At 43.0% G+C, this 121896-nt stretch overlaps 1 protein-coding gene across 6 annotated transcripts; it reads right to left on the minus strand.

Moving 5' to 3' along the window:
* Nucleotides 1–37616: 37616 nt before the first annotated feature.
* TBC1D30 (TBC1 domain family member 30) lies at nucleotides 37617–121616 on the minus strand. Of its 6 annotated transcripts, XM_073327869.1 has the most exons (14): nucleotides 121136–121616; nucleotides 114496–114660; nucleotides 73401–73462; nucleotides 72892–72957; nucleotides 69338–69463; nucleotides 66544–66729; nucleotides 63585–63753; nucleotides 61658–61826; nucleotides 53933–54038; nucleotides 42666–42778; nucleotides 42333–42472; nucleotides 40379–40585; nucleotides 40106–40162; nucleotides 37617–38652 (listed from the first exon to the last, which is right to left on the minus strand). In XM_073327869.1, exons 1-14 carry the CDS (start codon nucleotides 121518–121520, stop codon nucleotides 37871–37873), a joined length of 2733 nt encoding a protein of 910 aa, XP_073183970.1. In that variant the 5' UTR covers nucleotides 121521–121616; the 3' UTR covers nucleotides 37617–37870. The 6 variants fall into 6 exon arrangements, with proteins under 6 accessions (XP_073183970.1, XP_073183971.1, XP_073183975.1 ...); XM_073327870.1 differs by lacking the exon at nucleotides 40106–40162; XM_073327874.1 differs by lacking the exons at nucleotides 114496–114660; nucleotides 121136–121616 and adding an exon at nucleotides 113690–113708.
* Between the last annotated feature and the right edge of the window lie 280 nt (nucleotides 121617–121896).

Genomic DNA, 121896 nt, shown 5'->3' on the forward strand with positions numbered 1-121896 from the left:
GTCTTCACTGACCAAGAACAACAGAGTTCAGAGGTATATCTGCATAAGTTCACCTCCCACCCTGGGGCAGGCACCTTGCTCTCTCCACTGTCTGGGCGTTTGCTCTGGTGTCAGTTTCTTTGCTGGCCACATGCCACTCTGCCGGCCACTTGCTACTCTGCACTTGAAGATGTCTTGAGGTCCCACCACTTAACACAGCTCTCAGTGATTTCAGCTGTTAGTAGGGGAGCCTCACTGCTAGTGCAGGCTGGGCAGTCTTTCATCAGGGACACTGTCCCAAAGCAGGTCTAATGCTTAGACCTGATTATTGGTGATTTCAGTGCTATTGGTCTGCAACAAAAGACTCAATTGAGTCTTAATCACGCCCACTCAGCCTAGATGGGCAGCTGTCTATGCAAACAAGGTCAGTTCATGAAGTCTTCTTCCGCATCTTATCATGAGATGTCAGGGGAGAGCTCATGCAGACCCTGCTTAAAAGTGTAAGTTAGAGCAGCCTTCAGGCTTCTCAGAGTCATGCAGTGGACTGCATTGGCCCCTGGCTTGGCTCAAGATCAGGGGAATTAAGGACTTCTGAAAAATCATTATCAAGCTAGGCACAAAGAATTTGGCGAGCACATAATTAGTAGCTATTTCTGAAAATCTTGGTCTAAATATGGGGCACAGCCAGGATTGAATTCAATTTTCCTGGCTGTCATTCCTTTAACCACATGCCCATTTTTTTCTACTTGTATTGTCCTCACTACACATCTTCCAACTTCTACAGTGAATGAGGCATAGGCTCTATGGATATCAGTCTCATTCACTGCGGCCTGTGGAAAAAAAACAGTACGTGATTGTGAAATTACAACTATTGACATACATGGTTAGTCAATCCCTGTTGCCAAGAAACAGTTTTCGCTCTCATCTTTGGTTTCTGTCCCTTTGCTTTCAGCAAACTGTCTGTGCCTCTCTGCTTGTGCGAGGGAAATCCCTAACCCAAGGTCACTAGCTCTTCACCACATGGCCCTTGTGTTCCCATTCCCACTGCTAAGTACATACTGTGCAGGCTCACCTGAATTAGTCACCATCTTTTCTGCAGTTGCTCTACAACACAAGGAGGTTTGACTATACCCAGTGTCAACCACAGCTGGCTCCTCTGCTAGTCCTCATTCAGTCCTCGCCCTTGGGACTGGTGAGACTTGGGTTCAATTCTACCACAGACTTCCTCTGTGAGCAAGTCATTTAGACTCTGTGGGCACATCTTCACAGGAATAAAAAACCCATGGCACTGAGCCTCAGAGCCTGTTTGTTTGGTTTGTCTGTTGCTAAGTATACTGAGGTTTTTGCATAATAAATCATAGAATAAAATCCCATTTTGCTTCCCTTGTACATAAATCTTAACTATTCTAGTCTGTCATATGACTTTCCCTCAGCATAAATTTCCTGTAGCCGAGTTGTGCCCCATGGCAGGGTTAGTATGTCCACCTACTTATTCTTCAGACAAACATACAACAGGTGAAACAAGAAGGAAATGTAAATGAGATCAAAAGACAGGTTCAAAAGGATGCATTAAACCATCTGGAATTCCTCAGAGCTGTCAATCACAAATACAAGATGCACACGAATTTTAAGTGGAATTTCTTGTTTCCCTCTCTTTTCAAGTTGGAACAAGTTCAGATGGACACTGAGAGAAGGTTCATTGTTCTGAGGAGCTAGGTCAGACACAGATTTCAAGGAAGCCCAGATACAAGCGCTAAAGGTTGCAGCTTTTGTTTAAGGAGCTCTTGAGTAGATGACTCCCTATTTTCCCCTTGTTTCTTAACATACTTTAACTCGTGCTACATCTTGCTTTAAGTGAAGCAGAACAAATGTAGGAGAATCTGAAATTGGTGATTTGTTTGGCTTTTTCTTAGTTTTTTTTTAAAAAGAGACTTTCTTTGACAATAAGTAAAGGAGTTGTTGACTTGTTTGCTATTTGAGCCCTTGGCATCATGTTTGCAGCTCCAATAGAATGAACAGGACTGGAAATGTAAAGAAAATATACACACATCTTTGGCAGTCAAAGTCAAAACTGCAAGTAGAGGATCTGAGGAGTTCAATAAACTCATGACAACATTTGCATACTGACAAGGAATGCTGAACTCCAATACCATTGTTTTTTCTTGCTGGTCAATAATATTAAAACAAGACTGACAAGAAAACCACAGGACCTTTTGGGTAGGAAACATACAGAACAAGTTCAGACAATTGTTTTTGTTCTAGCCTTACATTCAATTGATGTTCACCAACATTCATTTCTGAGATGTATTTGTTTCCAGAGGACTATATTTATGAAAGCAGCTAGTACTCTGTACTTGGAATAACCTATGCAACAAGGGTGAGGTTTTTATAAGGGGGAAAAGAATTGCAGACTTTCGGGATAGGTAGAGGAGTTTAAGTAGTTTTTGAAGATTAGCTAAGAAAGGCCACTGTTTCATCACTGTCTACCTTTGATAGCATTTTTAGATATCTGGTGAGGTGCCCAGAGCCTGGGATAGGAGTTCTCTTTATGTCAACATGCTGAAATCAAAAAATAAATAAAATTAAGGACTGGTGTTTGCACATGGCATTAGAAAATATTTCCCTGTGGTGGTGTGTCTTGAATGGTGATCAAACTTTGGAACTGGTGGAAAAAATCCCTTCATTTTATTAGCTCTGCAAATGTTCATTTCTCTAAAACAGACTTCAACACACACTTCTATCATAATAAAAACCATCATAGCCTACATTCTTGGCAATCTCTCTCAGCATAGGAAGTAACAATCTCAGCTATGCAAACCCTGAAAGTCTGTACTTGCCACACAAGTCCCTAAAACGCTTTTAAAGTACACAGTGTACATCTAGATGGACTTTTCACTAGAAGACACACATATGCTTACTTCCTTTAAAGTAAGAAGCGCACTCATGCAAGACTTCTAGCTTTAAAATCCCATCTGCCCTACAACATTATTATTTTCAAATTTTAACAGAAATGTTGTTAACCAATGGAATTCACCCAGCAGATTAGAAATTAGCCCTGCATGATACAAGGCATTTCCTTTTAATTAACTGATAAACTAATTAGAAACAAAGGTCTACCCTGAAGAGGTTCTTTAGCAGATTCTCCATTCCCTACTACCAGAAGTTGTGATATAAAAACACTACTATAAAAATAAGTAAAAAACTACAGTTAAAGTGAAACTGGAGAATGTTTGGGGCTAGCAGAGAATAAATTGATGTGGAAAAAGCCCCTGATCCTTCAATAAGGTGAGTGCAGACAGAGCCTCGAGTCCACAAAGCCTACTGAGGTCAACGCAGCTCTGTGCAGTAGCTTCACTCAAATCCTAAGCCCTTAACTATAGAAGCAATAAACTGATGAGTTACTACAGAATGTACTATATTTGTGACAGGAAATGTGAAGCTAGGAAAAATACAAGATCCACTCCCCCTCCCTCCCAACACACACATTGCATATAACTATTACACAATTTAAATACAATTAATTTGTTGCCTGCTCTTTCATGTACAGTAGGGGTTCTCAAACTGTGGTCTGTGAGCTCCATTCAGGTGGTCTGCAGATAGTTCCCTCTAAGGTGCGCGCCTGGGTGGCCACATACAAGAGAATGGAGGGCCACCCAGCTAATTTGTGGATCCACGCAGGCCTGGCTCCCCTAATTAGGTGCCTGGACCCTGGAGAAGATGCACATGTAAGGCGAGGTGGTGGCTTTGGGCAGAATAGGGGGTAGGTTGGAAGGAGCAGTGAGGAGAGAAGAGGGGGTGGGGGGAATTTGGGATGTGCAGGGCTGCGGCGGCCAGAGAAAGAGGTGACTTTCCCCAGCTTGGGGCCTGCTGCAGCGGGGGAGAGACCCCCCTCCTTCCCAGCCCCAGCTTGGGGGCTGCCATGACAGGGGAGAGAGGGCACATTAGAAAGGTGAGACTACTGATATTAAAATATGAGTTGTGTGCTTTTATTTGTAGAACAAAAAGCTTTTATTAAGGTTTTTTTTACATAGCGCTTTTATCCGAAGCGCCTTACAATAGTTAGCTAACAGTCAAACAACATTTGGAAAGATCAGTAAGTGGTTCACCGAGACCCTCAGCAATTTTAAAGTGGTCTGCAAAAAAAAAAAAAAAAAACAAGTTTGAGAACCTCTGATATACAACAATGAGAGCATGAGAGCTAGTTTTGTATGGTATATTCCTTTCCCCCCAGCTTTTGTCTGTTTCATCATTATATTTTTTGATCAGATGCCACTTGGGTCAATTACTTTGGAGCTGATTCTTCATTCCACTAGAGTCTTTTGAACTGCTCTGATGGCATGAAAACAGGGAAACGCAATCCCTGGATGAATAATCAGGAGATGAATGAGTTGGTGTAAATAGGTGATATGGCATTGATACTGATATTAGAATGCTGTTTATAGTTGGTGTTCGCGTTTTTAAAAGCATGTTGAAAATTTGGAGAGGCTGCAAAAAGAGCCACAAAAATCGCTGGAGGGCTGGAGAAAATGCCTTTAAGTGACAGACCTCAAGAACTCCATCTGTTTAGCTTATCAAAAAGATGATTGATTACAGTGTATAAGTACCTCCATGAGAGAAAATACCAGATACTAAAGGATTCTTTAATCTAGAGAAGAAAGGCAGAACACGAACCAATGGCTGGAAGCTGAAGCCCAACAAATTCAAACTGGAAATAAGGCAGCATTTTTAACGGTGAGGGTGACTAACTGTTGGAACAAATTACTAAGAGAAGCAGTGGAATTTCCATCATTTGATGTCTTCAATTCAAGGCTGGATGCCTTTCTGGAAGATCTGCTTTGGCCAAATACTAGTTTTTTGGGCTCAGTACAGGGATAACACGGTGAAATTTAAGGAGCTGTAGGCCTGTGTTATACAGGAGGTCAGAGTAGATGATCTAATGGTCCCATCTGGCCTTAAACTCTAATAATCTAAACCCAGGGGAATGGAGTCTCAGGGATTCCTGAAGTGCAGGGGAAGTCAATGAGCAGCATGGAGATAGCATGGTGGTTCTACTCCACCTCCGCCCTAGCTAACTAGTGTGAGGGGTGTTCCCATCAAAAAAGGGAGGTGTCTGGAATTCTCCTGCACTCCATCTTTCCCAGCTTTTGCAGTAGCCCCTTACAGCCATAGGAAGCCAAGTGCAAGTTAGACCTCCAAGCAGATTGTGAGAATTAAAATATTAACTTTGATTTCAGATCCTTGGCTGGAAGGACATATTAGTGCAAATCGTTATAAAGAACAATAAAATGCAACCAGGTATAGGCCTGACATGAGTAATTGGACATGGGTAAGACCTCATTTCTTGGGAGACAGGATTAGGAAGGTAAATCCCAAAATGTCTGTACTAGCTAAGATAAGGGGGAACACTCAGGGACTCATTTATAAAGGACAAGATTACAATGGATAAGTCTGGGAGATAAAGAATAATTCGTGCATGGACAGAGCATGTGTACAGTGATTGTTTCCTACAAAGTAATAAAGCCAATCCCAAAACGTTAGATGCAATGTGTAGTAAATGCAAGGTAATGTGTAAATACATGTAAAGGAAGAGGTTTGCTGTGTAACTTTGGATGTGTGGTACACGCTATACCCATCCTCTATGCTTGAGCCTGATCAACTCTGTGTAGCTTTGCTGAGTGCCAAATAAAGCAGTCTGAATGATGAGACTGGAGTGGGACTGAATTCTTGGGGAACCGAGTGGATGAGGTCTCAGGGGAACCCCAACATATGGGTTCTGTATTAACAGAGTGACTGGGGTATGCTGCAATAGGCTCTGTAGACTAGAACATGCAAAAATAAAAACTCAAAACGCTCTGTATATGCAGAGTGGGCAAATTACTATTACCAGGAGAGTCATGGTTGTAACTCTCGACTTTCTAGAGTTTGAAATTTTAACTTTAAGATTATATATGTAATTTTAAAAATGTACAATAATCTTGTGCTTTGCAGTTGGTCAGAGTTGCACCTGTGACAGACTTAACTCACCGTCCCAAGGTGGAAGGGTGGCTGAAGGGCCAGGCGACTAAATCTGGTAATAGTCTGAGGAGCAGCAGTTGTTCATAAAAGCCACAAAGAGCTCAGCTGAGTGGGAGAACTAGAGGGGGAGCTTCAAAGATGGCCCAATGGAAACCCCTTGGCTCAGCGAGCTGGAGCCTATGGAGTACAGGGAAAGTTGCTTTGAGACACAGTACTCTATAAAAGAATGGGAGATATGGAGTAGAGCCTAGGAAGGGGTGTGTTAGAGGGCTTATTCCTTCACCCACTTACTTCCCTGGTCCTTCTCGCATGAACAGAGAGCAACAATACCCGAAGTCCAAAGGTGCAAACAATTCGATGTTTATTGGGGTGAACTTCCAGCAAGCATGATTCCAGTTTCCTTCCTTAGTATCCTCCTTCCCAGCTCTGACACCACAGAGCCTTACACCTGTGTCCCTGTTCCCATTACTACCCTTAGCCAAACATGATTCCAACTTCCTTACTCCCATTCCCTGTTCCCATTTCCCCGTTCAGCAAAACATGATTCCAATTTTCTTACCCCCATTCCCTGCTCCCATTTCCCACACCCACATGCCCACCCCCACCCCCACCCCCACCCACCCCCACACCCACTCCCACCCCCTTAAGGTTAACCTGCCCCCCTTATTTTCAGGCTTGACTTGTTTTTTTCACCTCCCTTTCCTGAAGGGCCATAATCTGAGTCTTCTAGTAGCTTGTTTGCTGACCGGATGTATTCATTATTTGCAGCTCCTTTGTGCCCATCAGCTAGGTAATTTGCATTTACACACAGAGGCTTACTAGCTTGCTTCTGGATCCAAAGCTGTTAGCAGCTCAGACACTGTCTTAAAAGGGAAGCATTTTACTTCCACCAGAGTTCTGATTACTTTCCACTTTCATCTCCTGCTCCAAAACACAGCGATCTGAAAAAGAAAGCACAACCTATTGTGGCTCCTTTTGGAGCCCTATTAGGATTTTAATGAAGTACCATGTTTTATTTGCATTTCTTTTACTCCTTTTCCAATATACACTGCACATGTCCTGGGAAAATGCAAATTCCTTCCATATAGTTTAACCTCCATACATTATATTAGCCATATTAATTTTACACAAGGTATAACTGCCTCCCCCATGCCCACAGAGTTTTCATGCACACCCACTAAAGCAACAATCTGATCCCCCAGAGCCACCCCAAGGCTCAGTGCTCCCATCAGGGTGGAAGGTTTTTCTTTTGATTTTGTGTTTGTTTGGTCAAGCCTGGAAGCGTAGACTCTTACACAGGTCAGCTGGAGGGCTAACTACCTCAGCCATTAAATGTGCAGAAAGCCATGCAGATTGCTGAAAAACCAGGAGAGAAACAAAGGCAGTAGCATGCCATGCTGTGCAGGGTTGTGCCCAGACTGCACCCTGCTATGCACAAATATAGCACCTTTCACCCAAGGATCTGCAACCCCTTTGCAAATATGACTGACTTAGTGTTGGAATTTTCACCAAGGGAAAAGATAAAACAAAACACCTCTCCCATCATTCCCATGCTCATTGGCTGTTTCCCACCTATACAGAGGCTGTGATTCTCTGCATAAGAACTGAAACTTATTTTCAGACATAATTGCGGGCAGTGATTAGAAAATGAACTTGCAGCACTCAGCTAAGCACAATACCAAGTGTGTCTCTAACTGCAAGTGGCATTGTGGTTGTCCTGCCTAAGCTCCTGGGAAAGGTTCATTCAGTTGGGAACCCTGCAGATGGAAGGCCTATCATGTGACTTCTGATGTGCAGTTTTGCCCCACATGGACCAATCCAAAAAGCTAAAAAAAAACCGTGCTGTGTCCACTACAGCAAAAAACCCTCATTTCCTGTTTCAATAAAAGGTTGATGGGTCCCAAGTTTGGTCTGAAACTCAGCTAGTTTTAGTTCTGTGGCACAAGCAGTTTATGGTTTAGGGTTTCATAACTAAGGTTCACATACCATGGCATGCATCCGATGAAGTGAGCTGTAGCTCACGAAAGCTTATGCTCAAATAAATTGGTTAGTCGCTAAGGTGCCACAAGTCCTCCTTTTCTTTTTGTTCACATACCTGTCATTCAAGTAGCTCCATAAAATCTCTTCTATATTTGTATCAGACTTTAATAGGACCTCAGGGTTCAGTAGAATGTAGATCAAATCAGAAACATTACTAGCTCTCCTTATACTGAGCCAAACTCCCCCTGCTACCCAGTAAAGTGTTGTCCCTCATCCATTAGTCAAAGCTTTGAATTTGGAATGGGTAGATAAAAGAATTCCTTTGGTTTTAAATTAAACTCAGCAGATAAATGGGACAGAGCTATCCCAAACATTTTGGACAATTTAAAGAACTAAGATAATTGGAGGCTCAATATGTCAGGAAGGGTAAATATCATGAAGCTGCTCTCTGTCTGCTATTCAGCCCCCTTTTTATGCTGCATTTGTAAGTCCCCAAATGATTAAACAAAGCATTTTTAGAATTCTTGTGGGTTAGGGGGAAAGCCAGGCAGGAAAATAAGCAAGTTATTTACCCCTCTATAAAAGCAAAGATTAGAAGTACCAACCCTAGACTAAAAATACAAACAAGCCTTTCAGTTTGCAGATATATTCCCTATGATTTTCAGATATAACCCAAACAAAATACTCTTAGAAGGTGATAAGCATGATCCCAATAATAGAGTGACTACATGGAAAATATCAGCTATGTTAGTCTGTATCCACAAAAACAATGAGGAATCCAGTGGCACCTTAAAGACTAGAGAAGTGGGGTTTTTTACCCATGGAAGCTTATGCCAAAATAAATCTGTTAGTTTTTAAGGTGCCACCGTACTCCACCTTGTTTTGTTTTTATTTTTTTTAACATGGAAAATAGGATCTACTCACCAAGCTTAATGGAGCAGTAAAAACAAAGAGCAAAATTTTCTTGGCAGACTCATATGGTGACTCTAATATTCAGCTTTCCTAATATGCATGTCACTCCCCTTGACATCAATAGGAAATATGCACATTTGGTAAAGTAAAATATCAGAGCTGAGGTCTGTCATAAAATTCAGAAGGGAGAATTCTGCCCTTAGGTAATCAAATATCCTTTTTTTCTAGTTTTATGGTCAGCAAGGATCTTCATAAGTTTAACTGCATTTAAAATAAAAACTGGAAACATACTACAGAAAAGAAATATGGCAATGAGAAATGGTCCAACTTGATGGAAGTGATATATAAAGCTATAAGAGATGTAAACCTGAAACTATTCCATTTTTAAAATGCTGAGCAGAATACCCTGGGCACCACTTACATTACAAAGGGCAGGGTTTATGTTGAAGATGTACACAGGAGAAATGAGTTTATTGGCATGTGATATGGGACTGTCCAGATATTATGAAATAGTGGAAGACTAAGAAATGACAGAAACCATGTCTGAATGCAAAAGTCTCAGAAACCCAGCACTGTCTTTATAAAATGATGTGCTATCCCTTCAATTAAACAAACATGCAAAAATGGTAAACATAATAAATAGACATTAGAAAGAAGAAAACCCAATTACCATAGACTGGTAACAATCTACATCAGACAGTACTACACATGAAAGAATAGTTTAGAGGTTAGTGGGTGTGTCAGAGCTGGGGGGACCCCATCCAGTGCAGGGCAAGTGCATCCCACCTCCCTTAAGGTGTAGGGGCAGGGTGTACATAACCAGCATGTATGCCTCCATAGCCAGAGTCAATATACTCACCCCTGTTAGCAGGGCAATGAGGTCTAATAGCCAAAGTCAATCAATTTGGTCAGTCAGCAGGGCAGTAAGGCCTAGCAGCCAGAATCAAGAGGTTTGCTCCTCTTAGGCCATGTCTACACTACGAAATTAGGTCGAATTTCTAGAATTTGGTTTTGTAGAAAGCTTTTTTATACAGTCGATTGTGCGTGTCCCCACACAAATGCTCTAAGTGCATTTAGTCGGTGGACTGTGTCCACAATACCGAGGCAACCATCGACTTCCGGAGCGTTGCACTGTGGGTAGCTATCCCACAGTTCCCGCAGTCTTCGCCGCCCATTTGAATTCTGGGTAGAAATCCCAATTCCTGACGGGGCAAAAACATTGTCACGGTTGGTTCTGGGTACATATCGTCAGGCCCCCCTTCCCTCCCTCCCTCCGTGAAAGCAACGGTAGACAATCGTTTCGTGCCTTTTTTCCTGGGTTACACGAGCGGATGCCATACCACAGCAAGCATGGAGCCCGCTCAGCTCACCGTCACCCTATGTCTCCTGGGTGTTGGCAGACGTGGTACTGCATTGCTACACAGCAGCTGCTCATTGCCTTTTGGCAGCAGACAGTGCAGTATGACTGGTAGCTGTCATCAACGTAGTCCAGGGTGCTCTTTTAACCAACCTCGATGAGGTCAGGGACTCCTGGGCAAACATGGGAGTGACTCAGCCAGGTCATTACTCTTTTAAGTTTCGTCTCATGGTGATTCAGTCCTGCCGGCAGTCCTGTTGCACCGTCTTTTAATGAGCAGCCAGGAGACAACGAAATCCAGCAGTCATGCTGCACCAGCTTCTGCCAAGCACCCAGGACATGACGATGGCCAGCAGTCATACTGCACAGTCTGCTGCCAGCAAGATGTATAAAGATAGATGAAGTGGATCAAAACAAAAAATAGACCAGATTTGTTTTGTATTCATTTTCTCCGCCCTCCCTCCGTGAAATCAATGGCCTGCTAATCCTAGGGTTTTGAGTTCTATCCTTGAGGGGACCATTCTGTTTCTCCTTGATGCAAAGCCACCCCCTTTGTTGATTTTAATTCCCTGTAAGCCAACCCTGTAAGCCATGTTGTCAGTTGTCCCTCCCTCCATCAGAGCAACAGCAGACAATCGTTTCACGCCCTTTTCCCTGGATTGCCCGAGCAGACGCCATAGCATAGCAAGCATGGAGCCCATTCAGCTCACTGCAGCAGTTATGACCATTGTAAACACCTCACACATTATCGTGCAGTTTATGCAGAACCAGCACCTGAGAAACCAAGTGAGGAGGCCACGGCAGTGCAGTGATGAGGACATGAACAAAGAATTCTCTAAAACCATGGTCCCCAGCAATTTGGAGATCACGGCGTTACTGGGGCAGGCTCATGCCATGGAACGCTGATTTTGGGCCTGAGAAACAAGAACAAAGTGGTGGGACCGCATAGTGTTGCAGGTTGGGGACGATTCCCAATGGCTCCAAAACTTTCGCATGTGTAAGAGCACTTTTATGGAACTTTGTGACTTGCTGTCCCCTGCCCTGAAGTGTAAGAATACCAAGATGAGAGCAGCCCTCACAGTTCACAAGCGAGTGGCAAGAGCCCTGTGGAAGCTTGCAACGCCAGACAGCTACCGGTGAGTTGGGAATCAATTTGGGGAGTGGGCAAATCTACTATGGGGGTTGCTGTGATGCAAGTAGTCAACACAATCATTGAGCTGCTGCTACCAAAGGTAGTGACTCTGGCAAATGTGCAGGTCATAGTGGACGGCTTTGCTGCAATGGGATTCCCTAACTGTGGTGGGGCTATAGACGGAATGCATATCCCTATCTTGGGACTGGACAGCCAGGGCAGCCGTAAACTGGAAAGGGATACTTTTCAATGGTGCTGCAAGCACTGGTGGATCACAAGGGACGTTTCACCAACATCTATGTGGGATGGCCAGGAAAGGATCATGACGCTCGCGTCTTCAGTAACTCTGGTCTGTTTAAATGGCTGCAGGAAGGGATTTACTTCCCAAACCAGAAAATAACTGTTGGGGATGTTGAAATGTCTATAGTTATCCTTGGGGACCCAGCCTACCCCTTAATGCCCTGGCTCATGAAGCTATACACAGGCACCCTGGACATTAGTAAGGAGCCTTTCCACTATAGGCTGAGCAAGTGCAGAATGGTGGTAGAGTGTGCATTTGGACATTTAAAGGGTCACTGGCGCAGTTTACTGACTCGGTCAGACCTCAGCGAAACCAATATTCCCATTGTTATTGCTGTTTGCTGTGTACTCCACAATCTCTGTGAGATAAGTGGGAGACATTTATGGCAGGGTGGGAGGTTGAGGCAAATCTCCTGGCCTCTGAATACACGCAGCCAGACACCAGGGCTGTTAGAACAGCACAGCAGGAAGCACTGCACATCAGAGAAGCTTTGAAAACCAATTTCATGACTGGCCAGGATACTGTGTGACAGTTCTGTTTGTTTCTCCTTGATGAAAACCCACCCTCTTGGTTGCCCCTAGATTCCCTGTAAGCCACCCGCCCTTCGATCACAGTTTGCTTGCAAAGGAAATAAAATCACTATCATTTAAAAAAACATGTATTCTTTATTAATTGATTATAAAAATAGGGAGATAACTCACAAGGTAGCCTGGGTGGGGTGTGGGAGGAGGTAGGAGGGAAGGAAAAGGCCACTTTAAAACTTCTTGAAGGATAGCTTTCTGTTGCTTGGGCTGTCCACTGGGGTGGAGTGGTTGGGTGCCTGGAGCCTCCGGCCCTCGTGTTCTTGGGCATCTGGGTGAGGAGGCTATGTAACTTGGGGAGGAGGGAGAGTGGTTAAACAGGGGCTGCAGCAGCAGTCTGATCCTGCTGCTGGTCATGAACCTCCACCAGACGCCAGAGCATGTCCATTTGATCCCACAGTAGCCCCAGCGTTGCCTCATGCCTCCTCTGATCTTCTGCTGCCACCTCTCCTCACGTTCATCGGCCACTTTCCTGTACTCTGCTATTGTGTCCCTCCACACAGCTCTGTCAGTGCCGGATGACTGCATGAGCTCAGAGAACATTTCATCGCTCGTGCGTTTTTTTCGCTGCCTTATCTGAGATGGCCTTTGGGATGGAGGGGGGAGGCTTGAAACATTTGCAGCTGCTGGAGCGGAAAAAAGGGAGAGAAGTATTTTAAAAGATACATTTTACAGAACAATGGCTATACTTTTCATGGTGAACTACACTATTCACATTACATAGCACATGTGATTTTGGTACAAGGTCACATTTTGCATCTTATATTGAATGCCTGGAGCTTTGGTGTTATATCACACACGTAGTGCAGGGCAACAGAATTCGGCTTGCAGGCGGCCATGGTAAGCCATAGTCTTTCAGCTTCTGCAACCTTCATAACAGCAGCACCCTCCTCTCCCATACCAAGCAAAGCACGTTAAGTTGGCCGTTTAGTGCTGTGGTTTTCCTGTTAATGTGCAGCAGCAGAAACCAAACTAACCCCCCACCCATCCAATTCTCTGGGAGGATCACTTTACCCCTCCCCCCACTGCGTGGCTGGTATCAGGGATCTTTCCTGCTAGCCAAATGTGAACAGCTCGGTGCCAATGCCCGCCCCCGCCGTGTGGCTACCTGTGGGGAGGATCTCTTTTCAGCCACAGGCAAACAGCCAAGTAGGAACGGCCACCTCTGAATGTCCCCTTAATTAAATTACCCTATTTCAACCATGTTACCATGATCAATATCACTCTCCTGAGGATAACACAGAGAGATAAAGAACAGATGTTGCTTGAATGCCAGTAAACACCAGGACCATCAGCTGCCATGCTTTGTTATGCAATGATTCCAGACTACATGCTGCTGGCCTGCCGTGGTAAAGTGTCCTAACTTGGAGGACAGGATAAGGCTGCCCTCCCCAGAAGCCATTTGAAAAGGCTTTGGAAGTATATCCAGGAGAGCTTCATGGAGATGTCCCTGGAGAATTTCCGCTGCAACCCCAGACACGTTAACAGACTTTTCCAGTAGCTGTACTGGCCACGAATGCATCCCAAGTCCTTAGGGCTACTTAATCATTAAAAAACACTTGCTTTTATAAGGTGTATTATATTTTAAAAAGGTACACTCACCAGAGGTCCCTTCTCTGGCTTGATTGGGTTGGGAGGGGATTTCAGTCAGGGTGAGACTGAGATCCTGGCTCTCTGGGAGAACAGTGTGCTGTTTGCTCTCCTCAAGCTCGTCCTCGTCCTCCTCCTCCTCCTCTTCCCCATCCACAAAATCCTCAGCCATGGCAGAGAGTACCCCATCATCGGAGTCCACGGACAGGGGTGGGGTAGTGGTGGCGGCACTCCCTAGAATTGCGTGCAGCTTGGAGTAGAAGTGGCATGTCTGTGGCTCTGTCCCAGAGCATCCGTTTGATTCTTTGGTTTTGTGGTACTCTTGTCTGAGCTCCTTAAGTTTCACACGGCACTGTGTTGCATCCCTGATGTAGCCTCTGTCCCTCATGGCCTCGGAGATTTTTTGAAATGTTTTGGCATTTCGTCTTTTGGAACATAGTTCTGATAGCACGGATTCCTCTCCCCATACAGCAATCGGATCCAGTACCTCCCGTTCAGTCCATGCTGGAGCTCTTTTTCGATTCTGGGACTGCATGGCCAAACAGGAAATGAGATTCAAAAGTTCCCAGGGCTTTTCCTGTACACCTGACCAGTGCATCTGAGTTCAAAGTGCTGTCTAGAGCAGTCACAATGGTGCCCTGTGGGATTGCTCCTGGAGGCCAATACCTTCTAATTGTGTCCACACTAATCCTAATTTGAAACAGCGATGTCGATTTCAGTGCTAATCCCCTCGTTGGGGAGGAGTACTGAAATCAATTTTAAGAGCCCTTTATGTAAAAAAAAAAAATGGCTTCATTGTGTGGACAGGTGCAGGGTTAATTTGATGTAATGCTGCTAAAGCCAACATAAACTCATATTGTAGACTAGGCCTTATGATACTAAGGCCCAGCAGCCAGAGTCCATAGATACACTCCTCTTACCAGGGCAATAAGGTCTAGCAGGCAAGTGGCTTCAGTCAGGGAAGGGAGCCACCACACAGAAAAAGTGGGGTGATGGCAGCCCAGGTAGGGGGCCCAGGCCCTCCCTCTTCACCAGGCACCAGTCTAGGGCCCTAGTAGTGGCAAGAGTGTGTGCCACTGAGTCAGCAGCAGGGTCAAACTGAAACACACTGACTCAAAGTTCTGGTACACTAGCCAGGCCACTGTCTAATTCCCCTGGTTTGCTTCCTACCATGATTCCCACTGCTGAGGTCTGGACATCTCTGCTGTCTCCAGGTTCCCTGGTCTGCACTGTCCCTCGCTACTCCGGATTCTGTGGGGCCTCTGTGGGTACCCTGGTGTCTGTCTGGGTTGCAGCACCTCTGGCTCCCACAGCCTTAGCCTTTGGCTGATCCTCAGCTGGCACATGCAGCTTGCATCCTTCCTCTCCAGCAGTCAGCCCCAACTGACCTGAACAGCCCCCTTTTGTAGTAGTGCATTTGGAGCATGCCCAGTAGAGTTGGGGGGGCGTGGCTTCCTCAATCCACAGTGTAGGGTTAACCCTTCCCTGTCCAGTGCCGGGCAAGTGTACCTGTCACACAGGGTAAGATCCAAGAGGAATGTTTTGTTTTGGATTGGGGTGTGTTTAAAACAAAGAAATATTGGAATAAAATTGAGTGTAAAGGCTGGGAGTGAGAAAGCCAAGGTTCTGTTCCTAATTGCCAATGACTCATTGTGTGATCCTGAGCAAGTCAGTGAACTTCTTTGCACGTCAGTCTCCCCACTTATATACTATGGATAATAATTTCTATCTTTGTAAAGACCTTTGTGATCTTCAGACTACACTGTAAACTGTGACTGCAATTTATTCTGTGTGTGTACAGTGCTTAGCATAATGTCATTGTAACTTTGTTGAGGCCTCCAGGTGCTACCATAACATACCATTAATAATAAAGTGCAGGGCCCCATGTATTCTGCACCTGTGGAATTTGCTGCAAAATTCACCCCTTGGTGAAATTTGCTCCAGAATCTCAGCTTTGATTTCAAAATAAAGAAGTGTTTCTAGCCCTTATAGTTGTGGAGGTCACCTTGAAAATGTGACCCAAGTGTAACAATGTAGTGATGACTTCCTCAGGTTGCAAGGAGCCTAAAACACCATCTCTGAGAAATGCCCCTTTCGTATCAATGAGGGCTCTGTCATTCTGCAGCCATGGTATCTGGCATTTTTCTATGATGCCTCAGATTTTAACTTTTTTGCTGGGAATTTCCCATTCCCATTGCCCTCTTCCCACAAAACTCACACCCCGCTTTCTGGCCAGAGCTGAAATACTCATTGATGTTAAATTTGTCACTGCATATTTTCAGTGAGGGTTCCCCCCACCCCATGGTCTCCAAGCAACTCAGCTTCAGGGCCTCCAGCTCCTGCCATGCTGTCCAAATGGCCCAGCTCCCAGTCTCCTTCCGTGTGTGGCCAGCAAGGGAGGAGCTTGTAACCAACCTCAGCAGTTTATTTTCCTGGCTCTTTGGGCCTTAGCTGCTGTACAGTTCCCCAGGCAGCCCAGCTGGCCAGTCTAGGCTTCTGAGCTCCCCTCACTCCCTGGCTGCAAGCTGCAATCTAGCTCTGGCTCCTTGCCACCCTGCTACTGGGAGAACAGAATAAAGCAGGGGCTTTTGCCACAGAATCTGGTCCCATTGAATCCTGGGGTATATGGGGACCTGAAATGTGACAGTGTGTAAGTGAAGAGTATTATTATATTGGCTCCTAACTAGCTTCATGGAACAGTGCAGGAAGCATGTGCTGTAAGCCAATTAACAGCCCCTTATGACGAAATCAGGAGAGGAAGAGGCAGCCACAAGGGTGGGGGAGGATCCTGGCAGGGTAAGAAGACAGAAAACAAAATGTCTCAGGCACCTGGTTGCTGCAAAATAAGGGATGTTTCAGGGACACAGAATAAATTAGGGACTTGTGCCATAAAATCAGGCCCCATTGAGCTATGAAGTATACAGCGCTCTGATAAATGATGTTATCTAAGTGAATAAGATTACATTCGTTCTTACTTAGATAAGGGTTAAAAATATAAACCAGTCCGATGATATTAGCTTAAAAAGATTTTCAGACGTAAATACATAGAGATATGTCCCAACCCTTTCTGCCCCCTTCACTGCCCCCAACTATTGGGATTAATCTCACAAACCCTGATTCCCACAGGAAGTTCTAAGAAATTAGAAAATTGCCGCACCTGTCAAACTTTTATCACTCCAATGTGCAACGGTGGCACTTAAACAACGTGGAACACATCAGGAATTCATTTCCAGTATGTTGAAAAACGTCTACTGTTAGATCTACTGTTCCGTATCAGGTTCTTCCCCATATGAAACAGGACCCTTTTTGATGTGGTGCGGAAGGAGCCTTTGGTACCCTAAGAGATTAATCTAACAGAAAACATATGATTATTATTTTGCTCACTGGTTAATAAGCTGATATTCTTTCCTAAGAGGCCTGGAAATCCTTCCTGGTATTCAAGTGAATCACATACAGTGGATGTTGGTTTCAGACTGATAGGAAATGTCTGCGGTTGAGTGGTGCTTCAAAAAGCCATCTCCTGGGCCATTCTTTGTGACAGAGGCCAGCCCCAACATATGGCCTGTCCACCTGCATCCCACATGCAGTCCTGTCAGAGGCTTATGAGGTGCAGAGAGCTTTGTGGATTTCACTGTAACTGAAGAAAAGATAAGACCTTTTCAAAAAAGCAGCCTGTAGCTAAGTTCTCTAAAGGACCGAGGCCTCACTCACTCTCTTTGTGACCATGATACTGTTGTGACACAATAATTACTAATATAAAATCCAGGCTCCTTTGCAGTCATAGAAAAAGAAGGATGGAAAAGGAGAGGACCCTTTTAGAAAGCCCTCTATATTCTGCTGATGCAGTGAATTTGACACCCGAAGATTTTACTCAGTGTGATCGTGCAAAAGTTCATGGAGGCCCGTAGAAGCACCTGAAAACAAGGAGGGGCCAACATCATGTGGCCTGCCAGGCCTCCATGATCCACAAGTTGTCCATGGGCCACAGTTTGCGAACCGCTGATCTAGCCTGTTCGTCAGCCATTGCTGCTATTGTTATTGCTCCTTACAGTCTAGTGTTTTTATCTTAAATAATGGGGCTTCCAACTGACCTCTTGGGAAAACTACTCCACGGTAGATCTGGTATATTACAGCAGTGCGGAGCAGCTCTAATACAGAAGCAGGGCCCCACTGTGCCAAGTGCTGTACAAAGTAACAAAGAAGACAGTCCCTGCTCCAGCCAGTTTACAGTCTAGGGCCTGATCTACCCTGCCACTTAATTCGATGTAAGTTACGTCACTCAGGGATGTGTAAAAATCACTCCCCTGAGCGACGGAGCTTACATCGACCTAACGTGGTGTCCACTGCCTACTTCTGCCTCTTGGGAGATGGAATACTGAAGTCGATGGGAGAGCGCTCTCTCGAAGACTTTTTGCGTCTTCACCAGACCCGCTAAATTGACACCGCTGCATCAATCAGAGCAGCACCAATTTAGCGGGCCAGTGTAGACAAGCAGTAGGTATTAGACAGGATGCAGCAATTGGACAAAGCAGACAAATGGGGTGGGAGTGGGGGTGAGGAAGACTTCAGAAACTCATGTTATTTTCTTCATATTTATGCTAAATTTTTCTTTCATCCCAGTACTCCCAATGCAGCCTCCATTGATATGAACTTCCCCCAGCTCTCCTACCCATACTTCATCCATGTCTTGCACTAACCTTTTTTCTCTCTTGTTTAAACATAGGCATGGGAAGTAAGAGTATGGGGGTGCTGCAGCACCCCCACGTTTTGTGCGGAGCTGCCAGCCCCATGCCCGGGGCGTCACTCCTCGGCTTGGGTCCCAGAGGCCAGCCATGCGCCCCAATCCCCAGCCACTGGCGCCACACCCAGGACTCTGCTCCCCGGCCCTGCACCTGGGGCTTGGGTCCTGGCCACCAGCCCTGCTCCCCGGCCACTGGCCCTGTGCCCCACACTCCGCTCCCGAACCCCACACCTGGGGCTTGGGTCCCGGCCACTGGCCACACTCCCCGAACGCTGACTCTGTGCCCAGGGCCCGTGCCCAAGCCCCCACTCCTGACCCTGCACCTGGGGCTCTGCTCCTGGGGCTCTGGCAACCAGCCCCGCACCCCGGCTTTTGGCTTGGGGCTCCACAGTCAGCCTCACCCCCTGCTCCCAGGCCTCTGCTCCCAGAGTCCCGTGCCTGGCCCCATGGCCAGAGCTCTGCTCCTGGCCCCACACCTGACCCCAGCTGTGGCCACAGCCTGGGCCACCTTACCCCATCCAGATCACACACACACACCCCGCCCCGGAGACACAGCCCTGCTCCCAGCCTCAGCTCAGGGAGGGAGGTGTGGACAGGGGTTAGTGGGCTGGCTTTCAGCGCCCCCACTACTAAAAATGTTCCAGCACCACTGTGTTTAAATGCAGTCATTGGCTGTCTGTTAATTAAGCAGAATCACTGGGATGATGGATTTCCCTTTAGTGCCATTGTGAAACATTAAATCACATGAAGAATTTGCAGTAAACTGCACAAATACTTGGATTCAAGTCAAAAAAATAATCTATTGAATACCAGAAGCCTGTGAGCCTGAAAGAAAGGAAACAGATTGCTTTGTGTTGAAGTCATGGCAAGCAGTTGACAGAAAATGCTTCTTTCACAACCACTTACTAGGGAAAGAGAGGGCAGAGTAGGAGCTTGTTCTTTTACACACACTAAGCCCAAAAGCACCTCTCGTCCTTCAAGAGCTCCCTGCTTTCCCCTGCAACACCCAGCTACTTCCTTACTTACGTTCCTGAGTCTAATATTCTTGCCATTAGCACCTGTCTTACATGTCTCCAAAGGTTCTAGCCTGGAGAGATTAATTCCATTTTAACTTGTTAGTTAAAAAAAAATTACCACAGTAGTCTACTGTATGGTCCAAAACATGCTACAGCTTTCAGTAGTCCAGGAGTTTGGAGCATCGCTGTAGCATTCTGCATTATGAAATGTTTCGTCCCAAAGGTCACCTCAACTTTGTGTTTTTCCTCTTGTTTCTAGTTAAATGTACCTTATTTTCTGACCTTCTTTTAGTCCCATGTGACGTAAAGAAAGCTCATGATCCAGTGCCGAGGGAGAGGCAGACCAGGGTGGCAATAGCAGTATTTATGTATTTATGTTATTGTAGTACGTAGGAGCCCTAGTCCCTGAGAAAAGTTAGCTGCTTCATTCTCTGTTCCATGGCTAGAGATGGCTGAGTAAGCGGCTCATTTCTTTACATTTTTCTCTTTGCCATCAGTTATAACCCATGAACAAACATCAAAACCAATAAAGTCCATTTTTGCTGGGGTCCTTTTTAAAAGAATGGAGGAGGAGGAGTCTTACCACACTGATACATTTCCCAGGCTTCCTAGCACGCTGGTAGTTAACTTTCTGATTCTGCTTGGCCACTAACTGTCTCTGTGCAGCAGGGAGGGTTCGGAGAGGATTAAAGGAGTGTTCCATCAGCTTTAAAGCCACAAAACAGATAAGTTGTAAGACTAGAAATCCCGCTGAGCCTCCATCCTCACATGGTGCCATTTTTGTTTTTAATGTAACATCAGTGTTCCAGGGCACAAGATGATCTGTGACCCAGCGTGGTCCATCTCTGTCTGGGTGTAATTTATATTTAGCAAGTCATCACCAAAGATATATTTCATCCATAACTATCTGCATATGTGTGTGGCACAGATTTGAAGCTGTGTAGGAATGTGTACTGTGTGAGTGGAGCACAGCAGCAACAAGGAATTATCCATTACCCTGTAGTGCTATGCGGGGTTTAAAAGCTGGTCAAGAATCCCGATCAGGAACAGGTACAGGCTGACAATCAGTTTTTCCAAAGTGCTAGAAAATGAGAAGATGAAAGAAGGGCCTTTTTCCCTTCTAAATCCACATGGTGGCGATTTCCATCATCTTAAAAATACCCACGGAACCATGAAGTTTTAATTACCAAGCTTTCAGTGGACTTTCCACCAGGATCTGAGAATTCCCTGAAAAATCTATATTTGCATTTTGCGCTCATTTTACTATTCATCTAGTTAATCTTTATTGCATTAAATTCACAATACCAGATCTCCTCTATTAGACGGCAAGTGTTACCCACTATGGAGTGAAATAAACCTAAATTATGCCTGAAGTGCTCTCACCTCTGATTTAAAAGGCAAAACTGCAATGCATTCTACAGCCACGTTAACTAATTACAAATTCATTAAGTAGTCTTTAATTTTACTAAAATAATTTTTAAAATGTACCAGAGTGTGAAAATATAGAAGTATGCGTATTGTTCATTTGCATTCTAGCAGAGGAATATAGAGCACTGGTTGCTGCATGGAAAGGGAAGGCACCAGCTACACAAAGCTCCTAAAATTTGCAAAAGTAAAGCTTTATTCCTGTATACTTTGGAACTTTGACACTTTCTGTCTCATCTGTCTCAGTGAGGCTGGTTACTTCCTTGCTGCCCTGAATTATGAATGATCTCCAGCTCCAGCCTTTCAAGGACAGCAGTACAATGTTGCTAACCCCAAGTGTTCAAAAGTCAGGCATTCAAAAATCACAAGATTATTTTAAAAATCATGGGATTTGTTTTTAAATCCATTTTTGGTTCTTTTTCCCTTCTCGTGTCAGACCATTTAGGGGACACACACACATATCTTTCTCCACAGACAGGAGAGCTAGAAACTTGCTATGTATTTTAAAACTAAAGCTGAGATTTTCAGGTAATAACCTAATTTCAGTACTTCAAGAAAACCATCCAAAATTTCAGTACTCACAGTCTGATTGGGAGAGTTTGTAACATGGGAGCAGGCCCAGGAAATAGGGTGGAGAAAATAAAGAGCCAGGGAGAAGGAATGTAAAATGGTGACTGTCCCAGTGGAGGAGCAGGACAGTGGCAGGCAAATGGCCTGGTTTGTACACATATACAATGCAAACAGATTCTTGTCGAATTCTGGCATAAAGCAAAATTCTGTGGCCATTTGCTTGGACCCATAATTGCCCTTAGGGCCCTAGAGGCACATCACAACTCTCATACGTCTGTGCAAGAACAAGCAGCAGCTGTGAAAGCAGGTGGAAAGCTAGGTGGAGCAGATTTAACTCTGCGACAGCTACCACTGTGAAATTCTGTTGCACACAATGCATAGTCATAATGCTCTTCTTGGTAAATAACACCCCAGAGTATGGTATTTATGTAAAAAATCGAGTTGAAGAATCCACTGAGGTCCCTTTACAGAAAACTTCTCCAACTCTTGAGATCAAAAAGACTGAAACAGTCTCTGAAGCTCTTGCAGCATTTTTTTACCCTCATCTAAGAAGGGGGAAATTAGGTCTAATTTCAATAGGTATAACTGAGGGCAGGAGTAAGCAGATGGAGACTGAGAAAAGGTAAAGGCAGGTGATCACGCAGCTTTAATACTTAACATCTCTGTTCTGCTTTGAGTTTGATCTGAACTAGGTAGCATTATAACAGATGAATTGTTCAAATACTTGAGTGAGAAGCTGGTCGTCTCACAGAGGAAGATGGCTAAACACAAGAAATAGGACATAAAGGCCTGAAAACAATCAAACAATGGACACACTGAGAAGGTGGGCAAAGAAACCATCTAAACTGCAAACGGGCATTCAGGCCTCGTTCATCACAGTACGTCCTGTTGCCTTCTGGATAACTCTTTAAACTAACATTCCACTTACAAATGGTTAGTAGCTGTTATAAGCATGTTACAAAAAATGGAGTAGGTGTTATAGACAGTTATAAACACACCAGTAGAAGGTGTCCATATACTGATCATTATAAGCCACGGTTATGTGCAATTAATTAGCAATTTTTTAAAACATCTGTTAATCATATCTTAACTCTTTATAAACAATATACAAAAGGAACCTTAGTATAAAGGGTGATGGCCTTCTGAATGTAATTTTGAGGGCAAGCATACAAGCTGTATGATGTGACTGAAAACCCATTGTGAGAAAAACCAAAAAGGTTTAGTGACATTATTTACAGTGCAAATTATCTATAGATCTAGATCTAGATGTAGAGAGGGAAATAAAGGGTTAATAGCTCCAGTATATCGAATATATGCCTGTGGATATAGAGATTAACCACCTTCATGTTTTCCTTCCCCATCATTTTTCAATCATGTAACATAAAAGAGTGTGCATTCTTGTCCTCAGACTTCACAGATGGCAATAGCACACACCGCAGGGAAACACAGTCACATGTGTTAAAAATTAAAATAATAATAGTTGTTTTCAGTTATGTTTGTGTGGGGTGGGGCAGGTGAGCAGTCACTTCTCATCTTAGTGTGTGTGAGAGAGTGAGCTGAATATTAGATTTTATTTTACGATGCATCACAGCAATGAATAAGCTTTTCTGGCTTTTGTCAGTTTGATATACACCATTTAGAACGTAGTTGCAAAGGCTTCCATTTCAGTGTAGATCATCGACAGAGATGCTGATTGCTGACACATCATGGGAAACTGGGAAAACAAGTAGACTTAGAAAGAGATAGTTTCTGAAACTGGATAGTTTATCTTTTCTGAATTGTCACTAAGAGTATCACTCAGTGCAACACAGCGCACAAAACCTAACTTTGTAACAAATCATGTTTAGGGCCTGCTCGGCCCACTTGCACAGCTCCAGGACAACCCCCCAGTAGAGCACTGAATTTTCTCTATGAAGTTTTTCTTTTGGTAGATGGCAGAGTTTTCAAAACTTAACACAACAAGTTCAACAAATACAAGAGGAACTAAGGAAGAACCACAGGAGTACTATAGGCTGGAAAGAAGCCCATCAGCCTAACAAGTACAGCTTTTTAACCATAACAGCTGTATAATATTTCCTGCTCAGAAGCTAGCTAGCTAGTACTTTTAACTAGTTCTTTTTGAACACAGTGTACTAGTTAGGGCTTGGCTACACTTGCGAGTTAGAGCGCATTAAAGGAGCCCCAGGCGCCCTAGCTCACTCCCTGTCCACACTGGCAAGGCACGTAGAGCGCTCTGACTCCGCGGCTAGAGTGCTCCTGGTACTCCACCTTGGCGAATGAAATAACATTTTGTGCACCCCCAATGGAGTGCTGTGGCACCAGTGTGGACGCCTTGGTCTGTTAGTGCGCTCGGATCGGCCTCCAGAAGTGTCCCACAATGCCTGTTCTAGTCACTCTGGTCATCACTTTGAACTCTACTGCCCTGCCCTCAGGTGACCAACCATCAGACCTGCCCTTTAAATTCTCTGGGAATTTTGAAAATCCCCTTCCTGTTTGCTCAGCCAGGTGTGGAGTGCTCTCAGCAAATCTTTCCAGGTGACCATGCCTCTACGCGCCAGGCGATCCCCAGTACGGAACAATGGTGAGGTGCTGGACCTCATCAGTGTTCGTTGGTAGGAAGCTGTCCAGTCCCAGCTGCACTCCAGCTATAGGAATTATGATACCTTCAGACAGATAACAAGGGACATGATGGAAGGGGGCCATGACCGGGACGCACTGCAGTGCAGGGTTAAAGTGAAGGAGCTGCGGAATGCCTACCACAAAGCCCGCAAGGCAAACAGCCACTCCGGTGCTGTCCCTGCGATCTGCCATTTCTACAAAGAGCTGGACACGATACTTGGGGGCAGCCCCACCTCCACCCTGAGTACCACCATGGACACTTCAGAGCCCAGTTCAACAAGGCAGGAGGAGGAGGAGGAGCAAAGTGGGAGCAAGGGTGCTGAGGTGGAGGAAGACACCCCGGAATCCCTAGATGCATGCAGCCAGGAGCTGTTCTCGAGCTGGAAGGAAGGTAGCCAGTCGCGGTGGCTGGTGCTTGGGGAAGGACAAACACCAGAGGAGGCTCCTGGTAAGTGGCTTTTATTTTGAGAAGGAAGTTATTTGGTGTGGGCTCTTGGGGCGAGGAGGGTTAGGGCTGCATGCATGCCTAGATGCGGAATAGGGGCATTGATGTGCTCTCTCACATCGCGGTAATTGGCCTCAGTGATCTCTTCAAAGGTCTCATCTAGAACTTGGGCAATGCGCTTGTGCAGGTTTCTCGGGAGAGTCATTGTGGTCCTTGTCCCAGTAAGGCAAACTTGTCTGCGCCACTGTGCTGTGAGGGGGGGGGGGGACCATCGCTGCACACAGGCAAGCTGCATATGGGCCAGGGAGGAAGCTGCATCACAGTAGAAGACCCTCCCTTGCTTCCCAGGTCTCCCTCAGCAGTGAGGAATCTTCCAGGATGAACTCCTGTGGAAAATATGGGGACACGGTTCAGTATAGGGGCCCCCTGCCGCTGTTGGCTCTCCCCAAGGCACAGAAACCAGAGGACAGTACAGCCGTGAAACAATCAGTCATGCTTGACCCTGTGCTTACTCACCATTTTGTGGCTCCCGTGGGTTATGTGTGCTCACTTTGGGACAGGGAGATTATGGTATTGTGTAGACTGTGCTTGCCCTTAAGTACCGGGGAATCATTGCTCTGTCTGGTGTGAACAATGATGCCTCTGTTAAGTGCTGCATTTTGCCTTTACAGATGCAACCTTGAGATCTCAGCCATCCGTGCTATCACTGGCCAAAAGACTCCAAAGTATCAGAAAGAGGCTACGTAGTAGCAAGGAAGACATGTTGCATGAAGTAATGCAGCATTCAAGTAATGAAAATCAAAAAGTGCAGGAGTGGCGGGACAGTGAAAGGAGGATCTGCCAGCAGAATGAGGAGCGCCGGCACAAAAGCGCAGTGCTCCGGCAGCAAAGCATGGAGCGGCTGATCAGCATAATGGAGCGCCAAGCGGACTCTATCCAGGCGCTTGTAGCCATGCAGGTGGAATACTACCGCGCCTGCCCCCACCCCCGCAGCCCTTGTCCCGAAACTCTTTGCCTTGTGCCCCCATGTCACCTCCAACCCACTTTCCCCAACATCCAGGTTCTTACTGCCACCAGCTGCCTCAAACGCCTGTAGCTTCACCACCCAGCCCTGAAAACTACGACCCTTACCCACGGCACTCAACCCCCATCACCATGCAGTATAGCCATCCTGAAGTGCAGCATTCATTGCACAGCACTCCAGACAGGAAGGCTGAGTATGATAACAGGACATATGCAAATCTGTGATTGTACCGTTTCCCACCCTACCCCCCTTCCCCTTTCTGTTTCCTAAGCAATTGTATTTCTTTTCAATAAATGGATTTTTTGGCTTTGAAAACATTCTTTATTATTGCATAAAATAAAAGATACCTTAGCCCAGGAAAGAAACAGGCACTGCAAGTCAGTGTAGCAAACACAGATTCCTACGAATATTGGAACAACTGCACTTCACTCCTGTGCAGGGCACCGGACATTACTGGTGGCTTTCAGCCTCAAATTGCTCCCTCAAGGCATCCCTAATCCTTGCAGCCCTGCACTGGGCCCCTCTAATAGCCCTGCTCTCTTGCTGTTCAAATTCAGCCTTCAGGTGTTGAACCTCTGAGTTCCATGCCTGCATGAATCATTCACCCTTCCCTTCACAAATGTTAGGGAGGGTACAGCACGCGGTTATAACCATGGGGATGCTGTCATCAGCCAGGTCCAGCTTCCCATACAGAGAGCACCAGAGGCCCTTTAAACAGCCAAAAGCACACTCCACAGTCATTCTTCACTGGCTCAGTCTGTTGTTTAACCGCTCCTTGTTGCTGTCAAGGCTCCCTGTGTAGGGTTTCATGAGCCGCAGCATTAAAGGGTAAGCGGTGTCTCCAAGGATCACAACTGGCATTTTGACTTCCCCTATGGTGATCTTCTGGTCTGGGAAAAAAGTCCCAGCTTGCAGCTTCCTGAACAGGCCTGTGTTCCAAAAGATGCGTGCGTCATGCACCTTTCCGGTCCAGCCTGCGTTAATGTCAGTGAAACATCCACGGTGATCCACAAGCACCTGGAGAACCATAGAGAAATACCCCTTCCGATTAACGTACTCGGAGGCTGGTGCCAGAATTGGAATATGTCTGCCATCTATAGCCCCTCCACAGTTAGGGAAGCCCATTTGTGCAAAGCCATCCACAATGTCAGGCATGTTACCCAGAGTCACGGTTCTTCTGAGCAGGATTTGATTATTGACCCTACAAACTTGCATCAACACGATTCCAGTGGTCAACTTTCCCACTCCAAACTGGTTAGCGACCAATCGGTAGCTGTCTGGAGTTGCCAGCTTCCAGATTTCAATAGCCACCCACCATCAGGGCCGCTCTCAATCTCGTGTCCTTATGCCGCAGGGTGGGGGCGAGCTCCTCACACAATCCCATGAAAGTGGCATTTCTCATCCGAAAGCTCTGCAGCCACTGCTCATCATCCCAGACTTGCATGACCATGTGATCCCACCACTCAGTGCTTGTTTCCCGAGCCCAAAAGCGGCGTTCCATGGTGGTGAGCCTGTCCGTGAATGCCACAAGCAAACTTGTGTCATATGCATTACTCGAGTCTATGTCATCGTCAGAGCCCTCACTGTCACTTTGGATCATAAGGAATAACTCGACTGCCAAGCATGACGTGCTGGCGAGACTTGTCAGCATACTCCTCAGCAGTTTGGGCGCCATTCCCGCAGACCGAAAGGGAAGACAGAGCACGCAGTACAATAAACATTGAAAGATGGTGCCAAATGTGGACGGAAGCACAGGGATTGCTGGGATGCAAACCAATATATCATGGGGCGTTGGGACAGGACCCAGAATGCCCCGCACTCCCTGCCTCCTTCCCACAAGCCACAGCGCCAGAATGGGAAGAGGTGCTCTGTGGGACAGCTGCCCATAATGCACCGCTCCCAATGCTGCTGCAAGTGTTGCAAATGTGGCCACGCCAGTGCGCTTGCAGCTGTCAGAGTGGACAGACTGCAGTGCTTTCCCTACTGCGCTCTCCGAAGGCGGGTTTAACTCAAAGTGCTCTACATCTGCAAGTGTAGCCATGCCCTTAGTCTCCACTGCTGCTCTTGACAAGGACTTGTGCAATTCACTGCTAATTTTAAAGTCACATTTTCCCTGCTGCTAATTTACCTTTAGATGTTGTCCACTGAGTCCAATGTTAGATCCAAAATCTTACTTTGTGTGGGTGAAACTCATCCATCTTCAGAGAATCCTTTTTGAAGTTCTATACTGAATAGAACTGACCTGAGGACAGCAATTCCATTTTGTGGTAACTCAATGTTTTAAAAATTGTTTTTGATCCACAATAAAACCAAAACAAAACCTTTCAAACTTTCTCTGTCTCTCTTTCTCTCTCTCACCCCTCATCACGCAAACAAACAAGCCTTTTCGATAAAGTCTTAGTTGAACCAAATGTCTCTGCAAAATATTTTAGCTTTGATGAAACAGCCTATGTCACCAAAATTTGGTCAAAAATGTTCTGATTCGCTTAATATTGACAGCAGAAGGGCTATTTGTTCCTTAAGGCCTATTTGAGGGCTTAAGTGGAATGAAAGTGGCACATATCTACACTACCCCTTACTTGATTTTTCTTAGGGAAAATGGGTGCTAAGAAACAGGATACATTTTCTTGACTGCAGTTCTGTCCTGCATGAGTATAAGCAACACCTCTTGTGAGCACTGAAACAAAACAAGCACTGTGCACATCAGAACTGTCCTTTTACCATTTATTTTCCGTAAGAACTATTGAAATTATTTGTTTCCAATATTCAGTGAATACGGAACTCGTGTGTGGGGAGCAGCTGCCATTGGCCAGCAAGAATGTGGGGGTGAGGCTTCAGAGACAAAACGTCGTCCTCCATTTTGGAAGGCAGAGTTCTGGACTTCAAGGAGCAGACCAGACTATGGCAGACTGCAGCCTGTGACAGGCTTTCATTGTTTGTGTTGTGCAACGTCTGAATCAAAATAATGTAATGGTTGAACACTAGCTCTCATTATAACGTAAAGAACAACACATGCAGTACAGATCAACAATACTTACTTTAAGATAATAAACATAACAGTTAAATGCCATAAATATTAAGTTCTGGAAGGAAAATGGCACCATTGCAAAAGTCAGAATATTCAAAACAGATTAGAACAGAAATTTCCTGTCTACTTCACCCTGCAATTACCCCTAGCAAACCTCACACCGCAGGCAGCAACCACTGTAGCTCACCCAAAACAAAACAACAAATTCAATCTTTTCCTTGGTCCAAAATAGCCCAAATCTCTTGTCTTTCAGAGCCCATTGCAAGGATCACCCCCCCCGACATTTGAAAATGGGGTGGAGGGGAGAATTGTTCATTGCAGGGCTGAGCATTTATTCCAGTGGGAGGGAGATTTGTGGTAGATTGTTTTAAACTGCTGACACTTAAGGTGTCAGTTTTAAGGCAGGTGTGCATGAAGGGATCCAGCCCCTTCAGGGCAGGGGGGAGAAAAAAAGCAAAGTCCCAGGTTTTCCCATGGAAGCACTGTCAGGACAAATATATAAGCTTAGGTATTATTTAAGCAACGTTTAGCATTCATAGAACTTTTTTAAAAATTCTTTTACCCTTCAGGGTGAAGTTGGTCAGTTTTAATGCTTGTCATAGAGACTCAGGTCAGGCAAGCTGTTAGCAGGCACTGTGTGTCGCTATGTACCTGTCAGGACCCTTTAATTGACAGTAACCCTTCATCTCCTGCAGTATACCAGCTATTCCATAGCTGAGCCCCTCTTAAGTAAAAGACAACATGAGTATCCACTGGGCATCGAGTTGAATCTACCAAGCTTATTTTACTTGTGACCTAAATCAGGTTTGCAAGCTAATCCTCCAAAGATAAAAAGCTGCTTTGGGTCCTCCACCCTTTGTGGGCATCTGGTTACCTTTCTACCTAATATAAAATGTAAAGCACTGAAGACATCCTTTCTTTGGTATGTAAGCTGTTAGACTGTCTTCATCCTGTCATCCCCAAAATGCTCAGGTTTAGTGGCCCTTTTCAATAGCAAGATTCACATAGACCTCAGAGGCTGCAACTTGAAAAGAAGGGACCATGATTGTTTTGAAAGCTGTTTCCTGCAGAGTTGAGGATCTAGGCGGGAGAAATGTCTCAACCACCTGTGTTATTTCCATACGTCCTTCCCCAAGAATCACAGTGTTACTCTTGGATGGAGCCGCCCCTTCAGCAATTTTTGTGTAGATCAACAGTGGCATCTAGTGATCAGGCAGGAAAATTACCATTATTTACAATTTAAAAAACTTCTCTTTCAGTAACGGTTGTTCTTTGAGTGTTGCAGTTCTACTACCCAAACTCCTGTGCTGCTGCTGACGGCAGCATTGCCTTCAGAGCTGGGCAGCTGGAGAGTGGTGGCTGCTGGCCGGGAGCCCAGCTCTGAAGGCAGAGCCACGGCCAGCAGCAGCGCAGAAGTAAGGATGGCCTGGTGCGGTATTGCCACCCTTACTTCTGTGCTGCTGCCTGCAGAGCTGGGCCCTCAGTCAGCAGCCGCCACTCTCCGGCCACCCAGCTCTGAAGGCAGCAAAGCAGAAGTTACCATCCTTTCCTGTGCTATGTCTGAATCAGAGTGCAAGCTCCTCCAGGCAGGGTCCTGTCCTGGAAAGCAACATTTCTGACACTTTACAAATAATTCCTAAGAGTGAAAGCAAATTATGACCATTGAGTGGCACCTATATTGCAGGTGAGAGATCAAAGGAAAGAAGACAACGGAGGTTTGGGACATGTGGCTTTGTATCAGGAATGTCACTTCAATCCTGCTGTGGTTATTGACACTAACAGGGTAACTCTGGAATCCAGGTGGAGGCATTGAATTACAAATACAGGGGGTTTCCTATAAAGCACCTTGCAACAAAACGACAAGTCAGTGGGAACACTGAAGCAAAGGCCTGAGTGCATCCTGACATTCACCATTTCAGTGTCTTTCATCTTAATGCATTTATTGTACTTTTTATCCTTCACTTGTCTGTGTCTCCATTTTATTTATTTTTCATTGAGTGAAATGGGAAATGTTGCTACTGAGCTGCTGTGAATGAAGCTGTCACCACCATCAAGTTAGACAGTTCTAGATTCCTGCACTGAGCTATCAAATTAGCAGATCGCCCTCCCCCGCACACACAGTGAAATGTGCATAACTAAGGAAAACTCTCAGCAAATATATTATCGGTTAGTATAAATTAGAGGTGGACATTGGTGGGACACAAAGCATAGTCCAAACCTAAAGAGGGATGAGTGTGTGATAGAGGGTAGAGTGAAACAGAGACTTCTTCAGTGTCTGAAAAGTGAGAGATTGTGAGAAAAATAATGTTTCAAATGATCAGAAATCATAACAGATGTCTCACCAATGAGCAAGAAGGAAAATCTATCTGGGAGAAAGGAAAGAGATGGCATCATGCTGTGTTGCAGCCAAGCACCGGGTAAGGAAAGGCTACGGCTGACAAATGGACACAGAGGATCAAACTCAAAACTTATACTAGATGGATCGTGCCTCATTCTGACCAATATCTAGGTGCTCTGTCTCTTTTTGGTTTGTCAAGGCAACAAAGTCTCATAACTGAAGCATACCATTTTAAATTGTCCTCTCCTCTTTTGCTGTGGTGTTCTGGGAGTGACCATATGGTTAAACAGTCAGGAAATGACATCACAAAACGGCAACCCCCTGAAATTTGGGCAACATCTAGGCAAGTCAAAGATTTTCTTGAAAGCATGTAGCATAGTAGGAAAATGGGACATTTGAAGAGAGTCCTTTCCTATGTTAAGATTTCTGTTTAAGAGCTATAGGAGAAAGGAAGCAATGCCTTTGCACCATATAGTAATAAAACTGCTTATTATACAATATACATTAATTGTGCAAGAACTGTTTAGTAAGTGTAATCTAGACTTATTTTTAGTGTCATTTCACTTTTTCATAGTCATTTTTATTGCCCTTTCAAAGCCTTTACTGCTTGAACAAATCTACTTGGTGTCGATCTAAGTTGTTCTACTACTTGACTATACTGATTCAAGAAAAAAGGCTTGAGCCCTCCTCATCCAGCAAAGAAAAACAGGGATTATGCAACAGAGCCATCCTCAGGGTAGACTTTTGAGTCGCTGAAAATTGGCTGAGGGTGCAACTCTGGTGGCACGAGGCTCTCTTGAGATGATCGCATAGTGAAATGAGCAGCCCCCAGAATCAGCTGATCTTTTTGGTCCGTCTATTTTCTGCCTATAGAAGTTTCATCCAAGAGGGGAACACAGACAAGCAGGAGATTTGCCTTGCCCTTCAAAAGTCCTTCTCACCTTAATTGACATCACCCCTTCCACACACTCCCTCCGTATTTATGGAAACAAATATAGGTTTATCAAAAAGATATTTCGAAAGGTAACAGATATTTTTTAAAGCCTGTGGTGAACCCTGTGACCATTGGATGTTGCTGTTGCTCTAGCTGAAGCTGAAACAGCATCTCTCTGACAAAGGAGCAGGGGAGACAGAACATACTGAATCATTCTCATTCATGTTGCAAACTCTGCATTCAAGGAGTCCTGGTCTTAACATTGATTAGCCATTCACATTTGTAAAGACATTTAACGAAAAAAAGTTCACTTTTCATTGGGGTCACCTCTTCAGAATAAAGCATTTTGAGTTAACACAGGTGCCATAGAAGACTAAAAATTGCAATCTTAAAACCAACTAGGAAGACAAAGCTTTATCTGAACAAAACACAGTTCCACAGACTTAAAAGCCTGATCTCATAAGAATTCTCATAAGCAAGGAACTGTTCAGAACAAGCATTTGGTTTATTACTACCTAAAGTGTACCTAATTCCATTACTCAGGAGGGGAAAGAAAATAAAGGTGGGGAAAGTCTCACTAACTCTATGGCACAGATTGAGTCAGGTAAAGCAGGAGTGACTGTAGCAGGACAATGGAGACTATGAGGGGTCTACAGGCTCCTTGAATTACTGAAATAAGTAATGGGGGAAAACCATATAGACCATCGAATCCCTCCCCTGTTGAGCACAGGCTATTTTCTAGTCTCTTTAGAGTTTCAAGGGACATTCCACGGCTTGATAAAACTCACAGTCAAAAAGTCTTCCAGATACTCAGTCTAATCTTCCCCTATCTGACTTTCCTGCCATTAATCTTGTTTATATGTGTGACATGAAAGAGGGATTATGGGTCTCTTCAGGTATCAGGACTCTGAGAAATTTACTATGATGATTCCAGGCATCTTTATGTTGGAATCCAAACTATTTCAAGACAGGAAGCCCTCTGTGAAGGTGGTGTATACAATGGTTCTGATTGGCGTTGGCCTGGAATCCACATAAAAGATAATGCCAGATTGTGTCCTTGCCCCCACCCTCACCCCCATTCTGCACAGGACAGCCCTCAACATCAATGACATTAGCCCTCTTGGTAGCAGGTCTAAACTGTACTGGGAAGTTTCTCCTAAAAGCGTTTCCTGCAAAACACTGGCAACTTCCTTTCACCTTACAAAAACAGATAAATGAGTCAAGTAAAGGGAACCCATGGTAAACCCAGAAAGGGGCAATAGATGAGCTACTCTAAGGTACCCTGGATCTATTTTGGGGGGTATCATTAACCCCATTCCCAGTGTTAGGTCCCTGTTCACTTCCAGATCCACTTTGAAGTCTTATGGCCACTCTATGAGGCCTTAGTAGCTGGAAGCAGGCTCTCTTAGTTGCTGCCTTTCCCATTCATGCCCCACCAAGAAAGCTAGATGATGCTGAGGGAGAAACTAGAGGGAGCCAGAGGCAGAGTATTTACGGTGGTGGGAGCTAGGTTGGGAGATCAGAAAGAGCTCAAACCAGATCACTTTCAGAGCTCAGTGCAAGACCCACTTCTTTGCATAAACCTTCCTACAACAAGAGAAGTGTGAAGAACAAAAAGAGCCAAGGGTTGGCAAGAGCAGGATGCTTTTTGGGCTGAGTTTTAATACTGGGTGGTACAGTAACAGCATTACATTAAGTACCTGGAGGGCTAGTTATTATTATTGTGATCACATGGCATAATATGCAGTGATTTATCTTTGTTGGATACTGAAGACATCTTGGACCACATTCATCGGTGCTGTAATGCCATATAAGTCAATGAAGTACACCCAGGATGAGTTTGGCCTCTTCCAATTAAACCAGGTGATTGTTATCCTTAAAAGAGCATGAGACAACTCACTACAGTAATACACTTAGAGTAATTCTGCATTTTGGTGAAAGCATCAAATTCTCACTATCAGAATTATTTAACTTTTTATTAATGTTAAGAAGAGTTCAATAAAGTTTATATTGAAATGTTCACTTTAAAATTGCTTTTAAGAACACATTTTATTAACTTGTATCTGAAAAGGAAATAGTTCCAATGAAAATACCATTGCAGGTGAATGTATTTTTTCCCTGCGTTTCTGTTACCCATGTATCAGACATCAAGAAAGAAGTCCAGTTCATTGCCATTCATATTCATTATTTTGAATGCATTTCAGTTTTCTGTTGATGATACACAATTATAATTATACATCTAATTCTGTTTGAGGACAAAAATAAATTGCTTCCAACAAGCAAGTATGAAAATAGATTTCTCTCATCAACAAAGAGCTGAGCTCTTTTGAACGATTAACAGCTCCTAGTGGAAACGAGTGGACATTGTATAACTCCTCAAATTTAATCCACAGACCCATCTCTGGGGAGCTTCTATTTAGTAAATTCCAAGTCTCCTGCACTTTTAAAAGCAATCCCAGTAGTAATGATTAGTCTGACCTTAATGACACACTGGATATGTTGTATTCTAATAAAAACCCTGTAAGATCTTGAAAAAAAATTGATCTAATTGTCTACGGGGGGGGGGAAAAGCATTAATAAGAGGAAGCCTGATGGAATGTGAAGTGCATAGCATTTTATCCGTATCTGCAATTCCTATGTACAGAGCAGGGACAGAAATGAATCTGTGGAGACGCTGGTGTTCCATGCAGTGCATCCTGGAATGAATAGCTCTACCTTGGTCCTCTTTGTGGCTGTTACTACACAAACACAGCCAAACCCTGCAAATAGCACATCTCCTGCAGATACCAAGCTGTCAGGGTTCTGGTGGGACCAGAGACACAGCTGTCCACATGGATAACTCCTGCGTTATGAATCCCAACGTCCACTGCTATAAGGCCTCATCTCCAAACACTGCAGGACTCCACAGTACTCCCCTTAACAGATTCTATATTGGAAACCCCAGGACAGATATCTTATGGAATCTCTCTGTGTCTCTGGCCCTCTTCTGAGCACTTCTCCAGACAGAATTATATTTAAATTTGATGCCACTAGTGTAGCATTCAGGAAGTTGAATTTAAGGTTACAGTGCCAAAGGTCCTTTGAATCACTAAACTGCTGAGATACTGCTAATAACTGTTCAGTAAGGTGTTAGAAGGCAAGGCAGGAAGTGAGGAATTTGTGCCAGGTTTATGGGTAGAATGTTTCAGGCTGCAGCAGAACTAAATGTGTTTACTTTGATTACTCAAAATCTTCATACTGAGAAGAGAAAAGTGCTCCATTATTAAAGGAACAGGTGCCCCAGATTGTGCATTATCAAATACTGGTTACATGCGACACTCTGGCAATAGTTTTCTTTTATGGCATTTCTTACTCTTACTGACATCTAGCTACAGTTGACCAGCTGTTAAATCTTTTAAAGTCATATTATGTGCTGAAAATGCACACACTTTTGACATTTTATCATTGTGCTTTAGGATGTCAGTCCTTTTCTTTTTTACTGGGTCTCTCTCTCTCTCTCTCTCCCCCTCTAGTACACTAATACTGGGAATTTGATTCACAGTAATGAATGGGAGTTTGAGTCACTTGGAGTCTGATTCACAGTAAGGTTTCCTCCTTGGTTTACACTTCTTTTAAAAACTTCCAAGTACAGTCCCTGATCAACGACTAAATTCTGCATTTTAAAAAATTTTATTCAACCTCATAGGTAATCATTGGTAAATATCCTACATAGCCCTGAAAATGAGAAAGGGGGCAAGGATTGATAGCCATCTGTTTAAAATTTATAATATACATATTTGTATATTTATATTACACCCATACCCATATAAAATACACAAACAAGATAAAATTGCCCTCACAGCAGGGCATACTGTACAGCCTACATAAATGTATGGTATACATTAATTCCTATAGTACAGCCTATGTATTTTATGGGATACATTAATAAACAATGATATATTAAAGTTTACATTTAAAGACTATAAGAAGAGACAAATACTATACACACTGGAGCTGATTCACTGCTGCATTACTTCCATTTCATGCCTGTGCAACTCTGAAGCAACATAGTGGGGAACCAGGGCCAATATATTCATAGTCAACATTATAGGAGCAATCTGAATTTTTGGAAGGTGAGTGCTTGAGTTTTCAACCTTGAAATTGAATTATCCCTAGTGTTTTACATTTAGTTTCCCTGTTTGTCTGTTTGAATATATATGGAAAGAAATCCAGAGTTATTTGGCTTAAGGAACTTACAAGCTTTGAAAGTTTCACAACTGCGGAAAAGAGACAACATTCTGGGTATTGGAGAAAAAATTATGAGCAATTGGCAAAATAAATTAGAATGGAATTCATAATTAATCTTAAGCTTCCATACCCTATACACAGGCCTGTTTCTGAATCCATTTTAGTCAACTGGAGTGGGTCCACTCGCTTAAATGGGTGGTGGGTTGACTTCCAATGAGACTTAGGTTTATAAATCACTTTTGCAAGTGGGGCGTAAGTTCCCAAGTCACTGGAACACTTTTGAAAATTCTGCCCACTGTCAACAGTTAATGTTAAATTTAACTTACCTTAAAATGGCAAGAAACTACAGATTTTACTTTTTAAATCCACTAGAGTGAGTTTGTGTGTGTGGTTTTTGGAAAAGGGGGGGGGTGTGAAAACCTGGATTTGTGCTGGAAATGGCCCACCTTGATTATCATACACATTGTAAAGAGAGTGGTCACTTTGGATGGGCTATTACCAGCAGGAGAGTGAGTTTGGGGGAAGGGGAGGCGGAGGGTGAGAAAACCTGGATTTGTGCTGGAAATGGCCCAACTTGATTATCATACACATTGTAAGGAGAGTGATCACTTTAGATAAGCTATTACCAGCAGGAGAGGGGAGTGGGAGGAGGTATTGTTTCATGGTCTCTGTGTATATAATGTCTTCTGCAGTTTCCACAGTATGCATCCGATGAAGTGAGCTGTAGCTCACGAAAGCTTATGCTCAAATAAATTGGTTAGTCTCTAAGGTGCCACAAGTACTCCTTTTCTTTTTGCGAATACATACTAACACGGCTGTTACTCTGAAACATGTAGCCAAGAAGTTTACCAATAAATGAACAACTCTCTCTATAGATCCTTAATCTTATTACTCTATGACTCGTCACAGATTTTTTTCTTTGTAGTAGCAATTTGCAATGTCATGAGAAGGGGTATGTTTTTCTTCTTATTTTAGCTTAGCTGACCAACTTCAAACTGAAAATTGAAAAGAAGTAACCTGCCACAGGAACAAGACCTGCCACAGGAACAGAAACATTAAATGCTGCTGAAGAGTTTTGGAGTCACCATCCAGCTGGTCCCATATATTAGTGGTAATTTTCTGCACTGCAAGAGATGCTTTTGATTTCTATATCTGCCTGACCTTTTGTTGTTTAATTGCAGTTCCGCTAGCTAGTTAGGGAGCCAGGCTGATGAGATCTAAAGGCAGTTCCACTTAACCATAAGGCAGGTAGTCATACAGAATGCTTTGTAGATGGGTATAAGTGAATAAGATGGAAAAGTTATCTTCAGGGCCCTGACAGGGACATGGAGCACCCTTTGAAGGGGGGAAGGAGGCAGCCCTACAGTTTCTCCTACATTAGATTTAAAAAGTAGAAGCATACTTCATATTGCAAATCAATGTTTATTTTATCACAGAACCATTATAATCTACATGGTGTGCCACAGTGCATCTTCCCTAATCTATCCATACATTCCAAGAGCACAATTTTCAAGGATACATATTTATACATCTGTTAACCACTTTGTCCCCATTATTTCATTTAAAGAATTAAACTATTTAGAAACTCTTTTGGACACATATACACACAACAATCAATACATTTTCCCCCCAGAAATATAAAGTGCTGACGGTACATCATCGTTTTTTAGACCCGCTGTTCCCATTGGCAGACTTGTTGAAACTTCTACTCATTTGTGGAAAGTGCACCGTTGGAGTTCTTTCAGTTGGGCCATACAAACCTAAATTGCGGGCTGCAGTTGACTTTCGAAGAGGTTTGACACTGGGGAAAGGGCTAAACACTTGTAATTTAGGATTGATGGGTTGGGGAGATTTAGCCAATGTTCCACTGTCACTGGATAAACTAGGTGATTCTGATACGTATGTTGGGCAGGACTGATCGGTCATTGGCTCAGCATCAGGTTTGTTATTTTGTGTGAGTTCTAGTGCTTCTAATTTCAGCTGAACAACTGACATATTTGCATTGGTGTCCTTGTAAAGTGGCTCAGTTGACTGTCCATCAACTTTCCGAATAGTCCTGTTATCCAAGCCACTTCCCTCTCTTTCCCCCAAATCAGAATTGCTTGGAGGGTCCTCCTTTGCACTGCAGCTATTTGGTTTGCAGACTTCACGCTGCTCTTCTATGAGTCCTATGGTATCCCCATAGCCCAGCTGGCATTTGGCTCTAGCTATGTTCTTTCGATGTACTCGGATATGGGTGCGCCAGGGAGAGTTGAGTTTTGTTTTAAGATCTTCATGGGGAATGGGTGACATTTTGCCCCCTGTGTGACTTGGGATATGAATGACCGCATTCTTGGCAGCTCTATTAGTCGCTCTCATCTTCTTTCCTAAAAGAAGGTGATTTATCACTGGAGAATGGTTTACCTGAGAGGGGAGAAGACTGGTAACTGGCCCTTTGTCTGAAAGAAAAGGTTAAAAAAAATTACATAGTCTTAAACAACAAAAACAAATCATTACATCAGTGATCACTCACCAATCAAACAGTCTTGTTGCTGTTTCTTGTGATGATTTGTAGGACAGACCCTAGTGGAAACTGAATTCCTCTAACACTATAGTGTATCTTCAAGTCAAAAACAGAGAGGAAAAGTATGGTAAAAGCTTTCCCTCATCCCACCTCCTTTCTTACTGTTAATTCCTAAATCAGTAACTACTGCTAAAATAATAGAAATCTGGAAACTGGTTCTATCATTTTAGGAATTGCAGATGGGAGCATGACAGGAGGTGGGGCACTGTGAAAATTTGGAAAGTATTGCCAATATGATTTTGCTTTGTATTTGTTTAGATCTGAACATAGCCCTGCACAGGTTTTTTTACTCTTATAGGGTACATATACCTGCTACAATACGAAGGTTAACTTTAACCTTGGCCTTAGTGAGTCCCCCATTTCTCTTAGATTCTTCCTTCAATAGCGAGAGGCAATTCCGTCTCTACACTAGGTCAGTCACACAGGCCTCTCCTTGAGCAGAGGGCTGAAAAATGCACCAATTTATTTTTAATAGACTTCTGTCCATGCTGAACTGGAACCAGGACAAACTAGCTTCTAATTTCCATCAGAACTTCCGATTTTACCAGAGTGACAGACTCAGAATTAGTGTGTTAAAACTATATATTAGCCCATTAATCATGATTAGCAAAATCAGAAAGGGTTTGGCAATCATTGGAAATGAGGATCTTACTATTGCATTGTTTCGGTCTGGCCAGAGCTTCTGTTTGCACAAGATGCATGGCCAGTATTTTAAAAATAAATATCTTTTTTTCCTTTCATGTGAATTTAACAGTCATGAAACCTGCTGGACTGACTGTTCTGGGAACTAAAATCCTCCATGTACAGAACAGGTATAGCACTAGTGGAAGAAACTTTCCCACAGGGGCCCATCAACGTGTTTCAACTGTGACTTGGAGGGACCATCTTTAGCAGTGAGATGGTAGTTCAGTCTCCATGCCTATTAAAATCCTCAGCCTGTCTGCTGATGCTGCCCCCAAAGCTGCCAATCAGTGCCAATTGTGGTAGTAGTTTTTATCATGTGGATCTCTCTCCATGGGTAAATGGACTGGGAACAAACCCATTTCCCACATACTCACTACCATCCTGGTACTGGATTTGAATTGTCAATCTTGGAGCTACAATTGACTATTTGGTGGCACAGTTCCCTTCACTTCAATAAACTGATTTAAATGGAGCTATGGCAATTTACACCAGCAGAGGATCTACCCCTTGGTTCTTGAAGTATATTATTGTCATTTCTTTAACAATGTATAAGTATTGTCAAGTCCAAGGATGCCGCAGATTTTAACACTTTCATCAGTGAAACCAATGTGATATACCCAGATAGCAAAGACATCTTTAGATACCATTATTCAGCTGGTCCCTGGGACCTAACAAGATCCCAGGGTCATCATCTTCAGACCCTGATAAAAGAAAAACAAAGACATCATCTTATATACAATTTGTTTGTATGAAATTGCTTCTGCAATATCACTAATGTATTGCAGGTTCATTCATTCTCTTTTGTCCTCTCTCTACATATGAATAATTTAAAGACACAAAACATTTTTGCCTCTCTTTTCAGATAGTGAAGTTGGCTTGTAAAGAATAAAGGGGAAGAGCATGTTCTGATATATTACCTGCTCTGATATACACCTGGTGAACCTGCTGCTGCTGCTTCTTCTTTATTCGGGAATACTGCCTTTTCAATGCATTAATGTCAGTGGTCATACGCTCCATCATCATACTGTTAAAAGCAGCATGGTATTCACTTCTACAGGAGTCTATTGCCCCTGGACTTAGTTCCGCAATGTTACTAGAGCCCAAACTCTGTTCTTCATTCTGATCTGTACACAGTAGGAAAAAGTGAGGGGGAAGAATGCATCAGAATATTCTGTGCTCTCCTAATCATTAACCAAGGAAATGCACAAGTAAATTACATGCCCAACTCCTGTTATTTTAACTACACTGTGTAATAAAAACAGTTATTATAACTGTATTATAATATGTCTAAATATTTAACTTAAATATAATTTATTAAACCTTGCAATATACCTTAAACATATAAACTGAATTTCTTGTTTGCATAAAAAACATACAGCGCAGTCACTAAAGTGGGTATTTCACATGACCAAGTAGTAAACAAAGATTCTCAGTTACAAAGTGATTAGAAGTTGAGGCCACCACTCCATGAACTGATATGTAACTCTGTTACAGTCAAACTAGTCATTTGGTCAAATGAGACTGACTATCTGATAGTGATCAGCAAGGAGGGAGGGAGCAGCAAAATCAGCAGGTGTGGGGGAAGTGGAAGAGGCAGGCTGCGAGGGAGTTTATATGATCAAAGAGTGGCAGAGCAACAGGAGCAGCGGAAGTTATTTTCCCAGCTGTCTCTGATGCACTGCTAAAATGGCAATTCAGGGTCAAAGGGATAACTTATTTCATAGGATGTTTGTTTGGATTACATCTAGTTTGCAAGACTGGTTTAACATTCTGAGTAAGTGTCAGTCTGAGGCAGCAGCTGGGGACTTGCAGTCCTCCAAGAAAAGAAAACAAAACAACATCAAACAGAGAATTCTAGTATACAGATCTCGGCAAATACAAGCAGAAGGAATGGTGAAATTAAATCCAATAGAAATAGTTTCTGGTAAAGAGGCAGACAGCATAACTGTAACCATTCCACTTGTTGGCAAAGGCCTGGGAGATCCGAGGAAGATTTTTGACGTTACCTGAACAATAATAAAAATTAACAATGTTATTGACTGCCAATCAGGGACACCAAGAAGGTTTTTCTTGTAACCACTCCTGTGCATCTAAAGAACTATTGAAAGAAAATGACATAAAACCTGAGAAAGTTACATCTTGAGAGAAAATGTTCAGAGAGAATCCTGCAGTGGGGATCACAAAAATCAGACTCTAAAGCCATTATATCACAAATAGGAAAGCTATTTTAGGTAAAATTTTACATTTCTAAAATGTATTAGAATTTTGCTCTCCTTTTGAGGCTTGCACAGTAGGACTCATGGTATTGAGTGAAAGATTGAGGGATATGAAAATAGGATCAATGAATTTCTGTATAACACTCTGAAACATATCAAAATAGTTTTCTATAAAATTTGTTATTTACAGAATAAATGATGGTGTGGAATGGTATAAAGGTTTTATGAGAGTGGGGTGGGTATGACCTGCATAACTCACTCGTGGATTCTGATGCTATATAAACATGTGGTAACAAAAAACAGTTTGTTTTTTTTAAAAGTTAGACTCTTAAGGCCATATTTCATTATTTTTGGGATCCTCAAAAGTGCTGAGCACCTAACAGCTCCTATTCAGCTTAGTTTTAGGATTGTTGGAATATTTTGGGTAATAATCATGGCTAAAATCTTTATTCCACACCATCATGCATTGTACACACACACGCATTCAATTTAGTAGACAGAGTATCCAAAGATTGTACAGCAAGTTACAGAAGATCCATAATGGTCTCTGCATACAATTCAAACTACAACTTTCATAATTTCAATTAACCTGCAGGTGAATCAAGCTCACACAAATATGACTGGATAATTCAGAATGAACTGAAGTTGCATTTACCTTTGATTTGTTTTTGATACTTCTGTAGCTCTGGTGCCAAGAGCCCACTGAATGGTCCAAGGCAGCCAACTGCATTGGCAACCGAATCTTCATCATCCAGGTCATTCTCCTCATCACTATCTCTGGTTCTGCCGAGCCTTCTGCCAAATGAAAAGAAATGGAAAAGAAAGCAGATCTTAGATACATCAGTGAACTTATCATTACTAAATGCCTTCATCTATTTTAGATGTGCAATGGAAAAAGCAACTATTAGCCTCTCGGTTGTACAAACTAATAGTGGCTCTATTAGACTACAGGGAATAAAAGATTTTTCTGGATGTATTTCAGACTTACCCTGAAACTGAAGTTGATTTTACTGCTGCAGGGAATGGAGTAATGTTGTATGTATATTTCTCCCTTAATTCTGCCAGTTGTGGAAAAGGAAACTGAGCCATGGAATAAACAGTCTAGAAAAAAAAAAAAGCACCTTTTAAAATTATGCTGTTAACAATGGCCCCACTAAAAACTGCAGCACTGTACAGATTTCATAGGCTTGCAGGATTAAACATTGCACATTCACATGAAGAAAAGGAAATGTGAAAGGTCTGATTTTATGATGTAATCGACACTTCCTCTAGGAAAAACAAAGAATGTCTCACTAGAAAAATACATAGTCCAAAGAGGAAACATACATAACTGGTAACATGAGAGCTAGTGTATAAGCATATGCCTGTACAATGGTTTGCATGTCTCAAAGAAATACCTCCTGGGTATATAGGATATTTTGAAAGAGACAGTTTATGAAAATGTGGTTTCTGACACGATTGTTCACTTGCCCTAATACAAGGTCAGACCCTTTCAACTACTGTATTTATTTAGCATCACTTCTAATCCACTCACTGCCAGCAACTTACGAAAACCTCAAACACTGATTTACATTAGAAATTACTAAAATAATTGTCATTAAAACAAAAAGCAAACAAAACATATGGCAGGTCACACACTTAGCAAGAGCCTCTAGGTCAGGGGTGGGCAAATTTTTTGGCCCAAGGGCCACATCGGACAATACAAATTGTATGGCGGGCCATGAATACTCACAGAATTGGGGTTGGGGTGCAGGAGGTGGTGCAGGTTCTGGGGTAGGGTTGGGGATCAGAGGTTTGGGGTGCAGGAGGGTGATGGGCTGGGATCGAGGATATTGGAGAGCGGGAGGAGGATCACAGCTGGGGAAGGGGGTCGGGGCATGGGGAGAGGCTGAGAGGTGCAGGCTCCGAGCGGCGCTTACCTCAAGTGGCTCCCGGAAACAGTGGCATGTCCCTTCTCCAGCTCCTACATGGAGGCGCGGCCAGAGAGTTCTGCATGGTGCCACATCCGCAGGCACCACCCCTGCAGCTCCCATTTGAGCATGTAGGAGCCAGAGCGGGGCCATGCCACGCCTTCCGAGAGCTGCGTTTTGCGGCCCCCAACCCAGCATCTCGGCCGGAGCAGGGCCAAGCTGGGTGGTCCAGCCCCCGACCCAGCGCCCCGGCCAGAGCCGAGCCGTGTGGTGTGGTTCACGGGCCAGCTTAAAATGACTTGCAGGCCGTATCTGGCCCACGGGCCGTAGTTTGCCCACCCCTGCTCTAGGTGCTTTTGTAATACAAATAATAATTATAGCAGACTTACAGATGTTGTTTGCAGAGGCAGTGGAGAATAAATACAATGGAACATTGATAATGCATTTTAACCAATGGCATAATAGTAAAAGATTGGAAAACAAAACTTATGGAAAGTTACCCACAACAGCAATTTGTTTGTAAAAGCATCGAATTCATTATCTATATTGAGGCTGAGAAAGACACTGAATAGTTAATTAGTTTTCAGTGCTCCTCTTTAATTTGTGTTTTCTCCACCTGCCTAGATAATTACAGTTTCTCAATCCCTATGGGTGAAATTCTGCCTCCATTCAAGTCAGTACGAGTTTTGCCATTGACTTCAATGGGACTAAGATTTTACCCCTATTTATTATTAATGGATTCTAAAGGGGGGCATGGATCGGCATTCATGTCGTGCTCACCATTAGTACCTGGCTCGGGCCGGGGAAGCTAATGATCTAATCAGTGGTGGCTGAATCCTGGTCATGTGCCACCTGAGGCATGTTGGGCATATTCTAAGAAGAATGGATTCCAATTACAACTACTGCTGATGGAAGTGCATATCAGGTTTTCCCTGCTCTTCCTGTACTGCTCTGCTCAAGTGACAAACAAGGGCTGACCCCATTAGAAACACCATGGGGTAGGTCCTCAGCTAAGGTTGCCAAACCTCCAGGATTGTCCTAGAGTCTCCGGGTATTAAAGATTAATGTTTAAGTAAATATTATGTCATGTGATGAAACCTCCATGAATACGTCCAGCCAAAATTGGCAACCCTATCCTCAGCTGGTGTAAACTGTCTCAGGCCCATTGACATAAATGGAGTTATGACAGTTTACACCAGCAGAGGATCTGCCCCCACGAGTCTCAGAAAAGGAAATCCCAACACTTCCTCAGCCATGAAAACCATAGCCAAACAGGAAGGTCTTTGGCAACACAAGTTTTATCAGAGTCCAGACAAACTCTGACCTTATAGCATAGCATAGCATATAAAACTTCTCAACATTAACATTAAGTGAAGCTTGGTAGAGTTCTACTACATAGTGACCAGAGAGGAGCTGAAAGAGTATAGATTTTTAAAACAGACAAGAGTCACACTAGTAGGAATTTTACTTTGAAAGGTAACTGCTTCTCAAGGGTGACAAAAGAATATGGTTGCAATGTGGACTGATGACAAATTGGCAGCTATTAAGTTATCTTTGACGGTAACTAAGGACCTGATCCAAAGCCCACTAAAATCAGTGGAAATTTTTCCATTGACTTCAAAGGGTTTTGGAACAAGCCCTAAGTGCCTGATCCTGCAGGATATTGAGAAATTCCTGTAAGTTGCTGAACATCCTCTACTCAAGGCCTTATTAATAGTAATGTTGGATCTGCAAGTAAGTTTGGCATGCATAGCAGATATGAGAGAATGGTACTGCACTTCAATATAAAAGTTGAAATAAATTTGGCAATTATTTGGCAGTTATTTGGCAAGCTAGCATTATTCTGTCCATTATCAGATCAATAAAAATGTTTCTGCAATTAAAAAAAAAAATCCAGTAAACACTTGTTTTTAGTAAAACCAATAATCCCCTAAGTGTCTGATATCCAAACAGTGCAGCCCTTAAAATTGGAAATAAAGGTGACTATAAGTAAAAGTGAAATGGATTTTATTGATTTTGTTGCCCAAGTGGAGATAAATGCAAGTAAACAAAACATAATGACAAGTGCACTGAACTTTAAAATTCTTTCACTTTTAATCATTTTCTGAAAAATGGAATTTGTGGCAGACACATTGTGTGGTAGCATCTGACACATTTTGGGGTGCAATCCAGACCACTGAGAGGTTGTGTCACCATGTGCCCTACAACCTTGAGCATGTCACAATGCTCTGCTGTTGTAGCTCCCCTCCTGGGCTGCTCACAAAGAGCTAAAGAGCATGCAGATCACACCCTGAGAGTCTGTGCATAGCTACAGTCCTGGCCCAGCAACAATGACCCCAGCAGCCCGTCAGCAACACACCAGCCACACTCTGGCTTCCACCAGCCTTGGTTACTATCTGCAGGGTGACCCCAACACAGTCCCAGTTCCAAATTTCCCTGAAAACATGTGTTCTCTACTCTCCAGTCCCCTCCTGGACAGTCCAGATATTAGGGGTTCATTGCCCCTATAAGGGGTCAATATCCAACCGCCAGCTACTTTGAATGGCATTACCAAACAGCTTGGTTTAAATACAACATTGGATTAGTTTAGCTTGAAAAATAAAAGGTTTATTTAACTACAAAGAGATAGATTTTAAGTGAGTACAAGTATAAAACATTGAACTCAGAAATGTTTACAAGAGAAATAAAAAGATAAAACGCTGTGATTGAGTGCACACTTCTATTCACACCCTACACACTATTGTAACAATCTTTGTACAAAATATGCCTCGTGGGATATCATTTGAAAACTAGACTCACTGGTCAACAATCTCATGGCGAAATGTATGTACAAAATGCCTGTTAAGAGTTATGAACATAAGCTGAAATTATGAGTCAATGTGTTTACCAGACAAGTCTGGGGAGTGGATGTATCACGGTCTCAAAGACAGAGGACAAGCTGACACCTCTAGTCAGGTGTCATCAAAGCTGATGGGCAATCACCTGTTAAGTGGCCATTCTTTGGCAACGAAGGGGGGCAGGAACAAATACATCTGCATTTTAGCAAGCAACCACATGGAACCTCTTTCACCACGAGACTCCATGTCTCCATTCTCACAGCAGGAAGGAACTTTATCTAGGGCAGTGGTTTTCAATTTTCATTCATTTGCAGACCCGTAAAAAAATTAAAATGGGAATGCAGACACATTTGTAAGTCTGAGATATAGTCTGTGGACTTCAGAGTGAAAACTATTGTTCTATGGCAATGACAACCTTTCACAGATCTCTTACGCACAATCCACAGACCCCCCCAGGGGTCTGCAGACCACAGGTTGAAAACTGCTGATCTAGGTATAACCCTCAGGAAAATGCATTTCAAAGGGTGACTGGACTATAAAAGTAGAGGGCAAAAACATCCCAGGGTCTCTCTTTTTACCTCCCCCTCACACTCTCTTTCACCAAAGACAAGAACGGAACCAGCCCTTTGACTTCAGGGGTGGGGGGGAGGTCCTAATCTGATAATTTGGTCAGCAGTGTTGCTGGGAATATGTGGTGAGGATTTTACCTTGAACCAAGTCTAGCCTATTAAATTTAGCTACTAGAAAGTGTTTATCACATTCCAGGGTATTGCCAATCAACTTTGATGATACCTGGCTAGAGGCGTTAGCTTGTCCTTTGTCTTTGAGAAACTGGTTTACATCCCCTTGCTGTCCTGAGGACCCTGTTTCCTATTTACATGTAAACCAAGGTAAACATACATTCCTTTGTTTACGATAGACCTGTTAACAATGTCTGCCTAGTCAGGGCTGCCTGGGTTTGAACATGTGCTACCAACATAGATTCATAGATATTTAGGTCAGAAGGGACCATTATGATCATCTAGTCTGACCTCCTGCACAACGCAGGCCACAGAATTTCACCCACCACTCCTGCAAAAAACCTCTCACCTATGTCTGAGCTACTGAAGTCCTCAAATCGTGGTTTAAAGACTTCAAGGAGCAGAGAATCCTCCAGCAAGTGACCCGTGTCCCATGCTACAGAGGAAGGCGAAAAACCTCCAGGGCCTCTTCCAATCTGCCCTGGAGGAAAATTCCTTCCCGACCCCAAATATGGCGATCACTTAAACCCTGAGCATATGGGCAAGATTCACCAGCCAGATACTACAGAAAATTCTTCCCTGGGTAACTCGGATCTCACCCCATCTAATAGCCCATCACAGGCCATTGGGTCTATTTATGAATATTTAATTACCAAAACCATGTTATCCCATCATACCATCTCCCCCATAAACTTATCTAGTTTAATCTTAAAGCCAGACAGATCTTTTGCCCCCACTGCTTCCCTTGGAAAGCTATTCCAAAACTTCACTCCTCTGATGGTTAAAAACCTACGTCTAATTTCTAGTCTAAATTTCCTAGTGGCCAGTTTATATCCATTTGTTCTTGTGTCCACATTGGTACTGAGCTTAAATAATTCCTCTCCCTCTCTGGTATTTATCCCTCTGATATATTTATAGAGAGCAATCATATCTCACCTCAACCTTCTTTTAGTTAGGCTAAACAAGCCAAGCTCCTTGAGTCTCCTTTCATAAGACAAGTTTTCCATTCCTCGGATCATCCTAGTAGCCCTTCTCTGTACCTGTTCCAGTTTGAATTCATCCTTCTTAAACATGGGAGACCAGAACTGCACACAGTATTCCAGGTGAGGTCTCACCAGTGCCTTGTATAACAGTACTAAAACCTCCTTATCCCTACTGGAAATACCTCTCCTGATTCATTCCAAGACCGCATTAGCTTTTTTCACAGCCATATCACATTGGCAGCTCATAGTCATCCTATGATCAACCAATACTCCAAGGTCCTTTTCCTCCTCCGTTACTTCTAATTGATGCGTCCCTAGCTTATAACTAAAATTCTTGTTATTAATCCCTAAATGCATGACCTTACACTTCTCACTATTAAATTTCATCCTATTACTATTACTCCAGTTTACAAGGTCATCCAGATCTTCCTGTAGGGTATCCCTGTCCTTCTCTAAATTGGCAATACCTCCCAGCTTTGTATCATCCGCAAACTTTATTAGCACACTCCCACTTTTTGTGCCAAGGTCAGTAATAAAAAGATTAAATAAGATTGGTCCCAAAACCGATCCTTGAGGAACTCCACTGGTAACCTCCCTCCAGCCTGACAGTTCACCTTTCAGTAGGACCCGTTGTAGTCTCCCCTTTAACCAATTCCTTATCCACCTTTCAGTTTTCCTATTGATCCCCATCTTATCCAATATAACTAATAATTCCCCATCAAACAGGAGAATTCATAACTTTGCATGTAATGTTACTACATACATTCCACCATGATATTATTGACCAGTGAGTTATTAGTTTTCAAATGATACCTCAAAAGGCATATTTTGCACAAAGATTATTACAATAGTGTGTAGGGTATGAATACAGGGGTGCATTTGGTCTCAGCATCAGTACATCATCCTTTGAAATGATATTGCTCAGCTTGTAACTACCTAATTCAGCAGTGGATAAAGTTTCCCTGTTTTCATGTGTACAATTATTCAGGACTTCCTCACTCCCTTAGAAACTGGTATTAAGAGTAAAACACTGTAAATGAAACATTGTTTCAGAGCATTTTTAAAAGTATGACTTTTACCCATTTTGAAAATAAGTGGCTTCTCAAAGCCAGGTATTTTGAAATTTCTCGTTAGCTCTGGGAGGAACTCTTGGTTAGTATGTTTTTCCTGTGCTATAGTCAGTGACATTTTGATCTGAAGGCAAAATGGTCTCAATTAAGATAAAAGTAAATTCTGAATGATTTCTAAATAATCTGTTCATGACTCTGTGCTTAATGCATAAAGAATGTCACAAATATTGATTCAATGCCAAGTCCTTCCTGACAGAGGAGGAAAAATATGTTTGTCCAGATGCGGTGATGCAAGCAATTAGAAGCAGGAGTTGGAACATTCATAGCTGGATTAGAAAAAGAGGACAAGTGGTGCAGTAGACCAGGTTTTGGCATTAAGAAACTTGTATACCTTGAGGTATGTGCACATATCTCAGGTCAGAAGAATGCCCCCAAAATCCCACAGCATGAAATCAAGCTTTCCCTTTAGATGAAACTACAGAACCTTCCTGCAACTGTGAAAGAGAAATGTTCTCTGGGCCCCAAACAGTGATACTGCTCAAATCTACCAGACTAAGACTATGTCTACATTACCACTGGATCGACGCTTTGGCGATCGATGCACCAGGGGTCGATTTAGCAGGTCTAGTGAAGATCTGATAAATTGACGACAGAGCGCTCTCCAGTCAACCCTGATACTCCATCAGGAACGAGAAGAGTAAGGTAAGTCGACGGGAGAGTGTCTCCTGTTGACTCAGCACAGTGTAGACACTGCAGTAAGTCGACCTCAGCTACGTTAACTCCAGCTATGTTATTCACATAGCTGGAGTTGCGTAACTTAGGTCGACTTACCACAGTAGCGTAGACATAGTCTAAGAAATGTTGTGGTTTGGGGGTGAGGGGAGAAACCATCTCCAGCCCAACATACCTACCCATTTTTGTTTGATCACCATCATACCTTCCTGCTTTTTACTATATCCCTCAATCCCCACCCCATGGAGAAAGAACTCTAGATTTGTCTGGAATTAATCTCTATTCTTTATATCAGTACCCTTTCCAGGCAACATATTCCATATGCTTGTTACCCTTTATGTGAAACAGTTCTGCTCAACTCCTCCATTTGCTCCTAGTTTCCAGAGCTTTAATTTATGCCCCATGATACACGCTCGCCAATCCCCTTCCCCTTTTTCTATTATCTCCCCATTTCCTTCCAGAATAAAATGTTTAAAAAATACCCCAGACTTTTGTATTAATTTCACTACTTTCAAGAAGCAAGCGTTGTTATAAAGTCATTAAGACAACTTGGCAGGCTAACACAAATTGTTGCAGATACTTGGCATGCAGCCTTGTGCTCAACCTCAGAACTAAGGTGTTTATTAACAGACCAATAATATTGTATTTGTTTAGCTTCTAGTCCTAGAAATGCTATTTTTGTCTATTATTTAAAACTTGTGGAGCTGATGCTCACTTTCCTAAATTGTTTAATCTGAAAAATGGGTTTACTTTGGGACTTGTTTGCTCCTCCAGTCTAGCTCCTCCACCACCACCAGACAAAACCCTCACCACTGAAGAGTCAAATTTCCAAAAGCTTGCTTATGTGCTGAGCCCTTTGTGTATGCATATTCTCCATGCAAGAGGAAATGTTTTTTTTAAAGGAGTGGCTGGGTGTACACAGAATATGTGCATATGAGAATAGGCAGAAGAGTGCAGTGATTCTCAACCAGGGTACGCAGAGGTCTTCCAGGGGGTACATCAACTCATCTAGATATTTGCCTAGTTTTACAACAGGCTACATAAAAAGCACTAGTGAAACCAGTACAAACTAAAATTTCATACAATTACTTGTTTATAGTGCTCTATATACTGAAATATAAGTATAATATTTATATTCCCATTCATTTATTTTATAATTATATGGTAAAAATGAGAAAATCAGCAATTTTTCAGTAATAGTGTGCTGTGACACTTTTGTATTTTTATGTCTGATTTTTTAAGAAAGTTGTTTTTAAGTGAGGTGAAACTTGGGGGTACGCAAGACAAATCAGACTCCTGAAAGGGGTACAGTAGTCTGGAAAGGTTGAGAGCCACTTGAATAGTAGGTGCAGAGACTAACTGTCCTTATTTAAATGATTGGGAAAACCAAACAGATTACCATGCTATAGCCCAACCTTTCCCTTCTCCCCCCATTAAACAAAACAAACAAAACCCTCAACATTTGTTAGACAAGTGTTCGCTATATTTGTAATTTGGTAAAACACCTTTCAAGTACGTAGGAGCATCACTCCCAAACACACTTCTGGCTGACTCCTCTGAAGATGCTGAAAACAATCTGCAACACCAATTCTAGTTAACAAACTTGGTCTTTTCAATACACTGGTTCAGGAATGCCTGCAAAAATTTTTCACAGAGAATGGCCCAGGACTCCCACCACCTCTCTCCTGGTAGGCTCCCCCTTGTGGACATATACCACCTCTCGTGAAGCTGTAGAGTTTGCGCAGAGCAGAGGGGACACTGGCTACTGGAAGAGGAGTCAAGTTGGGCAGGCCCCAGAGGGAGCGGGGGAGCCCCTGTTGAGGGAACTGGCCCCATAGCAATGGCAAGGAAGGGCAGTGCTGGCCACTTCACTGCCCACTCAGGTTTGGCCCTGCAGCCCTCTGTCCAAACCTGAGTAGCACTGAGCAAGTTACAATGCCACCCAGTTTTGGCACTGTAAACCCCAACCCCATCCTGATGGAGGGGCCCTGGGACCAAAATTGAGTGACGCTGCAACTCCCTGTACCAGGTCACACGACCACTCACCCAGTTTTGGTCCCGTGGTCCCCCTGTCATTATGGAGGGGCCACGGGGCCAAACCTGAGCAGGTAGTGACGCAGCCAGCACTGCTCCTCCTCACCACTGCCATTGGGAGGGCTCAACGCTGATGATTTGGCACCCATGCCAATGGTATGCACCATACTGGTGCCAGTGCACTGGTTTACGATTGTTTTCCATTTCTTCTTCTGTTTAGAGAAAAATTAGTTCAAGTGCATTAAGACATAAGACCAGGTATGCTTTCTTTAATAGAAAGGTCATGGGAAAATTAAACATACTATTTATACTTTTGAAGGGAAAAGTATCAGAGCCTTGCTGGAGATGCTACAACATTAGCCTCTCCTAATGGTTATCATTGCTACAGAACAAGTATACACTTCACACTGTTTACGACTTTCGCTGAGATCAGAAGAAATTATTAAGTAAGTTAAATATAAAGGGAGAGTACCATTAATAATTACAACAGTTAAAAGACTCTTCCATCCCTTTCTTTCCCATAATCCTACACTTACCTGTGGTTTGTCTTCTATTATGCACAAACAGAAAGGAAAAGAAAAATCTGTCACTGAGAGTCACTTTACCCGCTTCAGGTCCACCACCATTATTTTTGTGACACATGCCACATCTCAATTTTGTATTGCTCATCAAGCCCGGAACTGAGACATAATGAATACAGAGAAGGTAACAGCTTGAACTGGCATTCATCATTTCCTCTTCAGTATTTGACTTACATTGAGAGGAACTGTAAAATCTGTTTAGAAATGTATGTGGGCAATTCAGATAGTAAATTATCCCTTTTATTTTTTAAAAGGAAACTAAAGCCAAATTATTCACCTCTTCCATCCCTAACACTTTCAACAAGGAAAAAAGGAAGGCAAATTGTCCAAGATTACATATTGTTACAGTGATTCTCTGCTTCAGCGGTAAATTGGAGTTTGGAAGATGATTCTACTGTATAGTCAAGAAGAACTCTCAGAATGAATGCACTGGTTAGAGAGTGACAAAATCTTACCATAGGCTTCTTATTTTGAGACAATCTAATTTAAGATATTTAGAACCAGAAGTTTTTAGTTAAGCCTCAACACAGCCTCCAATACTACAGTTGAATTATTCAGTCCCACAACTGCACCCATTTAGTCACTGAGGCCCTGATCCACTATCATTAAAGTCAATGGGAGCTTTGCCACTCAGTTAAATGAGTGTAGGATCAAGCCCCTAGCTCCCAAGTTTATGTGCGCACACATTTACTTACGCTTCTAACTGGGTGCAACTTCAGGGGTAAGAAAAAAAAAAGTGTCTGCAATTTAGTACTTGAACTGCAAGCGTAAAACTGCATCTGCAGTACTGAAGGCCTTTTTTTAAAAACACACTTATGTTTCTGTTTATTATTCAATGACTTTGGTTTAAGAAGGTAATTAGAACAATCATCTACATTTTGTTTATAATTCACAACTAACAGTTCGATGGGTTTTATTTTTATTTTTTTTAAACAAAGGGATTTTTTTTAGTTGATGAGCTAGTCAACCACCAACAAAGTCTACTGAATGCAAAGATTACACTGTAATGAATATAAGAGAGAAAAAATAGAAATAAAATACAGAGCATTATATAGCTCACAATTTAGATAATCCTATTGAGTGTAACGCACAAATGTAAGCAATTGACTGGCACCTCCTTGTCCAATGAGGTCTAGCTGTTTTCTACATCTAACTTATAATTGAGGGGTATTTTAGCTTTGACCGCTGATAATGTTTATGTATCTGCTCCACTGATAGGTTAGTTTGACAGTAGGGTGTTATCTTAATTTTTCTTCTTGAAACAAAATTTTAACAAAAGTCTCATCCTTTAGACACAGGAAGCTGAAGACTGTTTACAATATACAAATACACAAACAAGAATTACATCATTAAGCGCTGCTTACTAACCTGCATGAGTTCATTGCTGTCAATCAGATTGTCTTCCAGCATCTCCTGGGTTAGTTTGCCCATGGTACTGTAGAATTCATCTGCAGTTTCACAGCATTCAATCTGCCTGTATCACAACACAAATTTTTCTGTGATCTAAACTAATTATACATTTCATAGTGAACTGTATTCTCTGTAGGGTAATCATACAGAACGCCCCCTATATTACTGACTTAAAAACTGCGGTTTTTTGCAAAGAAAACCACCATTATAAAAACCGGAAGATCACAAGAAGTCTTATATGATAAGGGGGATGAGCGCGCACAGTTCACTGTACTGAGAGAGTAGGCCACTCTCACTCTGTGTTAGTGCATGTCAGGAATTCAAATATGGATTAACATGTGAAACCCTTGATATGCTAGGAATGGCTGCCATAGTATAGTAGCAGAGTAGGGAAGGAGAGTATTTTTGGTAGGGAGATTATTTTTGTAAATTCAGTCTGAATGCTGGATAGTATGGAGTGGAAAAGAAAAATCTGCAGTGTCATAATCTGCCCGTCACTAGTGTTGCGCACTCTTAGGGCCCTACCAAATTCACAGTCCATTTTGATCAATTTCACAGTCATAGGATTTTAAAAATAATAAATTTCATGATTTCAGCTATTTAAATCTGAAATTTAATGGTGTTGTAATTCTAGGGGTCCTGACCCAAAAAGGAGTTGAAGGGGGTTGCAAGGTTATTGTAGAGGAAGTTGCAGTACTGCTACCCTTACTTCTGTGCTGCTGCTGGCCTTCAGAGCTGGGCAGCTGGAAAGCAGCGGTGGCTGGCTAGGAGTCCATCTCTGAAAGCAGAGCCGTCGCTTGCAGCAGTGCAGAAGTAAGGACGGCATGGTATGATATCGCCACCCTTACTTCTGTGCTGCTGCCTGCAGAGCTGGGCCCTCAGTCAGCTGCCTCCACTCTCTGGCCGCCCTGCTCTGAAGGCAGCAAAGCAGAAGTAAGGATGGCATGGTATGGTATTGCCACCCTTACTTCTGCCCTGCTGCTAGGGGGGTGCTTTCTTCAGAGCTGGGCGCCTGGCCAACAGTTGCCACTCTCCAGCCATGCAGCTCTTAAGGCAGCACAGAAGTGAGGGTGGCAATACTGCGACCCCCTAAAATAATCTTATGATCCCACCCCTGCAATTTCCTTTTGGGTCAGGAGCCCCGATTTGAGAAACTCTGGTCTCCATTGTGAAATCTGTATAGTATAGAGTAAAAGCACACAAGAGATGAGATTTCCCAGGGAAGACCAGATTTCATGGTCCGTGATGCGTTTTTCATGGCCCTGAATTTGGTAGGGCCCTATGCATGCTATATGGAAAGTTGTAAAACGTTACAGCTGTGAAGGCTATAAGGATTACATTTTTAATTTTAAAAGTTGCACAGAACTGCATTTTGTCAGCACAGCAGCACATACTGTATAGAAAGCTTTATTTTTTAATGGCAGAAGATGAGTCAGGCCTGTGACTAGACCCAAGTGTTGCTGTAATTACACAATTAGAAGCTAAAGGTGCCAGGGAGCAGATTTTCAGGCTTATTTAGTTTATACAATCAGGAGCAAATCACTTTAAGCAGGGTAAGTCCCCTGCAGAGACAGCAGCTCTCCCAAACATTATATACCTGTTGTATAAATGGGAGACGTATTCTTCCTGTGTGAAAGAAATTATGTGGAAAGAAAGGTCGAAATACACTTAACATAGAGATATGATGAGAAAAGAAAATGAATATGTGGATTTAAGTCACCAAGATGACATCAGAGAAATAGTTACAGGCGAATATTTTCGTAAGTGACCAGTGATTTTGGGTGCCCATCTTGAGACACCTTGAAAGGGCCTGATTTTCTGAGGGCAGGTGCACAACACTTTCTGGAACGCAGGCCCTTTGTCAGGTGTTTCAAATTGGACACCCAAAATCACTAAAAAGAAAAGGAGTACTTGTGGCACCTTAGAGACTAACCAATTTATTTGAGCATAAGTTTTCGTGAGCTACAGCTCACTTCATCGGATGCATACTGTGGAAAGTGTAGAAGATCTTTTTATATACACACAAAGCATGAAAAAATACCTCCTCCCACCCCACTCTCCTGCTAGCTTACCCGCAGGAGAGTGGGGTGGGAGGAGGTATTTTGTCATGCTTTGTGTGTATATAAAAAGATCTTCTACACTTTCCACAGTATGCATCCGATGAAGTGAGCTGTAGCTCACGAAAGCTTATGCTCAAATAAATTGGTTAGTCTCTAAGGTGCCACAAGTACTCCTTTTCTTTTTGCGAATACAGACTAACACGGCTGTTACTCTGAAACCAAAATCACTAGTCACTTTTGAAAATCTTAGCCACTGTTTCTACCAAGTCTACTTTATTTTATATTACCTTTATCCATGTCAAAGTTAAACAAACAAACAAAGAGGACTTTACAAATCCCTTTACAAGCTGGCTATAGTATAGAGTTTCCTGGATTTCTAAAGAACATAAACACACTCACTAAATTTCAATCTTATAGGGCTCATCTTCATGAACAGCTCTGTAGCAGCACAGCTACACCGGTGCAGCTGCGCCACTGTAGCGCTTTAGTGAAGATGCTCCCAAGCCTATGGCTTCTCCCCGCTGCGCAGTGAATCTACCTCCCCAAGAGGTGGGAGCTATGTCGGCAGTAGAAGCTCTCCCGCCAACATAGCACTGTCTACATGGTGGGACTAGGTCAGTATAATGTCACTCAGAGGTGTGGATTTCTGACATCCCTAAGCAACATATTTATACCCATACAGGTCTGCAGTGTAGACCTGGCCTTCGCCTCCATGCTACCAATTTAAATCTACTGACATTGAGGGACACAGGGATGGTACTGGAAGAATGGTATCAATGCAAGTCTTCCAACCCTGCAGAAAGTGACTTCCATTGGTCAGTAGAATCAAGGTCTCCTGGGCCAGCATGGAGTAAGGAGTATCTTTCTAGGAACTCTTGACAGAAAAGGTGTGGTGGGGTGTCCACTCCACACAACTCTGGAGTGGGTTAACGTGGGCCAGAAGGGGCCAATTCATTTTATATGCTGCACCTGGAGGGAAACCAGAGCTTGATAAGCACGGATTGCAGATGAAGCCCAGTGGGGGGAAGAGCTGGGATAGGAGTATAAAGCCAGGCACTGAGAGCAGGAAGAGGCAGCAGGGAGGAGCTCTTCAGTCACTCCCCTTGAGAGGAAGGGAATTGGCCAAGGACAATGAGGAGATCTAGGGGGAGAGTAAGCTCCGGGGTCCTGACACTCACCAAGGATTTTGACAAGAGGCTGAGAGGGGCATCGTAGCCACACTTTCAAGCAGAACAGAAGTTGCATGTTGTGGCTCGAGGCAAAGGGGTCTAACTTGAGAAAGTGCCCATCTGGATAACATGCCACTGAACATCTGCTGATCTAGCTCCAATTTGTCAGTGACAGACTTCCTACTGAGCCAGTCTTTCTAGGAATTCAGTTCACTGACAATAGATCCCGCTTTGAATGACTCCTTTTGATCTCTAACAGCAATGAGACTTTTTTGACCTCCTGGCTCAGCAAAGAACTCCAGGTGTCTTCTTATTTGTTTACATAGGAGTTATATGTAGAGCTGCTTCTGATATGAAGGAGAATCTTTACTGCCTTGACCTTCACAATTTTTCTCTCTACATTGTTGAGCAGGGAGGAAGTAATCAATTATAGAGTGGTATTCCTGGAATTACAACAAATTAACCTTTCCAGATCATCTATGACTTCCAGCAGCCACTGAAAACACTATAGCCTGCCTCTTACAAAGGAGAATGAGTACAGAAAGAAAACCTGAGTCACCTACTGTGGGTGTCTAAATTTGGGAGTTGTCATAGGAATTGGAGCTGCTACTTCTAACTGAAATGTCAGGACATGTTAGCTGAAATGAACACTGATCAGTGCAAAAGAATAAAGATAGAAAGTTTTTCATACAGTGTTCATAAGTACATGTTTATTACATGCATGTGATATTACAGCTTCTTCGGTTTCCAGATACTTGATTCTGACTGTTTATATCTGACGTTGGTCTACATATGTACAAGATCAGAGGCCAGAAAAGCAGTGCTCCATTTCCTCCAAAACAGCACCTCCATGAGCTCCTGAAGACTTGAATGCAAAATGCTGACATTACTTCACTTTTATTTCCAGACATTTCTTTTGTTGTTACTACTACTACTACTAGAGAGTGAAAAATTCTCAAAGAGAATGGAGAGAGACAGTTATAGTCTAAGGGATTAAATACAAGATTGGAAACCTGCCTGAGCTCTTGGGGAAAAGTCATTTCACTTACTTCAGTTACCCAATCTATAAAGTGGGGATAAGACATCCCCTGCCTACCTAACAGGGTTGTTGTGAGGATTGACCAATTCTCACTATAATAACTACAACTATGAGCTAAATATATAATTATACTTCTGATGAGAAGCACCAATGTCTGCAATCCATGACAGAGCTTAGGGCAGCAGTCCTACGCATTCACAAATTAATTCATTTTATACAAAAGCAGAACAACATGAGTCTGTGCATTATCTCAAAAGAAATTCATTTGCGAAAGATCATTTGAAACTAGATTGCAGAGGTGGGCTAAAACTGTCAAAGATAAGACCAAAAATAGAATTCTGACTACAATATACCGTTACTGAGAGTGGTGATCTATTAAAAATTGCCTTCCAGATAACACCTACCCCATGTGAAGGGAAAAAAATATGTTCTCTTCTTCCAAGTAAAACTGCATGTGTTTTATCCTACTTCCTTATCAGTGACACTGAGGTTTCTTGTCTCCTTTCCTCCTCTAACCCTTCACCTGCTCCAGTCAACCCATCTCCTCCTGCCTCATGATATTCTTTTTGCCCACTCTCCATACCACCCCTTTCTCCTTAACCTCTCACTTTCATTAGGTTTCTTTCCCTCAGAACAGAAGTGTGTTATGGTCTCCCTGATCCTAAGCAAAAGCACCTCCCTCTCCAACTAACAGCCCATCTCTTTTCTCCCCCTTCACCTCTAGATTCAGTGAATGTGCCATCTATAATCGTTGCCTCAAGTTCCTCTCCCCCCAGCTCCAACCTTGACCCCTTACAATCTAATTTCCTCTCTCTCTACATGCTACTGAAAAAAAAAATCACTAACAATCCCTCCTCAGCCAAATCTCAGAACCTCACCCTCTTTCACCTCTTGGCTGCCTTTGACATGGGTGCTCAGAACCTCCTTCTTGAAATCTGGTCATTTGGCTTCTATGACTCTGCCCTTCCTGCTTCTCCTCTTACATCTCTGGTCACTTCGGTATCTATTTCTGTGGAAGTCCCACAGAATTCTGTCCTCAGCCCACTCCTCTTCTCCCTCCATGCCTCTTCTCTAGGTGACCTCATTTTCTCAAACAGCTTCAACTACCACATCTTTGCTGAGGACTCTCAAATCTGCCTTTCAACTATCTGACTTTCAGTCCTGCATTGCAGCCTACCACTCTAACATCTCTTCCTGGCTGGCAACCGAAACTTAATGTCCAGGCCATGCCAAAATCTTGCTGTTTGTTCCTCCATCTCTTTGTCTACCCAAAGAGAACTCATCCAAGTCCTCATCATCTCTTGTCTCAACTATTGCATACTCCCCTCTTTGGGCCTTCATGATACCACTTCATTTTCCTTATGTCCATTCAAAATGTTGCTGTTAATATCATTTTCTTGGTCCATCATTCTGACTATGTCACTGCTGACTTTGAGTCTTTCACTGGCTCCTCCTCCAGCACATCAAGTAGGAGTTTCTGATCCTTACCTTTAAGGCCTTTCACAACATAGCTCCTCCTTGCTTATTAGTATCCAATCCTTTCTACATCTATTTAGCCAGCATCTCTTGCCTATTTGACTGCTTCTCCCTCAAATACCGTTGAGGTTTGTTCCCTTATGCTGCCCCTTACATTTGGAACACTCTGCCCAAACTAGCCCATAAGTCCTACCCTTTTCTCCAAGTCCCTCATCACAACCTACTTCCACCATGATGCCAGCTAACAATGGGTATAAAGATGCCCTGTATGATTTCTGATGTTTATCTTATTTATTTGGCCTGTGTAAAACATGTTCTTATTAACCTTTCCCTCAACTGCCTGCTGCCATTCTTTCCAATTGTTTGTTATTTCCACTTTGTAAGTCTTGTCTTATTTAGATTGTTGGTAAACTCTTCACATCAGAGAACTTCTTTTGTTCTATGTTTGTATAATACCCAGCAAGATGGGGCTCTGATCCTGACTGAGGCCTCTAGAATTCCAGGTGAAGTGGGAAGTCCGTGCACAGAGGTCCTGTGGGACTGGGCCCATTGTCTGTAGATAACATAATACAAAATAATAATAACGCTATGTCTAGTTTATTCTAAATGCGAACAGCTCAATTCATGAATAAAGCCTGAGTAAGAACAGGTCTTAGCTAATTATTCACCATTTGCCAGTTACAAAAAAAAGTAATTATTTTTCAGATTAAACATGCAAGATACAAAACCAAATATAATGTAAAAGCACTTGCCTGTGGTGCTGAAGTTTTAAGTGGTAATTTATTTTGCAAATTTAGAAGACCTCTTGGGATACTGCTACATATACATTTTGTCAATATTTTTAATATTTTAATTTTATATTAAAGAAAAAGGTTTGTTGCTAGGAAGGTAGGCGGTGCTGGGTATCAGAGGAAAAGATTGGATGCAGCTGCTGAATCCAACAGAGTTTTCCAGCTGACACTAGTAGATACTTGGCCTGCTCCTGCTCACATTTCCCAATGAAGTCAGTGACAAAACTCTCATTAACTCCAAAGGGATTTGGCCCTCTGTTTGGAATGTAAACATCTGCAGTGATGAAAGCAGTTCAGAAAAATCATTCCATTACATGTGTCCTTAAAAAAAACAAACACCTAGATTTGTATTCAATGATTGATCCCTTACAAAATGAGACAGCTTGCATGTTGCAGATTTCTCAGCACCTATACATTATCCTTAATAAAATCTTGGTTAAAAATGTTCTTTAAAGCAATTGCTTCCACAGATAGTTTCCAGAAAACTTATTGGTTAACACCCATTCACCAGGCAATGCATTGTATAGAGGAACATGAGGCTTGTAATGAGCTCAGCACTACTGTAACTACACTTTAGCAATGTATGTTCCTTTCTGAAAATAAGCACAAATTTTAACAGTGAGGGTAATTAACAATTGGAACAATTTACCAAGGACTGTGGTGGATTCTCCATCACTGGCAACTTTAAAATCAAGATTGAATGTTTTTTTCTAAAAGATATGCTCTAAATAAACAAGAATTCAGAGAAGGCCTGTGAGTCTAATGTTTCTTAAATACAGTACAGACAAGGAGCCTCTATGCACAGAACTCCCATTGATTTCACCTAGAATTCTGTGTGCAGTGGGCTTACAGAATCAGACCCAACATTTTAACATAGATATTATATATGCTATGTAATTAACTATAGACATTTAATAGGGTGAAGCCCAATAAGTCATCCCACCCTTCTTTCTGTCATTGCCAGATTGTTCCCTAGAATACATTTTATAGAATGCTATATTGCCACTTTGTACATCTATTTTAAAAGTAATAGTTTCCTGCAAGGCCATGCCTTGTTTATATCTGGAATTTGCACTTCAGAAAAATAATACGTATTAAAACCATATATGTTGCATGCATTGCACAAAAAAGAAAGAAAAATCACTTACTCGCCTAACTTTGCCCAGATAGCCAGTGCTACTCTCAGTATAACTTCAGACCCTTCAAAGAATACTGAATCCCAGATCTTTAAAACTGTATGGTTAGGAAGGCATGTAGCAAAGAGGGTCAGGAACCACTGCATTGTGAAGACATTGGTAAGTGGGGGTTCATAGCCTCCTAAAATGGAAAAATTAAGATAGCAAGTCATTCACAGTTCATTATTCCCCAAAGTTACTTTACAATGTTGTGCAAACTGGTGCAGTGCCGCATTCTGAAGACTGCCAATAGTTCCAGTGCCTCTGCTGCTGCTCAAAGCTTTCCCAGTCTGCAGCTGTCCACAGGGTTCTGAATAACAGCAGTGAAAAGTAACATCGCAAATCACTCTGCTGCAGTATAGGAAAACTGAGGCTATACCTACACTAGAGACCTTACAATGGCACAGCTGTACCGATGCAGCTGTGTCACTCTAAGATCTCCCGCATGCCCACTCTATGCTGACAGGAGAGAGTTCTCCCGTTGACATAATTAAACCACCTCCAACGAGCAGCAGCAGCTAAGTTGGCAGGAGAAGCTCTCCTGCTGACATCGTGCTGTGCACATGACCACTTATGCCACCGAAACTTATGTCGCTTAGGGCTTTGGGTTTTTTTCCACACCCAGAGCAACATAAATTTTCCTGACATAAGTGGTAGTGTAGACATGGCCTAAGCAGCAGCAGAGGTGCTGGTGATGTCTGTAGATTCCAGAAGTTAGCACCACTTAGTTAATACCCATTTCATATTTGGAAGGAGGGTTTTTTTGTACCCTGCAATCACAACAGCTCGATTTATAAGAAAAAAACAAAACTCAAATTCTGCAGAAGTTGATGACAATTGTCAAAAAAAATCTCCTACTTGCCCGATGGGGACTGGTTCTTTTAAGTCCTGTCTATTGTATTAAAATCCTAGTGTCCTGCCTCAGCAGACACAGCTGTAATTTATTCAGTTTTCCTTTTGGTTTCCTAGCAGTTTCATAAAAGATTTAATCCTTCAGTTTGGAATTCTAAAGTTTCACTTTCTGGTGCCTGGAGCATGTTTCATGAATTTTGGTAGTGTGGATTGATTCATAGGAGGTCAGCGACGCTCCTCATCACCCACCAAAATTACTTGATCACCAAGCCAGCAAACATGAATTAAAGGCTTTTTGTTTATCTGTTTTTACACAGTTCAGGCAGCCATTCACAAGACTATCTCCTAGAAGACTCATTCTTTACAGGGGCCTTCGTAATGTTCAGGTTTGGAACTCAAGGGGCATTCAATTGTAGAATAACAAAAAACTCGATCTTGTTAAGGAAAGAACGTTCTGAGGAGTGTTACGCCTCGGAACTCAGAGTGCAAAGCCATTTTCAGATAACAAAGATCAGCTCTCAGATTCAAGGACATTTTACATCCTATGTCACTAGGCATCTAATCAGAAAAATAACAACTAGACATGATCCACTGCCATGAATCAGTCTTCCCACAAGGATAACATAATTCCAATACAGATTCCACCAAGAAACTGAAGAGGACATCAAAGGTCATGCAATTAGGCAAAGAACTTTTCAGGACATCAGCTGTACTATGCTATGTGATGTGGTATTGTCAGATACCTAATTTATGGCATTGTCAACCCAATTCTGTCCACAGCTACTTATGGGGCTAAAGTATCTCCTCCTTTGCTTCACTTGAGAGAGCTGTTGGTTCAAGATATGGTCACCAGTATAAGAACCATCTCCTATCATGTTAACTATGTTAGTCAATTAGTAAAAGGTCAACTGTATTCTTACACAATTTTTAAAAATGTTGTTGTTCTCAAACTTTTAATACATACACATTTAAACCACAGTGTTCTTAAAACTGATGCTCAATAAGGCAAATGTGAAAAATAATTCAACACCATTTTTGTTGAACGCACCTCTACTTTCCCTATTTGCAGCTCTCTGAAGCGTATCCAAGTGCTGGGACAGTTCAGGAAGTTTCATTCTTAAAAGATCTCGGAAAACAGCCATATCCACAGACAATGCACGAAGATTATTGACAAAATAGCTATCAGGCAGTACTTTATCGATTAGGTAAATCATGATCTGTAAGAAAATGAGAAAAAGAGCAGTTAATCATTTAGGATTGGTAAGAGAACAAATGATCTTCCAAGAACAGCAAAAACTCCTGCTCTAAAATATAAAATGCACTAACATGTTCTATTCCACTGAGCTATAGCTTAGATACGCTGGCAAGATGTGCCTTAGGTATCTGATGTTTAATTCTATATCTTATAATGAAAGAAGGCAACGTTACTTTAAGCATCCGTAGACATTCCAGGTGCAGAGCACCTGCAGGATTGGGTCCGAAGTGTCAACTCTTCAACAGCAGCTTGCACTGCTAAGAGAGGAGTCTGGATAACTTCAAAAAATAACAGAATGTAAAAGACTGAGATCAGTCTAACAGAAGCCACACCACACAATAATGGAAGCAATATTCTGTTAATCAAAGCCAATTTTTGATACTTCTGTTGTTGTATGTGTTAGTGAGATGCCCTGAATTATTTAGGAAATTCTTAAATCCATTAAGTCTGTGCTTTTTAAATGTCACAAATGGAAGACTTGCTATCCTGGTCAGCATCTAAATTAATGGTTATGTATGTGATGCTGCTCTTTAGAAAGCACTCTTCCTGCATTTTAGCTGGCGTGATGGGTTGCACTTCATCATTTCATTATACAAGGTAATAAACTGAGAAATATAACAATGCACAGCTCAACAAATATGTTTAATTATATAAAGAAGGCAACTATATTGACAATAGTTCACCAGCTGATTATGGTGAAATATTTAAGGATTGTAAAATGAGACAAATATAATTGCTACCATCTCAATGGAAATTGTTATATGCAAGTATTTAAAGGACTGATATATCACCACCTGCCCTTCCAATATACATACAGATGTTTTTGCACTGAATGACTGTGTCTTCCCTGCCAGTGACTTTTTAAGCATTTATTAGAAATTTTTACACTTCTACGGATTTCATAGAATTAGCAGAAAAAAGTGTTATATGCAAATAAGCATGACATTTATTTTGCAGCAATTCATTATTTTTTTCTGCATGATTCTCAGAACTACCTTTATTCTTTCTTTGCAATATAATTAAGAGTCCCTTATTTCTCAGAATACATTTATCAATCTTCTGTTTGCATTAGGATTTTTTTCTCCCTTGTGAAAAAAAAATTGTGCCTTATTTCTTTATCCTGTTCCCAAGCTTTTGGAACAAGTAATCTAATAATATGAATTAGATCTGTAATAAATATCCTTGCAGTTCCGCTAATTTCTTAATACGTCACTTGTAAAGTACTATATTTAACAAAGCCACATGCACAATGGGTTCTATTTACATAATGGATATTGCTTTAAATACTCCGGACATGAAATAGAGAGCTAGAAAGAAAACAAAGCTTTTTATAAGACTTAAATATCCATTTCTGCCTACTTCATTGACATCAAAAGTGTTTAGGGGAGGGATTTTTTAAAATAGTGATGTACTTTATTAGCATCCTGTGGTACATTTTCCAGCAATTAGGATATTTCTCACTGGTGTTCAATTCTGTAATTTCTTCCCCATGACAATCTGTTGTTTAATCTGTTTTTATAAAACCTCTTTAGTATTTTTTTTAAACTAGATGAATCACATGTGTGGTTTTTTTTTCACACAAACTATGGCACTCTTACCCATCATATCCATTTCTACTTCAGTTAGGTTAATTTAATTTACAGAATTTATAAGCAGTTTCTATCTGTATTGAACTGGAGATTTAACATTAACATGCTTACTTTAACTAGTGAAGTGTCTTAGGAACTGCTCCATTAATAAACTGGAGAACATGTGGTTGTCATAAAATAAGAGATTATAGTTGTAAATTATTAAGGCAATCACATAAGGCAATTATGTGGGGAAAAAAATTATACAAGGCAAATTTTACTCCATGATATATATTGGAACTGTTCTAATATTTTCCTAATGTTACAACTCTGTCTCTATAATAAAGCAACATATAAGATATCTATCTAGAAATGTATATGTGCTGGACTTTGACTCTGAGAGCTGTTATTTTTCCCACAGTTTCTAAGACTTAAATATATATAATAATATCTAGAGCAAGTTAAACACCACAGTATCTGAGAGAGTCATGATCTCCTTTAACAATTCAACCCCCATGGTAAACTCCTCATTTACATGAACAAGCTGTATTTTAGGAAGGTCATGCATAACACTGGCAAATCTTGGTCCTGATGCCCTGTAGCAAGGCAGGCGTCAGTTCTGTGGCTTGGACTCTGGAAATATAGCAGCAGCAGCTTTAACTTAAAATGGGAGGGTTCTAAACAACTTAAACATGGAAATGAGTAATACACTCAGTACAACAGACCCAGGATAATTATTTTGATATTCAATTCTACTTACTTCACACTGATCTCACACTTTGTTTCAAAGTGCTGCAGATTTTTGGACTGACAACACACAAATTCATCACAGAAGTTGTCAAGGAAAGTTGGAGGCTCTGGTTGCTAAGAAAAGGGCCAGTTGGTGCTTTGGAGGCAGTTTGGGATTGGATGAAATTCTGGCTCCACTGAAGTCAATGGGAATTTTGCCATTGACTTCACCGGGGCCAGGATTTTACCCATTATCTGGGTATTTTTGCAAAAATGGTCATCAGTGGACGTTAACAGGAGTGACATTTAAAATGACCCATTCAGATGGATCAGTTCTCTGTGAGCTGCTGTTTTAGGCTGTCTGCAAACGTATGCATTGTTTACACTAAGTTCACCTTTTAAAGGTAATCCTCATGATCACAAGGGTTAGAAACACAGCACACAGTTTCACTCACTTTCAGGGCATCCCCTTCATTGCCTTCCATTACTTCCAAGATGAGTGCAGCTAGTATATTAAAGCCTTGGCAATATCCAACTGATTTGTTCCATCTAGCATAAGCCAGCAGAACTCGTTTCAACACGACTCGGTCCTGCTCTGCCTCCTGGCCACAGTAAGAACTGCAACCAGTTCGGTGAAGATCCTAAAATAGGAAAGATATTTGAGATGTTCTCCTATTCCACTCCCTTACTTTTTGTCTCCCGCATCCTGTCAAACACACACATAATTATGTTACCACTGTTTGAAGAGATTAATTTTTATTTTAAAATGTTTAGCTGATTGAAGGAATGAAGTAGTTTGAGCAAAGGGCTGGAATCCAAGAAAGCCCCGAGTTCTAGCAGGAACTGAGCCACCAGCTCACTTGACCTCCTTGTTCCCGATCAACAGAGCAGGAAAATTGGGTGTAAAGAAGACCACTCTGTAAACCAAATGGTGCCTCTGAAACTAACCTAGATAAATAAATTACCAAAAGAGATGCCAGTATCTGACTGTCCCTGAAATATCAATAAGGTTACAAGCTATCTTCAAAGAGATAAAACATAGCTGCAAAATTATTTTTAAAACATTCTCATTTGTAAAGTGCTGTTTACTTCTGAAAAATTATCAAATCCAGAAAAAAGTGTTAAAAGAAAGTTGTACCCATATCTTAACCAGAAGCCTAAAAGAGAAATATTACATATCTCTTTTTTTCAAACACTTTTCTGCATAGAGAACGAATTAGAATGTGAATTTTAGTCAATGGAATATCGTGATTTGTTGCCACTATAAAGTATGGAACAAGGTACTAGAGTGGGTGGTTGTAGGCAACTAACATTAAAATTAGCAGCTGCAATTTCAAGTGCAGTTCTAGAGCTGAATATAAATGTTATCCTGTTAAACATATTATTTTCTAAAGACTCTTTTTAACACTGTGCTTTAGCAAACCCTTAGTCCTTTAGACATTAACAGTGCATTCTTTGTAATTGCACTTTGTGTTAGCAAATGAATAAAGCCAACATCTTTTTTGACATGCGAAGAAAAAATAGGAATCATTTGCATCAAACTGCAAAAATATTGCCAGACTCCTCATTTTTTATGCCAGCAAAAACACATTGTTCTGGAGGTTGTAACTCGTTTGTGAGTGAAAGGCATAAACATGTACAGCACTTTTAATTTTTAATAAGGCATTGTACAGCCAATATCTATAATTTAGAGTTACCAAGTCTGGGTACTGTTTTTCAAACAAATATTCAGAAATGTAAGCATCATCACTTAGGTATACTGGTGCTAAAGCAAAGATGGATTTAGAAGATATTCTTTTCATGAAATTATCACTGTAAGAAAGACTAAGCTGCAAGACACTAGAGCTATCGAAACCATAATTTGAACTATGATGTTCTCTTCCCAAAATTGGCTCTTATTTTAAAAAGAAAAAGAAATGACACAACAACTGAAACACATACAGAGTGAAGGACATTTTACTACTGTACGCTAAGTGACAATAGGGTCAACTTATTACATCACAGCACGGTTGGATACCAGCAAATATTTTCTTTATAGAACACAAGGTCCACCCAAACCTTAATCAGAAATTTGCTAGACCATTATTAAATCAGCAAATATGATCCTCAAGCGAGCACGCAAACATCACTTTATATATCAGAACATTACATCATCTCTAGGAGGTCTAGAAAGTTTCTTTACAAACACAACTAAAACAACTCTGGGCTACAAACTTTACATGACCGACAGTACAGTATACAATTGAGAGAATGCAGACAAATGCAATTTACTGAAGGAAAAGATGAATTACCCTATGGCAGCTGGTCGTTTCTCTGCTAGTAGATGCCAACAAACAAACAAGTATTTTGCAAAAACTCTCTCTCCAATACAGGCTCACATTGTGCCCCCAACATCTGTGCATAGAGGGTCCCCTCCATATGCAGATATCCCCACTCTCCCAAGCGGAAGAGAGGACTCAGCTTCCTCCCTGGCACCACTCCCCTCAGGCTTCTTCAAAGAGCCAGAGATATGAACTGGGGAAGGACAGGAGACTGGGTGGGCTAGAAGGGCTGTCTCCCAACCAGCTCCACAGACTTTGGGTAAATATATTATCCAGCCCCAGGATATATTGTCTTTTCCATGTCACCCTCCCAACTGCTGCTAGAGTAGCACATGACCAGAGGCAGGAGACCTTTAAGGGACTGAGTTGTATAGGTCCAAGACTTCTGCATGGACGTGCCTGGAGATTTGCAAGGTTTAGGGGCAAGTGATGTGACCATTTCTGCAAGATGAAGAAAGAAGCAAATGGGCCCCTCCAAATAGGACTATGTGTGAGGACCTCCACAAATAGATCCCCATGGAGATTTCCTCCCCCAGCCCAACTTTGTGTGTTGGGAGGAGACAAACTGAGCAGATGGCATCACTGGCAAAGCAAGAGCAAAATGTGCCTTTCATTAACCTTTCTCTCCACTACTTCTCTCTGAAAAACAGGAATGCTGGAGGTGGAAATCAGGCAAAAAGAATTTTCTACCAATAGCAACAGCACTGAAACAAATTATTTTCTCAAATTTCAACAATTAATATGCAAGAATGCCCAGAGGAACAGTAACACTTGGCCAATAGACAAGAAGAAGTAACTTTTAGGAATGCAGTAGCAGAAAATTAAACAAATTCAACACCTCCCAAAAAACAATTATTTATTTTCCATTGAGAAATTTTAAAAAATTATATTTTATGCACACAAACATATCAGCTGAAATGCCAATTACCTTTACAATCTGAATGCCCATGGAGTCATCATCAGGATTACTTCTGTCATTGAAAGTGAAGCGCATAGTTTTATCCCAGTCAATTGCTATACTATGTAAGTAGTGATCTGCTAGGGTCAGCCAAACCTAAAGATACATACAACATGACAATACGATGCATTATTCGATTCCTATTTTAAAATAAGATCAGTTTATACATACTGGTATGTAATTCTATGAATCTCACAAGTTCTAGCCAGATGTGATTTTCCTTTAGATTCAACAAATGCAGAAGGGGGAAAAGAAGGATATACATCTTTTCTGAGTCTAAACAATTTCTATATAATAAAAGCGATACCCCTGCTTTCTAAAATGCAATAGATGGCTCAGTCCTGAAGGTGTTACTCAGGTAGAATTCCTACCAACTTCCAGGGGAACTTTGTGTGAATAAAAACCAAGGCCCCAGCCATTTCCTGAGGATCCTCCATGTGACTGTCTTCCGTGCATGAGAAGAACTGAGGGTGCTAGCTATCTTCACAGCACTATCTCTCACAGACATAGGGATCAGGAATCCAAATGTAAGGGAGAGTCTGATCTGCAAGACTGGTAAAGGTAGGGCCAGGTGTACTGCTCACATCATCTCTTCCACCACATGGTAATCAACAGGGAATCTGTTGAAAAGATAACACAGCCCCAAGCTGCCCATTCCACAAACTTCATGCTGGAATGATCTGCTGGAAAACCTGCAAGAGAAACCTTGCAGAATTTCTCTCCCTGATAGAAAACCTAGATTTGTGCTGGAAATGGCCCACCTGATGATCACTTTAGATAAGCTATTACCAGCAGGACAGTGGGGTGGGAGGAGGTATTGTTTCATATTCTCTGTGTATATATAAAGTCTGCTGCAGTTTCCACGATATGCATCTGATGAAGTGAGCTGTAGCTCACGAAAGCTTATGCTCAAATAAATTGGTTAGTCTCTAAGGTGCCACAAGTACTCCTTTTCTTTTTGCGAATACAGACTAACACGGCTGTTACTCTGAAACCTCTCCCTGATAGCTCTCTTTGGGCAAAGGAGGGTTCTGTTTTTGGTTTTTGTGTTTTTTTAATACAAAGGAGCAGGTGATTTGCCCCAGAGTAGGGACTTCAGGGTTGGATCCAAAGAATTATTTGGTTTATACTAAGCAACTGTGACTAGATGGGTTCATGAACTCTTGGCATCCAGATGTATTTTTGAAACATTAGCCTGGTTTCAAGCACAGGGACTACATACATAGCATGCTCTGAGGCGCATCTGTGACTCTAGGCTAGTATACAGCCTATGAAGTTAGGAAGAAAATATTGGATTCTGTAAAGAAATGCTGGACTTTAAACAAAGATACAAGGAACCTTACAGAAAGGGATATCATGGTGAATGTCATTTTCTCTAAATGATAACTGGATGAGCCCATCTTTAAAGGGGAGATTTCTACATCCACACTAGAAAAATAAAATCAGTGCTTAAAATAGCGGAACTTATCAGAAGAGCCCACAGGTACAATGCAGATTCAGAACCTCTTTGCTAAGTAACTTTTGAACTCCCACTCCAATTTGTTGATTATTAACAGGCTAACAGATAACAATTTAGTAAAGAGCATTGGTATATAATTTTACCTAATTCTAGGCAGGGTGGTAGGCCACAACATAACAATGGTTAACAATGACAAAGGATTGCTTTGCAGGGGGGTGGAAGAAATGGTGAAAGGGAAGGGGAGTTGATCTACATATTCCAAATGAGAAAAGCCATTCCCACACTTCCCCCAGTAATAAAACACTTAAACATTCACCTACAGCTCTCAGAATCAGAGATTCCCTGCATTTCCCCTCTCCCACACACTACAGATCTCTGGTGTAGAGGAACTACTTGTGCTGCTGCTGCACCTCCACACAGCATTTGCTAGTCGGGAGAGCAGTAAAATGAAACTCCACTGATGCTTGCTGGTTTCATACTCCATTTCTGCTGGGCCAAGAGGAAAAGTGTCCTGTACAAAAGGAGCAGCATGGATACTGTCCTCCACCTGTGCTGGAGAAAGTTTAACCTTTGCCCTGGCTCTGCCCACCCCTATCAGCTGAGGAGGATCTCTCACTGGGCTGGAGCAGTGTAGAATGCTTCCTCCTAGTTCAGCAGAAATGTGAAAGAGTGTGAGAGAGCCAATGCCAGTTCCATTCCACTTGCTCCTCTGGCTAGCTAAACAACGAGCGCATGAGCAACAGCATAGATATGGTCTAGGTGAGGGGGAGGAAAAAGAGCCTGTACATTGCGTCACTCTTTGCAAAGCTTCATAGAACAAGTAACAGAGCAATAGCAAATGGGTTATTAGAGGGGAGGAGGGAGAAAGACTTCATTATAGGGAAGAAAATGACAGCTGAAAGACTCCAATGTGATGCAAATGGACTACTTATTAAAACAATTAGGGGGGAATGATACCCCTATGATTGTTTATTTTATTCTCTCTTAACCTGAAAGAGCAAATGGTTTGGGTTGGAGGGATAGGGAGTGTGAGATTATCCACCCCGGTGAGACCTAGGTGAACTATGGTTTTAAACTGAGTTAGGATATTAGCAGGAGCAATAGGCCCAAAGCCTGTGACCAAAAAGAATGAGATCATGAGAAAGAAGAGTTGTGTTAAACCTGTAGTGATCCTGTGAAATACCAGTCTTATCTTAAGGTTTGGGCTGAAATAGAAATAAAACACAGTTAACTGGGCATCATGTGCAATAAATAATTGGCTATGTGAGAAACTACTTCATACCGCCTTAGCTAAGGTGCAATAATTTGCAGTGACATCACTTGTTTCTTAAAGGGTATAAAAAAGTAAACTCTTCAAGGGTTCATTGCTAATACCTGCCTGACCACGTTGGGAGTAGACCAATATGGGTCTAAGCATCCTTAGCCCATTTGTAAGTAATTTTGATCATATGCCTATAAATATTTTGTTACTGTTTGGCTGGAGTAAATTGCTATTATTTAGGCTTTACAGGCATATTTAGAGTAATTGTTATAAATACCATTTGCCCTTTGGATTTAATAAAAGAATTTATGGTTAAATTAGTGTCATGGTAATACCCTGCATAAATAATAATAATAATTCCAAAAGGGAGTAAGAAAGGAAAAGGAGAAAGATCCCAACATACAAAAATTATATTAAACCATGTATATATCTTACGTATGTTTTAATCCTTCTGTAGGGTTGCTTGCATGAAATTGAGGCCAGAATATGTCCCACATTTAGTCAATGTTCAGCTATTGAGAAAGATTCATCAGCACAAACTCTTGGTGTAGATGGAGTAAAGTGATAAAAGCCAAAATCTGTGCTGGTACAGCTTATGTAAATTTCAAGAATGAGCAACACCACTAGTGTAAACAGCAGCTTTGCCTGTCTGTGCAACAGTGCAGCTCCACGAGTGGCTGGTCCTTGATAGTTTTGAACCAGCAAAAATCCCCAGTGCATACAAAGCCTAAGACTCTCAAATTCATACCATCTCTAAACCACATGCGATTGCAATTATCTTGTGAAGTGTACAGATCTACCTACCTTCCTCCTCCACTCCTTTGGTATTCCTGTTGGCAGTCTGGCCACTGCTTTGAGAGCATCATACCACTAAAAGCAAAAACATCCAGCATAGGAAACATATGGAATTAGTTTAATTCAGAAATGTGGGCATATGTGCAATACTGCAAGTAAGAAACATTCATTTTATTTCCCATGTTTAAGAAATTAAATGCTTAGCCATAAGATGGACCAGTGCCTAGAGTTAATACAGAAACCCTAATTAAAGGCAAAATATAATCTTATAAGACTAATACTTTATGTATATAAAAAAAATATAAGACTCTGACATTATGAGAATTCTGAGATGTCAGAGAAAACAAAGGAATTGCATTACAATTTCCAAAATGTTAGTTGGAACAAATCTTTATGTAGTGGTAACTAATATACCCACATTAAGATACAAAATAAAGCAATGCACATTTCAAGTAACACAAGTACACTGAAAAGGAAATTTTAGTCTGCTAAAAACAAGTGAAAATAAATGAAGTTACCTGCTGAAAACCATTTTGACCTAAAGATGGTTCAAGAGTGAACTTCAACTTTGTATCAACCCCTAGAGACAATAGTAAAACAAAAGGGAAAAAAGACAAACCAAAATCATTGGTTTACTATTTAGAAAAGGAAAAAATTAAATCAAGTCAAAAGAAAATACAGAACTCTAAATTGAACTACTGTATGTAATTCTGAATGACTGCATTCTATTCCTGTTTCCATCAATTCCTGTTTTCAAAGCAAACTGAAGGTGTATGTTAAAAAGTGTACATATAACGCTTTAAAAATGGAATAATCCCCTGTTCAGTATATTACTGTTGTTCAGCATAACATATTTTGCTAAGATCACTACATACTGAGGACATTGTACACTCTGCGCACATTGTGAGAAAGTCAGAGCTCTTTTCCATTACCACAGGTTTTATAATAAATAACCTGTTGTAATGGAATGTTATATAAATAAAATAAAAACTTGTTACAATGGAAAAGTCCACAAGATAAGAGAGGGAAGGTAAAGAGCTCTGACATTTTTATAATTTGAGCACAGTGTTCAATGTCCATGTAGGGATTTCTCAGTATGCAGTGAGCTGCATGACCCTTAACAAAGTATCTGATGCTAAACCACAGTAATATACTGAACAGGGGATCATTCTGTTTTTAAAGCATGATATCTATATATAAAAATATAAACTAGCTTTTCTTTCCATATGCTTCAATTTATGGATATTAAAACACCGGATGCTCATTTTTATTTTGTTACATTAATAAAATCAGTATATTGCTCAGTATGTAATATTTAATAACTTATCCTTTATCCATATTCTGTTTAAGTTTGGCTAGTACTCCCATTTAAACTTAAGAGTTTCTTCTGGCTATAAAAGCAATCAATGTTAATTAATCTTTTTAATATAGATAACACATTTTTAAAATGCAAACTCAGGTGTGAGACTGGGATCTCAGGCTTGGCCTGTAATAGATTCTGATTATGGCATCTGGACACAACATAATATATATAATAATACATATAATCTGATTTATGTCTGTATGTTAGATTAAATCAGTCCTCAATCATTCAGAATGTCGCTGTCCAAAACCAAGGTGCTGAACAGTCCAATATTTCATTCTTCACATTCTCTTGCACTAACTGATATCAGAGGAATGCATACAAAAGAATAAAGCCCTTCTTAAAGACATTTTTCCGGCAACATTTGATTAATGGCATCATGTGTGCTCTGTATTTAAAATGTTTTCCATATGAAGGTTGTCTTTCCAAAGATACAGATTCATGGATCAACACTTTGTACATAATTTTTTATATCAACGTAAAGAGCTCAGTGCTGCAAGCTGCCAAATGCCTTAAATGTAAGGTAATTCATCAGAAACACTCCACGTTTTACTGGATTAGGCCTTGTGTGTTTGGAAAAAAAAAAGTAGCGCCATTTGCTAATGCTTGGTAGTTAAGTTTTGACAGTATTTCCATATGAAACTAATTATGAGGTGTTTAGAACCTAACTGGTGGGGGAAAGGTAGTATACAAAGGTTTAGACTGAAAACAAAGTTTAAAAAAAAAAAGCAAATCTACCCTAGATTTGGCCATTTAAAAACTGTGTCAGGGAATTTACCATTTGGATGCTTTTATCTACACTGTTCATCTAATAACAGCCTTACTGGGTTTGGGGATATTAAAGCATTTGTCCATATTAATATTTTCAATACCTTAAAAAAAAGGAGCCGTTTTTGAACATTTTGGTGCTTATACCTTGCAGTTACTACTTATTGGGATTCACTTCCCACCCCCCGGGACTCAAAAAGAGCCCGATCACATTTGCTGCAAACACGTGTCAGTTGAACAAAACAAGGTCTCATCCCTAAACAGTCTATTACTGAGTACAGGAAACAATAAGGACTTACAGCAATTTATGTAAATTCAGGCCAATAGCTAGCTGCAACTTTTGTTAAAGTGTAACTCCAGATGACACTTTAAGGTAACATGTTCTGGTATCAGCAAAAGGTAGATGGAAGCAATAGCCCTCCAGAATAGTCATGCACTCTCCCCCAACTGAGTACACAAATACAGAAAGCATTCCAGCTTTCCAAGGCTTAAAGACCCACCTAATACCAAGGCCTCTGTATTCCTGCAATTTACACGAGGAAAATACCTCTAGCAAAGCCAGCCGGGAGTAGTGAAGGGTGTGTCTGGACAAATACAATCTTGAAAACAGGCAAAATGTTATCCACCTGGTGTTTGAACCTCAAGATCGAAGACCTCAGACATGGCAGCAGATACAGTGGAGACTTGTTCCAAATAAATGAGATCTAAGGACTCCCAGATCTCAACTCACAAATATCTTCCAGATGATGGCATTGAATTAATAAAGGTATGATGTCACTAGGCAGAAAAGAGAGACTGCTGTCTGCAGAGTGCCCAGGGAGATACACTGACATGGCCATCCTGAGTTAGACCAATTGACTGGGCATCTCTTGAAGATTAATTAATGACTTCTTACCATATTGTTTTGCCTTATATAAAAGAGCCACAGATCAAAATTTGGAGGCATAGAGTAGGCGTCATCTCCAAGGTGAGTGTCAGAATGAGGCCTGCCCAGTACCCTAGCAATCTGCTCACTAATTCACAGCACACCAAAAATTGCTGTAGAGAAGCCGTTTGATGTAGGAGAATCTCCCCCTCCACAAGTTAGTCAACCAGACAAAAGCTGCCGCCACATATCATTCCAGTAATTTTCCACTGTTAGGACATCCATCCTTTCAGGAGTCCCAAAACCTAGTACAGCCCTCCATTTTCTGTCTCATGAGCATCTGACACACATCACGGACATCAGCTACTTGAGCACAGAAAGATATAGTAGCCAAGTAAGAAGACTTGGTGGAATAATCAAAACCCCATTCCTCAATTTCAGCAATGAACTACTCCACAGGGACAGGAGTATTGGGCCAAAAGTTTGGGAACTCTTCAGTAGCTCCAAAGGAAGGATGCACAGGAAGGTTGTGTGTTATGACCCCCATGTTCTTGGGGGCATGGATTAGTCAACTAGTCTTAACCCACCCAAACATTTCCAATCCAATCATCACAGGCTCTGACTGTATCATAAGAGCAGCTGCTGAAATCTCTTCCACTGACAGTAACTGAAAGTGAACAATGCTAGTATCAACACCTAACCTGTACCTAACCAGAAACTGATGTTACGTCCTAAACAAAGGAGGAAAGGCCGTACAGCAGCTGGGCTCTCAAAATTTAGTGATGCAAACTACAGTCTAATTGTTGGTTCAAAAACAAAAAAAAGCCATGCTGTTTTGTCCCACAATTTGTTTTATAACTTATATTCACCCATGTAAGGGGTAGTGAAAGCAGTGTCCGGAGCAATCTTCCATGCAATCCACTACCCTAGCAACCACCGCGCACACCAGGACATAATGAAGTATGCAATGAAACTGGCCCCCAGAGGCTTCCCAATACATACGGATATCAGCAGATACATACAAAGCCAGAATGAGACCCTTTAAGTTTATTCAACAATGAGGCACAAAACGTTCAAATCCTCCCTGATCTCCAGGATGATGATATGGTAGCAGGTAACCCCAGCTATGGCATCACTGGGCTTCCTGCTAGCAGCTCACTTTGGGACTACAGAAACTCCAAACCACGACCTAATCCACTGCTAGATGTGAGACGGTGATGTGCTTCTGGTATCAGCTCCTCTACCCTGTCCTGGGGATGAAGGATGAGTGTCACAGCTGCAGGCAGGAATCTCTTTGCAATTTATCTTTAAAGCTTGACAGAATAATGGCAGTGTCTCCAATATTAGGAGGCTACTGCATGAGCTGATGTCAGCTGGGGGCAGGACCCACAGAGCAGTTGGGACCTGGGGGCATATTAAAAAAAATACAATGAAGTCTGTGTCAAAGAACCCTATTTTTGGTAACCAGCAGCCCTATGAAACAGGTTATCCCCAAGAACTTTACAATGTAAATATATTAAGCAACTACTTCTCCAACATAACCAGAGACCATCCAGAATTGCTCTCAAATACAGAAGAAATTTGCTTAAGTTATCAGCTTACTCACTTTGCATTTGACTGCTCATAAGGCACATTGTATATACACATGTAGTGCAATGGGAAACTCTGCACTTTGTATAGAGCTATGTATTCCTTTAAGTTTTAATACTCATTCATGAGACACTAGTTAAAAATAATTATGTTACAGTTTTACTTCTTTTATGTTCATGATAACCCGCAGACAAATTAATGTTTCACCTACAAATGATTAAACATCTATTATTAAGTATATGTATTTCTAGTATTTTATAAAAATAAAATGATTTAAATATTTATATTTTCAGTGTTTTATAAACAAAACAAAATTTTGGAATTAAATAACTGAGTCCCCTTGGCTTTCTAGTAAGCTGCAGATCCACCTTTGTTAAAGGCCACCTTGCTTAAGAGATCTCATTTTGCTGGTCCCCTGAGCAGCCACTTAATAAAGGCTTTGCTTTATTTGAAACTGAAGTAGTTTCTAGGGAAAAAATAGATGCAAAATTTCTGACTGCCCCTTTAAGAAAACAGTCTTCTTTGTAAAAAGAAAAGGAGTACTTGTGACACCTTAGAGACTAACAAATTTATTTGAGAGTAAGCTTTCGTGAGCTACAGCTCACTTCATCAGATGCATTCAGTGGAAAATACAGTGGAGAGATTTATATACATAGAAAACATGAAACAATGGGTGTTACCATACACACTGTAACAAGGTGAGCTATTACCAGCAGAAGAGCGGGGGAGGGGGGGACAGACCTTTTGTAGTGATAATCAAGGTGGGCCATTTCCAGCAGTTGACAAGAATGTCTGAGGAACAGCGGGGGAGGGGGGAGGAGAGGGGGAGGAATAAACATGGGGAAATAGATTTACTTTGTGTAATGACCCATCCACTCCCAGTCTTTATTCAAGCCTAAGTTAATTGTATCCAGTTTGCAAATTAATTCCAATTCAGTAGTCTCTCTATTTCCCCATGTTTATCCCCCCCCGCCCCCCAACGTTCTTGTCAACTGCTGGAAATGGCCCACCTTGATTATCTCTACAAAAGGTCCCCCCCCCCCGCACTCTCCTGCTGGTAATAGCTCACCTTAAGTGATCACTCTCGTTACAGTGTGTATGGTAACACCCATTGTTTCATGTTTTCTATGTATATAAATCTCCCCACTGTATTTTCCACTGAATGCATCCGATGAAGTGAGCTGTAGCTCACGAAAACTTATGCTTAAATAAATTGGTTAGTCTCTAAGGTGCCACAAGTACTCCTTTTCTTTTTGCGAATACAGACTAACACGGCTGCTACTCTGAAACCAGTCTTCTTTGTGTATTTAGACAATACACTTCTTCAAAGAGCAGATAAGACAAAGGAATTTCCCCAGGTCAAGTGCTCCCAATAAGGGTGGGGAAATGTGGAGAGTAGGGCTCTGAGAGCATGGCTTCCACAGAAAGTGGAAGGGAGAGAGAAGAGATTGCGCAGATGCAGGGAGCTCTGCCATTCAGAGGAGGATAAGTAATGCAAAAAGACCCACCCAGCTACAGTGTGGCTGAAGTGCTGTCACAAAGAGGGATAGGGGATGGCAAAGCAGTGCAAGGCAAAGAAGAAAGCAAAGACTAGGCGGGGGGCGGGGGGGAGAGCAGGCACGAGCCTGATGGGAGAAGAGCTAGAGCAGGCCAGCTGGACCAAGAACCCTTCCCAGAGAAGGTCAGGAAATGAACAAGCCCAACTGCGGGTGGCATGGCCCATTGCGGCAGGCCTCCCCATAGACTGCACAACATTGCCGGGGGGCAGGCGGGCGGACGGACGGACGGGGGGGGGGGGGGGCTGCTTCCACCCATCCCCTCGCCAGAGAGGAGTGGCCATCTGCCCTTCTGGGAGGGCTCATTGGCCGGTGGGTCCTGCCATTGCCCCCCAGGGGTGAGGCCGGTCCTCAGGTACCACCCCAGCTGCCAGGGCCCAACGGCTCCAAGGGCACCTCAGAGAGCCACATCCATACGCGGCGTTTCTCCCTGTCTTAGCGGGGTGCCCGACAGGGCCTGTCACGGAGGGATGGCCAAGTGCCCTCAGCCGTTCCTCCCAGAGGCGCTGACTCTCAGCTCAGCGGCAAAGCCCAGACCGTGCGGCCAGGACCCGGCCTGGCCTCGCCGCCGCCCGCCCTGCCGCGCCGCAGAGCGGCCCCAGCAGGACACGGCGACTCGCCGGCGGGTCCCAGGCCGGCCGGACCGAGGCGGCGGCGGCAGGGCGGGGAGCTGCGCGCCTGGGGGGCTTCACAGTGGGCGCGGGGACGGGACAGTCGCCTCTCGGCAGCCCGACGCCAGCGGCACGAGGAGGGGTTTTTAATGCCGATGCCGAGCGCACTCGCTGCCTCACGGCAGGGGGCCGCGCCGCCTCTCCCAGCACAGCCCTGCAGCGTGGCGCTGGAGCGGCTGCGGCTGAGAGCGAGCGGCCATTTGCCGTGGGCACGTCCTTGAGAGACACGCCCGAGGCGCCCCCGGCCCCTCGCCCCGCGAGCGGTGCCTACCCGGGGATTTCATCTCCGTCCTGCTCCCCGCCCGGGAGAAGCGCGTGTCCGTGACGGGCAGCAGCCGCCCGCGCTCCTCTCCGCCGCCCCCCACGCCGCGCCCCCGGCCGGGGTAAGCCTGGCTCAGAGCATTAGGGAAGCAGCCGCTGCACAGCGGCGCCACTTTCAAACCCGAGCCCAGCCCGGCCGGGCCAGCGGAGCAGAGCCCGGGGAGGTCCTTCGCCCGCCCCTGGCCCACGCACACGCTACCTGGCTCCAAGGTGCAGAGCAGGCGAGGAGCCGTCCTGGAAATACAGCTCCTCTTCTTTAACACATTGCTCAGGATGGTGCCCACGCCGCCGCCTGTGTTTTGCCTCTTTAAACATCTTCCCCCACGTCTCAGGGAGCCCGTCAGCTTGTCTTGTCTCATGGGTGCCCACGGGGCTGGGACCAACCATCCACGCTGTGCCAGCAGCGGCCTCTCCCCGGCAGGTGCAGCCCAGCTCCCTCCGGGAGGCAAATTCAGCTGGAGTTCTGCTTTATTTACAGCTTTGCAAGGCTTCCCTTTGAGGCCGAGATCTCTCCCAAACAAGGCATTAGAGCAGCAGGCGGGCCGGTCTGCGAGACACTACAAGGAGACAGGGCGTAGGGCGCTGGAGTATGTTGCAGAAGCTCTCTTTGCTGGAGGACTTCTGCAGTGCAGAGACAGCAAAGTCGAGGTGCCGAAGAGAAGGGGGGAAGCGGAGCCCGCCCACAATCCCTCCCAGCATCACTGACTGAAAACCCAGCAGAGTTCCCTCCGCCTCCTCCAGCACCACCTGGGAGCAAGCAGGCAGCAATCTGAAGGAAGCAGCAGCTTGGTTTAAAAATAAAGTGAATCTCAAGAGTAACTGGATTGCAGCATCTATCAAAGATTTTGTCACAGCAACACAGGAAGGGTTGGGAGGAGCAGTGCCACTGAACACTTGGGTACATTCTGTGTGCTACGTATACAGCACTTTAATAATGCAGGAAAGCAGCTGCTGCTGACTCTGCTTTGTAAACAGATAAACCAGCACAAGCTATAATGACATGTCTAAGAACCTATATGCCTATTATTTTTCAACAATGGTCAAGACTGATATTTCTGCAAAGGATTAATAGCAGTTACACCCTTACAGGCCCAGATTTGAATGTGTTTTAAAATCATGCTCAGCATTAAATTCCAACCTAAATGCATAGAAACACATATGATATGTACTGTATCATCACCCACTGCTGACAGCCCTCCTGAGAAAGAGGCCCATATGTGCTGCAATACCCTGAAGCAATGAAAGGAAGAAGGATGCTACTGCTTACTCCTTTCACTAGGACAGTCTGACACCAAGTACTGCAGTCCAACCCTGGAGATAGGAAGCGTGCCCAGAATGTCAGTTTGAAAATTCAAAAACTGAACTCTACCCAGTAAAAGTCGTTAAAATTTAAATTTGAAAATTTAGCTATTTCCAACAACATTTTAAGCAGGCTTGTTACACAAATAAGGAATAACTCCACAGAATTTCACTTCAAACTAGATTTTGATTTAATGGTTAGGGGAAAAGCACTTCAAACAAGGGTAGTTTTTACAATTCTTGCTGTTCTATTATTCAGTGAAAGGTTAACGGATTTATGTCAATTTAATTGACTCAATCTCAAAAACTGAGTTACAAGTTGTTCCAGGTACTAACACCTACTTCTGATTGCACCTGAAGTTTGCTATTTTTTTAAATACATTTTTATCTCCCTTGTTTCTTTGTGAAAGACATACAAACAACAGGCAAACTGACTACAGTGAAACACACAAAGTGGGCGAAGTAATATCTTGTACTGGCTCTTCTGTTGGTGAGAGAGGACAAGCTTTTGAACATACATAGAGGTCTTCTTCAGTTCTTCCCAGACCTGAAGAAGAGCTCTGTGTAAACTCAAAATCTAGTTTCCCTCAGCAACAGAAGATATTACCTCACCCACTTTGTTTCTCTAATATCTACTCCTGGGGGAATTCTGTGCCAAAAACATAAAAATTCTGCAGATATTCTACAATATTATAAAATTGTGCATATTTTATTTGTCAAAATAACACAATAAAATCCCTCTGGTTTCAATTATTTCAGTTATTTATTTAAATTACAATACAATGGATGGAGAATGGGAGTGGGGAGCATTGGAGGAAATCCCCAACGCCGCTTGCCTAACAGTAATATAATTAGGTTTGACCATCTATTTCTAGTTAGTACTCAACATTATAGGTAAGGCTGCAAGTTTGCCAATGGGAGCTGTGAAGCCAGTCCTGTGGGTGGAGGCAGTGCTGAGCAAGGGGGATGTCGCTGCTGCTGAGGAGCCCCCCAGTAAGCACCGCCCAGAGCCCACCTCACTCCATCCTGTACCCCAACCCCCTGCCCTCTCCCACACCCAAATTCTGTTGCTGCTGGGGTGGGAGGGGAGGCACAGAGCTAGATAGGGAGTCTGCCATCCCCACCATCCCTCCCCCCCCGCCCTCCCCCGCAGCACCAGCGAGGGTCCTGGGCCGCACGTCACTGCCCACCCCCCACTCCAGCACCCAGGCCGCCCTCCCGCAGCACCCCCAGGTAGCCCCCCTCCAAGTTTTAGTCACAGGTATTTTTAGTAAAAGTCATGGACGGGTCGCGTGCTGTGAATTTTTGTTTACTGCCCGGTTTCAGAGGAACAGCCGTGTTAGTCTGTATTCGCAAAAAGAAAAGGAGGACTTGTGGCACCTTAGAGACTAACCAATTTATTTGAGCATGAGCTTTCGTGAGCTACAGCTCACTTCATCAGATGTCGCCCGTGACCTCTCTGTGACTTTTACTAAAAATACCCGTGACTAAAACATAGCCTTAATTATAGGCAACTGAAGAGCAAGTGAGGGCTGGATTTATATTGGCTACTGACCTTCTCTAGAAAGGTAAACAGCAAACAGTTCGTGGAGCACATTCTGATATGAAATTATTTCAGTCCAAAAATTTAGACCAGTTCTAATCACTAAAGCACCATAAGCATTTATAAGGCCATACTGTCCTTTACACCACTCTGGCAATGTAAAGGAGCCTTAAAACTTTTACACATGTTTTATACTCCTGGGGGAATTCACAAAGAAAATGGGAACAATTCACTAAGCAGGCAGGCTGCTATATTCTGCTCTGCCTGAGGGGACAGTGCCTGTCCCATGCCTACCTCTTCAGAAACACCCTGAAGCCCTGCTCCTCCGTGCCAAAGGTGCTGCAATAGCAAACGAGAGGGACACAGTTTCTCTCTCTCACACAACTGCACATTTCTTCCTCCCTCTCGCCAAGCATATAATTTATTTTAAATGAAGATTAGATTCTACAGGAGTGGATGGTACTGGTCCCTTCCCATGCACCAGCAAGCTTCTTACTTCCCAGCGAGGCCTGCTCTTTACTGTTCACCTATCAGGATAAAGGCTGCGATTCTCTCACGGAGGTCACAGAAGTCACAGATTCTGTGACTTTCCATGACCTCCGCTACTTCCACAGCGGCTGGTGCAGCTGACTCCAGGGCCACCCGGGGGGTGCCTGAGCAACAGCCTTCGGTGGTCCCCCAGGGCCAGCCACACTGGCCACTGCTGAGGCATCCCTGGGCAGCTGGTTCTGGGAACTGCCTGAGCAGCAGCCGGTGTAGCTGGCTCCTGAGAGCGCCCAAGCAGTGGTCCTGGGGGCACCCTGGGGACTGCCCGAGCAGCAGTGGTCCCAGGGTGGCTAGAACAGTAGCTCTAGGGATGCCCAGAGGCCATCCGGAGAGCAGTGGTGGAGGCAATCAACTCCCAGCACTGGAGCAGGGCCCCCTCAGAGCTGGGGGCCCCTGGAGCAGCAGGATCGCAGAAGTACAGATTTAGTCAGGGTTATTTTTGGTAAAAGTCATGAACAGGTCAGGGACTGGGAAATTTTATTTTTATTTTATTTATTGCCTGTGACCTGTCCATGACTTTTATCGAAAATATCCGTAACTAAATCTTAGCCTTAATCAGGAACCTTGTGGCTGCAGACACATTGAACCTGGTAAACTTCTGCAATAGAGCATATAATCTGCTGGCCTGCTCCACACCAAGCTACAGATTTCCTGTGTTTCTCATACTTTACTGCTTTGCACACACTGCAGCATCCCAGTGAGGGGATAAGTAACAAAACTTTGAGGGAGAGGGAGACTTGCCTATCCATGCTTTTAGATCCCACTGGTGGTGAAACTACTCAGAAAAATGTACCTCTTAATCTTTATTTGGCAAATTCTGGGTTAGAAAACTAGCACTTAGAATCTCTCACACATTTAAACATCTGATGAAAACACCTATAAATATGTACACATAGAGAAAACATCTGATATTAGGAGTTCTCAAATCTAGTAGCCAAAGGCATAGCAAGATCCAGTGTCTGGAAGTTGAAGTTAGAAAAATTCAGATTGGAAATAAGATGGAACTTTTTAATGAGGGGCAATTAACCACTGGAACCAAGGAAATTGGTAGATTAATATAATTTAACACAGAGATTGTACATCTTTTAGAAAGCTGTCCAAACAGGTATTGGGCTTACATTCACTTACAGGGTAGGGAAGAATACATTTCCTATTATTAATATTATAGTAGCATCTAAAAGCCCCAACCAAGATCAGGACCTCATTGTGCTAGGCACTGTACAAACACATAGTGAGAGACAGCATCTGCTCTGAGGGGATTACATCTAAATAGTCAAGAAAAACAGAATGTGGGAAAGAAAACACTGAAGAATTACTGGATGAAATTCTATGGTCCACATTATGCAGGTCAAACTAGGGAATAATGGTAGTCCTTAAAATCTATGAACCCTTAAAAAAATCTATGAACATTTAATTACCGGGCACTGGCTAAAAGCACATCGTCGTTCACAACCATGGTCATGTTGTTTGATTGACTCAGGACATGGTGCCCTTCAGCCTGGGCTGGAACTTTCGAAGCACCAGTTTGATTGCTCTTAGTTCTAAGGAAGGCTATGCTGTGGGTCCTTTCCTCTAAGTTCCAGATGCCTTGAGCTGTTTGGGTCTCCTGAATTGTGCTCCTCAGCCCTCTAGGCTGGCATCAGTTGTGACAATCAGGGGAACAGGAAGGCATATGGGCATGCCCTTGTGGACACTGCACTGAGCTAACCACCTGTGCAAGAACTCTCACTTGATCTCTCACACATTCCAGGAAGTGGTCCCATACCTTTAAGAGGAAGTCTTGAAGGCGCCTGATGTGTGAATGAGCCCATGGAGTGATCCCTATGCACAGTACTAGGAGGTTGAAGTCTCAGCACCAGCAGTTCCAAATCAATGCCAGGAGGTTTTGAATCTTCTGAACCTCTCTAGAGATGGATATATCCTTGCTATTAAGCTGCCTGTGTTCACTTCCAAGTGAGTTATTTGGGTGGATGGAATCAGGGAGCTTTTTTTGATGTTGATAATAAAGCCATCCACCTGCAGGAGATTCAAGGTCAGGGATATAGCTCTGCATGCCCTTGCTGGGGATGGAGCTCTGATTTAGATGTCACCATGGAAGGGGTACAGGAAGATCTCCTGTGACCTGAGTCTGACTATGATTACCACTACCGTCTTTATAAAGACCTGGGGAGGTCGAAGGACAAGCCAAATGGGAGTGTCTGATATTGATAATGCTACCATAGGCAAACCTTAGGAATCTGAGATGGCAGGGTCTGATCAGGATGTGGAGGTATGTATCCACCAGATCCACTGAAGTCAGAATATACCCCTGGGGCAGGAATGCCACTGTAGAGATTAGGGTCTCCATCCAGAATTTCATTTTCTTCATCTGCTTGTTGAGCTTTTTGAGATCTAGAATGGCTCAGATTTCCCCCTGAATGTTTCTGAACAATAAAGAAAATGGAGTAGAACCCTGAGAATCTTTCTTCTGAGGGAACACTCTATTACTCTGATATCCAGCAGGTTAGAAATGTCATTCTGGATTAGACTATTCTTTATGGGGTCATTTGGGATGGGGGACTATGAAAAACAGATGGGGTGGAGCCTGTAACACTAGGGATTATTCCTAAATCGCTATCACCCTGAGGCACTGATCCAAAGTCGAAGCAAACAACCCACCCATTCCTTCAGGAAATGGGAAATTCTGCTCCCAAACTTCCGCTCTGTGTAAAGACCTATGTAGTCTTTGTAATAAAGTGGCTTTGGGAGTGGCAGGGTTCCCTGGGGACTCCTCTCCTGAGCCATGGTAACATGACTTTCCACTGGAGATCCTGCTGTCTCTTTGCTGGTATTTCTGCAAGGATGAAGGCTGAAAGAAATGCCTTTGTCTGAAGGCCAGCCTGTATGCTCTCTTAAAGGGCTGATGTGGTGTTGGGAAGGACTGTTTAGATATTGCAGCATTGTCCTCCACTATCTTGTCTAGTTTCTCTCCGAAAAGCAGGACTTCTGTGAATTTAGCAGAGCACAACACCTGCTTGGAGTGCCAGTCCACCTTCCAGGGATGGAGTCATAGGTGGTGCCTCGTCACTGAGCCAGAGCCCACGCCTTTAGCTGAGAATCTCATGTCCATTGAGGCATCTGCAATAAACACTGTTGCTAGGGGAACTTTCTTTAAAAGAGCCAAAAATAGCATGATCTCTATTCTTGAGGGCTCTGAGATCTTCCAGCAAGGAGAGTGACAACCTCACAAAGCAAGTATCTGATCGGGACACCCTGAGGGAGGCTGAGGAAGCCTCAGAGTGTTCTTTGAGAGTGGCCTCAATTTTTCTCTGTGGGGTTCTTAGGACAGAACTCCCCTTCTGAGGGGATAACTATATCTTTAACCAGGAAAGTACATCAACATCAGCCTTCGGTATCTCAGTATTAGGGACTTTTAGTTCCTGAATCCTATAGAACCTAAGATCATTTCTGTTCATGTGCTTGCCCTGGTCTGGCTTATCCCACTCATCCCTGAAGGAGGACTATAGGGGAATTGTGGCTTCCAGGAGAAGATTTGGAATTTGCTCAGAAGCTTACTCCTAGGATTTTGTTTAGGTTGAATCTGAATAGTAGATAAAACTTTATTGTACATGGCCTCAAATTTCTCAGAGTATAGAAAAAAACAACAAACTTTGAGTCTTTCTCTGGTCCTGATCAGAGTTAGAGCCCAACAATTCACCACCCTCTGTGGAAGAGGAAGTGGAGTCAGGACTCATACCTCCTAGATCTTTTATGCTTCTTCTTCCCCCTTTTCACTTTCTTTGATTTTTTTAGCTCACTTAAAGAGTGGATGAGCTCCATTATGGCTTTTGTGAGGCCTTTTGTGGCTAGCCTTGCTGAGGGCCTGAAGTCCTCTTGCAAGATCTTCTGAGCCCTCACCTGCTGGCTCCCATTCCTTCAGGGAGGTGGGAGGGGAAATCCTTCCACAGTCTTCCTGGACAAATTTGGAAGGAGTGGAGGATGCTTATGAGCCCAGGGTGCTTGGGACATATGTTAAGACTTGTGGGGAATGGAGTTGTGACCCTGCAAGTCTGCTCCAGAAGCACATTTGGGCTTACAACCTGAGTCAGCTGAGTGGGATCCCTCCTCATGTTTCGTGACTCTCCCTGCTCTTCCCAGAGACTCCTGGTCCACATTTACCATGTCAGAGTCATGCTGCTCTGCTAGATAGGGGATCCCATTTGCCTGTCCGCCTCATAACCCTTGGACCTAACAGAATTAGGGACAGAAGGCTGGGTGCAGGCTGGACACAACTCACTGTATGTGCTAAGTCTGGTAGGGCAGTCTCATGATGGAGCATCATTTGGATTTCATTTGGTGCTTTTTAGGCTATGCTGCCATACCTGGATGGTGAAGAGAAGCCAGCAGGGAGCCATTGCAACTGAGGGTTTGGGGGTTCCAACCCCTGGCTAAAAAACTGTGCCGGGGAAGGGGAGCTGAGGGAAATCACTGCTCACCACTGCCCCAAATTTTGACAAAAAAAGTCGATCATCAGCAGATGCAACGGTGGGAGCTGTAAAAACCAGCATCCGCACATTGCCATAAACGCAGAGAAACTGGAAACAAGCAGGAGCTGAGGGTGCATGGCCAGAGCACGTGGCTCCAAAACTCTGATCTGCCTCTGTGAGCTGCAAACAGAGGAGAGCAGCCTAGATGTCAAGAACTGTGGGAGACGCTAGGCTGCAAAATGGAAATATTTTTTCCTGTGGGATCAGTAAAGAGAAGAAATCCTGAAAGAAACCCTTTATGCAATATGATTTTTCCTCAAAATCATGAGCATGAATATTAAGAAACATCCCTTTGTCTTGACAAATGAGGTGTTTTGACCGATGTTCAGGTCACAGAACACTACTGTAACTAATGTCATACAGTCTTTATTAAAAATAAATCACCACATTAACAGAACAAGGAGCAGCACGTGTGCAAACAAACCCACAAAGAACCACCATTTTGACAGTTCCAATTTGTAATTAAATATAAAAAGATATTTGCACTGGGATGATAGTCACATGATGTGTTATGGACCCCTCAGCTCTAAAACAGAGCTCTTCTTCTATTCCTTGAATTTGATTATTTGCTTGGCAGCTGGAGTAGACATTGAATTTTACAGCTAACTTAATTAGTCTGGACTACTATAGCAGAAACAGTGAGGCTTTAATCCCCAAACATGACAAATGAAAGCAAAACCAAATCATGTCCCCCAAAGCGTATTACAAGATCTCTCCACAGAGAGCACAACTTCAAAAGGCAGCCATCAGTACTTTTTAGACTTCTGATTAAAAAGTAACAGTCATAGCTATAGAAACATTAGGACACCTTTGCACTGGGCTGGGAAACAAGTTAAGGAACTTGTTTAACATGCACGTTTTCATATGTTATTTACTATTTGTATTGCAGTAGCTCCAGGGGCACCAATCAAAGATCAGCACCAAATTAGGCTAGGCACCATCAGACACACAATCAAGAGAGGTTTCAGAGTGGCAGCCGTGTTAGTCTGTATCCGCAAAAAGAAAAGGCACCTTAGAGACTAACAAATTTATTTGAGCATAAGCTTTCGTGAGCTACAGCTCACTTCATCGGATGCATTCAGTGGAAAATACAGTGGGGAGATTTATATACACAGAGAACATGAAACAATGGGTGTTACCATACACACTGTAAGGAGAGTGATCAGGTAAGGTGAGCTATTACCAGCAGGAGAGCAAGGGGGGGAAATACCTTTTGTAGTGATAATCAAGGTGGTCCATTTCCAGCAGTTGACAAGAACGGCTGAGGAACAGCGGGGGTGGGGGGGTTACAAATTGGATACAATTAACTTAGGCTTGAATAAAGACTGGGAGTGGATGGGTCATTACACAAAGTAAAACTATTTCCCCGTGTTTATTCCCCACACCCCCACTGTTCCTCAGACGGATCTTGTCAACTGCTGGAAATAGCCCACCTTGATTATCATTACAAAAGGTCCCCTCCCCCAACCCGCTCTCCTGCTGGTAATAGCTCACCTTACCTGATCATTCTCGTTACAGTGTGTATGGTAACACTCATTATTTCATGTTCTCTGTGTATGTAAATCTCCCCACTGTATTTTCCACTGAATGCATCCGATGAAGTGAGCTGTAGCTCACGAAAGCTTATGCTCAAATAAATTTGTTAGTCTCTATGGTGCCACAAGTCCTCCTTTTCTTTTTACAATCAAGAGACAATTCCTGCCCGAGAGAACCCAGTTTCTAACGTGGGACCAGATCATCCCTTTCTGCAGTAAACCAGTGGAAGGGATGGAGCAGTAAGGAAAATTCTGCAAGAGTCCTTTGGTGCAGTTTTTTACTTACCTATCATTACAGATAGGAGAGGGGTGCATCCCAGTGGAACAGGTTGCAGGACCCACCTACAAGCCACAGGGATCCCCAAGAGAAATCTTGCGGGGTGGGGAGGGATCAGCATGGAGGCCCTGTACCTCTATGCTAGCCCAAAGCTCCAGGCACCCTGGTCCCAGGGGAACTCCTCTGTCTATGGCTGCCACCAGGACCCCCTGAAAGGAGAAATCCAACTGTAGAGGGGGTTCAGTGGAAAAGCTAATATAGCCCCAACTCTTCTCAGCCTACCTAGTCACTGACCCCATCCCCATATGGGCCACAGACCTACAAAGCACATTCTGTAGTGTTTGGAAGAGCAAGTGACTGCTATGGAAAAAGCTGAGCACCCACCCCCACCTTTGCGAGGTGGGAGGTCCATGGTTGGTTCTAGGGAGCACAACCTAACCATCCCCCAACAATTTCGCTAGTCAGTGTGGACGGGGCCAAAAACAGGGTAGTCCCATCCATGTTGGGTGGGATGCACTACGTTAAACTGGGTTACAATAAACTGTTTTAACTTGATTCTTTGCCAGCGTGGGGAAGATCTTACGTCTGGGTTCTGCTGAAAGCCCCAGCTTCAAAGGAAACAGACACATTATTGGCTGTTGCAGGGGGAGAGGGGGGGAAGGTGGAGGGAGAAATAAAGACAACAAACTTACAGTCTGACTCAAAGTCACTCTGGTTTGCTTTAGGGGGACTCTCTTGAAAATGTCAAAGTAATGACCCCAGAGCTGCACTGAGAACTTCCACTGAAATATTTACAATATAGTCACAGGCGGAACATGGAACATCAGATTACAAATGAGTTTTACAACATTACAGGGCAAATGCATTTATACATGTTAGAGTGGTGGTGGTTCTTGGAGGGTGGCTTTCTTAGTCTTTTGGATTGGTAACTGAAAGAAATTTCAATGCAATCTCTTCACCTCTCCATCCCTGCTATTCATTTCTGTTTCTCTCAATTGCTTCCAACTGTATATAATGCATCTCTCTCACTCTTGGGTCAGATTCCACAATTTAATAGGATGTCAGAATAAAAATTTAATAGCTTGCCTCTAGATTACTATGCAGTAAAATAATTTGTTCACTCATTTTTAGTTTAAAAAGGTCATGATACCAGAGGATACACTGATTCACCCTTTATCTGATTTTGCAGGATAGTAATCTAATGGATTATATACTTCACATAATCAGAAATGAAAATATGAGGAAGTTTCCCTGATCCTTTTTAAAAAGGGAAACTGCCACTTCAAATAATCAAACATGTCCTCCTCCATTATATTAATTTTACAGTTCAGCAGTCAAATTCTGCAGGATTAGATTGGATTTGTAGAACATATTGACAGCTATTCTCTTCTGTAAAATACAGCCAGCAATTATTCAGCATTGATCTGATACAGGATTTTGTGTGGCCCTAAATATGAAATTTGGAGGACCTGAATTAACAGGAATAGACTGCTATACATCTAAATGTCAACTCATTATCTTGCTAAAGAAGATTATTTTAGATTAACCCGGTACATTTCTAATGTGAAGAAGAATTAGATTTTTACACTGTGGCTAACAACAAATATGTACTAATGCCTAGTGGAAACTATCAGAGCAATAAATATATTCAACAACTGGAAACAAAAGCAAGTTGGACCAATAGACAGATTCTTGGACTATGTATAAGAATAGCATAGGATAATAGGTTATTATGATTACTCTTTTTATTCTAACTTTAATTCCTGGGCAAATGAAACAAGACTTTGAGATTTATGTTCTCCTTTTATAAGGCAAATTTACTGATGTGACTATTCTGAAATCCAAATGTTGAAAATTAAATAGTTGTTAAATGTATGGTTGCTCAAAAGCTAATCAGCTACAGGTTTCTACTATATTCAGCCCACTAGGGTTGTCAGTACATCACTTTGAACATGTACAGTAGTATATAAAGTGCTAAGTACTGTTAAACACTCCTATCAAGTTTCTCTATAAGAAAGAATGTCCCTTATCACCAGCGACCTAGAACAACTGCTACAGCAAAATGGAGGATTTGTAGATAATTCAACTCTTCTTGCTTCCAGAAAAGGGAGAGATGGAGATGAGATATTTGATAGTCAAAAAGACACAAAGTCAATACTGCAATTTTACTAAAAGCTACTGTACTTTGCTGAAAGCTGATGACAGATTTTTTAAAGGGACAGAGAAAATGCTTTAGCCTCAACAAGATATACCATTTACATCTGCCTGTGGAATCCAATATATAATCAGAGTGCTCACAGAATCCTACTTTAATCATCATAGAGAGGGAACAAAGCTCATCAGCTACAGGTTTTGATTTCTGGCAAACACAACATGCAGTTTCCAGCCTCGCACAAAGAAAGACACAAATAAATAAAATAATGTGCTTGTATGGATTTTTGTTTGTAAATAAGTATTCAGTAAAATGTATACTCAAACTAAATGCAGCCTTCACATTCCTACCAAGTTGTGAGTGCAACCCGTGGCAAGCAGTTATTCAGGCATACACACTCAACTCTGCAAGTCCACAGCAGACTCAGTTAAAATGACCAATCTCAGAGTCATAATGCAACTACAGTGACCATAATATTTTAAAATCTAGTTGCCACATCTTTCATCCTCTCCAGGGCTTCTTTAGTACACATTATAAAAAGAAACAGATCTGAGTGGACTAAATTTGATAGACAGTTTTGCATCACCTTGTTTTTAAAGTCAAATCTATCTTGCAAAGCTGCAGTTCAGTAGCTGCTAGCACTTCCTGCCTCTCCATAAATTAGTAATTACTAGTGTTAATTACCCCAACAGCTGTTCCCTCCATTTGATCTTCAGGATCCAGGAAATCTCTCTTTCACAGAATAACTCAAGGAAACAATTTATAGAAAAACAGTTACTAATCTTTCTGTAACTGTTGTTCTTTGAGATGTGTTGCACGTGTCCATTCCAATGTAGGTGTGTGCGCGCCCTAAGCACAGTTGCTGGAATTTTTTCCCCTAGAGGTATCCATCGGTTCGGCTCCAGCACCGCCACGCGCTCATAGCACTGATATAAAAGGCCTTGCTGACCCTGCGCCCCTTCCGTTTCTTCTTACCAGCTGACTCCGATAAGAGGGGAAGGAGGGTGGGGTTTGGAATGGACATGTGCAACACATCTCGACCTACTTGGTATGCCGCCCTTGATTTAAAGGAGCATACTTCCACATATCAATTTTCCAAAGCCACAGAAGGCTTCTAAGATTCATCATGAACCAGGTATATTACCAGTCTGCGGGGCTTCTGTTTGGCATGTTGGCTATTCCACAGGTTTTCACCAAATGGATAACAGTGGTGGTGGCTTTTCTCAGGAAATGGGGAGTGCATGTCTTCCTGTACCTTGATGACTGGCCGGTCCAAGGCCGGTCCAAAGCTCAGGTGGAATCCAACATCCATCTCATCCAATTGACCTTCCAGGCCCTAGACCTACTGATAAAACACACAGAAATCCATTCTTGTCCCGATGCAGAGGATAGTTAATTGGTGTAGTCCTCGACTCCATTCAGGCAAGAGCCTTGCTCCTGGAAAACCAGCTTCGGACAATCATGGTCTTGGTAAGGTCCTTCCAGATCCACCTGGTCCCAACAGCTCGAAAATGTCTGAGTCTTCTGGGCCACATGGCATCATGCACTTATGTAGTGTGACACAGGAGGCTGTGTCACAGTGTATTCACCTACCTGGCATCTTCTGGATTCAGTGCTCACCGTGCCTGCTCAAGTCCTTGCTTCACTTACTTGGTGACTGAACCACCACATGGTCTGTGGTGAAGGAGTGCCCTTTTCGCAGCCTCAACCATCATTGTCTCTGGTCTTGGATGTATCAGCGCTGGGTTGGGGAACCCACTTGGGGTCCCTCAAGACTCAAGGGCTATGGTCCCCAGAAGAGCTCTCTCTTCATATCAATGTCAGGGAGCTTGGTGTGGTCCATTTAGCCTGTAAAGCATTCCTGGCCCCATGTTACGAACAAAGTCATTTTGGTTGTCATGGACAACACAACTGCCATGTTCTACACCAACAGGAAGAGTGGAACTCACTCCTCCCCCCTACGCCAGGAAGCAGTCCAGCTGTGGGAGTTCTGCATAATGCATTCAATCCATCTCCAGATGTCGTACCTTCTGAGAGCGCAGAACCAGCTGGCAGATCACGTCAGCAGGTCTTTCTCCTCTCACCACAAATGGTCCCTTCAGCTGGACATTGCAAGGGGCATTTTCCAACAGTGGGGGAACTCCCCTCATAGACCTGTTTTGCTACTTGTGATAACAGGAAATGCCACCAGTTCTGTTCCCTGCAAGGTCAAAGCCCGGGGTCTTTTAAGGACATCTTCCTGCTATCCTGGATAGATCACCTGTATTACACCTTTCCCCCATCCTGATGATACACAAGGATCTGATGAAAATCAAGCAGGACCAGGCACAGGTGATTCTCATAGCCCCAGCATGGCCCAGGCAACATTGATTTGCAACCCTGTTAGACCTCTCAGTGGAGACCCCACTCCTGCTACACCTAGACCTGATCTCAACAGCACTGTGAACTGATTGGTGTGTTGTCTGCCTGAGGGTGGTGTCTCTAACGCTGGAGTCAGTGGGGCCTGCATAGGTCCTGGAGTTGCCAGTACTGATTGTTGCAGTGCCAGGGTGGAACAGCAGCCTGACGCAGGTTTCACTTTAACCCGGTCCCCATACCTGCTTGACTTTGGCACCGGGGATCGACTCTTCTCTGGCTGCTTCCTATGTTTCTTCTTAGGCACCGGAGATGGGGACCAGCACCAAGACTCATGACCGGTGAGGGGAGTGCTCCACAACAAAGCTGAGGTACTTGGTGACAAGTCTGAGTGCGGCTCTGAAGTGAGTCTCAGGGCTGCCTTCATGAGAAGGACCTTCAATCTCACCTTCTGGTCCTTTCTGGTGTGAGGTTTGAAGTCCTTGCAGATCTGGCAGTGGTCCCTTTCTATGAGACTCCCACAAGAACTTGAGACAATTCAAGTCCAGGTCACTCAATAGCATCTAGCATTGCTGCAAGTAGCGCAGGGCTTGAAGCCTGGTGACCGAGGCTTGCCCTGGCACCAGGGAGTGAACCAACCTCACTAACTGAGTGCGAAGTAGTCCAACAAATACATAACTAAAAAAACTGACTATCACTACTATAACAACTGCATACACTGGAAAAGAAGAGAAATAGCAGAAAACTACTGGGAAGTTTGCCTGAAGCAATGAGAGAAGTTCCAGCAACCGTCCGTCACGTCACATGTGGTAAGAAGGAACTGAAGGGATGCAGGGTTAGCAGGGCCCCTTATACTGGCGCTATAAGTGTGTGGCACCAGAGGGTGCTGGAGCTGACCCGATGTATACCATTAGGGGAAAAAATTCCAGCACTGTGCGGTCAGGGTGTGCACTCACCTACATTGGAATGGACATGTGCAAGCACTCAAAGAAGAATACGCAGTTTTCTGAGATTAAATTCTTCAGTATCATTTAAAGCCCCAATATCCCAACAGAGTTTGTTGGACATTTTTAGTTTTACTCCGTCAACAGTTTCTTCAAATTTCACCTACAGAAAAACTCAGGAGTTTTTGACAAAACATTTTTTTCATTGGCAAGGTTTCTCAGGTTCAGGAAGGAATGTCTGGTCAAAACAAGAGAGAGAAAAAACAGCCAACAGTCTAGTGGACAGGGCATTGCCTGATTTAGAGCAGGGACTTAAATCTGGTCTCCCACAAAAAAGACAGGTACCCTAACCTCTGGGCTATTGACTATTCTGGATTGGGTCTCTCAATCTCTCGATGGAGCTATTCTACTTTGTATACATAACTCTAACCCTCACATTAATCCTAAACTCTAGCCCTCAAAGCTGTGCCTCACCCCTGTATACTGAGTGACAAGATGGTGACTTTACTGGAAATCCGTCTTTTCTGGTTTTCACATAAATCAACAGGTTTCTGTCCACTGATGCCTTGAACATTATTTGGGAGACAAGGTAAGTGAGGTCATATCTTTGACTGGACCCACTTCTGTTTGTGAGAGAGACAAGCTTTCAAGCTTATGCAGAGCTCTTCTTCAGGTCTCAGAAACTAACTCAGGCCTGGTCTACAGTACAGAATTAGGTCAACCTAAGGCAGCTTACATCAACCTAACACTGTAAGAGTCTATACTACAATGTTGCTCCCACAATATAAGTCACCCACTACACTGACTTAATAACTCCATCTCCACAAAAGGCATAGCACTTAGGTTGGTGTAGTTAGGTTGATGACTGTTCCAGCTGACAGCCGGAGCCAGGCAGGGGGCTCCAGCAGTCAAGAGCCCCACAATGACAGTTGGTGCAAGCGCTCCTGGTGAGGACACACACTGCCGACAGAAGGAGCTAGTGTGGACGCACAAAACTGATTTAATTACTGCAGTGGCTGTACGTTGACGTAACTTAAGTCGACTTAATTTCATAGTGCAGACATGAACTCGAATGAACTCAAGCAGGAACACACCACATCACCTGTGGGTGAACACAAAGTGATCACTCTATCTCTGACCTCTATGTCTGACCACTCAGTCCTCATCCTCAGAGGAAACCTGCACAACACTTTCAAAAGATGAACTGAGGAGCTGAAACGGGCCATCGAGTTGAGTTAGGCTTCACTGCTTCTGGCTAACTAACCAATAGGTAGAAATAGTACTTGAACCAAATGCTGGTAATAGTCTGCTACCTTAAATATTAATATAAATATATCATATAACAAGTATTATATATCAGTTTATTAAGACACACTCACTTATATGTTTCACAGCAAATATATCAAAATTCACATGCATCAAATGAATAATCATAAAAAAAATATGAAGTCAACCACCAGCTTGTACCAGTGCCCAATAATGTGTTCAGAAGGAGGAATCTGGAACAGAAGGTAAGAAGTCAAACCGTGAGTGTAATTCCACAAATGGATATCTAAGATTGAAAGTGAATAGATAAAATAGAGCGGAATTTACCACTTCAGTGTTACCATGGTAGCTAACAGACCATCAAAGAAAATAATGCTCATGACCGCTAGTCCCAAAAAGTCAAGGATATAAATTTGGCAGAGATCCAGGAATTCTAAACTTACATATGTTTAACGACCTGGGTACTCCACAACACATTGAGCCTAGACTCTGCAGCAAAAACATACCAGATTCTGGAGGGTTTTATTGAATTAAATATTCAAATACCCAGTAAGCACTGTAGCCTCTTATTTATTTTGTTATTAAATAGCATTTATTTTACTGTGTATCCGCATTCAGCTTTTGATAGTCAGCCAACTTTTGTATAATGCATAAGAGCACTGCAGATGTTTTCAGGGAGAACTGGAAATTGTGACAGCTGGGTAGAGGATAGCTAATGCTTTAGCACCTCAAGAGATGGAGGCAATTTGAGACTGTGGAATAAGCACAGAAGCTGATGTTTCTGGTAAAGTGATCATCACTGGAATGTTAAATTTAAGAGTCATCTCTAGGATCCACAGTTAACAATCCATGGGCATAAATAGAGTGATTTGCATTTCCCAGAGCTATTGTTTTGGGCAGTCTGCAGACTCATGAAGACAGCTTGGTCATAAGTTACATTTGTTTAACTTTTTTAAGGTTTTCTTTATAACGATAAGGACTAAAAAGAAATATTAGACTCTGGAACATAGTTTTGCAGGAAAGGATGAATTGTACAGCCATAGAATCTCAGAACATGTGGGGTCCTGCACAGAGTTCCCTCTAATTTTTTCCATCCATGTGCGGAATGAATTTTATTATGTGCACCATATCGAGGTAATGTGTGGATGTGCACCATCAGTAGAAACCGAAAACCTAGATATAATATATATTTTCTAAAAGTTACCAGAGGGATAATTACCCCAGCCAGGATGGGTTAGGCATTTTAGAACTCACTACTCAAAGAATTAAATTTAAGCGTCAGAGAGTAATAAGAGTTATGAAATGCATAGACCAGTCAAAAACTAAAATAACACACTTTGAAAGAAGTATCAAGAAACAACAACAACACAAGTATGTGTTGGGAGGTGTGAGAGTGTGTGTGTGTGAGAGAGAGAGGCGCGTTGCCCCTTTAAGTACACTGACCTTTTAAGTAGATAGGCACGTTCAGACACAGCAACAGCTGCCAGCAAGCTCCCTCTGCCCTGAACCCTGTTGTGTCGTCCCCCCACCCCACTGCTCTATGGAGATGGGGTACAGGGGTGGGGTCGGGGGACACCTTGATATCAGCACCCCCTCCCCCAGCACAGCAAGCAGGAGGCTCCTGGGAACAGCTCCAAGGCAGAGGGCAGGAACAGCATGGTAGTGAGGACAGGGACACCTGAAGTGCGTGGCACTTGATAGCCTGCTAGGCGGCCACCGAGCAGCGTAGCTTAGAGGGAATTTAAGACCTGTATATATTTTATGTTCAACAGCAAAAAGTAGGGTGCTGAGCCACATAACAGGCAGTATTATTGCATTAAACAGAAACAATTTATTCTTCAAATTAGGTAAAGTAAGTGCACACATTCTAGTTAGAAATTAAAGCACATCCAGGAAAATGTCCTGGGGAAACAGGTCTCTGGGCAGGACATAAGCCATGTGAGCAACACAGCTTTTCATAATGGGAAGCAGGGCTATTGCTGATGGTTACTGAGGCAGTAGTGCAAGGTGCACTTTAGGGCAGGGTAGACTGAGGCGTTAGCAAAGGGCCAGGGCTCATGGGGAGGGTGGAATGGAGCTCTGTGAGGAGCTCCCCGTCAGCTGCACAACCCAACAAAAGCCCCATGTTACACTCCTGTACAAGTCTCTGCTTTGTATGGGATTTATGTAGGACTGTGCTGATGAAGGGGTAGGTGGGCTGAGATTTATTAAGGTGGGGCAAAGGAGCAGAAGCTGGGGGTATCTATAGCAGAGGTAGAAGTAGGAGAGGTTCCAGGGTCTAAGGATATGCCTACACAGCAGTTAGACACCAAGAGGGTGGCCCGTGCCAGCTGACTCGGGCTAAGGGGATATGTAACTGCTATGTAGATTTTCAGGCTTCCAGTGAAACAGCCCCAGCCCTGGGAGCCCAAATCAGTTGGCACAGGCCAGCTGTGGGTTCTTCTTTGCAGTGTAGACATACGCTGAGAGATTTGGAAGAGACACACTAGAGCAGGGGGAGCTGGGGCTTACACGAGGAAGCAGGACTTGGGGGCAGCCCAGGAACACTTGCACAGGAGAGTAGGAGGGTCATCAACAGCCTGAAACAGGCAGCAGGAGCACAGCTGGCTCAAGGAACAAAGCTTGGCTCCTCAGCAACCTGAACCAGCTAGGAAGTCCCAGTGCAGAATTACTTAGGGTATGTCTACACTGGGGAAAAAAAAACACCACCACAGCAACAAGTCACTGGCTATGTCTACACTACAGCCAGGATCGACGCTCTGAGATCGATCCACTGGCGGTTGATCTAGCAGGTCTAGTGAAGACCCACCAAATCTACAGCAGATCACTCTCCAGTCAACCACTGTACTCTACCCCTGATGAGAAGAGTAAGGTAAGTAGACGGGAGAGTTTCTGACGCTGACCCCTCCCCTCCACCCCCACACGATAACTCAACCTAAGGTACGTAGCTGGAGTTGCATAGCGTAGGTTGACTTACCACAGTAGCGTAGACATAGCCTCAGAGCCAGGGTCTGCACACTCGGGCTTGTGCTATGGCACTAAAAATAGCAGTGTAGACTTTTCTGTGTGGGCAGGTGCTCAGGCTCTAAAACCCAGCAAGAGGTGTGGGTCTGAGAGTCCGGGCTCCAGCTTGAGCAGGAATATTTACACTGCTATTTTTAGCACCACAGCATGAGCCCCACAAGTCTGAGTCTGTACATCCAGGCTATGAGTAGGATGGCAAGATGCCCAGTTTTCACCCAGAAAGTCCAGTCGAAAAGAGCTACTGACCAGACACCCAAAGTCTGATTACTGCAGGCGGGGAGGTGCCGGGTCATCACATGTGCCAGCCCCTACTCAGCCGAGGCCGCCTCCTACTTGTGTCAGGTGGCTGCAGCTCCCAGTCCCACCTCTGCAGACAAGTGGGTGATGGAGGCAGGGGGAGGGACAGAAGAGTGAATGTGGGGGCTGGACCTTGGAGGGGAAAAGGAGGTTCCGGCACTCCTGTTGGAGTGTCCGGTTTTCAAATATGACAAAAGTTGGCAACCCTAAGAGCTATGAGACTTGCTACCACCTTTTCTTGTTTGGTTGGTTAGGGTTTGTTTTTTTTTGCAGAGTGGACGTACCCTAAGAGACTCCTGGAAATGAGCTGCAGAGGGAACTGTTTCTATACTCACAGGAAGGCCACTGGTAGACCTGGCCCTAAATTTTCCAATGGAAAAATTTTTCATTGTAAAATGCTGATTTGTCAAAAGTGCAACATTTTGCAGAAAGATGTCACCTTTGACAAAAATTAATTTCTAAACAAAAATTTTAAAAAGTGGTTTTATAAAGTCAAAACATTACACTTTTACCTTTTCAAAACTTTTTGATTTTCCATTTTGAAATTACTCTATTTCTTTTTTAAAATTTGAAATTATAAAATGTAAACTTAAAAAGCCATAATCAGAACAAAATCTTCCATATTTTATCAAAACAAATGTTTCACTTGACCCAAACCAGATTTTTTTTCAGAATTCTGGTCTGCAGAAAATTTCTAAAAATGGTCTTGTTCTGTTCCAGAATGGAAGAAATTTTGAAATCGCAAAACTTTCCCCCCACTCCCAAAAATAAAAAAAGCTGGTTCCCACACAGCTCTAGACACTAGTTTCTGACACCTTTTGTGTTAGGACCACCTTGGCAAGTACCGAGACCACAGGAAATGTTTTAGGTCTCATATGAATGACCCAGGCATAGCACACATTTGTGCCTTTTCCTTTTTGGCTAGACAGAGGGAAAGAGAAAAGCATTTAGCACCAAAAGCACAAAGAACCTTTTCTTCCTCTTGATAGCTCAGAAATGAAAATTAGATCCAGAGCCTAAAGTGGTCTCAGAAGAATTCCAGATCTAAAGTTGCCCAACAACAGAATTTCATTAGTATGTAACAAAGTGAGAGAGGTTGAACAGATTGTTAAATTAAATTTCTATAGATATTGCTTCCTTTAAAAGTAAAATATTAGATAGCAGAAGAATAGATCGCCAGTGGATGTTCTGAATTAGCCAGCCAGGGTGTGTTATACAATGACATCAGCCAGCACAAAAGGCTAGCAACAGGTAAGCCCAGAGAAATAGCATAAGGAAATTAGATATGGTACTTCCCTCATTTGAATTAGAAATACTCCTCTTTGCTAGAGGACTGAAAGTCAGAACAAAATAAACCTATAAGATTCATTGCCAACCTGAACTGCACACAAAGTACATACCCAGGGCACATGCCCCAGGCAACGTGCACACATTATAGCACCATTGATGAGAATGTTATATCCTGAAACAAAAGCAGAAAATTCTTACTGGGAAATCCCTCAGGAGATGTGACGACGATTCACTACTATGTTTGCTGGTCAGGGAGTTGTACTTGAGACTGTTAAATAACTGCCTCATAGGCAACAGATACACGTCAGTTCTCAGAGTCCTATCTGTACTGTGTACACACTAAAGATCCCAGGATACTTTTGATAAGAATAGGAAATAACCCTGGCATCTCTGTTGCCTAAATGTTCCCCTATGCTGTTCTGCATACTAGCTGGACACCACCCCGAGTACAGAGGTGGCTGTATTTCAGTGGTGTAGTGTGCACAGAGATTGTAAAATGCTTTAGCACCCTCTAAAGCTCCACTATAATGTACTCAGCTTTCAGCATTTGTAGGCAAAGAGAGGTTTATGAACAAAAATGGTTGGTCACGCAGAGTTTTATATTTTGTAGTTCCCACAAGTGGCCATCTTGTTGCTCAATATTCTATACCTCCTTCTAGACTTATGTTGTTTTATAGTATTCACTCTTCTTTCTCTTGCCTCTCCACTAACAGAGATATTTAGCATTTCCAGCATAATTTACATTGTCAAGTGTTATAAATATAACAAGCAGCTGTTCACTGCAACACTTCCCCATGAACAGCTATGCAAGGAATAATGGTGTAAGGGTGCTGTTGATAGTCCCCTAGGCAACAGAGTTACCATAACACCTATTTTGTGTTTCAATTACAGTACCTTCTGCCTGGTGTCAAAGGAATACAATATACAAAGCTTGCTTCTCATCCCAGGAGCCCAGGCTCTAACCACAATAGAACTGGTTAACAAAACGTGCTTTCAAGTTCCCTGAAGTCTGGGATAGCTATAGCCACTGGTTACGGAAATATAATACTCCAATGGCATTTTATTTTACAGTTCTATGTTTGTTATAGCAGTGGTCTCTTTTCAAACGTTTTTTCCTTACTATTTTTAACTACTGCACAATTCAGTACTAGCTTCTATGCTAGATAACGTTGGGTGTTTAGCTTCATTAAATATTTTGCACAAACAGTTACATTCACTTCATTTACATACAGTTTGAGTAACTGGACCCAATACAGGGGTTGGATCCAAAGATGAAATCTACCACCCCCAACACAGGTACAGTCAGCAGAACTACAGCCTATAGACGAGTACTTACAGTTGCCAAGTGCAGTATGTTTGGGGCCACTAGATCTGCTTAAATATAGCTTTCTATGGTCCCCTATCTGTGGCTGCCCCAGCACTCCACTCCTTGCCAACCCATGTGGGGACACAGAAACTCTCTCCATAGCATTCAGGGGATGAAGAAGCCCAGTAGTGGCCATAGATGACCTATTTAAAGCCCTCCGAGCTCACCCTCAAGTAGCCCCAATGCAAATCTTAAAGTGGTGCTGAGTGCCTTGACCATCCCTCTGTACCAGGGTTAACTTCACTCCATGGAGAGAAACCAAGTGTTTGCTATTGAGAGAGACTAATTAAAAGCATAGGAGTGTAACAACATTCCATTTTCATTTTTTATTACAAACAGGCCACCAATCCTGAAATCCAAAGGAGGGGGAAAAAAAGAGTAAGAGCAAACAGCAATCATGATAGCTCATCCCCAATACCAGTCAAATAACAAAGCAACTAAATATGATTTGTTCTGTATGTGAGGTGTATGATTCTTTCTATTCCCCATTCTTCATAGACCCACATGCAGGACAGAAGATCAAAAAGAATTAGAATAACCACCAGTCATTGAGACAGAAGAGAACCAAGCACACTCAACATTAGTTATGTCTGTATTTTTAAAGGACACAGTATCTAAGATATGAAATTCATAATGCTTTTGAAGCACAGGTAATAGTAATTTGACTGAATAGAGAGATACAAATGGAGAGAGAGAGAGAGAAAGGTCAGACACACTTAACCAGTTGAATCATTTGACGATGCCTCAATTAAATGCCTCAGAGATCAATTTCTGTAACAACCAAACAGTCTACTATAATTGCATCAGACGAGAACATATTCTTGAATAGTTCAATTAATTTGTTTCTGTAAAAAGTTACTATAGAGAATTTGCTTTATTTCACACATCAGAACTGCGTGTGTTCGTTTTGAAGTCCATTAACCAAACCCATAGACAATAAGGGGTATTTTTCAAAGTGAGTGATCTGCTTCACGCTCACTTGGACACCTAAAGACAAGTTAGATGCATACTACTAATCTTTAACTCACGTTTGTGGAGGAAACAGCAAGAGAAAGACATCATGATTTTATACTCCTGAGGGCATTCTGGCCAAAAAAATTAAAAATTATGCACACAATATTTTAAAATTCTGCAAGTTTTATTTGTCAATAAATAAATGCAGAGGCTCCAGGATGGCAGTGGGGAACACAGGCCACTGGCTGCATGAAAGTGGAAGATCACCCTGCAGCCTCCCCACCCCCCACCCCTGGGACATGGACTCAGTCATGAGGCTGCACCCTACCCTGATACAGCACGAGGCCTGGGCCTGCCCCAGAAACACCCTGGGGCCCTGCCCCTCTGCACCAGGTGCATGGCAGGCAGCCTCAACCAGGCAGGATCTAAGTGTGAGGGGCTCAGTGCAGGGGGATCCAGGTGTGGGGCGAGAGAATTCTGAGTGGGACAATCTGGGTGCAGGCAGCTCAATGGAGGGTCTGGGGTGGGGGGGAGGATCTGGCTGCACAGAGGCTCACTGCGGTGGTTCCAGGTACAGGGGCAATGGGACTCTGCTGGGGCTTCCCGGTGAAAGTGCTTGGGGCTCAGCGGAGGGGTCTGGGTGTGGGGGTCTCAGTAGGGGGGTCTGGGTGCTGGGGGAGTGGGACTCAGTGGGGTGGGGGTCTGGGTGCAGCTAATTGGGGGTCAGTGTTGTGGGGATCAGGATATGTGGGCTCAGGGTGGTGCAGGGTGTGGGCTCAGGGTTTGAGTGCAGGGTGCTCAGTGGAGGGTGTTCTGGGTGCAGGGGTGGGGGTCTGGAGGTGGTGGGTTCAGGTGCAGGGGGCTCCAATTGCAGGGGTTGAGGTTCAATGGGGCGGGGTTTGGGTATGGAGGGCTAGGGGGGTTCTGGGAGTATGGTGTGAGGCTTGGTGGGGGTATCTGGGTATGGGAGATCCGGATGCACAAGTGCTGGGTGGATGGGGAAGCAGCTCCCCAGACAGTGACCCCTGCCCCGGCAGCTGAGGAGCTATGGGGGCAGAAAGCAAGAGAGGATGCTGAGCTTCCTGCAGCTGAGGAAGGTTTCTGGGGGTGGGTCTGACACAGCCCCAGCCACTCCTTGCAGGGGGAGAGGAAATCCTGTCCTATTCAGTCTCGGCTAGGCTGGAGGCAATCAACTGATCCTTACTATCAGCTCAGGGTTGGAGCCACTGGCTGGGGTATCCCCAGCCCTGCAGTGATTTACCTCTCTGCCGGCTGCTCCAGATGCCTGAAATGATGTACGTGCGCAGCTAGGGAGTGGTGCATGACTGCTCTTGCAGCTTCCCTTTGCTTCCCTGTCAGAAAGTCATTTTTCTGCAGGGAAGCAAAGAAATCTGCAGGGGACATGAATTCTGCACACACGCAGTGACGAAGAATTCCCCCGGGAGTAATCTTAGATTTCGAAGGGCTTGTCAACACTATAAACTTAAGTTGACCTATGTTAGACTGACTAACAGCCACCGAAGAAATTACTGCGGTGGTTGATGTCCACATTGCTTTTTCGTCGGTGGTGCGTGTCCTCACCAGGAGCGTTTCTACCAACTTAACAGGGACAGCATGGGAGGCTGAGAACCAGGGCACCCAGCACTGCGTGCAGCTCCCTGGCGGCAACCTGGCTCCCCACTCTCTGCCAGGAATGGGAAGCACCCCCCCTTCCCCCCAGTTCTCAGCTCCCTGCAAGGAGCACAGCAGCCAATTGGACTCTGGGTATGGAGCTTCCCACTGGGCACAGCTGTACTCCAAGTGGGGACTGGGGAGCCGAGAGCCCGGAGGGGTGGGGGGGCAGCCAGACTCCTGGAGGGGAAAACTACACCCAGAGTCCAGTCAGCTACCATACTCCCAGTGGGGGTCAGGGAGCTGAGAGCCCAGGCTGCAACCCAGCTGCAAGCAGGAAGCCAGGACCTGGGGGGGGCAGCAGGGCTCTCTGTGGGGAGGGAGGAGCATGGGAAGCAGATTGAGCCTGAGTGACAGCCCAAGCCTGAGTGGCAGCCCGACTAGGGAGCCAGCTTTCTTGTCAATTTCAAGGCTCCAGCCCTGACTAAGACTAAGAATGACAGCCCACAGATGTAAGTAACGCAGTGTCTATAGGGACATAAGCCCTCCACCTCTTGTGAAGGTGAAACTATTATGTTGGTGTAGCATGGCACTTATATCAGAAGGAGCAAGGCTGCAGGGTGTACACTGACATAATTAGGACGACGTAAGCTGTTTTACGTCAACCTATTGCTGGAGTGTAGACCAGGCCTTTTGCAGACACTTCTCTTTCTTCAATGAAGAGGCAGGAACATATTTAAACAAGTGTGATTTTAAACCCTCATTTAATATCAGCCACTAGCCTACAACAATGGAGACCCAGATTTCTTGTAGGCCCAACCTGCATAGGGAGCAACAGTCATTGATTACAGGTTCCTCCTCACAGAAAAAGGAGGGAAATGGGAATTGTTCTTTGTACTATATAATGCTAAGTGCTCTGAAAAAAATCAAGTACTAAGTGTCTTAAATTAGGCACCCAAAATTAGTGGGATACTCTTGACCTTAATCACTCTGTGCCTCAGCTCCCATCTGTAAAATGGGGACAGTACCACCTCCTCACTTCACAAGGGTGTTGTCAAAATAAATTCATTCATGTTTATAAAACACTCAGATATGATGAGTGCCATAGAAAATCTCCCCAAAAAATTAATATGTTTATATGCTGAGCACGTTTGAATATTGTGCAGTCAACAAGGCCTGTGGGCTCATCGAACAATGAGAAGAAAACAAAATATTGAATAGCTGCTCATTAAATGTCAGTCCTGTGCATTGAATGAGGTATGGGCCTGTGGAAAGAAATAGTATGTAATTATGTAATAAAGGACTGTATCATAATGCACACACACAAGGGAGCTGAATTAAGGTTGCACAGGCAACCTTAATTCTGGCATGTCATAATTTTGAGTGCTTGACTTTGCAACCATAATAATGTTCTTTTAGGATCATTTTGTGTGAATATAGAACTACCAAAGATGGACATTTAAAAACAGATAAATCATCAAGAGACTCCTATTTAAATCTAGCTATTTAAAAAAATATACAGTTACCTTTGAGTGTCTCTGTAAATCTATTAATTTGACAAACCATGTTTGTCTTTATTTCCCCAAGTGTTTTGCTCTCGTCTGGTGCTATTTGTGAAAGATAAACAAAACTGGGAAAGAAAAAAAAGTGTCCCTGCTTTGTCATTTATAGTAAATGTAGGTTTAAAAAATGCATATCGAACTGTCCTTTCTAAGCTGATGATGTACCTTTAAAAACCACCCAGCCAGGCACCTATGCAATTGCCATCTCAAGTGGGTCTTTCACAATTTTCTTAGAAGTCCCCAGGGAATGTATAGTAGGGAGATAAATATATATTATGAGAGAGAATTTACTAGTGGTAAACAGGCAGCATAGGCACAATCCTTTCCTCTACTCATGGTATCAAATGTTTCCTGCAATAACACATAATAAACTCCTATACACTAAGATGATTCCAGTATATGGTGGCTTTATATCAGTTTAAATCAAACTCAAAGAGATTACTAATACTGCAAGTCAGCAGATGAAGAAACCATTATGTATCCATATAGTTTAATATGTTCAGCCACTGAAATCCAGAATTTCTAAGAACATAAGAATGGCCATACTGGGTCAGACCAAAGGTCCATCAAGCACAGTATCCTGTCCTCTGACAGAGCCCAATGGCAGGTGCCCCAAAGGGAATGAACAGACAGGTTATCATCAAGTGATCCCTGCCCTGTCAACCAATCCCAGCTTCTGGCAAACAGAAGCTAGGGAGTAAGTCAGTAGCCGCGCTGAACATGCACAATCCAGTCAGCACTAGAAACAGTGGGGGATGGAACATGCTCAGTGGGGATGAACTCTTTGGAGATTTTTATCTGCTAAACCCAAAGAAGTCTGTACTAAGCACATGCAAACAGATTTTTTTCCACCCCCAAAGAGCAACTCAGCATGCTCCAAACCAGGACTGTAGGGTGAAGTCAGACTTTCCCAGGGCAGGGTGATGCCAGACACCAGAACTGAGAGCAGGGAGCCTATCTCTCCACTGCTCTCAATGACCTCTCTACTGATACATGGGCAGTATGGAGGAAAAATCTGTCTGTCTCTAATGGAGAGAAGACATGACCCAGAACAGCGAGAATGGGAAAGGAGAAGATTAGGACATGCAGCTTGGTAAGACTGTGACTGGGCAGAGGGGATAAAGAAACTGTGACTGGCAGTTAGAAGGTGAAGACTGGGCCTGACTGGGCAGGAAGACTAGGATTGGGAGCTGGGGTGTGGTGGGGAGAAGGACACAGGGAGCCATTAAGGGAAACACAGACACTGGATAAGGAGTTGGGGGCAGGGGCAGAGGGGGACTAGGACTGAGAACAAGTGGGCCGTGGGAGGTTATGTGTGTGTGAATTCACCAGTGTCAGCTATAAATTTAAAGACATTTTTCTATTATTTTTATACCTGTTTTATATCTTATTTCTGGAGCCAAATACACTCTTAATGAATACTATTTAAAAATCTCAATCTGTGCCTAATACTTATCAATGAGGTTCAGATCAATCTAAGAAATGCCATATTGCAAGTCATTTCTGAATCCTTTGAAAAGAAAAACAAAAAGGAGGGACAATATAGCCATCACTGTAACTGGGGGAAAAAACAAAAGAAAACAAAAAGCTAATGCGGTCTTGGGATGCATCAGGAGAGGTATTTCCAGTAGGGATAAGGAGGTTTTAGTACCGTTATACAAGGCACTAGTGAGACCTCACCTGGAATACTGTGTGCAGTTCTGGTCTCCCATGTTTAAGAAGGATGAATTCAAACTGGAACAGGTACAGAGAAGGGCTACTAGGATGATCCGAAGAATGGAAAACTTGTCTTATGAAAGGAGACTCAAGGAGCTTGGCTTGTTTAGCCTAACTAAAAGAAGGTTGAGGGGAGATATGATTGCTCTCTATAAATATATCAGAGGGATAAATACAGGAGAGGGAGAGGAATTATTTAAGCTCATTACCAATGTGGACACAAGAACAAATGGATATAAACTGGCCACCAGGAAGTTTAGACTTGAAATTAGACGAAGGTTTTTAACCATCAGAAGAGTGAAGTTTTGGAATAGCCTTCCAAGGGAAGCAGTGGGGGCAAAAGATCTATCTGGCTTTAAGATTAAACTCGATAAGTTTATGGAGGAGATGGTATGATGGGATAACATGGTTTTGGTAATTAAATATTTATGGTAAATAGGCCCAATGGCCTGTGATGGGATATTAGATGGGGTGGGATCTGAGTTACCCAGGAAAGAATTTTCTGTAGTATCTGGCTGGTGAATCTTTCCCATATGCTCAGGGTTTAAGTGATCGCCATATTTGGGGTCGGGAAGGAATTTTCCTCCAGGGCAGGTTGGAAGAGGCCCTGGAGGCTTTTCGCCTTCCTCTGTAGCATGGGGCACGGGTCACTTGCTGGAGGATTCTCTGCTCCTTGAAGTCTTTAAACCACGATTTGAGGACTTCAGTAGCTCAGACATAGGTGAGAGGTTTTTTGCAGGAGTGGTGGGTGAAATTCTGTGGCCTGCGTTGTGCAGGAGGTCAGACTAGATGATCATAATGGTCCCTTCTGACCTAAATATCTATGAATCTATGAAAAATGAAAAAAGACCACCACCTTTAAGTGTTCACTTGTGCATGAAATAAAATATTCTAGCTCCCCCTGCTGGCTCAACAGTTCAATACTTGACAGAGGAGGCTGGATAGGAAACCAGAAGAAGGGGGGAAAAAAACCTGAAAAACTAACACATTTATTGTGTCTTTAATGGAACTCTGCAGGAAACAATGTTTGCAATATTGATAAAATAGTTTATTTTTAAGTTTCTAAAAAGGCATTACAACAGAAAATATTTAATATCTTTTTAAAACATATCAAAAGAAAAGTTTGTAACTTCATGAATAATTTTATTCCCTATTAAATCTCATAAAAATGTTCACAGAAAGGAAATTTCATTCATCTGGTTCTGCTAAGAAAGTATATTGCTTCAAAGGGAAAAATACTAGAAAATGTTACTACTCACTCCTTTGACATAAATTTCAATCCAGTTTATGCAATAATTTTAGTTTTAAACATCCCTATTAGGAAACCAAATTAAATGTGTGGAAATCTAACTGATGGATGGCTAACCCTTTATTTACAAACAAAAGTTAAATGGAAATAAAATTAAGCCACTCAAACATCTCTTAAAAAAAAAAAAAAAAGAATATGGGGTTAAAATTTGTCGTTTCAAGCAACTCTGGTTTACACTTTGGCCACTCAGAAAGGAAATGTAATAGGTGAAACAAGCATACTGTCAAGAAAGCAACCAAAAAGTTTGTGTAATCTCATTAGAGAAAAAAAGGTGTCACCCTTACACATTCTCTGAATGAGAACTGCTAACATAATATTCGGCAATTTTCTAATTTCAGATATGTGACACAGACACATGCCCCTTCATTTATTCTTTATTGAAGTCTATTCTACAATCCCGGATTGATATAAATATAGTATTCTTTGTGATTAAGCAAGCATTGTTTGCTTATGGCACTTTCGTGCACACACCAAATGTGGACCTGAAGTAGTTCATCCCTAATAGACATCTATAATGCCCCAGCATCATTCCTACTATACCAAATAAATACAATAAAGTTACTAAATTACAGGTAAGTGTCTGCTTGGAAAAAATATCTGGCATCAGGAGACCACTATGGCATTCTATCCCACTGACTTACCCCTTAACATTTTTTTCCCCCAAACAGATTCCATTGAAATAAAGGTAGTCAACCACTAATTATTTCAAATTAAAACTCCAACATGGTGTACTGTTCTTAGCATTTATCCACTGTCTAACAGAACCCTGGCAATGTATACTTCTAATCAAAATGCATTTTATTCTGCAATACATTTTATATTCTATAGCAGTGTCTACTTGTGACCACAATGCATTTCATTCTACAAATGCATTTCATCTGCCAATGACAAATGTTTATATCAACATACAAAATGTCTAAGTATATGAAGTGCATTCTGTTAGAATCCAGTGTTGCAACATGCATGATGACAGTTCATTCCTGCACACTTGTTCTATTAGTTCTTTTTACTACCAAAGAAGTTACTATTATGTGCATTGTACTGATTCTTGATGGCCCTGGAATAATAAAGTCAGTCATGAGCCTCTAAAGCTGCCAGAAGACCACACTTCAAGTATTTAATGAATTCCAGCAGAGACCTGAGAATGAATCCCGCTCAGTATTTGATCCATCCAGTAGTTATCTGCATGGTATAATAAAAGTTTTAAATTTTAAACTCTTATGTTATCACTTAGAATTTAAATGATCATTGTAAAAGGTTTTGACAGTTTATTCACTGCAGAGGAATAGACAAGTGTATAGTATGGTTAGCCACAAAATAATAGGCCAAATTTATCCCTGTCATATAACTCCACTGATTAAGTGGAGTTGCATAAGGGATGAATTTGATTACCATGTTCAGTTAAGGGTTTGAATTATATCACGTAAACAAAGCTCGGAATTGAGGCAGAATCACTACCATTAACTATTTCACCACGGTACTTGTTTGCATTTGATCTATTATTATATGTGGGAGGGGGCCACTGAGCATCTGAACATCACAGGCAAATTAAGACTGGATTCTTATCTTTAGATGCAAATTTCAGTGCTGTTGTGTGCAGCATTTTTTTTTAAATATAGCACAAACATAGTGTGAAACTTTGTACACCAGACACGGCGCCATTGTATAAATAAGTAGGTTTAGGCAACATTTTAAATGACTTAACTTATGTTTCCAAACAATTTTTTAGCCTGTCACTAAGAAAATCTTTTTAGACATTTTTTAGAGAGCAATGTGGTTTGCCCAATTTGCCTTAATGAGTTCTTGACACAAACATTAGTAATACAAGACACTGCAATACTAATATGGAGCAGCACATTAGAAAGCTTTACTGCCCATAACAAAAACATCGCAAGAATACATTTTTATTGTAAATCTTTTGTGATGCTTACCAACATTTTTCTTTAGATACTTTTAAAATAATTATTGGTTCTTCTATCAGAAACTGGATATTTAAAAATGTAGTTGAAAAAGAAATTCAGTGCCCATTAGAAACAACATTTGAACTTGCTATGCACTTGGCTTTCAATTACAAGAACTTTTGATGAGTTTCAAAAATAAGTTATGCTTCTAGTACAATAATGTACTATGTCCAGTGATTTCTACTAATATTTTTAATAGGTACTGAGGCACGTAGACAAAATATGCATTCATGAGCGTGTGTATAGCTGGAGCGCTATACACTAAAATAAATTCAGTTAAATTTTGATTATTTCATATTATGCATTTATTTCAATGTCACCACAATGTATTCTAAAAAGTCTTTTTAAAAATTGAAGACAAGTGGAAAAATCTATGTTAATGCCATAACATTTCTGAGATTTTAGATGCACAAAATGTCAGAACATTCAAAGTTGTATTCCCACAGCAAATGTAATTCTGTACATATATGGTGTTAATATTTTTACATTAAGGCATAAAAATTAACACTTTGTGGACCTGATCAAGAGCCCACTAAAGCCAACAGGAATCTTTCCACTGACTTCAGTGAGTGCTGGATTACGTCCTAAATGTACAAATTGACTAAATTACAGTTGCTTTGGGATACATTTGAACTTCCTGATTTTTGTGTGTGTATCTAGATGTCTACCACAATGTTAAACAACTTTTACTAAATATAAAAGCCTAATTTAGAGAACTATACTTAGGGCCCCACCAAATTCACAGCCATGAAAAACGTGTCACAGACCGTGAAATCTGGTCCCCCCGCCATGAAATCCGGTCTTTTGTGTACTTTTATCCCATACTATACTGATTTCACAGGGGAGACCAGCGTTTCTCAAATTGAGGTTCCTGACCCAAAAGGGAGATGCAGGGGGGTTGCGAGGTTATTTTAGGGGGATCATGGTATTGCCACCCTTACTTCTGCGCTGCCTTCAGAGCTGGGGGCCAGAGAGTGCCGGCTGTTGGCCGGGAGCCCAGTTCTGAAGGCAGCACCCCGGCAGCAGCAGCCCAGAAGTAAGGGTGGCAATGCTATACCATGCCACTGTTATTTCTGCACTGCTGCCTTTTTCAGAGCTGGGTGGCCGGAGAGTGGTGGCTACTGAGGGCCCAGCTCTGCAAGCAGCAGTGCAGAAGTAAGGACAGCAATACTATACCATGCCATCCTTACTTCTGCACTGCTGCTGGAGGCTGCTCTGCGTTCAAAGCTAGGCTCCCGGCCAGCAGCCGCAGCTCTCCAGCTGCCCAGCTCTGCAGACAACGTCACCGCCTGCAGCAGTGCAGAAGTAAGGGTAGCAGTACCGCAACCGCCACCTACAATAACCTTGCGACCCTCCCCACACACAAATGTTTTGTGGGTGAGGACCCCTACAATTACAATACCTTGAAATTTCAGATTTAAATAGCTGAAATCATGAAATGTACAATTTTTAAAATCCTCTGACCATGAAATGGATCAAAATGGACTATGAATTTGGTAGGGCCCTAGATATACTGCATGCCTGTAACCAGACTTCAAACATACACACACACACACACAGCTGTTAAACAATAACTGCACATTTCAAAACTGAAATTGCTTTCTCAGGGATAGCTAGTTTGTTTTCTTTCAGACAAAGGTGCCACTTTCCAATAGTATGAATAAAAACAAAAACATCTAAAACAAAGATTCACAGTTCTTTTACACTTAGGGTGAAAAATCCTGAATCTAGTAAAATCAATGGGAGTTTTGCCATTGACTTCACTGTGGCCAGGATTTCACTGTCAGAATTTAGGACCCAATCTTGGGACTACTCACAAAGTTAAAGTTATGTTTGTGCTGAAGCATTTACAGAATTGAGGCCTTGAAAATTTTTCTGGGGAAAAAGGAGAGATTAGAGAAAGAACATGTATTTTAAGTACTATATATCGACTGAGAACTCGTTTGCTAAATTTCATGTAGAGCACATCAACATTTATAAACGCTCAAAGATCTAATTTTACAATAGAACCAGACAAACCCTTAACTATACCACATTAGCATATATGTCACTACAGTAAGTTTTTAAAATAAACCTTTTACATGCACCTCAAAGCTGCTGCAGGCATTTTTGTAAGTGGTCATGCTTATATTTACTTTACCTGAACATTTACTGTACCTGTCACGCTGCGTGTTAATAAAAAAATAAGACTGAATATTAGGCAATTTTCATATATCCTTTCTAAAGGTATGACATGGTTTTAGATATGACATTTTACAGTTTCACTGTACAAGAACCTGCTGAAAGTAGTTTAGTGCCTTTCGACAATGATCAAAAATTAAATACAAAAATATTCTGTTTAGTCAGAGAAAAAAACTAACACTCAGAAAGCAACATTTCTCTTCTTCCCCACAGCTCCTATTTTGAAACCCTTGCATAAATGACAGATGTTGATATTCAAGCTTCCTAAGAATATCTATAGTTCTGAATCCACTTCGTAAAGAAATGGCATACTAGTAATACTGCTCTGGAATGAAAAACATACATACAACACACAGTTACTAATGAAGAGAAAATAATGGCACTTACTATCTCCCCCCAGCCATACAAAAGATAACAATTAAACACAGCAAGCAGAATCAACATGTTTCCCCTATGCTAAAGTTGAAAAGGCATTACAGAGCGTACTTTATGAGAGAGAGAACTTCTTCAATGCATACATCTTGGAATATTATAGCATATCTTATCAATTATTTGGACCAATTCTTTTTAACTGATTCACATGCAACTCGCATTGACTTCAATGGGAACTAGGTACATGAATCTAATAGCATCAACTAGATTCTTGATTTTAGAACTTGTTTAGAAGTCTCATGCTAGGAAATTCAAGGGTTTAATCGAAATACTGCCATATTAATTAAATAAACTACTCACAACTAATGCACACATACACAAAACAGTACTTACGGCGTTTCTGGGAAACAGCCTGCAAACAGGCTGTGACAATATCACAGTTCTTCTGCACTTTATGTAAAAGCCTATCTTTCTGCTTCAGATGACGAAGCAGCTTTGCTGACTGAACACAAATTCTGTAATTCAGTTCTCGTACTATAGTTGCCAGTTCATCAGCATCTGTCAATAAGCAGAACACAAAATTATTACAGTCCAGCCTGAAACACATATGACTTGAGTTGACTGAGTCATCTATGGTAACTGCTATAGCAGCCACTCCAAGGACCCATTGCTGCAGATATTTACATATGTAGCTTTTCTAATGATAGTAGCTTTATTGGATGGGACTATTCTAATGTATAAGTGCTTTCAGGAGCAGGGCCAAAGTCAATAATTAACTTGCACACACTGTATAAGGGCAGAATTTTAATTTTTCTGACTTATAAATTTGTGCTTATTGTGACAGATGTAGCCAAAAATACCTACTAGTTATGCTGTTACATGTATGCCTTAAAATATGGTTCTCTCTGAAAACAGTGTATGGAAAACTGGAATGTTCTTATTCATAGATCTGATCCCTGTATGTATTCAGAACCACGTTCATGGACTTAGGAGTAATAATTTATTTTTTTACTCTGGTTACCATGTAGAATCAACAGAGGGAGTGACATTGATTTTATTCTTTCTTGTGTATCAGAGCCATTCACTAAGTTACAGTTACACTCATGCAAACACTGACAAGTTTTGGTTCATTAAATATATTCTAGACTGAATTAATAGTATGCTGAAATCGCAAGTTTCCACTAGAGACTGAGATTACCATCCATAAAATCAGATGGAGCAATACCACCTTAACAGGCCAGATACAGAAGCAAAAAGCTTTTTGCACAGATTTGAAGAAATTGGCAGGTTTCACTTCCTGGTTTTTTCCATGTCAACAACAAGACTGATTTAACATCAGGAGACAAGAGGCCTATGTATAGTCCTCCTTTCCTTAATATCTAGTGTCACGGTTGCTTACTTTTCATGAGCATTCTTGGATAGGTTCATTTTGCTATTGTCTGAGTTCAAGTTTTCCAAAGTGTAAGACAAATGCTGTAACAGCTTTGTTTACTTTTTACATTTAAAATTTCCCCCACCCGACTCAATTTATTTCCAAATAAGCTAACATGTCAAAAACTTCGTCAGAAATAAAAAAGTGACCCAAATATTGACTACCTTTAATAATGTGGAATTTGTAATGCATGACCAAGTTTACAGAGTTATTATGCTTCGCTAGTTTAAAACTATAGAAATTGTGCATAAGGTCACACAGAGCTAAATAAATTCACAAAACCGGTTTCCTGAAGGCGCCCTCTATCTGGCAACGTTAAGGTCAACAAATCTTTCAGGAACAAGTGACAGCTGGTCACTATTTGAGATTTATGTAATTTCAAAAAGAAAAAAATCTGGAACCCATGTTTTGTGAGACAGATTCCAGAAAAATATGAACACGTTTAACTGAAAATAATGGCCCAACACACTCACGCTGCACCTGACATTATCATCATTCAAGCACTGAATATTTTGATAAAATCCTGATTATCCCACCCTCCTTTCCCAGGAGTTATGCAGGTGGAGGAAGGGGCAGTTTCTCAGAGAGGAGAAGCAGCTGTGTAGATGGGAAGGAAAACCATTCTGGTTTGTTTTGTTTGTTTTGGCAAGGGCGGGGGGAGGCTGGAGAGGTAATTTTTGTGCAGATGGAGGAAAAGGTAACACTTGCACAGGCAGAGAAGGTGAAGAGGTGGGTGGAGAAATAAGTCCAGGATAATAGAGAGGAGGAGATGGGAGTGGAGGGAAAGGAGGCAGGATCAAAGAAGGTGTCATCCATAAGCAAATGCGAAGGATTTGAGTGATATAATCACTGTGCCTCTGTACAAGGAAGAGTTTGATGCAGATTAGGGAAGGGGTTGTACAGTGGGCAGGGAAGAGGCTGGGGGCAATGGACAGAATAGGTTACTCCCTCTGAAATTATGGATACTTTTGGAGCAATGTAACCCGCATGTTGGTGGCTGGCCAGGGATGAGTGTAGGGTGCAGATCAGGACACTCCCAATGCTAGTGGAGCGGCTACACAGGGATAGACTCATAGACTTTAAGGTCAGAAGGAACGATCATAATCATCTAGTCTGACCTCCTGCACACTGAAGGCCACAGAACCTCATCCGCCCACTCCTGTAATAGACCCCTAACCTCTAGCTGAGTTACTGATGTTCTCAAATCATGATTTAAAGACTTCAAGTTATAGAGCATCCACCATTTACACTACTTTAAACCCGCAAGTGACCGGTGACCCATGCCCCATGCTGCAGAGGAAAGTGAAAAACCTCCAGGGTCTCTGCCAATTTGACCCAAGGGTTCAGGTTGGGGTGCAGGGTAGGATACTCTTTGTGCCAATGGAGTGGTGGGGCAGGATGTTCCCCATTCCAGTGGGGCAGGAATTCAGATTCGAAGGCCAAAAGGGACCATTGTGATCTTCTACTCTGACCTCCTGTATCACACAGGCCATAGAACTGCTCCCTAACTATCCTAGAGCATAGTTTTCATAAAAAATATCCAATCTTGATTTAAAAATGGTCCAGGATGGAGAATCCACCATAACCCTAAGGAAATTGTACCAATAGTTAATTATCCTCACTGTTAAAAATTTGCACGTTATTTAAAATTCTGAATTTGTCTAGCTTCAACTTCCAGCCATTGGATCATGCTAGATTGAAGAGCTCATTATTAAATATTTGTTCCCCATATAAGTACTTCGAGATTGCAATCAAGTCACTCCTCAAGCTAAATATATTGAGCTCATTGAGTCTATCACTGTAAGGCAGGTTTTCTAATCCTTTAATCATTCTCGTAGCTCTTCTCTGAACCCTCTCCAATTTATCACATCTTTCTTGAACTGTGGACACCAGAACTCACACAGTATTCCAACAGCAGTCATACCAGGACCAAATACAGAGGTGAAAAAACCTCTCTACTTCTAATCAAGATTCTCCTGTATATCTCTGAGGATCACATTAGCTATTTTGCCCACAGTGTAACACTGGGAGCTCATCCTCAACCTATTGTCCTCCGAAACCCCCAAATCTTTTTTCAGAGACACCGATTCCCAGGATAAAATCCCCAATCCTGTAAATATAGCCTACATTCTTTGTTTCTATATGCAATACATTTACATTCAGCTCCATTAAATCGCATAGTGTTTGCTTGCACCTAGTTTACCAAGTGATTCAGATCATTCTAAATCAGTGACCTCTCCTCTTCATTATTTACCACTCTCCCAATTTTCAAGTCTTTTGCAAAATTTATCAGCGATGATTTTATGTTTTCTTCCAGGTCACTGATAAAAAATGTTAAATTATGTAGAGCGAAGAACCAATCCCTGTGGGACCTCACTACATACATACCGACTTGATGACTATTTCCTGTTTACAATCACATTTTAAGATGTATTAATTAGCCACTTTTTATGTGTACCATAATTTTATATCATCCTAGGTTTTTTAATCAAAATGTCATGTGCTACCAAGTCAAATGACTTGCAGAAGTCTACGTATATTACATCAACAGTACTTGCAAAGTTCATCAATCAAACTTGCAATGTCACCAAAAGAAATACCCAGTTAGTCTGACAGAATCAATTTTTCATAAACCCATGTTGGACTTTCATTAATTACTTTACTCCCCTTTAATTCTTTATTAATCGAGACCTGTATAAGTCGCTCCATTATCTTGCCGAGAATCAACATCAAGCTGACAGGTCTAAAATTACCTGGATCTTCTTGTTTACCCTTTTTAAAATATGGCACAAAATTAGCTTTCTTCCAGTCTTGTAGAACTTCCCCAAAATTCAAAGTCTTATTGAAAATCAGCATTAATGGTCCAGCAAGCTCCTCAGCCAGCTCTTTTTAAAGTCTTGGATGCAAAATAACTGGACCTGCTGATTTAAAAATGTCTAACTTTAGTAGCTTTTGTTTAACATGCTCCAGAGATACTAGTGGAACGGAAAGAGTGTTATCACTATATGATGAGACTATATCATCTGTGTTTTCTCCAAATACAGAACAGAAATATTTACTGAACACTTCTGCCTTTTCTGCATTATTATTGATAATTCTACCATTTTCATCTAGTAATGGACCAATACCAGTGTCAGGGTTCTTTTTGTTCCTAACACATTTAAAAAACTCCTTCTTATTGTCCTTAACTCAGCTGGCCATATATTTCTCCTTGTGTCCCTTTGCTTCCCTTATCAATTTTCTACAATTCCTAAGTTCTGATTCATATCCATTATCATGAATTTCCCCTATCTTCCATTTGTTACATTTAAAAAAAATGTATAGCTACTTTCACTTCCCCTCTAAACCAGATTTTTTTTTTAAACCAGCACAGCTTCTTCTTCAATTGTGAGTGTGTGTTTTTTGGAGCATACAGTAAGATGTTCTTAAAAGATTCCCAATTATAGTTCAAATTTTTCTGATTAAATCCACTCTCCCAGCTGATTGGGCTCACAGTTGTTTTCAGCTTTATGAAACTGCTGCTTTAATAGGGTCATGTATACATGTTGCGGGCCTGGACTTTATTCTGTTTGCAGGAATGAGTTTGACATGCAGGTGGCAGTGGGAGGGCCGGGCAGGAATGAGGCTGACATGGGGAGAAGGATACTCAGTGCTGATGGGGTGGCCGGGCAAGGATGAGATGGGGGTGTGGTGCAGGATACCCCCAGTGATGGTGGGGTGGAAAAGGCAACATGAGGTGGGGGTCAGGGCAGGGTACTGCCCGTGCCAACAGGGTGGCTGGGTAGGAATAAGGTAGGGGTGAAGGACAGGATGTTCTGGTGGCTGGGCAGGGCTGAGGTTGGGCTGCAGGGCAGGAGACTCCTACTGCTGTGGGGTGGCCACAGTACCGGGTTTACAATGGTGCCAGTGGTGCCAGACCCACACTTGGAAGGGGCCCATAACAACAACTTGGAGGCCCACAAATGGTTAATCCAGCCAAGCCACTGGCAAGCAACGTGCTGCAAGGTGCGTGGGGAGTTGTAGTTCGCGTGCCGCTGCCTTCCACTGGGGCCCTTGGATCTGCGTCACCAGCTACACTAGTAGTCCCATAATGCCCCGCACCATGCTGTGAGCTGCTGCCCCAGTTGAAGTGAGTGGCAGCAGAGTGGACCCAAAAAAAAGGAAACGGTGCAGGGAGAGGGTTCCCAGTGCTAAGGCGCTGAACCCGCCATGTCGCCCTCCCTATGGGGCACAGGGTAGAGACTCCTGGCTCGGCCCTTCCATCCCCGGGTCTCCCCCACTCTCCTGGGGTGGCAGCAGTGCTGTGACTCCCAGTGTGCGGCCCCCTGGCAACCCAGATACCCAGCCATGGGCTCCTGGGCACCATCTTGACCCTGCAGCTTCATGCCTGGGGTGTGTGTATGTCTTCGGACACCATGCAGGGTGGCGTGCGGGAGGCTGGTTGTCAGTGGCCCTCAGGACGGGGATGGCGGGGGGGGGGGCAGTGACAGCAGGGCTGGCTGCCACCCCCCTGCCAGTGGGAATGCCCAGAAACTTCTCCCCCACAATCTTCCTCCCCACACTCCACCCCAGTAACTTTACTGTTTCACTTAAAGTCATGTGAGATGGTGAGGCAAAGGGAGAAATAGGCTAAAGAAAATAAGAGTTTTTTTTAAGTTTTTTAAAACATTATTGTACCAAAGTAGAAAATCCAGCTTTAAAAAAAAATGTATTTAAGAAACATAACTTTGGGTGGAGGGAGGTGGTGGTGCAGAGATGCAGGTGCAACTCCACTGACTGCTACATCCAGGATTAATATGGCTCATAAATGTGAAAATTAAACACTTGTATTCAGGTCCCCAAGCAGGCCCCAAGTCTTTAAACACAAAAGGCAAAACTAACAAACAACCCCCTCCCAGACAAGTAAAGCAAATTCAGGAATATTCTGGGTATATTGATGCTAGCTCAGTTTGTTCTCTATGAACTGAGTGGAGGTCTCAGTCAAGCATGGCTCAGATATCTTATTTTGTTTTTAAATAAATGTTTTCATCCCCATCCCAGCAGTACCATATTTACTGTGCCACCAACGGTTCCATCGCGCTGGGCCCACACTCGGAAGGGGCCCATAACAACTACATGGGGGCCCACAAATATGTTTGGTGCCGGGCCCAAAAAAAGGTGAATCCAGCCCTAGGTGGCCGACCAACATGAGGTGGAGCCACGAAGCAGGGTACTCCCAGTATGGCGGGGTGGCCGGGCAGAGCGGAAATGGGGGCAAAGGGCAGGAAACACCCAGTGCCTTGGGGTACCCGCGCAGGGCAGAGATAGGGACAGGAGGCGGGAGACTCATGGCGCCTTGGGGTGGCCAGGCAGGGCGGAGATGGGAGCCAGGGCAGGGTACTGCCAGTGCAGGTGAGGTGGCTAGGTAGGGATAAGGTTGGGGTGAGGGCCAGGATGCTCCCAGTGCTGGTGGGGTGGCTGGGCAAGGCGGAGGTGGGCCTGCAGGGCAGGAGACTCGCGGTGGCCAGGCAGGGCGGAAAGCGGGCGCGGGAGACTCCTGGTGCCAGCGGGGTGGCTGGGCAGGGCGGAGGTGGGGGCGGGCGGTCCGTCCGGTGCCTTTACCTTTCTGGCCCAGATACTCGATCTGGTGCCGCTGGCTCGGCCGCTGCTGCAGCTCCTGGAGGAAGCGGGACTCGGCGCTGCTGCCTCTGCCCCCGGGGAAGACATCGGAGCCCGCGGACGCCTCGGTGGAGCTGTCCACGCTGTCCCGGTGCCGGGCGCGGCCCCCGCAGCTATACAGCTCCGTCAGGAGGCCGCTCACCAGGGACGAGGTGCTGCGGTACCTGCCCGCAGGATCCTCCTCTTCCTCCTCCTCCTCCTCGGCCAGGCTGTCCGCGCTGCTGCCGCCCCTGCCCCTAGCGCCCTGGCGCTGCGGGCCGGGGCTCCCCGCGCCTGCCGCGGGTTCCCAGGAGCTCCCGCCCTCCAGGTCTATCTCCAGCAGCTCCATCCCCCGGGGCCGCCGCCCGCCCCAGCTGCCGCCTCGCCATGCAGGGCGGCTCGCAGCTCCCGCCCCTGCCTGCGGCCGTCGGGCCGAGTTCCGGGTTGAGCCAATTCTACACCGGGCAGCGGGGGGAGACTCTGTACCTGACATGAACTTGTCTCCGGCCTGACGCAACACCCCCCGCTGAGTGGTACAGGCCACCCTGGTACAGGGTTGGGGCATTGCACCTGCTGCGAGGGACCTCGTCCTGGGACACTGCACCTGTTGCAGAGGTGTGGGGACCCGGACCCCCCGCCCCAAGAACACTGCAGCTGCTGCGGGTGGGGGGGACTTTCGCACAGCCACAAGCCCCATCACCTGTCAGAAAAACATGCAGACTAAA

This window comes from Lepidochelys kempii, chromosome 1, assembly GCF_965140265.1.
Source record: "Lepidochelys kempii isolate rLepKem1 chromosome 1, rLepKem1.hap2, whole genome shotgun sequence".
Lineage (NCBI taxonomy): Eukaryota > Metazoa > Chordata > Testudines > Cheloniidae > Lepidochelys > Lepidochelys kempii.

Coding starts and splice junctions, on each gene's coding strand:
- TBC1D30 (XM_073327869.1), bottom strand. CDS start 121,520: ATGGAGCTGCTGGAGATAGACCTGGAGGGCGGGAGCTCCTGGGAACCC. Junction 42,473..42,665: donor AAATCAACTTCAGTTTCAGG/GTAAGTCTGAAA, acceptor TTCATTTGGCAG/AAGGCTCGGCAGAACCAGAG. Junction 40,586..42,332: donor GTATCAAAAACAAATCAAAG/GTAAATGCAACT, acceptor TACTGTGTACAG/ATCAGAATGAAGAACAGAGT.